Genomic DNA, 107,404 nt, shown 5'->3' with positions numbered 1-107,404 from the left:
ATAAGGGGCATAAGCAATTAATTTGCTACCTCCCTGTTGCAGATTAAAAGCCAGAATTTTACACCCAAAAGCAAGCCTGACTTTAGTTTTATCCTGCGATCCCAAGACAAAGAAAATGTCTCCCTTATTTCTCTGTGAATAGTTCACAGCTCTTTTTTTTGCAGAGCATTTCTTTATATATTTTCTTGTTCATTTCCTCCTTCAGCTCTCCACTGCCAATTTCATGTCAGACTTTTCAATCCAAGGTTATGAATGTTTTACTGGCCTTCCTCTCTGATTGTTTTTGAAACTGTGCAGTGAGCAGGACATGCTTCACTTACTATTAAACGAATATTCAGTCTTTGTCTAAATGCCAGCAAAGTGAACAAGGGAAGAGAACAATAAGCCAAAACACCCAGAGACAATAAAGTTAAAAGTAGGCTGTAATATTCAAGTCTTTGTTGCACTCCCCTCTTTAGCAAGACCTTTGACTCAGGCATCTATGACATGGTTAGATTGAGTCTACCATTATTTTCATGGCACTGATGAATTAACTCATTCTAGATGGGGAAAGTAAATATTATGATGCTTGGCACTGGGTGCCTATCACTTTGATGTTATTTGAAGTTTCCTGTTGCTTCAAAGCAGAAAGAGATGTGACATGTGCTATTGAGATTACAAAGGCCTGCCAACAAGGCTGCAGCTCACCTACTGGTCTGTTAAGATCCTGAGTGGCACTGTTATCTGGCACCAAACATTCAGCTTCATTCTCATGGTTACACAAATAAAAAAGCACTGTTGACTCTTGCTCATCCAGAGTCTGCAAAGCATTTTGCGAAAGATAAAGGCATTCAATGTATACAATAATGTCACTAAATTCTCATTAGTTTCACTGTTGTGGGCAACAGATCATTTTACATTGTTATTATATGCTGACAAGTAGCTATGATAGACTAGCTCTAAAAATACCATCTTCCAAGAAATTACAGAGCTGGTCACAGGATAGCTATCATGACAATTAACAGCGACATTGCTATTTTGTTCTCACTCAATGGAGCTCTCCACTGCCTATTGTGAAATGGCTTCTTCTCAGTATTTTGTTGGCTTCTTAGTTTATCGGAGAACAATGAAAACAGTTTATCAAGCCAGTGTTAAAGAAGCCCTTGATTTGATCTGAAATGTATTTATCCAGCTAAAGATATTGTTTGGTACTGAGCAAAGCTTTCTGGAATGACAGATTTCATTTCAGATTAATATTATGATAGTATTTCAGTGACAGGCAGGAGAACTGTTAAGGTCTTTGTCCTCACTATAGAGATGAGTTTGGGTGCATGTAGCTATGAAAATAGGGGAAATTAAGCTGGACTATTTGATGACAATGATGATGATGATGATGATGATGACAGTAACAGCAATGTTAATGTTAACAAGAATGCAAAAAAACAGTTCTTCTCCATCTGAATCAAACAGACAAAAATATTGAGCAAAACAGTCAATGAAGATTGTTTAGAGAAAGAGAAAACATTTACCATTAACTGAAATAACACACATGTAATTGGAAGTAAAACAGTTAAATGTGAAAATCTTTCCTACACAGTCACCTTTTGAATGAGTCAAACTGATTGATGACTCTTTGAAATCAGTGTAATAATAACAAAGTCAAACTTGACTCACAGAGTTTAATCTTAGCTCTCAACTTTAATCAGTGGAGACAAGAGATTAATGTATGCAAAAAAATCTCAATGTCAGAACCACTGACATATATATCTTACTGCCGTAACTGCCTCTGGAGACCTTGTCTGACACCCTCAGTGCCAAGCATTATGTAAAAACATTTTCTTTGATGTAGAGTTAACAGTCAAAATTGAGAAATAAATAATGAAGAGAGACAAAAACATTTCTCAAGTCCCAGTCTTCTTCACAGCCACTATGCAGTATTGTCTTCTTTGTGGATTGTTTGTGGTTAGAATCAGATTTATTGGTAGATAAAAAATCTGGTTAACAGACCATCTTCAGTCTGAACAGCACTACATGAAAAGACAGAATGTTGACTGAAAGAAGAATCATATACCCAGTCCTCAGCTTCCACTGCTGATATAATTCTAACACAGCTTGCCAGAAATAATTGCATCTAATAAACTGAGAGAAAGAACAATCAAATTTATTACAATTGGGTCATCTTAGGCAATTTCTGTTGTATCATTCTATGCAAATGATTCCTGCATTCTGATCTACAAAACAAATCCCCCAAGTAAGAAACTAAATGCAGTGTTGTGCTGGGTAAATTCCTTAGTGATGAGAAAGAACTATCACATGCTGACAGGTTGTAGGTAGGCCTCTGAGAAGCTGCACGACACTTCAGCTTGCAGACAGTATTTAATCAAGAAGAACCCTTTCCCTCTTTTGGAGTCCTTCCAACACTACTTCAGAGCTGGGAGCTATCACCAAGTGCTCTCTGGCATAGGAGCTGTATCAGATGAATACATCAGGAAAGGCCTGCACTATTGGTGGACAAGTGAAAAGAGGCAGGAGAGGAATTCCCCCCAAGCCTCTGTCCCAGTGACCTGTGGCCACAGTCTAGCAGGAGCACCACAAGTGTGCATTTCTACTCTGCATAGAAGCAGTGACACTCTGAGAGGAGCACACCCTGCCCTCAGCACCTCCTGCAGAAGGGAATAATGAAAAGTCAAGTTATCTTGGGATTCCCCTTTTCCACACAGTCTGTCCTCAATACCTCTGACCATTTCTGGAAAAGGTAAATATTACATGTATTGTGAAACAGGATAATTTGGCCTAAAAAATATCTGTAAGTTCTCTGCACAAGTATCTTCTGACATCAGTAGAAATAGCTTGTTTCCAGAGTGGCTTTGTCCCCACTTCAAAAGCAAAATCAGGGAGAGTTTGCTGTGAATTAAGAGCATATTTCTTCATCACTCTGTGTTGTCTGTTGACAATAATTCAGCCAATTTTTTATGGGTAGCATCTCATCTGTTATCATAAAATAATTCAAGAGTATGTCTGTATAAATGGAAGAATTTAGCAAGCAAATCCTTGAAAGATTGATTTGCCTTTGAAATATGACCTTTCTTTTACATTTTGCCAGCCCTTATTGCATGAATATTATTCAGGCTTTTTGAATGTATACACATTTGCCTTCAAATGGAACAACTTCCACACCAAATTGAGCTTTGATAAAGAAAGACAGAGCTTACTACAGGAAATGGGTTGCAAGTTGCAAGGCAAAGAGGTTACTCTTTCTCTTCTATATTCCAAGGAACTTCTTTACATAATTTGCCATATATTGGGAAGCCTTCACAAATACTCAGTACTTCCAATTTCAAATGTTGAAAAATTAATTTGCTTAAAATATTACGACACTTTAAAAATGTTGGTTCTACTTGTCTGCCTTGTAGTTTTAAGTTTTTAGGTGTTTTATTTTTCTCCAATTAGGGTCAGTACTTTTACTTTCAAAACAAAGGTATTCACTCCAGAATGTCCTTTCTCAACACCTACAAGGACCACATACCAGTTTGAAGGAGTGTATGTGGTGTGTGTGTGTGTGTGTGTGCGTGTGTGTGTGTGTGTTCAGTTCCAAGAGCAGTAGTCTCCTGTCTTTCCTTCAAACACAGATAGTAATAACTTCATATTTTCCTCCTCTCTGGTAGGATGAAACAAAAACTGTAAGCTGACTCTGTCTAGCAAGAAAAATAACTTAGACCACGGAGAAAACACAGAATAGTTGAAGATCTGTAGGAGATAAATCCCAATGGCCACATCAAGTTCTCTTAGTAGAATCTGGGGGAGTATTTAAAGATGCTAGTACATCCTTGCTTGTTCCTAAACAGTGTGTTTTGGCTTATGTTGAAAACATAAACCTAGGATCTGACCAAATATGTTCCTTCTTCTCACAGAATAGGGCAGGGAGAAGTGAAATGCTGTTGTCCATCTTTGAAAAAGGGCAGATCCATCATGGGTTTAAAATACCCACTTCTTGACCAACTTGCACACTTTACTGTGTTCATACAGGAACATGGAGTGCTGCTTTCTCCTGCTTTAACGTCTTGTATGAACGTCTCCTTTCTTTAGCACTCTGTAATCTGTTTACATGCTTTATCCTGTAGCTCAGCAATGCCACCACTGCAGATAAGAAGAGTGCTTGGACAGGAGAAGATTGTCTTCATTACTAACATCATTCCAGCTTGCTCACTAAACTAAACACATGCAAAGGCTTCCTATCTGCTGACTTGCAAAAGCATTGCAAAACACAGGAAAGAGAGGAAAGGCAATGCTATTTTGCTGACTGGACAGAAGACAGAGCCATCAGTCCTGTGTGTGAGAGCTACACCAATATGCATTGCAACTGAATATTTGCAGTGCAGTAAAACCACATGTAAAACCACTCTGCAAGTCCTGTCATTATTTTCAGGTGAAATAATGGCATCTAGCAGGAAGCAGTAGTTCTGACAGAGTTCAGTGGTACTGCAATAGGGAACTTCCAAAGACAAATTCCCTTCTCAGAGAAAAGAGGCTTGAGTAATCTTTTTCACTGATACTCAAAATGTCCCAAAAGATATCAACACTACTCATGTATTCTGAAATTATCTATTTGGTAGGATGTTCCAAAAAACAACCACTGGGCTCAGAAGCCTGAGGTGAGACCTCAGGCCTTTGGCTGTTCCTTGAAGCACCAGGTTAACCAGGCAGACAGTTAACATTTCACACGTGCTTGAAGTTTATCATCATTCAGCTATGCATTCAAGCACATGGTTGAAATTAACTACCTGTGAAAAGTGCTCTGCTAGATCACAGCCTTCCATCCATCAAGGTCTGAGACTGAGTTGTCCTACTAAGACCAATTGGCAGCAATGTATAGTGGGAAGACATTCTCCTATAGTTATTTCATTGCTTACTAGAAGTAAAGATAAAGTCACAACTTGTGGACAACAAAAAACCCAAAAACTTGTGAGCAATTATTTTTGACAACAACCACCTCTGAGAAGTCATCAAAAGTTCTGAAACATGGTCTTCAAAACCCATCAATCAAACAAAGTTGTGTGTCACTCTATTCTAAGCTAAAAAGCCTCCTGTCCTGCAAGAGTAGAAATAATATTGGGATATGAAAACTTTGCCATGAAAAACTATTTTTGGTACAGTAGTTAGCAACATTTCTGCTGACATCCAAATTCTGGATACTAAAAATACTTACTGTCTATTTCAGAGCAGAATTTTTTATGCATAAAGAAATAGTTGCTGTCTTCTTCAAACACAGAACAGGTCTGACTTCTAAGGCTAAACAGTGAAAAAAACCAGCCCCAGGGCTGTGAGCTGACTCTTTTATACTAAATTAGATACACTGTTACTGCAGTTGTGTGGCAAATCAGGTCTTTGAATATACAAAATGGCAAGATGGACATGCCACTGCAAATTCCACATTAAAGAATATTTTTACAATCTGTGTAAATACATTGATCACAATTCTGTAAGATATCCTTCTATCTTAATGAGAAAAAAGCATCATAGAATTTGAATATTAAAATGAGACTCAAAATATTTTCTCATATTAAGCAACGGTGTTTATAAAAGGCACTTATTCCCCAATCCAGCAGAAACCAAACAATTGACTCATCCAGCATTTCAGTCAAATTCTCTCCACCAGCTTCCATATATGTCACAGCCAAAAATAAACCTTTTTCCTATTTCAGATGTAGAGGAAGATGATGTTCCTGATTCCTAATGACAGAAACAAACACAGTATGACTTGAAGCACAAAGATTATCCCCTATCTCAATGGACAGAAAAGCAAACTTAGTATACAATAGTAAGGTTCTCTCCCTCCCTCTCTTCCTCCCCCTCCTCTCCAATAACCTAAGTGATGGCTAGGAACATAACACAGTTATATGTTGACTTTGGCTCCTTAATTAGAACAAGTGGAAGTCTGACTGTAGGGACACAATGCAAGCAAGCATCAGGCCATTGAAGCCAAGAAAAGCTGGTGTCTGATGTGACTAGAGTTTGGATTTCATCTTTTGCTACACATGTTTTAAATCTGGGGGAGGGACAATGTCAAGTATTCATGTAAATTTTCTTAATATATGTCAAAGATGACACTTCCATGAATGTTAGAAGCATTTGACTTGAATAAGACCTTAAGATCATGAAGTCTAACCATAAACCTAACACTGCTAAGTCTACCATTAAACCAAATCTCTAAGGATCCCATTTGAAATGTACTTTTTAATATCTCCAGTGATGAAGACACAGATACTGTCCTGGTCAGCCTCTTCCAATGCTTCACAACAACTTCTCTGAAGAAAATTTTCCTAATATCAGATCAAAAACATCCCCTGATGCCACTTGATCTGACTTCCTCTAATCATATTCCTTGTCATCTGTGACTGGCTACCAACTAGATTTACCTCCATTCACCACCATGGCTTGGCCAGCCAGTCAGTTTTCAACCCAGAAAACAGTACACCTGTCCAAGCCATGAGCAGACAGCTTCTCCAGGCGAATTCAGACCATGTCAAAGCTTTATTAACACCAAGTAAAAAATATCCACACTCCCTTCTCCACAAAGAGAAGATTTACAGAATGTGTTGCAGAAGATGATCAGGTTCATCAAGCAGGACCTGACTTTCCTAAACCTCAGCTGGCTGGACCTCATCACCTGCTTATTCTGTATATGTCACATGATGGCTCAGAAGTTGATTGCATCTCAAGATTAGTGCTGTCACTGATCCATAATCATTCCTGGCACTGAGGTCAGGCTGACAGGCCAGAAGTTCCCTGGATAGTCCTTCCTGCCCTTCTTGTCGATGAGCATGACACTGGGTAGCGTCCAAACACCATGGGAGCTCCCAAGTTAGCCAGAACTGCTGTTAAATGATTGAAAGTGACTCACTTCCCCAAGAATAAGTGATCTTACTATTAAAGACTGCAGCAATGAAGGCATTAAATACCTCAGTAATATACTTTCACATACAAGAAATCCCCTTTCTTATTGCTATGACAAACTAGGAAAAACTCAGAGAAGAATGGTAACAACACATTTGAGTACAAAGACCCAGAGAAAGCAGGAAGCAAATACAAAATCACTTGAATCACTCTAGCAAAACCATTTTCCTTCAGGGCCTCTTAGCTAGGGGGAATACAGTTGATGAAGGTTAAGAGCATTGAGTTGTGCATGTAGAATAATTATCTGTGTGCTCAAGACACTGAGTTGGAATCAGGTTTCAAGCCTGAAGACTGATATCTGAGAACATGGAGCAGAGAATTATGAAGACTGTAATAAAAATAAAAAGTTATGCTAGGTAATACTGAAATGAACAGGTTTTATGCCTTTATTAGTGTTCAGTTCTTCATTAAAAAGTCAGCTCGGCAGGGGGGGTGTTGTAGCTTCTTCCGGTAGCTGAAGGGTGAGAAGGCATGCAGAGTCTGTCCCTGGAGTCTCCCAGCAGACCGTCCTCTCTCCTTTCCTCCTGGCACACTGGTAGCCGAAGAGTGAGGGGATGTGCAGAGCCTGCTGCCGAGATCCAGCAGCAGCTATCCCTCTCCTGCCCTCCTGATAACACCAGGTAGAGTGTCCCATTCCTTGTGCCTGCTTCTCACAGCCCAGTCGAATCTGGTCCTCTGCAGGTTATGGTGACAGGTCAAACACAGACTAGGGATGGGGTTCCCTTTTCCGCAACCAGCACACCCATCCAGCCCCCTCCACTGTGCCCCTCTTTTTCATTTTGGAGTGTTTTTCATCCCCAAAACCCCCTCCCATGATTCCACTGGCTTATTTTGCATCCTAGTCCTAGTTTGGGTGGGGGTGTAGGTGATTCCCAGGAGCGATTAGCTAATTAACATTTCAATGTCAGTACTTAGTTCGAGCCAAGTGTCCCAGCCAGGCTATCTTGTTCATAACAATATCATAACTTTTTGTTGCAGTTGATTTCCATTCCAGAATCCAAGGAATTTGTTTCAAAGTCTTGAAATCTCATTCGTCTCTGTGAACATTTGAAAAGAGTTTTCATACCAGAAAGCTCTTCTCAAATGCTGCTACTAATGTGATGTCTGTATATTTGGAGAAAAAAAATTGCAGGGGGAAACAGACATTCCTTCATACATCTGTATACTGGAATATTATATAGATCCATATATTAGAATGTTATACTTCCTTGTGGACAAGCAGAAATTTCAGTGAATAGGTGAATTATGCCCCTTCCTGTTTCATTCTGATTGGAGAATTATGCAAGACTCTGTCTCCAAAGTATGTAGAACAACAAATGCCAATTACAGATTAAAGAAAGTGGTTCTCTCTATGCTGCATGAAAGCCCTACTGCAGAGAAATTATTTAACCTGTCCTTCAGACATTTCAGTATTTCCAGATCTACCAAGACAAGAAAAAGCAGTCTTATTCCAGAAATCTTGCTCTTGCCACTTGCTCCTTCTTCTGACCAGCCCGTGCTATGGTCAAGCACAGAAGATACAGCAACTTGAACATTAATTTATCAGACTAGAAACGGATTTGATCTGGAGCTGCTTCATATTCTGCAGTTTTCTAAGTTTACATTTTCTCTGTAAAATTGCAGTCTTATTAACATATTCCCTGGACATTTTTCATTTATCAGAAGGGTGCTTGGAATAAGAAACATTATTCAAATATTCTCTCTTTTTGTGACCTAAAGATTCAAACCAACCTAAAGCACATTGACAAAAAGAGGTTACAGTTTAAAAAGTTCACCAAACCTGAATTTTCCAAGTGTTTTGGCTTAGCTCAAAAAAATATATCCCTTGTAATCCCTTGTGATGTAGTCTGAGCTTTGATTTCCACTAGTGTTAACCAAAAATCCTAAATGACACATTTCAGAGGCAGATTCTTATTGGTAAAAAGAGCAAATATTATTCAACAAATACAAAACCCCTGGAATCACGCCTGAACCCCCTTTGAGACCGGCAAATCAAAGCCCTGAAAGACTGCATTAACAGAAGAGTGTGTCAAATTTGCTCATGTCTTGAATCCAGCATAAATGCAAGTGATCCATCAGCTGCAGGGCAGATCATGTCCCTGAGAGGGTGTCCTGCTTCTTCCTTCACACAGCTCCCTCTGTCAGGACTTAGATACATATTTACAGGAACAGAGCTTAAAAAGTTTGCGAGCATTAAAAAAAAAAAAAAAAAAAAAAAAAAAGAAAGAGCGCCACCAAACCCAAACAGGAAAAGAAACCAGCATGGTTTGACAACGCAAATTCTGCCACCTACTGACGACGGAACTGAGCCTGCAGTTTCCGAAGAGGCTGAGAAAGGCCAGCCTGACACAGCTGCTGGCGGGTGGGCACTGCCTTCACTCCACTGGCACCCGTGGTTCACCCAGGCACTCTATCTGCATACTCAGAGCATAAAAGAGGAAGAGTGTGTGTAGTGCAGCAGTGCATGAGAAGGAGGACCAAGCCAGTATGTACAAACCCAGTTCGTTCATCACGCTGGAACTGCTGCTGCCTCCGGATTTCGTCTTCAGAGACCTCAATGAGCAGATTCAGATATTGGTTGCAAAGAAGCACAATATGGGAAGAGGGAAAGGCAGCAGACACTGATGTTCTTTCACAGTCCTTTGGCTTACTGGAGAAGAATCAGAACCCTCCATCTTTAAAGTGTGTCAACCACGTAGTGATTTAATGAGATTTTGCAACTTCCTAAAATGTTGGATGGCTCTGAACTGAGCCACACACAAAAAGAGCATCATCTAAATAGTGAAAATCATCATCCAGTGAAAATGTATGTACTCATCTCTGCCCAAAATCTTCTCATCTTATTTTTATTGTCCTGTGTCTTGTGCACAGGTTCTAGGAGGAGACAAAGCATTTAGAGTAAAGGTTGCCGTGCCTGTTGTTAAAAAGGGAAACAGTAAATTGTATGGTGTTTAGAAATGTGATTTCAGAGCAAAATCTTATGGGTTAAAACATTCGCTTCTACATATCTGCCTTGGAAGCATTCCTAAGCTACATAGGTATAGACTCCTGCCACATTGCTAGCTGCCACATTTGTTGGTGCTTACCTACAAAGAAATTGATCTTCAAGCTTTTGTTAAGAGGGTGGCAAATGCATAGAAAACTACAGCTGAAATAACAAACAGGCAAAAAGCTACACTGCTTTAAAGGATGTGTTACTAATTAATAAAGTCTGCAATTAATCATTAAAATCTTAGCAAGGGCAGACTGTAACAGAATCCAGGCTTGCCATCTTCATCCTCCTTGTTCTAATGACTTGAAAACCCTTTGTCCCTGACACAGAAAATTAACTTGACAATTTTATGGCTTGACACATCAATACCACAATTAAAACATTTGTAGCCCCTCACATGGTGTAGGAATCATTAGGCCACAACTCGAGACTGGGTACAATTTTCCTACTCCAGAGGAAACAGAGCACACTAGAACAGAAAGAAACAGACATGGTAACAATAAAAACCAACCATAACCCTAATGAAATAGTGCAAATGATTGGTAGTTCATGTCCATCTAGAAACTCACAGGGAGGAATAAATTCTGCAAGGAATATTCAGTGAGATATAAGAAAGCAAAATACAAGAACAGCAGAAGCCAGTATCTTCTCTACTTATAGTGAGGGTAGCTCATCTGCCTCATCTTTACCAATGTGTTACACACTCTTTGAAACTTGCTTAATGATCTCCATGATGACTTCTAGATCAAACCCTCCTCACAACAGAATGGATCAGCACTATAAACAAAGCATGGTTCCTTCTGCAGGCTCACCAGCTGAGACGGAGATTATTTATTTCTCCAAGAAATTTCACAGGAAAATATAGTATCCCAAATCCACCACCACAGAAGACTTGCTCAAAAGAAGGATGAAATGCAGTCAGCGCTCCTAATCCTTTCATAAGTTAGCCTGCCCCCCAATAAAGATAGATCCACTCATTAGAGAGATGAAAGAAGTCCCCTCTTCCCTGTACCCTGCCACCAGTGCTAAGCAGCAGAATATGTCCTTTGGACATTTTGTGGAATTGTCTCTGATGAAACAAAATTTTTGCAGAATTGTCTTTGATGAAAGAAAACTTTACAGTAGGAAGATGTTTATTTCAGGAAAGTCTCTGAGGCTGATCTGTTTGGCAAATGTGATGGGATAACAACTGAAAAAAGGACAGGTGTCTCAATCCTACCTGAAGCTATTAGTTTTATCACTTTTATAGCAATTGAGTTCTCTTGTTGTTTTAAGAAATACTTTGACTAAGCAGTTCCTCATTGAAAAATCCAAGTTTCTTGAAACTGAAATTTCTTGGTAATGCAGAAATCTTTCCCTAAATCTGTCAGAAATTAATTTTGATATCGGAAGGACAATCTCTGCTCTGTACTAGAGTCTGTCCTTGGTCATTAATCCAAATAGAACTCTTCCAGGAGTGAGGCATTAATTTAAAAAACAAGTGAACAGCAGTGCACTACTTCCAACAGCATTTGCATTATCTCAGTAATTAGATGATTAACTAAAAAAGCATGGGGGTTTATCTTTTTAGAAGAAAAAATATGAAATAATTTTTTTCCCTACTGCAGAACAAACAGCTACTGAAATCTGTCTTTGTGGCAAGGCACTGTTTATCACTGTTGAGTTTTTGTTATGCAAAGTACAATTTCTAATGTAAATTTTCTGAGAACTTGTGTTTTCTCTATCTACTCATAAATCTTCCTGCCTTTCACTGTTTTCTTCACTTGCTGTTCCTGTTTTGCAAGCACAGACTGGCCATGCCCTTCAGCTATCTCAAATGCACAGCACATTAGGAAGCAGTAAGGGAGGTGGGCTTGTAGCCAGGAGCCTTATGAGGCTCCTGTGAGTGAGGACTTCACCAACAAGGAGCTGAGATGCAGAAAGGCAAGTCTTAGTCAGGATCAGGGACAGAAACAGTGATCAGGTTGGACAGAGCATCTCCCAAGGGAGACAAGGGGCAGGCCCTCACCTCTGGCCTTCTCTACAACAGTTCGTACTAAGGAAGTAGCTGACCTTGGGCTCAGACAGCTAAACTTAACTCAGTCAACTAAATTTCTGGAATATGGATGTGTGCTGGACCCTACCTACCAAGGATCTGACTCAAGAGGGGAGAGGTTTCCTCATCTGCCTCTAAAACAAGGGGGTTTCTGGTAATAAGCTATTGAAAGCATCCGTGTCATCAGAGTTGATGGATAGATGACACCTCACTAAAATGTACAATGTTCCCACAACACTGCTAAAAAACTGTTTTCCACATTTAAATTTTTTCGATCTTTCAGCTTGAAAACTGTCTCATGAAGTCTTTTGAATTTCAAAGTGACACGCTTCTCACTCTTCCAGAAAAACTTCCAAAACCAGAAATAGCTACAAAAGTGTCCGTACCAGACACTGCATCCTGCCCCAGAATTTTTCCAGTATCATGACAATTGATAAAAGTGCACTTTTGTACCCAGGGTCTGCCAGGGACTCTGTGGTCTATGCCTAGTTAGATGACTTGGTTAGGTTTCTGGAATGCGGTCAGTGAGATAACAAGGACAGTGACAGGAAAAATAACAAAATCCTCTTCAGTCAGTTATTAACACTCTTTCCACATTCCTCCACCTCCTAAGCCTGTTGTCTGTGTCCCTTCACCCCAATGTCTCAGTCCTGTGTCATTAATCACACGTTCATTAGTCCTGCAGCAGACACGAAACACTTCTGCTTGTCTGCCACAACTGTGAAGACGCCACAGCAAAAGAGCTATTTCTCAGTCACCTGCTCAAGAGTGATGTATCTTCAAGTGAAACAGCAATATGTCTGGCTTGTCAGACTAATACCTACAAGCAGACTGTTTCTGCTTTTATTTTGGAAGTATTGTCCCACTTAGGAACTTACACCAACTGTCAACAAAAGCATTGATAACAGGAAAAACTGGTGCAGGTGACAAGAGGCTGCAGTTAGAATGGTGTCAAGTTGAAGCAAATAGTAACAAGAACATCCTGGAATATTGTTGAATAAATGTTTTTGGGAAAGGCAGGGAAATGGAATTCCTGCTGACAAATCCTACACTTTACAAAACAATTTACTTGGTGACAGTATTTAGTGACAATATTTAGGAGGATATTTTGTCAAAGAAAAGAGATGTAGCCACAGTGAAACAAAATAAGCCTAAAAATAACAATAGCTGATTGTGTACCTATAAAATACTTTCTGAGTTTTAATGAACAACCAGAAGCCTCTCTAAATTCTCCAGGTGAGCCATAGCCTCTAGATAATCAAAGACCTGTTAATCAAAGATAAAGTGCTGACAGGAAGAAATGCTTGCAGAAGTTACTAGAACTTGCTCTTCTTAAGAATATTGTCAGCCAATGTAATTTCTTTGGTTTTTATACTACAGTGGTTATTGCAGATGGGCAAGGATTTTTTCCTCCCATCCAATTTTTTTGTGGCCTTAGACCCCAGAGCTAGTAGTATCAGACTGCATCAACTAACATATGCCTGGTTCAAAGGTCATATCAGCCTGACAGATGATAATGCTCAGCAGATGGAACCTATATTCACTGGAGAAAATACACCATTCACAATACCATCCTGATCTCCAGGACCAACAAGGATGGAAACCCTCCATCTAGGTCCACAAGGTCACATAAGCTCTATCACCTGCAGCAATTTTCTCAAATAAGCAATGCACTTTTTTTTTTTTCCAGAAGAAACTCAATACTAACAGGAGCTGATGAATATGTAGAACTTCTGAAAGTCACCATATTTTCTGTAAGACAGAAAAATTAACATAACACCATTTTTCAATCATTCTTTTCATCACTTACAGGCTTTCACTAAGCAAAGTATTTGTTATGAAGTTAAAGATAAGCTTGCCTACATATAGAGGAAACATGCAAGCTGAGTTTGTCAATTTCAAATAGCTCTCGATGCCTGTTTTATACACATATATGTACTTCTTTTTGTAACTGAAGTGGTGGGGCCATTGTATTAAAAGAAATTGTTTTTCGAATGTTTATTACCCTAATTTTAAAGGTAAATATGAATGACATAAAAGAATCAAGTATTGAGGCTGGGACCTTTAGAAGCCAACCCAGAAGGAAAAAACTCCAGTGAAATTCAACCTGAAGGTCCTATTGTCTTTTGTTAGCTGTCACTGCCAGCTGTATACATACTGTCAGCTGCAGTATGGAGCTGAATTATGCAGACCCCATGACAGCTTCATATCTCTAGTCACCTTTCTGGTTTAACTCAGCCTGGAAGTCTCAAAAGACTACTTTCAAGGATTCACACACAGGATTAGCAGCAGTATTTTGAGCTCTATCAGCATCTACTCACCTACATTGAGTATATGAATGAGTGTTTGTGTCCATGGTAAAGCACTCTTTGGTCTTCAGCCTGCATCTGAGTTGAATGCCACTTCTGAACCCACTGAGAATATTCAGCACAACCAATAGTCCAGACCAGTACCAATCTATCAATCATTAGCTGGCAATTACTATATCTAAGCTAAAAAATTCAGCCTCTGGAGAGGGATTTCTACTCCTCTCTCATAAAAAATACTATGCAGAAAGCCAGAGTATCACACTTCGAATATAGCCATGTCTCTTTTCTTCTCTTTCTCCTAGAAACAGCTGAACCTTCCTTGATGAGTAATTTCTAGCATAACATTAAAGAGTGTAGAATGGAACAGTACCTCTTTCTATAGCCTCTCTTTCCATCTTCACCAAGAAAACAAATGGCAGGTCTCCTTAGCATAGTTTTTTTCTTGACAATGACTCTTCTCCAAGAGATTTACAGCAGCAGCCTTGTAAGAGATTTGTTGCAGGCAGTCCTCCATCTGTAGTCTTACATCCTCACTCTGGGAGCCATAACTCTCCTGGAGTGAAATGACAGGCGATTGTAATAGCTCATCATGTATTATGATGGTACAGTCTCTTCAGGAAGGATTGTACTTGGCTTTGTATTTCTCCTTTGGGTAACACAAAACTTTCTCAAAAGGCTGAAATAAATTCTACAGTTTTGACTGCTACCATGCCATCATTGCACACCTCATCCACATCTCCACACACACACAACAGTACCATCCTAGGTATTTTAAAGAACATTTTATGAGAATTTTTCGATTTGGATTTTTTGGGAGTTTGGATACTGGATATGGAACATTTCAACTGCATTTGCTAGCATGATTCTGGCTCAGGCTGGTAACGATGTAAATGTGTGACAGGTGTCTTGCTTGCATGAAATTTTCTATTCATACAGTTCTTCATGCACAGGTGATCTGACATCAGAATGAAGTCCAACAAGTATTAAATAGGGCAAAACCTCCATTCTTTAATATAAAAAGAATATCCATTTTACTTTCATTATGGTATAAATGTAGTACAACAGATACAAAGCAGTATGTAAACGAAATGTTTAGAAAGCCATTTTCCTAACACACTAAAATGATAATCTTCTAACGAGTACTGAATATTTTTGATAGCATCCTACAGACAGGATCGCCACTGTACACCTCTATTCTCCCACCAGAAAGTTACATTTCTAAGAGTATAATGGACCAAAATTTTGTTTCAGGACTGGAGAAAGAAAATTTTACCTTCCTGATTCATTCAAAAAGCCCTGTGCTCTTTCTCTCTCCTTGGAGTCTATAGTTTTAAACTGAAACAGACCTAATATGATTCATTTATGGGGCTCCAGTAAAAAGTAGAATCACACTAGGTTTTCTGACTTTTTCAGAGAGTTTACTGAATTGACCCCTTCTGCAATCAGACAGGCAGCAAGAAGAAAATCCTAGCCTTAACTGGTGAGAGCTCAGACTTACTGAGCAATGTGCATATTTTTTTAGTCAGCAATTAAAAAGTCTGCAAGAATCCTACTAGTCTAGTTCAAAGAAGAACACCTTGAATGTTTTTATTTTGACTGACAAAAATTTGCAACTGACAGTATACAAGCTGGAGTTTATAACATACAACTTCACTGTTTTGTTACCGGGGTCCTGTGTGATTTGACACAAGACTCTATGCTGTAGTTCCACAGCACTTAAAAATGTGCAATGGCATGGGTCAACTTTCCATAAAGATGACCAATTTAACGTGAGTTCTGAGATATGTAGCACCACGGTGATCTGAATAAGTCAGTGTGCTTTATCCCCTGCTCATAGACACAGGCTGACAGCCTGTTTGCCATGTGTTTGCTGCAATTCCTCCTCATGACGTGCTTCCGTTAGTATTCTGCTGAAATTAGCAGAATCACCCTTAATCATGCATCGATACACGTGTATGAGAACTAAGTCTATTCACTGGGCATATTATGGAGAGAATACGCATAGTTCTGCATTTAAATAAATTTTAAAAATCAGAAAACCAAAACAACAAAAAAAGACAAAACCAATAAAAACAACCTCAGTAATATGGAGCTAAGCACCCTGGGTGGGATTTTTAAAAATTCAGAGTGGTTGCCAAGCACATACAGGATGAAGGTTTATTGGTAGGTGGAAGAAGTCAGCAGAATGATAATAAGCAGAATTTGTCAATTAGAAGAAGGATGTAAACACACATACTGCAACAACACCTTGCTGGTGCAATATTCAGCTTTTAGTCTGCACAGTGCATTGCTTCCCATTTCATTAATGGCAAAGCCAAGTTTTGCCTACCTGCTGGTTGAGCACTTCGTTCAGAACTGAGCCTGTTCAAAAATTCCTTCCCAAAATTCACACTTAATAACATATCAAAAAAACCTAGAATTTTATCTAATACTATTCTAAAGGTATTTCTGTCATTAATATGGAACAAAAGATGTAGATTATATTGTACTTGGTAAAATCCTTAGGCTTTTAAATATGGCTGAGTAAGGTCAAGATCCTGCACCTGGTGAGAAATGAAAAGGTAAATATTACCATATAATTAATGCTTTCTTCTCAGAATAGAAGCAGTTTGGACATAACCTACAATTTTCTCAAGTACTAAAGTAATTTTTGTCATTCTAGGGCCTTCTCTCTGTCATTGTCTTTCTCAGTATTAGACAGTGCTTAGAAAACTCTTTCCTGTCATTTTGAGTCTAGCAACTAAATGAAAATACAGGTAAAGCTCTTGGCCAGAGCAGAAGGGCAGACTCAAAACTGTTATGGAAAAATAGGTAGATTCTTATTAACAGTAAATTGGTGCAGTCAGCTTTGGTCTTTAGCAGCTTGTGATGCAACCATGCCTTAGAGCCTATTATATTCAGATTCAGGAAAGTATCAAAAAAGCAGAATTCAAAAAATGCACTTAGACATATGCTTAAAGTTCAACTTTTGTATTACTGAACTAAGATTCAGCAAGTCTCAGTTCAGTTCCTTCATTAAATGCTAATCTAAACAAATAAAAGAGCTCATATAATTATGAATAAGCCAGAGTCTTTTAACTTTCCCTCTCCTTTGTGTGACTGACCAAAGTACAGTAAAATCAGTTAGAGCCAGGCAACTACTGCTGCTATTACTGCATCCCTACCAAAAACATAACTAATCTCCTTAGTCCAGAGGCAGAGATTCTGAGATTATTTCTAATCTGATCAAATAATTTCTACAGTTGTCATATATCTGCACTAAACCCCAGTTACCTATGCTGCAGCTGGTATACCTTTATAAGCTTTTTCATAAAGGCTCCCCTAGCCATTGAAGGACTGGCATTTTTTAATCACTTTGAAGTTACTATTGCCTCTCTGCTGCTGCACAAAACTTTTCATTATTGGCTAGAATGTGTTTTTTTTTTTAAGAGTCCACAATTTTTGGGGGCAGGCACTGTGTTTTAATGCATTAACCTCTTCTGATAATCATGCTGAATATGTTTAGTCTACATGCAAAAAAGCTGGAGGCAGAATTTAATTTCCATGACAACGTTTTGAGGTCCTAAATGAAACTATTGAAGCAAAAGTCCTAAATGAGTGGACTATTTAAAAAATTTGCATTTGGTCTGTTTAAGAGACTGAGTAAATAACATCTCTGGCACAGACCTAATGCTTTTGATACCCAAGCAAACGGAAAAGAGAAGTGCTGGGACAAAAGTCAATTTTATAAATGGAAAAATGGAGGAACAGAAATTCTGATGGCTCCGAAGTTATACAAGAATTGACTATAAATTTCTTGTTATCAATTACTGTGTCAGTCACAATATAAACACTTCTGCTAGGGAGTGTCCCTGCAAAACATTTCTTTCATGGCCACATCTTTGAACACCAGAGAAATATCTGGATAGAATGAGGTGGAACAATGAAAATAATAGCAAGATACATGCAAAAAGGTAAAACGCTATTTTAAGCAGATACTATAAAATCAGAAAATTGTGACCTTACTGATGAGTCACCAACCTTGGAGGAATTTAAAGGATATGAAGATATGGCATTAAGGAACATGGTTTAGCAGTGGACTTGGCAATGCCAGGTTATGGTTGTACTCAATGATCTTAGAGGTCTTTTCCAAATGAAATGATTCCATGATTCTACTTGCCATTAAACTAACAAGAGCTAAAAAAACCCCAGTGTGATTCACAACTCGCCCACATATCAAGTTTCTGAGGTTTTTTGGAAGCCTAACAAAACTCCTTTTCTTAGTCACAAGGTCTCTTTTGCCTCATTCTGCCTGTCAAAGGATCATTTTATATTTAAGTCATTGCAACACTATTTCTAATAATGGATATTCTACTATATTGATAGAATAGTAGATAACTCTGTTACTGCGTTAAGATTCAACAAAAACCCCCAAATTTATAGGGAGTATTGCTTTGTATGCTTAGGTTGTGTTCAAACACAACTGCTGAACACGCAAACATACCTTAAAAGGGACTGAGGTTAGCCAATGTGACACTCAACAACGAAAAGACAGGATGGAGGATCTGGGAGACTACGGGTCATCTCAGCATGACCTCAGTGCCCAGCAGGTTTGAAACAGATCATCTTGAGTTCTGGACAGAATGTGCAGGACAATCAGGCAATCAGGCCCAGCCAGCACAGGGTTAGGAAAGTTAGATCCTCATTGAGCAACATGATCTCCTTCTATGACAAAGTGATCTGCTTTGTGCATGAGGGAAAGGCTGTGGGTGCTGTCTATCTGGACCAGAGCAAAGCCTTTGACTCTGTCTCCCATCGTTTTCTCCTAGGGAACCTGGTTGCTCATGGCTTGGATGTGTGTGTTGTTTGCTGCATAAAAATGATCTGGTAGGCTGAACCCAAAGAGTGGTGGTGAATGGTACCAAACTCAGCTGGCAACAGGTCACTAGTGGCATTCCCCCAGGGCTCAGTACTGGGGCCGATGTATATTTATTAATATAGCTGGACAAGGGGATTGTGTGCCTCTTTAGTCACTCTGCAGATTACACCAAATTGAGTGGGAATGTTGACATGCTGAGGGTAGGCTGGTTCTGCAGAAGGAACTGGATTGGTGTCCAAGGCCAGTGGTAAGAAGTTCAACAAGGTGCCAGGTCCTGCCTTTGGATCAAAATAATCCCAGGCAGCATTAGAGGCTGGGGTAAAAGTAGCTGAAAGCTGCATGGTGGAAGAGGGCCCAGGGATGCTGAGCATGAGCAGAGCCTGAGCATGATCCAGCAGCATGCCCAGGTGGACGCAAAGGCCAACGGCATCCTGGCCTGTATCAGCAATTGTGTGGCCAGCAGGACCATGGATCCTTGTTCTTGGCACTGGTGAGATTACACCTCAAACTCCAAGTCCAGTCCGGACTCTGCAGGAGGACACCGAGGTGCCGGAGCGTGTCCAGAGAAGGGCAATGGAGCAGGTGAAGTCCTGTGAGGAGTGGCTGAGGAAGCTGGAGCTGCTCAGCCTGGAGAAAAAGAGGCTCCAAATACAGGGGTGACCTGATCACTCTCTACAATTTCCTGACAGGAGGCTGCACCCCGGTGCGGGTCTGTCTCTTCCCTCAGGTAGGAAGAGCTGCGCCAAGGGAGGTTTATAGGGAATACTACAAAACATTCTTCCACATAAGGCTGGTGACCATTGTAACAGGCTGCCGAGGAAAGTGGTTAAGTCACTGTCTCTGGGAGCGTTAAAAGAAGTGTAGAAATAGCGCTGGATTCTACTAGAAATTCTCGGCTGCAAATGCGTATGTACTACCAGGCCACACCAGCAGGTCTGGTCTTCCCCTCAGCGGGCGGGCTCCGACTCTTGGGCAGCCCCGCTCAACAGAGCTTGGCGCCCACACGCAGCTCCCGCACCGCGGGGCGAGCGAAGGACGAGCCCGGAGCCGGAGCGCGGAGCCGGAGCGCGGAGCCGGAGCGCGGAGCCCGGAGCACGGAGCCCGGAGCCCGGAGCCGGAGCGCGGAGCCGGAGCGCGGAGCGCGGAGCCGGAGCCCGGAGCCCGGAGCGCGGAGCCCGGAGAGCAGAGCGCGGAGCCGGAGCCCGGAGCGCGGAGCCCGGCCGGCCCCGGCGGAGCGGCCCCGCGCCGCCACCGCCGCGCCGGAAGCGGCGGCGGGCAGGTACCCCCCGCGCCGCAGTGCACTGGCCACGCCTCCCGGCGCCGCCCGCCCCCGAGCGGCCGCTGTGGGGAGGAGAATGAGGGGGCGCCGCGGCGGCGCTTCTGCTGCAGCCGCGCTCGTCTGACCGGGCCCCGCGGTCCCCGCCGCTTCCTCCGTGCCGCCCTCCGTACGCCCGGGGCGGGGGAATCGCGGGGAGTGGATGCCTAGCGGGCACCCACGGGGCAGAGACCCGCGGACGCCATGGGCTGCTGCAGCTCCGCCGCGCAGGTGAGTGGCCCGCGTTCCCCTCCCTTTTCCGGCCCTGCCACACCTGGCCCCGGCCCCGGCCCCGCTGCTGTGTGTCCCCTGCCCCGGCCCCGGGTCGGTCCGTGTCGCTGTCCTGTGGCTGCGCAGCCGCTTGTCCCCTCCACAGCCGCGCTCTCTGGCGGCCCTGTGCCCCTCGCCGCGCAGCTCGCCTCAGGCTGGGCTCCGCTGCGCTGCCTCCACCACGGAGCCCCGCTTCCCTGTGGGAAAAGCACCGCTCTGCTGGCTCCCACCACCGAGCCCCGCTTCCCTGTGGGAAAAGCACCGCTCTGCTGGCTCCCACCACGGAGCCCCGCTTCCCTGTGGGAAAAGCACCGCTCTGCTGGCTCCCACCACGGAGCCCCGCTTCCCTGTGGGAAAAGCACCCCCCTCCTACACCTGTAGCGCCGCTCTCCCGTGGCTGCGCACTCTCCTTCGTCCCAGTCTGTACCCACACTCTGCCACTGCTGGAAACCCGTCGCTTTCCCTCCCCACTTCATCCACAGTTCCTCTACCAACAGCTGTGCCCTCCCGTGACTGCGAACACCTTGCTTTCCCCTCCCGTAGCCTTGCTGTTTTGCGCTTGGGTACCATCCCCGTACATTCACTCGCCCAAAGCCTTCATGCACACGAACTGTGCACCCTTTTGCTCCCTCTGTAGCTGTGCTTTTCCCTCTCATGGCTGTGTTCACCCCCACCATAGCTTTGCTCCTTACCATGCTACGCACTTCCACCCTCTGCTTACTGTTCTGAGTGCTGCTTCTCCTGTGGCTCATTTTCACCTTGCCTCTTCTTCCCCAGCCCTTGTTTGGCTTTGCAGTCTGTGGCTTAGGCTGCTCCACTTCCCTGCCATGGCTGCAGCTGCAGCCCTCATGGTTCTCACCTGCCATCCTCGCAGTGCCTTGCACCACTGTCCTGTGATCCCCACCCCAGCTCCCCCCTGCCGTACCTCAGCACATCTCCCTGGGTAGCTCTGCGTGCCCTGCCCTTCCCTGCATCATGTTCTTTGAGGTCCCTACTACCCAACCCGACAGAGAGAAGCTATAGCTTGGGAGAAAAGTCATCAGGCCCAGGGCATCCCTCAAGTCCACTGCCCCTGGAAAGGGAGACTTCTAATCCCAGCCTCCTTCCTCACTCACTGGCCAAGGGTTCAGGTGCCTCCCTACACCCATTTCCCTGTGTGTGATTGGTCCCGTGCACATCTCTTGTTTCCGAGGTCGGGTTTTCTTTCTTCCCCCTCCCCCTTCGCTCTGTTTTGCCCGTACTGACTCCTCTTCCACAGTCGGGAGCTCCACCCAATGCTCCAGTTTGTGGCTCTGCTACCCATTTTAACTTTGCCTTTGAACAACACAGCCAAAACTATGCTGTTTTTTTTTGCGTGGCTCTTTTCTGAAGGCTGTAATACAGACAGTCACGGCTGATGCCCTGGCTGTGGTTTGCTCGCTTGTAAATGTTAGTTTCCTTTGCCTGTATCACTTGCAGTGGCTGAATCCAGCTTCCAGCAGACTGCTTATGTGGGAAAGTCCGTTTCTGCTGTCCCAGATGACTCATCACAGAGACGAGTTTTTGTAGCTCATCCGTTCAGGCAGACTTTTATTTTTATGTAAGAGCTCTGTCCTTCCAATGCAGAACACTGCGGAGAGCTGTCCAGTTGCAATACGAAACATCTTTTCTGTATAGCAAATATGCTGCAAAGAGGAAGGCAATCAGCTTTATGGTGCATGAACAAATGATTTGAATTAAGAGTGAGATACATGCTAAATGTTAGGGGCAGATTTTGAAATTGTTCAGTCACTGCAGTGGAGTGCCAGAGGATATTGTGAATTGTGTATTGTTTGAGGTTTGCTAAAGAAACCCCATATGTTAGATAAGCATCTGTCAGGAGAGGCATAAAGAAAGCTGATACAGACTTGAAGCACTGAATGAAGTTGATGTTTTGAATAAATGTTTGCAAGTCTTTTTCAACCTTATTTTCTGTGATTCCTGTCCAATTTGCTTTTATTGAGTGTTTTCTAGGCCCTTTCTAGCTCTTCTGTATGAATTTGAGTCACAGTTCACTCATCTTTTCTTAAAGGAAAATGCAGGCTTATTTGTGGGTAATGTTAGAGGATGCTGGTTTGCATATCTAGCCTGTTCGTGGATTTCAGGTGACTGATTTTGGGTTTTAGCGAAATTTGTGTTCTGCTGCGAGGTTGTATGATGTTAATAGTATTCTACTAAACTTTACATTTGCCTTCCTTATGTATGGCAAGATACAGTACAACAATTGAGCTTTGCACCCCATACACATATGACTGAAGTATAAACAATGGCAGTTTATTTAATTTCCTAACCATGTCCTATCATCCCTTTTATAATGAAAAAATTGTTGTGTTCCTCATCTACTATGGTCTTTGCACTTCCTCCTCTTACAGTTTTCCTGGTCAGGGGTCCATCAGACATTCCTTCACGTTTTCTCACCCACCTTTTGCTTCTCCATTTGTAGTTTCATATTGGTCTTTGACATAATTGCTCCTCTTATTGTGAACACCCTCATTCCTTACGCCTTTGTTTTTCAAGTAGATTTCTCATTAAGTTTATTTTTCAGTGCTCTAGCGTATTTGATCTTCATCTGCTAATCCCTGTTTCTGTTTCTGACAGAAATGATTACTTCTGTTTTGATGCTAACAACCATCTTATCTGATTACTGCATCTCCAAGTCCTTTTGTCATGACTGCCACCTTCTCCTCTCATTTCTGATAATTTCTTTGATAATTTCTGATAGATTTCTTTGTAGTTTTATTCATTGCTTTTATTTCATACTCAATTATCCATTTTTCCCCCTTGGTATGTTTTCCAGTTACTTTGCTTTGCAGGCTGTCTGAAGGCCTCTGTCTTAGGCCTTTTCCTATGCCTCTTGCCCAGCAGAATCTAAAGGTTTCCAGAGAAAAACTGATTAGAATTGACATGTTTACCTTTATTTAGCACTATTGATTGCTGCTTACAGAGATGTATTCTCATGTTTGTTTTCTGCTTTTTCTGCCTTTTTAACTACCCAAAGCCCTATTCATTCAGTTTTTCTGTTTTAATTTCACAGGTTTTTACATCCTGCTGCTGTCTAATTCCCTTCCTGATTTTATTCTGAGCTGCTATTCTCCATCCTTGAAAATAACAGCACTCTAGTCTGTTTACCTTATTTTCCAAATTCCTGAACAGAGAAATATATGGTTGTTGCCACACATTCTTTCCTCTTCATATTAAGTAAATTCCAGTCCAGATTCTGTGTTGTGCTGAAATTGTCTCCAGTTGTCTCTCTACAGGCTTTTTGTGCCCAGGGTGCAAGGATTCCATGTCTTTCTTACCCTCCTTGGTCTCTGTTGCTTTCAATAGCATATGTAATCCTATACCATATGATGTCTTGTTCTCCCTGGGTTGTGTGTAGTGCCACAGAATTTTCTGAGCTGGAAGGAACCCACAATCCAGTTGCTAAGTGAGTGGTCCGTAGAAGGATAGTGCTGTTGTTTTGCAATTATTCATTGCCTTCTACTCTCTGATTATTGTTTATTTGCCACTACTCGTCTGTGGTTATACTTCCAATCTTCCCCCTGCTTTTGTTAACTTCTTATTTTACCAAATTTATCAGCTTTATCTGTTAAGAGTCATGTTAAATTAAACTTATTACGACCATACCAGATTTTCTTCCAGATGAGCTAATTCTTTCTGTTGCTCCACTGCTGTTTAGCCTGTTGAGGTGATTAGAACTGGAGTACTTATTTTCCAGTTTTTCTTATTTTCATTTTGGTATTCCATGGTTGCACAAAGTTCTTTCACTTCCCCTGGTGTAGTATTTTCTATGATCCCTGCTACTTCTTTATCATCCCAACTAGAATTCTTCTTTACTTCTTGTTTCTTTTCAGTGTTATGTGTTGTTTCTTCCTCCTTTTACTAAGGCGTTGTCATCTTTTTTCTTTAGGGGTTTGTGTAATTCTGTACTTATTTAGGATCACTAAGGTGTCATTTTTTTGTGCTTGCTGTCTCTTTACTATCACCATCTTGAACCTTGAGCTTGTAGAGAAAAGCTTGTGCAATGTCAGCTACATCTTAGCAGTTGTCTTAAAGCAGTCTTGTTATCTGTTGTTCGTTATCATGAACAAATCTTCCTAATATTTCTTTGAATTGTTGTTTAGCCAAAGTTTGCTATCCTATATGAGATGAAAACCTGTAAAGGAAGGAAGAAATACTGAGGTGGGATTTCTGTCTCCTGTTTGGTATTGCTGTTACCTGTCAGTACCTTCATGTTGTTTCAGCCCAGTGTCCTCTCTTGGCCTGTATTTATCATGAGATGGGTGCTTTCACAAGAAAGGTGCTTCTGTCTGGATGCATCTCTTTTGTCATGTATCTGCTGTGCAACAAAGCTTAAATTCCATCTTACTTTTAATAGAGGTAACTCTAGTTTGAGTTTGTGGGGGTTTTTTTGTATGTGTTCTATTTTGGAAATTATCTTTTCTACTTAAATGTAGGGATCTTTTTAACAAATGGTGCAGAAGTTCTGAGTTGTTAAAATAATTGCTTTTCTTTCAAATCCTTATTTTTACTGAGAAAGAAAAATGGAGTTGAGTGCTGGTATTCTCTTCCCTGGCTTTTCATTATTCTCCTTTTCCAGTGATATTTTCTTCTATGTCACAGCATCAATCCATTTTAAAACTGGATTTTAAGGAAGCAACTGTTGGAGTTCATTACTCCTATGTTGCCACAACTGTTAGGCTGTGCTGTAAATCTATTTTTTTGAACTAATCTGTATAGGTTCTTTGTTTCTTTTTAAGCAAGAAACTTATCTTACAGTATAACTCAAATTGCTCCATTTTCTAGTTTATAGCATAGTTCTGTAAAGTTTGCATTGTTATATCTGAGGGGACAGAAATTCATAGATTGTGAAAGGGAATGACATGTGAGGAGAGACAGACCTTAAACTGCCTTCTCATGGAACAGTTGTAACACAAAATCTCCCTTCCTGCTGTTCTACAATGGTAGTAGCTGATAGTAGTTATAAGGTGTGTTTGCTTTGGCAGCACGTTATAGGAAACAAGACAATTTATTCAAGTCTTAGTGTTTGTGTTGCTATTGGAAAATACTTTGTGTGTTTAATTCCTAATTTTTTGCAAAATTGAGTAGTTCTGAGGAATATCTCTTCCAACCATTATGGGCAATACAAGACTACTAATTGTACATCAGCCGCATATCTTCAGTTGTCAGAGGTTCTTGCAGTCTTATGAGTTTAAGAGGCATCAAAATGTGCCTGCTTCATTCTGGGCATTGGGTACCATCGTGGAAGAAGACTGGACAAATAATGGTGAAGGGACACAGAATAAATTGTGAATTTTCCTTCCAGGAGATAGAAAGTGATTTCCCTTCCAATATATTGACAGTAGATGAGGCTTCTGTTTTAGCCTCTGGTAAGCAGATATTGTAAGAAGGATGAAGTGTACAAGCTGGATCCAAGAACATGCTAATGATAAGGCATCTCATGGAGTTGCTTCTGTATTTCTGGTCTGTAAGCTCTGTTACTTTTCTGTGAAGCATGAGATGTCCTTTTATAAATGCTGTCACAAGCAACTGCACAACCTGTGCAAATAATTCCTTTTGATCTTGACATAGAAATATTTCAACTACATAGATACTTGTGAGTACTCTATAAAATTCATTGAGTTTTTCCTACTGAGGACTAGCTGATCTGAGGTTCAGACTACCCTTCAGTTGTATCACTTAAAATTTGTAGGTAGTGAGTTATTTCCTTTACTTTGCCAGGTAATTCAAACATTGACATTTTAAGAGCTTCAGGAAGTGATAGCTTGTACTAGGAACAAGCATGGGACATAGCAAAAATTACAATTTTTTTGCAAAAAATTTTTTTTGATGAAATGAGAACAGTTTTGGAGAAGACTGATTATCTTGTAGTGATAATAGTGAATGCTAAATCCAAAACTTGCTAATCTATTTGGCATCAAGATTGCTGTCAGCCATGAGAATTTTAGATTAATAATTGTGAAGGTATGTTAGGTATCACCCAAATGATGGCTTTTATTTGTGATTGTTAAGTAGTGAAGTTGTTAACTGTCTTTATGCTGCTTTGAAGGCAAGCTTTGGCAGTAACTGTGCATCCCTTTGCTGTATTTGCACTGACTAATTTTTGTTCCTATGAACTTAGCTCAGTGATTTCTTTTGTGAAAAATAGAACTTGCAAACCAATTTAACAGAAACTGTGTATTTGAAATTTTTTTTTTTTTAATCTTTCCCCCTCTGAAGCAGCTTCTAGAAAATTGTGTAAATGTTATGCTTATGCATGCTAAAAATGGTTATGCAGTGTTGTCAGGCTACTTCTACCTGTTGATTAAACTGATTACTAATTTTTACCTTTGTTTTGTGAAACTGTACTGAAAGCTTGGCTATAAATTTTTAGAGCCAAGAGTTTTTGAATATCTAATAAGGTTCTTTTAGGTCATTCTACCACTTCGATGTTTTCCAGACTTCTGCAGTAAATAAATGTCATTGCATTCGTTGGCCTGCTTTTGCTAGGTCCCTTCTTCTTCTTTTTTTTTTTTTCTTTTCTTTTTTTCTTTTTTATTTCATTTTTTTGTGGGTTGTTTTGGGGTATTTTGTTTTGTTCTTTTAAATCTTCTAGGCAAGCCATTTTCTAATGTGGAATAGAAGTGTACATTTGTATGACAACAGCCTCAAGAGCATCTGTATGTATATTTAAGAAGAGAAAAGTGCCAAGTTAATTTGAAGTTCAGCTTTACAGTCCAAAACTTTAGTTTTTTCTGCTTTAATATTTCAACACCCAGTATGCAATGCAGTATAAGAATAGACTATGATTGCTGGTATCTTGGAAAGCTGATTCCATACTGCACTTTTACATGCTAGTTTCTAGCAGCTGCTATTTTTATCAGTAGTGTTGCTAGACTATGGTGAAGAGCATGAGCAGAATATGGTGACTTGTACCTGATAATATATATTGTGCCTGCTCTTAATTAATGTAGTTAAGGCAGCTGTCTACAGCACAAATGAGAACAGGCCTGTTTTGTTTTGGTTTTGTTTTAAATCAGAGCCACTCTTGCTGCACTCCAGATATTTGACAGAGGAAGAGACCTCTGAATGTTGTATGCAGATCTACAGAAACAAAACAGGAAAGTCATTTAAGTACTTTGTTCAAGGTCATTGTAACCAGGTTCTGCAAATGCTTTGTCAGACTTCCCCTAGTTTGTAGTGAAAAACTGCAAAATTATTGTCTAGTTATAAGGAAATATGTTTATGCAATAAGCTAAGGGCCTGATATATTTCCTTTTCCATTCTCCTCCCACTTTTTCTTACATAAATCATATGGAGCTTTCTTAGTATTAGTTCCTGTTAATCTAATATACGTTCAATGTCCTCAAGTGCTGCCCTCTTATTATATAATCCTGAGTGTTTTTCTTTTTTGTTATGCCAGAATTTTGAACATATAAGCCCATTTGTATTTAAGCAATTTTGATTTTCACTTGGCAAACACATTTGAATATAGGATGCATTTTGAAGCAGTGTGTATGAAACTGCTGTGAATGTCCCTGTACGTGGCAGCACTGTTAGTTCTCACAGCAGTGCTGTGCAGGCCATGAGCTCCTAATGAGCTGCGATTTACATGAAGACAGTGCAAAGAACAGGAACAGCGTTTTCTATGGAGTGTGCTCCACATCTCATGTGGAGATCAGTAATTGGAGAGCTCTGCCCTGGGATTGCTGGTAGGTTTTTTGGGTGTCCTGCGATAAAGCTAACATTTGAAAGTAAAGTGTGTTTTTCATTGCATGTTTTACTAGTTGTAAATTAGAAAATATTTTGTAATTTGGGATTTGCAGTCTGTAGAAGTAATAAAATTTGGAATTTTGTGACAAGCAATGGAAAATTCAAATGTAGTGCAGTAACTTGGTATGTGCAAAATGTCTTCAGAAGTGAAGAAATGTTTTGATTTTTTTGGTTTTGTGGTTTTGGAGGGGGAAGTTGTAGGTTTTGGGGGGGGGTTGTGGTTTGTTTTGGTTTTGTTGCTTTAGGTGTTTATTATTGTTATTGTTTTGGTTTTGTTTGCTTGACTGATTTTTTATTAATGATTAAGAACCATGGAAGTACCAAAATTGCTTTGAGATGGATATTTTAAGCCCCTGAAAATATTACTGTGATAATTGTAAAATATCCTTATTTATTGCTGTTTTGAAATACTTAATAATGTATAATGAAGAAAATAAAACCACAACTAAATACTTTTGAGACTTGAAAAACAGGACTTTTGTCTGCAGATGGCCTGATCTCTAAGCTTCAGAACTGCAGCAGGTGTGCTGATTATGTCAGCTTTATTTAATCATCTGTGTTATGTTTCAAGATAAATATTTAAGTTGTTGATTGGGGTGGAGGTATGTAATCAAGGAGTTTTGAAGCAATATTTAGTATGAGTTGACTAAAGACGAATGGAAGATGATCTACAACACAACATATAAATGGAAGATGATCTACAACACAATATAACATTCAAGGGTGAAGTCTCTATGTATTAGTTTTCAGGGTAAACATCCTTATATTACACCATTAGTAATACTGTAAGTGATACATTATGTGATCTCAATTTTGTTTACCTTATGTTAAAAACTTATAAATACTGCTGGTACTATTAGCAAAATAGAAGATGTGGACATATTGAATTAATGGTATTCTTAATATCTGAAGAGAAGCAAAGGATAAATTCATTACCTTTTGGTGGATAAAGCAGTATTACACCATCAGAAAACTTCTTGTAGCATTATTTTTGAGTTTCATACTTGTAACGGGCAGGTGGATCTTTTCAGTGGACAGGGCATTAGAGAAGAGGTTGTGGATTGTGAAGTTGTTAGGAAAGTAAGGATATGGGTGCCTCTATGTAAAGTACAATAAAATGCAATAAAAATACAATAAAATAAAATATGGCAGTAGGTACAAAATGCGACTAGTGTCTGTTTTGCAGTAAATTGAAAAATACACTGTTTTGTAATGAGATTGAAGCAGAAATTCTACAAAAATGGAATGCTGGACTTCACTGTGACTTGCATGTCCTATTAATGGAGTTCCTTTTGGAATTATCCCAAGGTGTTTTGGCTTCTTTCTAGAGATGACTGGGACATGCTGCAGCAGTGCTACAGTGACAAGCTCTTTTGTCCCTTTAAGTGGGAGACATTGCTTTGGTTTTCTAAGTCTCTGGCAACTCAAGCTTCTGCCTCCCATGAGAATGCAACCATTAACAATCTCTTTGAGGTTGGAGCAATAGTCCTCTTTCCCAGAGGTAGATCCAGGCCAAGTCTACACTAATAATTATTTTATCGTGTTTATGGAGGTATTCTAATCGATACAGTGTAGTTCATTCTTCCGGGGAGCTGGTATGGTTTAGTAGAGTAAAAGTTTGCACTTGCTAGTGTGATTTCCTGTTCAGTAGTAATGGAGGTGTACCAATAATATGCTGTCTGAATTCATGATAAAGTGCTGTAAGCTGCTGTTTGTTTAGTGCTTTGTGTGAGCACCTTATAGGTCATGCATAGGAAGTCTGTAGGGAATGGTGAACATTTTAACTAAGTCATCTGTATATATTATTCTTAGGCTTCCTGGTGGAGTAAGCTAAGGGTTTTTTATAAATATGTAACATGGTTAGTAATGTCATGAACTGAAAGTAGGCTTCATTCTTCAAGACTTTGTTGTGCACACTTAGTAGATTCACCACGTGAAAGTTTTATAGAGACAACTAGTTTATTTGAGTTTTATCTTTGTTCTCTGAAATGTACTTCTGTGGAAAATTGAATGTAAGCTTGGGGTGAGGACTTGTGGTCTCTTTCTCTTTAGGCTCTAAGATCAAGGTCTGTTCAGAGGGGAAGAAGTTTCATTACAGTAATATGCAGCTGCTGCTAGTTCTTTTAAACAGCTGCATAATGTAGAAAAGTACCATGTCTTGGACAGAAAAATGACGTCTCTGTTAAACCTCTTGCATTGGAAACAGTTTGGTAAACTAGTAAATTATGGCTTATCTTATTTGTAGGCAGAATGCTTCACAGTAAAGGTCAACATGTAATTAGTACTGTTCTTTAGTTTGTAAAGATGTAAAATGGGTAAAATAGCATCTCCTTAAATGTCTGTTAGGAAACACTGATAAATGTTTCAAGAACTCTCTTTTTCTTCTGTGTGGGTATGTTTCAATAGCATTTGAAGGTGCAGGGTTAAACTTGGCTTGCAGGACAGCTTCTTGGTCTTGGATGACAGCTTCTTGGATGACTTCTTGGTCATCACGTTTTTAACCTGGCTTGTCCAATTCCCAAGGAGGCATCCTTATATGTCATTTGGTGGTATGCACCAGTATTGCAAATGGACCCTCCAATTTTGAAAGGTTGAACATGCATCATAGGTGTGAAATTTATGTATTCTATACTCACAATGCTACTGGAATAAACTAAATGCTATTTATATGATCAGGTGAATCAGTGGTACTTTATCAGAACCAGTCTGCCTTCTAGGAAAAGTGGATGTTGCAGGACTTTGGCAGTTTCCACAAAAGATGTCAATTGGGATCAAAAAAGATACAGATCAAAAAATCCTTTTTTGCCTGTAAAGGCCATTTATTAATGCTCTGTGCACAGTGGCTGTTTGTCTTCTATGAAGTTAGCTACCCAGTAATTTCTGAATTTTAATTTAAATAAACAAAGAGCAGTTATGTCTATTTACTCTTCTGTATTGCATTACAGTTGTATGTATTCTGGGTCAGGATGTTACATCAAGGTGATGAAACAATAGAGAATTTAAAGGAGATGTAGTTAGATGAATATGGTTCTTGGGATAGGGTTTTGTAACAAATTATCTTAACATTAGTGTACATAACTATCTGAATGAAGTTGTGATATTTTTCTTACAACCTCACGTTTGTATACAAATTGGAATACTAACTTATACTCACTAGCTAAAGTGGAGCCTAGAGTCTAACCTCTAGGCTCTGACCTGTAACTCCTTTTCATCCAGTGGTCGTAACTGATGCCAGTTTTTCACTGGGTTGTCCTTAATTCGTCCCTCTTGCCTCACTAGCACCTGAATTTTCTTCTTCTTGAAACAAGTAATCTGACCACCACAAGACATTTTCTTTCTGCTTCCTGTACTATCATGATGTTGCGGCATCATCAGTTGATAGCAGATTCCTTCTTTATCCTTATCGTTGCTACCTACCCACGGCTTGATTATCTGTATATGTAGTGCTGCAGATGTTCTCTATGGGTTTCTTGCTTCAGTCTCATCACTCCCAAATTTTACATTGCATGAGATACGTTGTGTTCAAAATAAATTCTCTGTAGCTCCCTGCATCTGTAATCTGTTAAAATGCTGTGTTTTTTCATCTTTTTATGCTCTTATATGGGTTTCATTCTGGTTATGGCACATCAGTGCTTGTATGGCAGCATCCAGTACTGCAATTACAGTTTACAGTGAAAGTGGTTTTGGCTATGGTGGTTCTGGCAATTCCTGTACAGAAGTATATTGCAGTATGCAGAGGAGACCTACTCTTCGGTGCTGCAAAGGTATATTTTGTAAGTGGCAGTAATAAAGAAATATGGAAGGGGGATTTCTATTCTTGTTTTGGAGTGATTGGATGCAATGAATAGCAAGAAAATAACCTCTTTGCATTTGCATGCAAGTACTTTTAGTCTTGAGAATGTATAGTTCTGAATTCAGCTAGGAAAAACCAATAGTTAATGTCATGACATTCTTCCTGCTTCCTCTTTTGCAAGATAAGTCTTAATTGTAGATATCCATTTTTCTAGTGTGTAGTTCTAAAACATTATTTTAAAATTGTGGCACCTGGGGGTTTTGATTTGGTTTTGAGTTTGCTAAGTCTTGTGCAAAATGGATAAATGCAAACTTCTGAACATGCTTATTTTCGTTCTTGAGTAAGTAACTTATAAAATCAGCACAGAAGAGCTGTTATGAGCAGCACATGTTCCCAACCTGGAAGAGAAAGACTGGTTTGCCAGCCTTTCCCTTCTGACTGATAGTGCTGCAGATTCTCTGTGCTTTCATGACAGTACATGCTTTGTTAGTGGCAAGAATACCCTTAGAGACCATAGTATAAATTATGGAAGCTGTGTTTTAAAGGAAAACTTGAAATGAATCTAAGAATTTCCATTTTTTTTTCTCTAGCTTTCTTGCATAAGCAAATACTGCAGGCTCCTAATCTATCTGGAAGAAAAGCTAAAATGAATAGAAATGCTGATTTAGGATATCAGGCAAAGCATGTCTGCTAAAATGTTATGGCGTTTCAGTCGCAATGGGTACAAAGCACAGTTTACAGATTGCAGAACAAACAACCTCTGTTAGGCCTTACATTGACCATAGATTAACAATTTATGTCGCCAAAGCATGAAAATCAGTCTTGAGTAAATGCTTAAGGGTGTAGAGTACACAGGGAGCAATCACTGGAGAGACACAGACACCAATATCAAAGACAAGGATAAAGGACTGTGAAGCTATGGAACAGGATGCATTGGGAATCCACAATACAAGGAAGCAACTGGGAAGAAAACAGTATACAGGTAATGGTAGCTAGCTTGGGTTTTAGTGAGATCTGGGGACAAGAAAGATTGGACAGGCTAGAGGAGAGAGGTGTTGTTTTAAACATGTATAATTTCACACCTTGATACCATGCTAGGTGGTTAGATTTTAAATTAGTAAGTGTCTAGTACCTGTTGAGTTTCCTCCTACGAACTCTTTTGTTTAGAATACCTTCCTGGGTTTTTTTTGGGTGAGGTTTTTTTGGTTTTTTTGGGTTTTTTTTTGGTTGGGTTTTTTTTTTTTTGGGTGTTTTTTGAATTTGTTTTGTTAATGCTTTTTTTTTTTTTTAAGTTGGCTTTTTTTCAGCATAGTAAGAACCATAGGCAGAAAATTAATTTATCTGTGTAACTTTCTGACTATGTTCTATGTTATGGCATTTCAAGTTTCTTTTTAACATAAAAATTGCAGTCCACTTAGTAAGTAAAATGGATTACTTAAGGTAACTGTGACTAGTCAGACAACTGAAATCCTTGCCAGAGCTATTCTAGAGACTTTTAAAAATCCTATTAAAAGATTTTGTATGCAGATGGTAGAGGATAAAAAAAAAAAACAACAAAGCACACTCTGCAATGCATTTTGCTGCTCCCTCTTTTGCCAAGGGCAGTTTGCTCTTAAGACGGCAGCTGTAGCTGAAATTTATCTCTGCTGTTTGTAAATAAAAATAAATTTTAAAAGAATTTAGAGTTCTTGGAGTGAATTTAGGAATAGGAAGCATGAAGCCTTACATATTTCATGCAATTATGATTATGCTAATTATAACAACATAAATGTCACAATCTTGTTGTAAATGTTAAGTTCAAAGTGTGTTAGTTATAAGTATGAACTGCTAGGATCAGAAGATTCAGTTTATTAAATGTGAGTTGTAGAGTGCATAATGTGACCTTTTAGCACCTCTCTCTACTGGTTACTGAGGAAAAGCTAAAGAAGTTTTACTGTTCAGAACCTACAGTGAATTTACAGTTTGAATTACAGTATTTTTCACATCTATAAAACTATATTCATCACATCTGCAAGTGGAACTTCCTTAATAAATATTGCAAAATTAGCTTGGAATTCCCCAATGCAAAGTTGGACTACTTAGAAAACTGCATTTTTTGAAGTCTGATGCATGCTGGATTTCATTTATTTACCCAGCTTTTAGCTTTCTAATGGTAGTATATGAAAAGGTTGCTTTTTGCTTGTGCTTAAAAAAGCCAAAGTTATGGATACCAAAAAAATCACCTTGCTAATACCATGCAAGTTACATGCTACTGCTTGTTTTTTTTTTTTTTTTTTTTAATTTAATTAAAAATAGACAAAATACATACTGGAGATAAAAGCTGTTGACATTTCATCCATTCTGTGCTAATTCAGTACTGACATTTGCTACCTTGTCAGCAAAATCTTGAAGATTCTTCAGTGTTGCAGTCCGTGGTGGTGGCGGACGCAGCCTTCCCCGAGAGCGTCTTGCAGCAGTGGTGGGAGCCATGAGAGCACCAGCACACACTGACACACACACATGAATAAACTCAACAGGATGACACACGAGGGTCCAGGCATGCAGTTCCAACATGCTTTATTTATTTCAGGCTATGCTGAAGGCATCCAAGGGCCAAAGACGGGAGGCAAAGGAGAGTTTGGGATATAAGCACAGAAAAAGAGGGGGCAGAGGAGAGTGTCAGGGATCCAATGAACTGAGGGCTCAGGAGTGGTATGCAGGGAATGCCAGGGTGGATAGGTGGAGACAAAAACCACTGGGAAGACAGGGAAGGGAGAGCTAACAGAACATGAACATATAAGGGTAAAATGGGTAAGGAAGGCCAATGGGCTGATGGAGAGGACAGAACTGAGACAAATTAACATAGTGCTAATGTTGATTAGCAGAGCACCTTGGGGGAAGCTTCTTTCCTTGCCCTGAGCTGTGAGGAATGCCCAGAGCCTAAGGTGTATCTATCCAGAAAATTGCTATTGTATTTTCCCAGTAGGGTCACAGGCCTCCACACTTCAGAGTCTTAAGAAAAAAAAAGACAAAAAAAGCCCAACATAATTTCAACAGTTTATGCCCCTATGCCCCATGGTTTGTCTTTGCAGAGGACAGTTGTATATGTATTCTCATTATATCAGTCCTGTTTTCTTCTTCAAGGATTAAAACTGTGTCTACAGCTTTTGTGTTTCAGTCAATATATCTAAAAATACAGTGTTTGGGAGCCTGTTGAAAAAGCTTGTCATTTTAACTGGTATTTTTGAAAGTAGCTGTAATCAGTATTTTTGATATAACTAATTCTTATTTGCTGTTTAGTTTTGTGTTATAGCTAGTGCTTATTCTTTTCCTGAAACCTTTTTGCCTAAATGACTGTTTATAAGTCTCTTAATTATCTTAGTGATGTATACATACTTGAGACTTATACCTCATGAGCAGCAAACTATGTGAATTACTTACAGCTACCTCCATCATTGAGTATTCCAAATTTAATTATACAACTTTCCTTTCTGGCACCATAGCAGTACAGATGAAGGATTTCTTCACTGAAGTGTTAAGCTCAGCTGCCTTATGGCAGGTAGAAAACTATTCCTTAAACAGCAATTTATTGCCTCCTGTCTACATACATGGTTCTTGTTCAGCCTGCCAATAGTATTTGAAAACTTAGGGGTCTTTGAAAAGTTTAATCCTTCCTGGAAATCAGATTACTGGAAGGTATCTGTAGAAGACTGCAATAGGCGATATTGTTAGTTTCATGCCATTGATTTCTGTTTCCTGTTAAAAAGATTAGTGAAAATAACCTGTATTTTGGATAAATATTTGTAAATTTCTAGATAAATTAACTATTTTCTGGGTAAGTAACTATTTTACATGAGCCTTACTTTTTAAGTCTCTCAACTAAGCTTCCTCAACTGTCTTGGCATTTAAAGTTGGCTCCTGCTGTAGGTAAATTACCTGTAGAATAATTTTCTGCCTTTTTCTATTATAAGCAGACAATTAAAGTGTTGTTAACCTCATCTCTCTCTTCTCACACAAGAGTTCCAAGCGAGAGTGGAAGCCTCTGGAAGACCACAGCTGCACAGATGTACCATGGCTGTTCTTATTCATCCTCTTCTGCATAGGAATGGTAAATGAAACTCAGATGATTTTGTAAATGTTATATTGTTAAAGAGTTTGCATTCATAAGAAAGGAATTTTAAAACCTGTCAGTAGCTTAATCACTGGCAAAAATCAGGATATGTTTACATGGGAAGCATCAGCTGTAGAACAGAAATGGGTACATATCCAAGGTGGGGATCCATAATTTATTGTTGGTGCCAATTCTTGCTCCAGCTTCTCTTCATCTGAAACTGTGGTCTCAGTGGTAGGTGGTTTTTCAGCGAGGTGAATTATCACTTGCTCAAGTTCTTTATGCATGTCCCAGAAATGAGAACTGGGAGTCTGGTAAGCAATTCTGTGAATCACAGTAAACTTTTTTGTGAGAAACAAAAATTCTGACTATCAAAGAGTTAACTGAGCTTTTGTTTATTTGTTAATTTATTTTTATTGTATACTTAGTAGAAGCAGTTATTGTTAAAAAAAACATATTACTAATAAGATCTTTCTTCCAAAGTTTTAACAGTTTTGTCCTCTGTCATCACCTTTTTCAAGTCAGCCTCAGAACACTCTACACTTTTTATAAAAGCCCAAACCTCTAAAACCTGCAGATTAATGTAGAAGTACACTTTCCACCTGGTTTTGTTTCATGGACCTATGTTTGCCACTCTTCATAAACAGAGAATGTCCATTGCTGTTTCGTACTGCTGTGTTGCAAGCACGTGTCCTCAGGGAGGTTTGGGACTTAATATGCTCTTAGATTTCTTTTTGGCTCTCCCTCGGGCTCTGGTGTTAGGAATAATTCCACTGAAAAATTTCTTCTACTTTCCCCAGGGTGTTTTTCAATGGTTGGGCTTAAAATGTAAAAGTTAAATTGATTATTTAGAATCATATAAATTACGTTGTCACTGTAATGTGAATATCTTAAAATTGCAAAAAGCACAGTGCTTCCTGAAACAGCTAGCTCTCTTTTGTATTTGGTTTCTTTTCTGTTTTTGTTGATGTTCCCTGATTATTTGGCTATACTTACCTGTTCCCCCAATTATGAATTCGTTTTCTTGCATGAGTGTCCCAAATTTTCCTGTCTGAGCAATGTAATATACTGACTGGGTCACATAGTACTGTTCTAGGAGACTTCACTTGCAAGGTGAACCACCCACATTTTCACTGTTCCTTGCCAATGTCATTACCTGTTGTCATCATTTCATCTGGTCTTGCCACTGCCATCTGCACTTGTCTCAGCTGTTTATTGCACTTCCACATCTCAAATCTTAGTCTGTCTCACATGTAAAATCAGTTCCTTGGTGGTACTGGAGTGAGCTGATTGTTCATTTCTCCCTGTCTGTAGTTTGCTAATGAAGCTTTTGGGCTAATCTCTTGTTTGCATGATCATTGCCTTAATCTTGGTTTTGCTTGTGAAAGATCTCTGAAAGTTCACAGCAAGACCTGCCTAGTTACAGTATTTCCCACATTACTTGGATGGTCTGAACCATCATGCTTTGCATCTCTTTCTTTCCTGCATTTAAAACCAGCGTCTGAAACCATAGTGGCCTTGACCCGGTCACTTCCTTTAAGAGGATTTCCTTAAAAGAAACTTGTGTTAGACAGGCCTCTTCATTCCAGCTCATCTTTGAAAGTACTTAATTTAAAGCAAAGAAAAAAAAAATCTGAAAGCAAGAAAATCTGGATTGTGTGGAATTGTCTACGATGCATAGCAACCTATCTCTGCTTGTAGATCTCCTTCACTGCCTGCCCTTGTGTACTTGCTGACCTCTCCCTTCTGCTTCATGCCCACTTGCTGATAGTATGGCTTTTAAATAAACCACATACAGGAGTCATAACTCTGCTTGTATCCAGTATTAGATGTCTGAATCCCCTTTTAGCTTGCATTCAGTTTTATTATTGCACAACAGTTCTCTGATAGTCCTTGTCTTTCCCTTTCCAGTCTGAAAGAATTTTTAGACAACCTCTGCTTAGAAATAAATTAATAAAACTGACTTTTCCCATCTTTCAGAGTATTGGTAAACTGTGGGGTTTTTGTATTCTTCCAGGGTTTTATCTGTGGCTTTTCAATAGCTACAGGAGCAGCTGCAAGACTGCTTTCGGGATATGACAGTTATGGAAATATTTGTGGACAGAAAAATGTCAAGGTGGAGGGAATAGTCAACAGTGGTCTGGACCTCACACACAAGAAGTAAGTATGTAATACAATTTTTGCATTCTCTAAACCAGGAAAGGTAAAACCTTTCTTTCTTTGAAAGTGGTTTTAAATAAGGTGGCAGAAGGGATGTGTTGACTCATTCCTACTTGTCCTTTGAAATTTTTCTCACTTAGAGGGCAGCAATCTTTTGTAATAAATAGCAATGTTAGACTATATGTTGGCAGATATGCGATATGAATGCAGCTAAGACATTGAGAAATTACTTTTTCTCAGTATCCATTTCATGTAGGGTATTGTACTAGGCTGATGAAAAATCGTGTTTGTTAGAGTTTTAGGTGTGACGAGTATTCTCAGATTTGGGAGCAGTCTTTGATACCAGTGTTTGCTTTTGATGTCTGCTTGGTTTCTGCCACTAGGTGTAAGGGGAGATGAGATATATCTGGCACATGAGAATAAGACTTTAAAATTTAAACTGTAGGTGTAATGTATGTATGTGACTTTTGGAGAACATGCACAAAACTTTAGAGGTGCACACAGCTTTAATTAAACAGTGTCCTGTTAAAACTCATACTCAAAGTTCAGGTTCTTCCTATCTGTTTTACAGGAAGACATCACACTGCTCTCAGACAAGCTCAGAGTCCTTTTGTACAATTTGGGAAACTTAAGGAAGTAAACTGTTTAGCTTAGTACAGTGATATTAACAAAACAAAAAAAGTGTTCTTTTTACCATCAATTACTTCAAGGAGCTAAAAAGTTACTAAATTTTGAGTATGATAGCCTTTTGATTCACACTTTCAGACTAACAGAAGATTGATGGTTTTCCAAAGTTACTTTGGAAGGTTGCTGAGATCTGCTAATTTTGAGTTGCTATTCTAAAGACTCCTAAGTATCTCATTTAAGATTTAATGTAGATACATAAGTGGCGATTACCAGAAAGATTTGAGATAAATAAAATGTCTGGAACTTTTTACTGCTATCTTTTGTCAGTAAAATAATTTCTTAATCTAATCTGATCTTTCAAGAAGGTTGAAAGATTTAAAGTTTATACAGCAGAATTTTCCTATTTTTTACAGAAACATTTTAGCACTTTCTAAACTCACGTGTATACAGTACAGAATTGTGATTCTAGTGCTCTGAGAAAAAATGCAAATTTTAAAATTGTAATTTTAAGCTTACCCTTAGGAGGAAATGGTGTCTGAGTTCATGTGAAGGTAGAGAAATTCAGACACCTTATTGAAATGTAATAATTAATATTGTGATAGTCTTCTACATGTGACGTGTCAGATCATCACGTGGGGAAACATCTACCACTAAGTAAATTCATCTTTTAAATGCAAGTTCAAAAAACAGCAGGTTAAAAAAGAGACTGTTTTAAACACAGCTATTTGACAGAGCCTCTTGTTTGTCAAGATGTCTTAATGAGTTTCAAAAGAATTACACTTTTCTAGTAAGTATGTTATAGCTTGAGGCATGATCTAAGCAAATTAATAGATACACACATATGAGTTAGAATCATCTCTATTTGGTTAAGAGCAAACCCTCTGAGGCAGATTATTCTTTAACTGTTCACATGAAGTGCCTGGTATAGTCCAAGGTAATCCAGTTTTGGAAGCGGTTGGTTCTTATATAAGTAAGTGATCCTTCCTTCTCTCACACCTCATAGTTTCTTCTGAAAAATTGCCAAGAAAATTAAAAAAAGCTATCTGCTTTGCATCTTTCTCTAGCAGATGGCGTTCCTACAGTGTCTGAGGTGGAGTTCATGGGAGTATTTAATGCTATTTTTATAGGAGCATTTAGCAGACAGACGGTAAAAATAAACTCTTCTTTGTGCCTGTACATTTCAGTTTGTGTAGAGAAAGAAAAGACTTGAAAGCTCCACAAATGGGGCTCTGGAAACATGAAGTTATTCTCATTTCATTTTGCTTCCAGGGTAATACCATTTTCATTTCCTAGTCCAAGGACTGAAAAGTTAAATCATCTGTAAAAGTAACATTTTCTTCCTTGTATATGACAGCAACCCATAAGCACTGTAATGTGGAAGTGAAATTGATGTGGTCTGTGTGGATATGGAAATCTGGTGGTAAAGGTAAAGAGCAAAGTTCTCACAGGGATGTGATTTGCTCTGTGTACATCAGATATGCTGAAACCAGTGAGATGAAGTATTGGGAAGGAGGATTTTACAGCCTGGTCTCATGAATGAAGAGTGGATCAGTCATCCTTTTGTTTTTACAAAGTAACCACAACACACTTTAATAGTCTGTTTTCTACAGTCAGACACAAGATAATACTCTAGATCTGTCAATTAATTCTAATTAAACCTATTTGCTTCAAATAAGCTCCTTGCTTTACAAGTTCTGGTAGTTATAAAGAGTTTAAAAAATGACCTTTTATTTGCAAATAAATGGTAATCACAGCAGTCAAATGCAGGTCTCTGAAATGCCAGTTCACTCTGGTTTTTTATCACCAGTATGTTGTTATTTGGACAAAATTCATTTTGTGCTGTCTACTCAAGTACTAGGAGATGTGTGTATGATGCTATGGAGAATAGTTAGGGTGGCATTATGCCTGAGCACATGCCTTTGACCCCAGGAAATGCTTTAACTTTGGGTAATGGGAAAACCCAGGTTTTCAGGATGGTTTGCAGCATGTACACAGAGAATTCGGTTGAGTGAAACTATATATGCCCTTCTGATGAAGAAATTTTTGACACTGGACTCTCATCTCCATTAGATGGCACAGATCAATTATGATATCTGGTAGCTCAGTCTATGTGTCTTGAAAAAAGAGAGCCTGAACAAAGAAATACCTGGGGCATTATTAATACAAGCACTATTAGGACCTCGAGTGGTTTTGCTTTTCATTGGTTTGCTGTTGTGTTGCCAAGTGGTTGCCATGTGGTCATCTTCATACCCTCTTAGGCTGTTATTTTGGGGAGTTTTACTTGGCTCTCTACTCCATGTTGCAGTATGGACATTACAGCTCCTGTAACATGCCTCATGGGCTGTGCACTCTAGTTGTTAATTTTTAGGTAATATTTAAGATGCTAGTTTTGTCTAAGTGTTATTAATGTTCAGATTAGTAGCTCTCAATTTCACCTTATTGCTCTACAGCTACCTGAAAGGATGGAGGAATCAAGCTCCTCCCCCAGATAACAAGTGACAGGATGAGAGGAAATGGTCTCACACTGTGCAAAGGGAGATTTAGATTGGACATTATGACAATTATTTTTTGCCAAAAAGGTTATCAAGCCTGGGGAAGCGGTTGAGTCACCATTCCTGGAGGTATTTAGAAGATTATTTATTTATTTAGTATCAATTTCGCGCTTAGGGATGTTGTTTAGTGGTGGACTTGGCAGTACGTTTACTATTAGAATAGATGATATGAAGGTTCTTTTTCAACAAAAATGATTCTATCATTCTAATTCTGCCTCGTTTTACTTTTAAGCCATTCCCCCTTGTCCTTTCACCATTTGCCTGTGTGAGAAGTCACTTTGTCTTTTACAGAAGCCCCCTATAAATACTGGAAAGCTGCCAAAAGGTGTCTCCACAGCCTTCTTTCTCTTCTCCCAGATGAACAGTGCCAACTCTCTTAGCACATCCTTCGTATGCTCCAGCCCTCTCATCATTTTCATGTGTCTTCTCTGCACTGTTCATGTCTTTCCTATACTTTCCTCTGAGCATCCTGGAGCTGGGTGCAGCTGGGGGACCCCTCTGAGGGCAGAGTAAAACTTGCCTTGTTAGTCATGCTTCTTTTTATGAAACCCTGGATATAGCTGGCTTTCTGGGTTGCAGATGTACATTGCTAGGTCATGTCCAATTTTTCATGCACTGGTACCTCCAAGTCCTTCTCTACAGGGCTGTTACTTCATAAAGATGCAGAAACGTGCATATGTTGTAAATCTACTATATTGATTTTCAAATACATATTTTCATTTGCAGTGTTGAAGCATCTCTAACAATATGATTACTTAGTTTATGTCCGTCTTTCTATTGCTGCTATGTTACTTCCTTATTAGAAAACTAGTCTATTGCTGATTGTAAATATCTGAAATTGCAGCACAAAGTGTGTAATGATATTCTAGAGAGAAACAAAACCTGTCCTGTGGTGACACAGTATGAAATTTTCTGCAGTAAAATTACTTATTTTCTACACGTAAGCTTTATAAACAAAAAAAATTAACTTCTGTAATGCTGGTTCCTCGAATTTTGGTTCTTGTTTTAACTGCAATGAAGTAAAAATAATCTTACTTATCTTACTTGTGTCTTCCAAGGACACAGATTTGATAGCCTGAAGTTTTCTGTGCAGCTCTTTTCAGTGCACTATACAATGCAGTGTTTGAATTACATGTGGTGTTTAAGGCTAAGCCCACACTTCTGTCAAAACTGTATCGGATGCTGTAATTGTATTGTATTTCTAAACTTCCAGGTTTGAGTTAGAATACTAGCATTTATTTTACAAAATATTTTGGCGATTAAAATGATAGCTTGACCCTTGAATTGAAATCATGATAGAAGTGGGAGGAGTTTTAGCTTGCTAATAGTGACATTCCTGATTTGGTTTCCTTAGCGAAATTCAGAAGACTCTCTTGTCCAGGAACTGGAGTCCAGTCCTACAGCTCCCAGAGCCCAGGGTCTCTTCCTAGGCTGAGGGATAGACAGTAACATATGGGACATTGACATAGCTGGTTACACAGACTGGCAGTGATAAGGTGTGGCTTCAACAGTGGTACTCACAAGCACAGCCATGTCCCCTCCTCCTCACAGTGACAGAAGAAGGACTGACAGTGGCAGAAGGTCACTAGGCACACACATGACACTTTCCAGGTCCACAAGCTCCCATACATTTGCAGATTCTCCAAGTACTAGCAGAGCACCTTATCCACCTTATGGGTTCCCCCTTCTCATCAGCTGATCCAGTTTAGTGCTAAGTACCAAACACTCAAGCGCTCATTCCACAAGTATCCCAGACCCACAGTTTCCCTCAAATAACACCACAGACCCTCTGCCCACTCAACACTTCTTACCTAGAGCTCCCTACTCACCATCTCATATGGCTTGGAGTTTGCTAGTGAGTTATACCAGAAGCTGAACTCAGTGATCCTTGTGGGTCCCTTCCAACTCAGGATTTTCTATGATTCTATAATTTGCATAGATTGTTCTGGAGAAGGTAGAGGTGCTCAGCCCCATCAAAAGCCAGCACCACAAGGGCAGTGACCACCTGTGCTGAGTCTATCACCTCTGTAGCTGCTTTTTTTGTGGGCACACATTGTTCCTACCCTGGCAGCTCATTGCCAAGACACCTTCCCTGCCCCTGGCACTGAGACCCCACCCACTTCAGTAGCTAAAACCACAGTTCTGTGGCACCTAAAACTCCTGGTCTGATTCCAGCTGCTGGCACCAAATCCCTCACACCTATGTCAGTCCCCACAGTAGCTGCCACTTAATCCCTGCAGCACTTGCAGCATCCATGTTCATGGGATAGAGACTAGAATTATGGAGAGAGAGAGTTAAAAGCTTTACTAATAGGACAAAATAGACTGCAGTGATCAGGTGCTGAGGTTAGATAATGTACTGACCAACATTAACTTGCATGTGACTTTTACCTTTTACACCCCTGTCTGCTACCCTGTCCTGTGCATGTTCCCTTAGCTGCTGGCAGGGTCCTACTGACCCCTCCTACATTCTGCACTTACGAGTTTGCATCCCTATCAATCACAAAGTCCCTGTCTGCATTTTCTTGATAGCCCATCTATTACTGTAATTGACTGGGTTTCTTTCTGATTATAGTTTTTATTAATATTAAGTAGATATGTTTTCTGTCTATTGCCTTGTCTCAATTTGGCAAAGTCCTTAGCCAGGTATTCTTACTGAGAAATCACCATTTTAATAACCATTTTCATAATCCACATATCCTTACCAATTAGTGAGACTGACCAGATTTGTTCCCATCCTAGCCTCCCTTGCCATCTCAGTCAAGTTTGACTCTGTATGTTCTAATTGTAGCTCTTTTGACCAGATACCGTCAGAGAAGTAGACACTCTCCTGCCATGTACCCTTATTGTATGGGATAACAACTGGAGGAACTTCAATTAAAACTGCTATTGTATGTCCTGGTATCAACTCAAGAGTATTTTCTTTGAAATTAAGGGAAAACTGAAATTAAGGGGAAAATTGCTCGCTTACAGTTACTTTTATTGTGTGTGCGTGACAGAATTTTCATGTTTACACTTCTTTTTCAGACTTCAGTGGTATATGAAGTCCTGAGATGTGTAATGTGTAAGAAGTAAAAAATAAATAGGGATGGATGATTTCACTGAGATGCTGACAAAAAAAAGCGTGTTTTAAGAATGCAAGTAATCTATTACCATGTTACAGTTGATTTAGATGACATAAGTTTTGATGGACTCCTAAGAAAGGGTGTACTATGTAGTAATCATTCTTGTACACTGACACTTGGTAATAAGAAAGTAGACAGCAATTAGCATATAGACTGAAGGTGCTCAGGGAGGACCTAAATGCTTTCTAGGAGCAAAAGGGATGTTTACTGGTTACAGAATGAATTCCCATCATGAGGACTACACAAAATAGAAATGACATTTTATATGGCAGATTTCTGGTGTTTTCATATGATGATGTTAGGTAATATGAAGGGAATATTTCAATGCATTGTACATTGGCAGAATTGTAGGGATTTAAGAATTGTTCAACTTTCAAAGAGAAGAACATCCCTATTATACCATCAATGGAAATTCTGTAGGCTTAGTGTTTGTCATAAAGCATATATAGCCAGGAGATGTTAGTTAAGAATCTATAATATATACTTCATACATTAGATTTTTAAATGACATTCAGTGTGAAAAGTTTGCAAGTGGAATATCTTTAAACTACTGCACTAAAACATTAGATAATTCTACTTAAAGTATCCGAAGGCAGTTTATTTCTAAGTAAATACTAAAATTATCAGTACAGGCATGACATGGAAAATCAATCAATGCTAAAAATCTGTTGTTGATTACTAGCATTATGTGTATTCATTAATATAGCTGTGGACCTTTTGTTTTTGCAGAATAAGAGTGACTTTATTTGGTTTTTGGGTCTTTTTGGAAAAAAAATGCAATTCTCTAAGTCAAGTTTAAGGTCAGAGTAAGCATTTATCAATGTTTGGATTCATATCTGCAAAGAGGCATGGTAGGACTGCTGCTGTTTTTATGAGTAATGCCATTTGAATGGATTTGAATCAGATAGAGTTAAATATACTTTTTGTGCGACCCAGAGTATATAAATGCCAATACATTTGTTGTGCATATGTTGAATACATAAATTCTTTTGATCCACACAGTTACAATAATATAAAATTTCATATGTTTCTGGGTAGACTGAACCACTCAGTCTTGACTGAATCCCATAGTTTTTAATTTTGTTCAGTGTAATTGTTAATTAATATAGAAGTAATTTACCTTTTTTCCTTTCGTAGGTATGTATTCTTCTTGGATCCATGCAACATTGATCTAGTACATCAGAAGATTAAGTCTATTGCCTTGTGTGTATCAGCTTGCCCAAGGAAAGAATTGAAAACTCTGGCTGATATACAGAAATTTGCAGAAACTAATGGTATGAAAAAAGTTTCATATTTTCGCAGGATCTGAAAAAAGACTCATGCATTAGCTGAGCTAAAAATGAAGTATGAATGGAAATAATGTGCTCTGTTCATTAAACTAAAACATTACATAGCATGATAGGCAGTTTGGAAAGATTATTTTCCAAAACAGAAGTACAAAGTGTAATAAGCATTTGAGGGAATGTAAGTAACCAACTATAACTGAATATAAGTAACCAGCATTTGGACATACAAAATAAAGTAAAGATATAAAATTAATTTGAGGAAATATTAGCAGTTTTTAGCTATTCAAATGGAAACATTTTCTTAATGTGTGGGAACTACTGTGAGGCATCACAGCTTTCACAGAGCTGCACAAACAGCTTCCTCATGTTATCTGTGCAATGTTGTCAATTACAAATGAAAATAATCAATATCTATACTTGCATTCTTTACTTCTCCGAGCATGCTGTGTTTTTCTTAACTAATGCAGGCCAGTTCTTTGTTAGTATGAAGTGAAGGTCATTTGTGGTGGAATTTGTCTCTTGAAGCAATGGAATTCAGCCATGTCTTTCTTTATCACAAACATTGTTTATATAAGTCAAATCTCTTATTAATTGTGTCTGACATATGTTCAGTATAACTATCTCTTAAAGTACAACAAAACTACTTATCTTGAAGGATGCTATGCTATATTTTGTACTCATGAGTCATTAGAACTAATTCTATTTTCCTTAGGGCTTTAGATTTTAAAATCTAAAGATACCTTAAAAAAATTGATATGACAGGCAATCTTTTTGGTTTCCAGAAGTTTGGTCAAAAATATGAAAACTGGTGCTGGAGCAGGACAAATTACTAATGAGTTCAATTTCTAATTTTCATTATATATTTGGTTTGTCAAAGACGGGTATTAGACTAAACTGAAATTTCCTTTTATAGAGAAAGTCTGTGCGTTGCACCAGGACTGAAATTGCACCATTCAGAGAAATATTGTCATCCTCATGGTTATATTTCTGCTTAAATTTTTACCAGAAATTCCAAAAAATGATGTTTTGCAGCAAATGAACAGCTTAATTGTTGATTATTTTAACAGTTGCATTTATATAGTAATAAAGTTCAAGTGTGATTCAGCCTTTTAGCAGAGCAAGAACAGTGAATTAGTAGCTAAACTGTAATGCTCAGTAAGCAGAATAATTTTTCTGAGATCCACTTTGTAACTGTGATAGTGGATTTAAATTAATTAATACTAGGATTAGGTTTGGCAGTTAGTTTTAAGTGACCATTGACTCCACTGTAAAAATAGTAATAATGAAATCTGAGGACTTTGAACATGACTGCAAAGAACTTAATTTCAGTTTCTGTGTTTGTGATGATGTATAGTTGGAAAATAGAGTTCAACTGTCAAGTGCTGAAGAAGGAGGGCAAATTTGTTTGTGATAATTGGTACTGAATTTTCTCAGGCTCACAACTTCTAACATTTGAAAAAAAATCATCTCATAATGTTTTAAATGTACAGGTAAAGAATGCAGTCAGTTCTTAGTTTTGCTCTGTTGAGCCTTTCTGAAAGCTTTAACCCTTCCTGCATCCTGAAAATAGGAATTGTCTGGAGACAGACTGTGTAGGTTGTGGCATTTGCTTTTGTAGAGTTGGCCATTTTCATCTGGCTCAAATGCCATCCCTGAAATCACTTTACTTGTCCATGCACCTTGAAATTCTTAAAGGAATTACGGCTTAAGAGCCCTTCCTCAACCCAAAGAAATTACCTGTTGTGCTTCACTTGCCCATCAAGAGGTGGTGCGGTAAGTTCAAATAAATGTGTTTTTTAATCCAAACATCTTTTTCAAGAGCTTGGACATGTAAAACACATTAAAACATCTTTGTATTGACTAGTGATTTTATCAGTACCACATATGAATTTGCAGCTAGCTTAGTATAGTATTTTTACTAAAGTGAGGCATGCACTTGATTGCCTCAACACAAAAGAACACAGCACCATTTCAGGGCAGTAACTTCATTCCCACCCCTACCTCACTTGTCCTCTCACAGCCAGGTCCTGCAGTTGCAGTACCTTCCCACCAAGAAAGAGAAGAAGCCCATCCCTTGCAAAGCCAAGCTGATTTTAATAAAAGAATAAAGCATGTGCTTTTAATCTTGTCACAATAATTGATACCCAGAAAACTGGAACCAGCTGTGACCTTTTGCAAGAGAGGAAAAAGGGAAAGAGAAAGCTGGGTACTTGGCCACTCAGATCTTTGACTTGTACAGAGGTGCAAGCTGTGAAGTACAGAAATATTCTGGAGCAACTCCTGGAAGTGGCACAGGAAGGTGCAATGTTACCTGAGAAATGTTGCAATGCTGTTCTCAAACAGCCATGCTAGAACTTGAGTTTGTAGAGCAAACAGTTGGGCACAACTGTGAATGTTATATGTTGTGAACTGACTGCTGTTGCTCCCCCCAGGATTTTCTCACCCAGTAGGACACCCCAGGCACCGAATACTTGTGATTCAATGTTTTTGTTGGTCTTCACCCTTAAAAAATTATGTATTTTGAGTAGTGTGACTGAAAGCTGTTTTTCCCAGAAACCAAATTGATGCTTCAAAACTAAATGTCCGTGAAATACTGCAGTGATGTTTTCAAGGACTTGCTAAAGCATTTTGAAATATCCTTGAAGATATAATTCATCTATGACTGTGCCAAATGAATAATGAAATGTCATTATTAAAGAGAAACACTAGACAGGTCGCTATAATGTCTTGTTGTGTTTAATTCAATGATAACTGTAGTGTCTACTCAGTGAGAACTACTATTCCTATTCATTGTTTAAATTACTGGATGCATATTTAGGAACCTAAAATGAAATTTTTATTTTGCTGCATCTTGGCAGGCATTTCTGTTGTCAGAATTCTGTACCTAGACCAGCCTAGTGGTCTGTGTGGACATAGAGCCAGAGTGAATGCTTCATTAAGTTTGCTATAGGGACTGACCTGAAAGAGATCAATAAAGGAAATCAGTCTGCTAAGTCAGAGCAGGTGATATCTCTGAGCTATTAGAAAGAACCACAGGGGAAACAAAAAAGATTTTTCTTTTGTCTGAAGATAATGACATATTCATGTGTAGTAAAGGACATCTTTGTAGTTCTTTTTGGCACTTTGCTTTAGAAATAGCTGTTACATGGGTCACTGTGAGCTTCTGACATTTTTTGTCTGCTTGTCTGCTCTTGTTTCCCCTGCCTTTGTTTTCAGTGAAAGTATGCTGTTTAAAGCATAATCCCTCGCTCATGATTTTCTTGAAGTACAATGTTCTGTGTTAGTTACAGATACCTTATGTTTAAAGCAATTCTGCACCCACAGATCTTTGGAAGCCTGGGTATGTTAATTTTGAGTGTCTTTTTTTTAATTGACTAGAGTAAAAGTACATTATGAGCAGTTTTGAGGTACAGAGTCATCTATTAGTACTCTATCTTGTTACCTGACCTGTCCATCAGGTTTGTGTTCTATTGGAAATGTATCCTCTAGTTAGAATGAAATTGTTTTCTCAACAGAAAGTGACAGCATGTGGAGTCCTCCAATAATTCTGTGTTGTGTTATTGATTACATTAATAAACCATTTGGAAAAAGGAAGAAACAGTGAGGTTATAAATCTTCTTGTGACTACTGAATTATTTAGAATCATATAGAAAAACAAGATGCTATTGATTGCAGTGGAATAAAATGTCAAATCTAAAGAAATGCCCCCAGAATGAAGGGGTGAGAGCCTATTGTTATGCATGCAGTGTTATAATTTAAAGTGGTTATTGATACTTGGAGGAGAGATTGTGAAACTGCTGAGGATCACAGGAGGATTAAGTTGGAGGCATAGTATTGTCTGAAAGTGTAATTTTTATGAATTGTGAAGAGGGACTGCATTTTGTGTAAACTCCTGCTATTCTGGCATCATAAAGGCTGTGTTCTAATCCTTTCTTTAAATTTTTTTTTAACTTGTACACAAACACACATATGTGTATTCTCAGCATGTATTCATCTACAGAGTGTGTATATAGATAGGTAGATAGATACTGAGAAGGGAAACAAAGATTATCATTATAAAACGCCAGTGATTTCCTCTGTCTGTAAAAGAGAAAACTATCAGGAAGAGTAGGTCATTAAAAGCAGGAATATCTTGGAGAAGGTTGAAAAATTATTGTTCTTCATCTCATAACCTGAGTAATATTAAACTAGAGATCAAAATGAAATCACTAAGCATCAGAGACAGATTTTTCTGCACACAAGTTAGGGTTAATTGCCGTGAGGATGTTTTAAAAACAAAAAAGATAAGCTCTTAGAATAGAAAATATTTGGGTATTTAGTTAACACTGAAGAATATCTTTAAGTTTTAAGTTGTGCAGAGCTAAAGATACAGTAGGAGAAACATCTGCTACTCGACTAGATGGATTAATGTGATTCCAGAGTAGCTGGGTTTATTTAACATTGGAAGAAATACAAGTGGAGGAATAGATAAATTAATAGTTTTCAATTCTCTGTACTGCTAATAAGAATAGGAGAAAGTGAAGAGTATTGTCTTATTTTTTTTAATTACAAGTCAGAATACATATATATATATATATAGATAGATACATTAATTCTGAATCTAGGATTTTCTTCTATACTCTTACTTGTAATAGCATGTTGTAATATCTATCACAGTAGTTCTCTTTGTGGTCTTCAATTCAAGAGACTTTTGAAGATCTAACTAATGGGGATTTGTGATGGATCTTTCTTGGAATTTTCTTGCAGGAATTGGAGAATGCTTACTTCCACTTCAGTCCCATTTTTATTTATAAAAGTACGTGTAATTTCTCCTGCCCTTTGATGCTCATTGTTTTAAAGAAGTGGTGATACGTCTCTCTGCAACAACTAGAACTAAAGATACACATAAACCTCACTTTTCTTCTTTAAAATGCACACTGTGCTTCTGGAAGACAGCAGTGGGTAGATGAAGAGAATGAAGCTTTTTTTTTCTAGAACAATTCTGTCATATTAATCTGAGAAGTCCTGACTGCAAAGTGGTCTGTCCTATGCCTTTTTGCTCATCCCAAGGCATCACTGTTTTGCTAGGGTCCAGAAATCAGATTTCGGTGTCAAGGTTCAGCTCTATCCTTATTGGTCGTCTATCTCTATTCCTGCTCAGTTTGCAAAAGGTATAGCAGTAATGTTTAGGTATGTTTGTGCTTTCACTTTATCTGATACTTTAGACCCCATTAAAATCTCTGGCTAAGAAGTGGAGTTCTATTCTCAGTTATTTCCAGCTCTGATGCTAATATATGCATAACTAAGTGCTATTTCATTCCTAAATGAAGCATCACATGTGTCTGCTCTTGGAATGTTTTTGTTCTAAAACAGGTAAATAGGAAATTTATACAATCCTAAACTTCTGTGCTTAGTGCTTGTTTTCTGAGTAGAATCGCTTCCTATAGTTGTAGATTGGTTATAATTACTATTGTCAGGCCTAGCAGTCAAAGAATAAAGAAAGTCTGGTCAGCATGATGTGGTTTGTTTCATGGTGATACAAACCTTTTTCCATTTGACAGGAGTCAATGAAGAGAGATCATTTAATTTCTTGCCATAAACATGCTTTTTCTGGGGTCATGCAGCATTGTTCTCTTATTGACAGAACTCAGCAAAGGATAGTAACTACCACCTTGTGTGGAAGTAGTATTTGGCATCCTACCAGTTCTGTGGTTTTTGACTCTGGAATTTGCAGCAGCCAGATACATGAGACGGTATTTTAAGCTGCCACTTTTCTATGCTTCATTGCTAGTCTATGATATGCTAAGGTAATATCCAATTATTGATAGTGTACCAAGCTGTCTCATTGCATGAAGCTTTGAATGTATCAGGTTAACAGTTTAGTGCTGATAGAGTTTGACAGATAGATTTCAGGCAGGTTCTGGGGTGAGAAATACAGAAAAGTATTAAGAATTTTATCCTTGCAAGAGCCTGGGAGCCTTGTCTTTCCTGAGCTCCACCTCTGTCAATATCAATATTGTACTCTAGCCTTTATTGCATGGGTTGGTTGGTCAAGCATAATCATCTGTGAGTCATGTAGTCACAGTGTTAACTAAGTTTTAATTGGTGAACTCAGTCATAAAACATTCAGAACTCAAGAGAACATAGAACTGGGCTGAAAGTCCAGAGATGAGGAGTTGTGATTTTAAGTCTCATTGCTACTAACATTTCTGCATGTTTCTGTGTCTGTGAGTTTTATTCCTGTGTCAGAGAACTTAATGAACTAACAGGATGTTACTTGTGAAGGAGGCAATGAAGTTTTCAAACTATAAGCTCTGCTTTATCATATGGCTTTTTAGAAGTCAGTTATCAATCACTATAGAATATGCTGAGTTGGGGAGACCCACGAGGGACCACGAAGTCCACCTTCTGACCCTGCATAGGATACCCCAAGAATCATATCCATGTACATGATATTATTGTCCAAACACTGCTTGAACTCTGTCAGGCTGGTGCTGTGACCGCCTCCCCGGGGAGCCTGTTCCAGTGCCCAGCTACCCTCTGGGTGAACCTAACCTCAACCTTCCCTGACACAACTTCAGGCCATTCCCTCAGGTCTTGTCACTGGTCACTGCAGAGATCAGTGCCAGCCCCTCCATTTTCTCTTACAAAGAAGTTGCAAACTGTGATGAAGTCTCTTCCCAGTGTCCTCAAGTTTGAACCGATCGAGTGACCTCAGCCACTTCTCACAGAGCTTCTCTTCAAGTCCCTTCATCATCTCAGTTGCCCTCCTTTGGCCACTCTTCCAGCGCTTAGTATCTTTTTTATATTACAGCACACAGAACAGCCCCCAGCACTCGAAGTGAGGCTGCCCCAGCTCAGAGCAGAGCAGGACAATCTCCTCCCTTGCCCAGCCTGTGATGCCGTGCCTGATGCACCCCAGGACAGAGCTGGCCCTTCTGGCTGCCAGGGCACTGCTGATCATGTTCAACTTGCCCTTGACCAGGACCCCCACGTCCCTTTCCGCAGCAGTGTTTTCCAGGGTCTTACTCTCCAGTCTGTCCATACATCCAGGGTTTCCCTGTCCTAGGTGCAGAATCCAGTACTTATCTTTCTTAAACTAAATACAGTTGGTAATTTCCCAGCCTTGTCATTTGTTGACTCCTCTCTACATGGTCTCTGCTTGTAGAGAGACTCCTCCCAGTGGCTCCTCCCAATTTTGTATCACCAACAAACCTACTTTGGACCTTTGAGTCTTGTGTCCAAGTAATTTATAAAGATGTTGAAGAGCACAGGGCTAAGGATGGAGCCCTTTGTTGACAGGTCACACCAGTCTGATGTCACCCCATTCACTGTTGCCCGTTGTGTCTGACCCATGAGCAGCTGCTCACCCACCATATGGTGTGTTTATCCAGCTGTGGGCTGGATTTTCTCCAGAAGGTGAGAGACAGTATCAAAACTTCACTGTAATCTGAAAAGATCAGATCATCTGGCTTCCCATGATCAACCAGCCTATTCTAGAAGGTAGTCATGTTGGACATGCAGTACTTTTCTCTCACAAAGCTGTGCTGGCTGTGATGATGGTCATGGTGTCATTCAGGCATTTTTCAGAGCTCCCAGAATAATCTTCTCCATAATTTAACCAGGCACTGAAGTGTGACTGATAGGCCTGTAGTTTCCAGTTTCATCCTTCTTGCTTTTTTTGAACATTGAGACAACCGTAGCCAGCTTCCAATCAGCTGGGAACTCCCCAGACTGTTCAAAACTAATTGAGAGAGACCTTGCAATGACATCAACCAGCTCTTTGAGTATTCTTGGATGAATGCCATCATGAAGCCACATAGATACATGAGGATCCAGCTGGAGCAGCAGATCCCACACAAATTTGCAGTCAACTAGGAGTTTATCATTCTCCCAGCCATGGTCCTCCAGCTCTGGGCACTGGGACCTTCTAGGCTCATCATCAGTGTGAAAGACACAGCCAAAGAAATCATTAAACATGTCACATGTGTCATGCCACCTAAGTGCACAATACATGCACAATATCAGACTCAGAATCAAAATTCAGATAGATTACTTTATCAAAACTGTGGTTTGTAGTCTCTCAGGTTGTGCTTTGCCACATGTATGTGAGAAAGGGTATGTGGAGCTGCTTGGAGCTCTTTGTAACTTAAAAGAACATACTCCTAAACTCCTAAGGTGACTGTACTGCTTCTGGTACTGAAGCTATCCCTGTTGTCTCTGCATAGTTTTGTATTTTTATGCTTAAGTCCTTGACACTGAATAGGAGTCCATATTTCTAGATGTGGAAGTCCTTGTTTTAGTTGCTGTTAATAAGTGTTGATAGATGGGTAGACACTGCTGAGCTCTCAGAATGGTATCCAAAACACCTGGTATGCTTTCCACAACTCTAGGTCAGGGAATATAAATATCATTCGTATCTTCTGTGGATGGCTCCTTTTATTGGATGACTTAGGAATCTTGACATTTCTCGAGCTGTAAACTCTTGAATAGTAATGCTGATGTAGTAGGGGTTTGTTTGTTGGTTTAGAGCAAAGCAAAAACAGGAAGGAAAACTGTACTGGAGCTCTGGTTTCTAGAAGTATTTTTACCTAACCACCTTTAGTTTGGACCTTCCTGTTTACTGTATTGTTGTGGAAAGCAGAGTGTTTTGTCTTCTGTGCACTGTGTCTTCTGCGCGCACAAAACCTTCAATAATTTGCCTTCTCATTTAGAAAGAATCTTTGAAGTAAAAGTCCTGGCTTTCTATAGCATCTTTATTGATAAACTTGGGCTAAATATAGCTGTTTTCTATGAGTGCCAGAGATAATGGCTGTTTAACGCTTTACTAATCCAAGCCTCAGCAAAATAGAAAGGAGTCTTAGAAAAGAAGTTTCTACAGCTAGGTAGGAAGTTTGTCTTTTGAGGTACTTTGCTCTAGTTACGGCTCCAGTATATTCTAGTAGCTAGAGAAATTCTAATAATTGAAAAGAAACCATGGAACAGAAATGATTGTATATCTCCATGATACCACTTTGCGTGTGAAACCACCACAGAATTGTGGGACCAAAGTGTGCACACAGGTTGGGCACACTACTGTGTGTTCACCAATAGCCCAAACACTCATGCTCTGCATAGTTTAGAAGTATTTTTCTTAAAGTTACAAAATGTTGGGATCTGAAATCCAATTCTTGTAGGACAGTTTCTCCAGAAGAAATAAGTACATTGCTGTAGGAAGCAAAGGGCGTATTATATCAATGATCTTTTAGTTTGTTCTCTGTTTCCTGCTCATACTGGTTTTGAAACATTTGAGTGATACTAATTTAGGAATAGACGTAGTGTCTTTGGTGAACTAATTATCTCAGCAATGTTTCCTTCAACTTTTTCCAGTCTTAGCAACTTGAACTGCAACAAAAAGATTGGCTGTGCTAGTCTCTGCTAAACCAGAGTAACTAATACAGAGTGGAATGTTTGACAATGCTGTTCATTCTTCTCTCTCACACAAGAAAATGTCTACTTCTATTCAGCAATGCACACGGACTCTTGTGAAGAAATCAGTTTTAAGTGTAAAGTGACATAATTCAAGCAAACATTTGAGTTCTAAAGCTCTCCTACACAGTATTAGAGAACTCAGGAGGTTTGTATAAATAAATAAATATTTACAGGAATAGTTAGAGTTTCTAATGATTTGGGACAAAAGGACAAATAATCTCATGGATGTTATTTCAGCTGTGGGACTCGTAGTTTCTTTAAAGTCAGTGTTAATACAGTTAATACGCTTTGTTTGACAAGCTCCATGAAAATATTTTTCTGCTTGACTGTGAGTAAAAAAGTATGCTGTGAGGTAGGAATCTAAAGGGAAAAGATCCAGAGTAGTCCAAAAGCAGTTCCCAGGCAAGACATGGTAGTGGCAGCCTGAGTTGTCAAGCATGACAGGAGGGAATATACTGCTGACTTCCAGAGGGATCTGTCAAGATGTTTCCAGTTTGCTCTAGAGCAGGAGTGTATTGGGTTACCCTACAGGTCTTACTTGAATGGCTTGTGGCCTGTATGCACATTGGGGTCTGGCATTTGATTTTGTTTCGTGTACGTTTGTGATCCAAGCAGGTTTTCAGATGTGCATTTGTACAAAGAGTTTCCTTTCCTCCCCATAGTAAATCCTGCCCTTTTTCTCGCATGCCTGAACTGCTAGGAGTCAAAGGGAGCATGAGCATCCACAGACCAGCCCTGTCCCTTAGGCTTGTTTAGATGTGGGGGCCTTCGCATGAGATACTTAGGCTGTAGTTCACACTGGTCACTTGGCAGAATGGCCAAGCTGGCCCCAAACACTGTGAATCATGAATCTATATACACTTGTCCACATAACACATATCCTTCTTCTTCCTATAGAGCTCCTAATTATCACCATAGAATCATAACGAGAGAGTCATAAAGCTGGAAACCACCCTTAAGATCATAAAGTCCACCACTAAACCATTTACCTAAGCTCCACGTCTCCACATCTTTTAGGTACCTCCAGGGATGGGGGCTCAAGTACTTCCCTGTGCAGCCTGTTCAAATGCTTGAAAAACCTTTAGTGAAAAAATTACTCTTAATACCCAATCTGAACTTTCCCTGGCACAGCTTGATGCCATTTCCTCTTGCCCTGTCTCTTGTTACTTGGGAAAAGAGGACAACTCCCACCTGGCTACAGCCTCCTTTCAGAGAGTTGTAGAGAGTGATAAGGTCACCCCTGAGCCTCTTTTTCTCCAGGCTAAGCAGCCCCAGTTTCCTCAGCCACACCTCACAGGTCTTGTATTCCAGATCCTTCACCTGCTCCGTTGCGCTTCTCTGGACACAGTCCAGCAACTCAGTGTCCTTCTGCAGGGAGGCATCCAGACCTGGACACAGGATAGGAGGTGTGGCCTCACCAGTGCCAAGCACAGAGGGGCAATCCCTGCCCTGGTCCTGCTGACTGCACTGTTACAGGCCAGGATGCCACTGGCCTTCTCGGCTACCTGGGCACAGCTGGCTCAGCTGGCTGTCAACCACATTTATAACTTATCTTTTGACCTATACTCAAACCAAAAGAAATGTCAGTATCTGCAATTTTTGTTTTCTTTCTGTTTTTAAGAAAAACCTGTAGTTTTAGATATTTTAGATGTTTCATTTGCAACTAAGACCTCAGGAATGTTTTTTTGTGATACCTGTTTATGTTTATATCATACCATGTTCTCCACATAAGCAAGCAGAGGCATAATGATTCATATTGACATAATTGAAAATGCATTTCAGATGTTTCACCTCGTAACTTCTCTTTGTAGGAGGTCTGTCTTTCTTCAGTTGTGCATTTGGTTGTTTAGATTGGCATCCAAAAAACTACTTTGTAGAAGTGGTACTTAAATAGCGTTCCAGAGACTGCATTAGACAGAGAGCAGCTGAGGCAGCTAAGTAGGCTCTTTGCTCTTTCAGTCTGTGAATAGAAGTGGTCTCATCATAGAGGTAGAAATGTAGCAATGATAGATAAAATTTCTGCAAATAATATTATACAAATAATAGTTCTGTTTGCCGTAATGCAGGCCATGATAAAGCTGTTTGTCAAAATTCTTGGTTTATTTTGGGTAATAGTGTATATGTATTTTCCAGATCCAGCTTGCAGAACTGTGTTCTACAAACTGTTCTGAAGAGGGGACTTTAATAATGGAAAGAATTGAATATTTATATTGATGATCGAGATTCAGATAAGTCCTTAGTGTATTGCACAGTGGAAAAGGACACTGAAAGCTATGTATTAAAAGCCCTTGCACTTGGAAGTAAGCAATCTATTAGGAAAGAAGCTTGGAAAGAAATTAATCTTTGGAAAGGCAGCTTATATAACTGGAGGTTTCCTTACCTCTACAATTGCTGATATACCAGGGCTCCAGTCTGAGTTGGAAGTTGTTGATTTCCTAGAAGCATTGGGTCAGATGTTCAGTGTCTTCTTTATAGATAAATTGAAAGAAATCTCTCCTAGGTAAGGCACTTCCATTAGGCAAGTGCCTGGTACAAAGGAAAATTTAATTTAAGTTTGAATTTTGTTACAGACAACTTGATCTTTACTGTGCTGTACCAATTTGTTTATGGAGAGAGTTCAGCTTTTTAGAAGCTTTGGATATGTAATGCAGAGCTTCTATTTTTTCTCAGCCAACTTTCTAACTTTATCAATTTGGGTATTTTGTTCCTGCTCCTGAAATCTATAGACCAGTCGTATTTTGAACACACACACACACACAAAAAAAAAAAAAGCCCTGGAAACCCAGGAATATTTTTTTTCTGTCATAAATGTTGTGTTATGTAATGTTCATGCACTAAAAATGATCAAGAAAAACATGGTGGAATATCAAGGGAGGGGGCTTGACAGTATTTTTTGCCCTCTTTTACAGCACATGGTGAATTAGTCTTTTCCACTCAAATACTCAAACTTTGAAAAACTCAAAGCTAGGTGGAGAGTGTCATTGTATTCTACTGACAACTGTGTTTGACTTGATTTACCACATTACAGGAGGAACTGTAGCAAAGCTTTGTGGTAATTACATGAGGAGGTGCAGTATTAGCACCTGTATCAGTTTTGATGCTGTTTGCAAATCATATTCATATTTGTTTTTTATTTGTTTTCCATACCAATATTTTTTTTTTACTTTTCAACAGGATCCACTCTGTGTAGCTATGAACTACAGCCGTCAGAATATACAACAGACCCAAGGGCTGCCAAGTTATGTCCTAAATATCCTGTTCCAGAGAGGTAATATGATCAAGGTGTCTGATTTGGGGTAGAGGGAGCAGAGATTTGTTTTGATCATGACAGTTCTTTAGAAAATACCAACACATTTTCACTCTTACTAGCTATATGTTTTTGTGTATTATTGTATATATTTATAAAATTTTATTTTTTTAAAAGGTAGTGAAAGTAATAGTCAAAGAAAAACCTAAATTATCTATGTATGTGTTACTGAAACTATTGAGCTGGTGTCTTCAAATTCTCTTATCTGATGGGACTGACACTGTTTTAAGTATCAGCTGTTTTACTGCCTTTTACCCTATCTATAGCCAGCTGCTTATCAGCAATGCAGATCTGAGACAATCATGGAACATTTTTAATCTTTGGGAGGAAAAATTATGTATCTTTGGGAGGAAAAATTATGTAGGGATGCAGAGCTCTCTGCAGCATTCACTTCTTACACCTTACCTCTGCCAGTCAGATAGCTGCAAATTGCTTCATTTTTTACTCTTTCAGTCTGCAAATGACTACTATAAGGATAGCTGAATACCAAAAAGAGGACTGTATTTTATTAACAGATCATTTGAAGGTTTATTTTTTAAAGTTTTACATTAGACTACTATTTGTGAAATAGGATTGGAAAGATCATAGCTTCATAAACTGTTCTAACTGTGCTGCCTGGACCTGTGGAGATGAGCATTGCTGAGAAAAGAAAGGATCTCAGCCTTCTGTCAGTTATTGCACTGACTTGAGAAGAACCATGTTATGTTTTCTCAAAATTTAGCTTCTCAAATATACTTAGTAGTGAGTGGTAACTGCAGAGTCTTTTCTTATGCATAGTGTTCTGTTTTTTGTAAGTGTTATATTTGTGTCAGTTCTACAAATTCTGATTTTAAGTCTTTCTCGTATACATAGTAGCCTCTCCACTGAATCTTTTTAAAATTATTATAGTGACAATTAGTGGCAGCTGGAATATTAACAATTTTTAAATTTTCTCAATATAGATTAATATTCCATGTAGGTAGCCAACTGTTATGGCAGTAATACAAAAACAAATGCAAACTTCAGTGCCAGCTTGCATACTGAAAAGGCTTGTTAGTCCTAATTTTTGCCAGAATTATATTGACTTCTCATTGTGTGTTCTCACATCATTCAGTCTTAAAGAATATAGATCAGTAAGAAAACAGAAGGATAGAACAATGTATTAGAGCTCTAATGATGCTATGTAAATTCCTCATAAAAACTACCTCATGTTATTTTAAATAAATTACTGTGTAGGTGGAGTATTTTCCCTTTTGATATGTATTATTTAAATGCATGATATGTTTGAGCATTTTTGAAATTGAAAAGTCTGAACTTAATGCCCTAAGATAAGTTTACAGATACGTTGTATCTGTAAATTACTGGTTTTTATAGGTTTTTATAGTTAAATTATTTGAGTAAGTGTAATTTGGAGGAGAAATGTAATCCTGTTGAGATAACCAAATGAAAACCAAACATCTAATAGACTGAGGCATTCAGGAAGAACTTACCTAACAATCAAGGAAGAACTTACCTAACATTTGATCTGTGTCATGGTTCAACCCCATCCAGCAACCCAGACCCCCTCAACCACTCGCTCATTTTCCCACCAGCAGGATTGGGGAGAGAACTGGAAGGGTAAAAGGTAAAAAGTCTGTGGGTTGATATAGAGATTGTTTAATAGGGAAAGGAAAGCTGCAGACGCAAGCAAAGCAAAACAGGGAATTAATTCATCACTTCCCACGGGCAGGCAGGTGTTCAGCCATCTCCAGAAGAGCAGGACCCCATCACATGCAGCAGTTATTTGGGAAGACAAACATCATCACTTCAAACGTGCCCTTCTGCCCTTCTTCCTCTTCTTTCCCCCTTTTTATATCCTGTGCATGATGCCATGTTTGGAATATCCCTTTGGTCAGTTTAGGTCACCTGTCCTGGGTGTGTCTCCTCCCAACATCCCATGCACCCCCAATGTCCTTGCCATCATGGCAGTGCAAAAAGCAGAAAAGGCCTTGGCTCTGTGCAAGCCGTGCTCAGCAATACCAAAAAATCCTTTCCATTATCAGCCCTGTGTTCAACACAAATCCAAAAAAAACTCCATACCAGCCACTGTGAAGAAAATTAACCCTACCCCAGCTGAAACCAGTGCAATCTGTCAAGAGTTATGAACCCTCTGATTCCCATTAGTTCCATGGGATGTAAGTAGCATATGGTGTGACGATTGTCCCTTGATCTTTTCTGTTTGATGACCAGGCTTCTTCACAGCCTTCAGCTGAGGCTGTGTCCTAGTTTAGGGCAAATCTGGGGAAAACCCTCTGGAAGGAGCCCCCAGAAAACAAACCCTCATGGCCCCTCCCCACCCACCTGGTTCAGGAAAAAATTTTCTCTGAGAGAAGTGGAAAAGAACCTGTTTCTTTAACAAACAAAGCACTCCCCAGCACCAAAAAAAATTAACACCAGATGACAACAAAACACTTTCAGCACTCTGAAGAGATGAACAAATCCAGAAAGTCTTTCCTGGGAGTGGTCACTCGGGTCTGGGTGCTGGGGATTGCTCTCTGGCACTGGGGATGGCTGCTGCAGATCACAGAGCGCAGGCTCTCGGTGTTCCTCCGTGTTTCCAGGTCCCAGTCCAGAGCAGGTTGGATGGTATTCAGGAAAAGGAAAGGAAAAGAAAGAGTCCAGGGAAAGAATTGGACTGCTTAGCTAAACTAACTAGGAAGCAAAGGCAAAAGCAGAAGCAAGCCAAGCAAGCAAGCAAAAGCAAGGCAGCCAGCACCAGCCTCTTCTAGACAGCAGACCATGGGTGGAGGTGAACTGGCTGATAACAAGGCAAAACAAACCTTCACTTTCAGAGTCAGTTTTGAAAGCACAGAACATAATATCAAACATACACAGAACACACTAATGGAAATACAAACACCTTAACGTCACCCTAGGACAGGCTGTCAATGGATTCTTACCATCCATCTTCAAGGTATTATGTCCAACCTTGACAGAGCAGTACAGTCTAACAGTGCAGTTAGCAATATGTGTTTCTTCCACACCCCATATAGATGAGCCTCTGTAGACATGACTGCATGTTTAGAGGACCCTGGAGGAAAACCTGTCCAGTCTCCTGCAGCATTTATCTATAAACCAGCTATGCTGAGCTGTGCCAAGGGACTACCCTGCAGAGGTTATAAAGAGCAGCTAGTAGTGTTGTGCTAATTGGACTCCCCATCCCCTTGCACAGGTTGCTGTACTATCCCTGTACATACACAGAGTTAGTAGTGAGAGGAAAAAATTCCTTGAAATCTAATACTTGAGAAATCAGATGGATCATTTGAATAATGCTTTAAAAGTACAGCTTCTGAGACCATCATCTGCTGGCTTGAACTTTATTCATTCTTGTTTATGATTAAGCATCATGTTGCTATTCTTAGAAATTTGTAATTTATTTTCAGTAGGTAATACTGAATAATAATAATAGCAAGATATAAACAAGAGTTTATATAAAATATCACAGGTCATAGAGAATAGATTATTGTGCTTTATACTGGAACACTTTACCTCACCTACTCATTCAATCAGAACCACTGGAGCAGAAATAGATCTCAAAAGTGGATTTTCAGGAGTCACATTTACTTAAGAAAGCTTGTAGGAACCATTAGCCTATTTTTTAAATTAATTAAAACAAACTTAGCAATTAATTACTGCACATGAAAATAGGTAACTTAAGTAGTGAAATTGCTTTAGGTTAAGGGATATTAGATGACTAATATAAACTCTGATGCAAAAATCATATTTTCTTTCATTGGGATGTATTTTGGAAGAATATTTTAATCCCATTAGTTCTCTTTTCAAAGTGAGTAATTTTGTTTTTGGATGCAGGAATGACATTCTTTTGCTGACTCCCACTTCAAAATTTGGGCTTTGTTGTTGATAGTGACAACTTACAAATGCTCTAGGCTTTCTGTAAGTTGTAGCAATTAGCAATTAAATAAACCTCTCAAATTTCAGTCTTTTTCAGTAATATTGCATATAATGAACCAACAGTATTCCAAAATAGGTTATGTTTTAAGAGGCTAAGGGGATATGTGGGCTGCCTTTTAAGTAGGGCAGCCATCATTATAGGTTTGTCTTTTAAAATCTGTGACTAATATGCAATTACTTTGCTATGCTTAACTGCTGTATTCATTCCTACCCAAAAGTAGACCATCAATATGAGCATCTCCAAATGCATTTGCTTACTCAGGACAGTAATCCTAGGACCATAAAATTTGCAATCATCGGTGACTTTAAACAAAAACCTAGGGTCTGCTAATTAATTACCTAGAAATGGCAGGTAATCATAATTTCTCCCAATTTTTTTATAGAATAGTTACACTTTAATGGTTTTCAGCATGTCATCCTTTTTTCCCAGAAAAACAATGGATGGGAAACATGTGCCTAAGGCAGCTGGTTTATTCACTATGTATTTAAAATGTTGGTTAGAATTTTAGAAAGACACAGCCTTAAAAATAGTTATTGAGGACAGAATGTGGTTTATTGATAGGTCATTGCTGAAATGGGGAAACTGCAGAAGATTATGTTCATTGCTGGTATAGTCCACTGAAATCTTTGAAGTAAGGAAGATCGGGCAGACGAAACAATAGAAAGGACTTTTTTTTCATTGGATCCAATTACAGGAAGGAACGTGCAATTCATATTTCAAATGTAATTGGGAATTGATCAAATGATGTAATAGGTCACTTTGAGATCTGACATAGTTTTTATGACCAAGACAGACTGCTACTAAATAGGAGACATTTAGAAAACAAAATTGCCCACTTTTAAAGGAAAGTTTTTGCTCTCTTATATCTTTCTCTTGATAACAGGTTTTTCAGAGCATTCTGCAAAGTTTAGTGCATAGTCTCAATAGTTGTTTGTGAGGGTCTTTCCAAAACGGTTCAAAGCAGTAAGAGGCATCATGGTACGTTTTGTATAATTTTAACAGACTCAATGAATATAAATTCTGTGATTGTAATATTCAATGCAAGAACAAGCTTAGTATGGGGAAAGACTAGGAATAAATACATTTGTTTTGCTTGGCAACAGTCATGAATGCTGATGTCCTTTACCCCAAAATATATACTCTGAAGAAGAGTATTGTTATTCTGCAAATTCTTTTGATGCAAATATGGACTGGTATTCCATTTTAACATGAGTGAAAGGCATTGTTTCAGCTGCTGGGTCACCACCTGCCACTTGAAAGAAAGACATTTAAGTGGAAATAGGAACATATACTTTCTGCACCTTGTCATTTAAGGGTGGGAGGGTAATAATATCCCATTGAAATGTACACTCCAGCCTCACAGGGTTATTTGTAAGAACTGCATCACTTTTCATTATGATCATCCTCATTTCAGCAGCACTTGTGCATTCAACACATGGTTTCTGGTTATGATGTTATAAGGGTAGAATGATTGCATCTATTCACCTTTCATTTGTGTGTTGATGTGGCATTTATATTAAGTAGGAGTAATTTTTTTTTCTGATTTTTTTTTCTTGTGTCACCAGTGCACCTATTCCATTCTTCCATCGCTGTGCTCCTGTGAACATTTCCTGCTATGCCAAGTTTGCAGAGGCCCTGATCACCTTTGTCAGTGACAGTAGTGTCTTACACAGGCTGATTAGTGGAGTTATGACCAGCAAAGAGATTATAATGGGACTTTGCTTGTTATCACTAGGTAATTGTTTTTCTCATTACTAGCTATTTCTTAGTGTACTCCATTAGGAGGTTGTTAACACACTCTAACCACAATATGAGCAAAAAAACCACTGTATAATAGCAACAATCCCTTAGAAAATTAGAATGCTTTTTAAAATTTTATTTGAGAGGTGGGTAACTTATAAGTAATATACATATGCATTCCTGGTTTTGTTTTTCTTACACTGATTATAAGATAGAGAATGCATGGCTGTTATTTAGCCAACATTAGTTTTGATACAGTTAAGAGAGCACCTGTTTTTTCTTAATTTTTTTATAGTATTCCCCTTTCTCATTTGCAGTAGTCATCTTCTACCAACTCAAGTCCAGTTAAAAGGACAGGTTGAGAAATGCAAACTAGCACACTCCAGTTGGATGTAGGGGATTTAATTTGTTTAATTTAACATACTTGCACAAAGATTTGAGAACTTTTAAGAGTGAAAACAAGAAAATTAGGTGCCCACTTGTTGCATTGTATGTTATCTCCTTCTTCCCCTTCCTTCAAAATTAAAAGCTTCAGGTCTTTGAAAATCTCGGCTTTTTCTGAAGAGCTGGAAATTCCCAACAGTACAGAGGTGCTAATTGTTTTTATAGCTGTGAGATGCCTCTAGCTTATTAAATGACACTTTGCACTTCACTGAAGAGGTGTTTTAACAAAGTCATCTTGTTTGAGGTGGAATGTTGCCCAATTTACAGACGTAAATTGCTTTCCTAGTGAGTCTGTTTTACTCATACAAACTATAAAATCTGAAATCCTAAAATGGGAAGATCATGATATTAGCTATGCCTATGGGCAGTGTATTATTTAGAAAGAAACACTGCAAAGCTGTATCAGATATAGGGATCCTTTGTTTTCAGTTTGCTTTTGTGGTTAAAAAGGGCAGGGGAGAAGGAAGGGAAAAGGAAAGGAAAAAGAAGAGGATGCTAGATACAATTAACCCCCCTCTACACACACACAAAAGACCACTGTGTATTTTTTCAACTGTATCTGGAAAGCTGTTTATTTTTACATCTCGACAACTTCAGTATTTGGTGATAATGGTAGAAAACTATTCAAAATCTGAAAGCTAGTGCCTGCTTTGCAGTGCTGCTGTTCAGTTAGAGTCAGAAGTTAGTACAGAATTTATATAGTTAATTTTAAAAATAGTTTCTGTAATTTCATAGTTAAACAGAAATTATTTGTTTTAAAACAGTGAGTTAGACTGTGATTCAAAAAGCCAAGTTTCAGTGCCTTGCATGTAACTGCTGTACACAAATGTGTCATATGTTAAAATACAAGTATGTACTTGTACATACCACTCACTTAGCCTTAGTTGCTGTATAGTTTTTTACTTATGACTAGTATGACATTTTGGAATACATAGATATCATATTAACTGCACTTGTTTGACATGTGTATTTGAGTACAGACTCTGCTCTGGTCCTCAGGAGGTGTGCTCATGTTACCAGACTCAAAGTACTGCCATATCTTGTTGTCTGTTTGGTCACTGTCTTAAGTACATCTCTGTCTGTATGCATGCATGATGTCTTGTGTTTGATGTATTGTGTAAATGTATTTATGCTCTCTTTGTTTTAATCAACATTAACAAAGCAGAAGTTGTAGAGGTGCCTAATTTTCTTAACTATCTATTCAGTGAGTTTGTAAGCCTCAGAAAAGAAATCTGTCTGTAAAAATTCTATTGGAAGGCAGTTATCTTAATGCAGTGGGAAAATCAGGAAGGCTGTATCTACGTGAAGTAATTAGTCTGCTTATTTTATTTGTCTTCTTTTGCAGTGTTGTCCATGATTTTGATGGTTATAATAAGGTACATTTCAAGAGTACTTGTCTGGATTTTGACAATTCTTGTTATTCTGGGATCACTTGGTAAGTCTTGTTTGTCTTCCAGTTTGAGTGCCCAGTTCTAATCGTTGTGCTCCATGTCCTCAGCCCAGCTACATCCCACACACATCTTGGATTATGCATTTCTCTTCAGCCTTTTTTTTTGAGTCCCTTTCAAGATGTACATCAGAAGTGCCACCTTAGTAATTGCAGATCTCTCTCAGAGAGTACATTGCTCCTTGAATATTTGCACACGCTGCTTGGCAGTCGGTCTTCATGTCAGCCTAGCTCACTAAAGCCCACAGGTGTCAGTGCAGGAGACTCCTCACAGCACTTGTAGCACAAACCTAAAATGTGTCTACTTCTTAACCTGCCTTCCAAACAGGTCAGCAAGGCAGGTAAGCCTGGGTGTGTCTCGTGGTACTTCCACACTGTGGCTGGTGCATGAAGAAATCAAAGGGCAACTATTGCTTATGCAGCTGAATAAATTTACAAATCTGGTATGTTCTTCAGTTCTTTGAATAGCTCTTTAAGACCTGTTCTTGAAGAGAGGAAGTAAAGGTGTTTGTCTAGCAATTCTAATTAAATCCTTGTATTTCTATATGACTCAGGAAGACCTGCAAGACTTAAGATCTTATGTGAAATGCTACCAGCCATGCTATCTTGGAAATGAACTAAGGTTGTCTCTTCCAAAATTATGCAGCTTGTGTGAAAATAGCCTTATTTTATCACGTTAGCTTTTAAATTCATAAAACTAAAGTTTTCTACACTTTTTACTGAGTAGCTAAGCCAAAATGTCTGGACAGATGATTGCATGGAAGGAAAAAAATAGAATAATCACATTAGGAAGCACTAGTGATTTAATTCTTGCAATTCATGACTGCAATGGATGGAAAAAATCAGCAGACCATCCATATTTTTTCAGGATCACTTTGGTTTTCTGATTAATAGCCTCACAATTCTATGACCAGGGAAAGGGAAAAATACAGATTTTTTTTTTTCCATTTATTCTCTTTAGAAGCTGAGCAATCATGTTGAGTGAAATAGTTGACTGGCATCTGTTATGTTCTAAAAAGTTTCACCCATTATAATAATGGATTGAATAAAAACCCTGTCTTTTATGACACATACTGGTTATTCTGCCTTGACTGTTTGTTTAGGAGATGTCAAAACACCATTCTTCATTTTAGACCCAAACAGAGTATATTCAGCAAAAACATGAAATCACAGAATAGGTAAGGTTGGAAGGGACCACAAAGGCTCATCTGGTCCAACCTCCCTACTAAACTTACGCATTTGATTCAGAAATACTAGCAGAAGAGAGAAGGATGCTTAAAATAAAAAGGAAATGTACCAGAGAGGGGAGATTATCTCCCTGAGGGGCTGGAGATCTGTGTTCAAGAAAAGTTCTACCTCGGAAAGGCAGCTAGATTAGGAGACTGTTTTTCTGGCCATAAGGCTAGGATTAACATTACAGGGGTGAGAAGATAATACCTCACATTGTATTTGCCTCCTGTGCCTTTTACTGATGTTTTTTCTAGTGTCCAAGATACTGTCTGAAGCAAGTTTAGCTACATATCATTAAGGTGCTGTTTCCAGCATTAGGCTGATGCTTGTTGTTTTGATTAGTGTTCCCGGAATGATAAACACCTTGTTTTGTTGTTATTTTACATCCTAATCCAAAAGTCCATTTCCCCTCCTAAATTCTTACTCCCTGCATTACAGTACACACACATACATTCATACATACAGCCTATCACAGAATTATTTATTCGTACTTTTGTTCTTTTACTACCTGTCTAGTGGGAGCTGTGCTGCTCACTATTAGGGCTCTCCATGAAGTAGTCCTTCAATGCAGTTTACCCTAAAACACAGACTCAAGGTTCTGCAAGTCTCTTAAGTGGTCGCAGTATGGTGAGACTGTGAAGAGAGTTTATTCACTTGAGAAGAGGGCAACAAAGGAGAACTAGGTACTTCTCCCTCCTCTCAAGTTCCTGTTGGGTTGAGTATCAGTGCTCTTGTGTATTCACTACCACACTAGACATTAAAGAGTTGTTGTATTTCTCTGGGACTAAGTAGTATGTATCACACAGAAGATTCATGTATTTATCCTTTTTGTTTTCTCACTAAAACACAGGTGGTACAGGAGTCCTGTGGTGGCTCTACGCTAAACAACGAATATCTGCTGGTGCTCTTGAGACCCAAATAGCCAAAGACAATCTTCAGGCTCTCTTGATCTATGCCATTGCAGCTACAGTCTTCACGGTATGCTTTGCTAAAGACTGTATTATTTTCTGTTCTTGTCTTCCTGTTGGTCTCTATTTTTTATCCAGGTGAAAGCAGTGTACTGCACACGTTTTGGAACAGTTTATTTCTGCTAAAGCGATTTTCTTTCATTATGTTATTTTTTTAACTTATAGGAATTGTTCTCTAACACCTGATTATGAGTCAGGGGAGACTTTCTAGGAACTGTTCTTTATTATCTGATTTAGAGTCAGGAGAGACTTTCTAAGCCTGCAGCTATTTTCATCTACTGTAAAATGTCCATAGGGATTTCCAAGAATAGGTATGATATTGGGCTGCCAACCCAAAGAGATTTTTCTTAGGTTCTAAGTTCAGAGGTACTTAGTCGTTTCAGTGTATTTAAAAGTCCTTAGCCTACTTCTGAAAAAGGTTTTTCTTAAATCATTGTGAACTGAAATACTAACACCATTTGAACAAATTTCTCTTCTTTGGGCCTTGCTGTTAATTTCAGAGTCACTGAATTTTCTACCGGAAACTGACAATGTTTGACTAATTTCACAGGAATTGTAGATTCCCTCTTCTGTTCTTCTTGTTGCTTTACATCCTAATCCAAAACTTTCTTTCCATTCCCTCTCCTAGATTCTTATTCCTTATGTTATAATACACATATATACATACATCCTATAAGACTACCATGCCATGGTCTGATATAAATTTTAAATTACCTTTCTTAAAGATAATTAAAGGTTAAAAGTGGCTGATTTCACTGCTTTGTAAAACATACTTGAGGATAGAACCTGGTCTTGTCTCATCAGCATAAGGCTGATAATGATTCCAAATACATAATTATGAGAGTGGAATTCCCCAAATTTGGAAAATAATTTATTACCAGAAAAGCTGATAAAGGTTTTACATTTTGATCTTGTGATTTTATAGCTAGAGTATGTGTTAATTTAGTGTGTTTAAATACCCTAGCTGGGCAAAAGAGTAGCTTGATTCTGTTTCAGTACTCTAAAATGTGATTTGGAAACTTCCCCCTCTAGGTTATCTTGCTCTTGATCATGTTGATTATGCGCAAAAGAGTAGCTCTCACCATTGCCTTGTTCCACGTGGCTGGCAAGGTCTTCATTCACCTGCCGCTGTTAGTCTTCCAGCCATTTTGGACATTCTTTGTGCTTATCCTCTTCTGGACATACTGGATCGCAGTCTTGCTTTTTCTTGGTACTACAGGTAAGCAGTCACTTACTTTAAATAATTTTCATTTCACTTTTGTATGATTTCTAGCAGAGTTGACTAAAAAGCTTGTGGGAATCTCAAAAAAAAAAAGCCCACTTGTTGTGCTTCTATTCCTGTCTGCTTCACTGACTTCAGGTTATTGTGCATTTGAGTCTTCATTCTCTTTGTATATTAGGCTGGCTTTTTGATTTGATGCAAGTTGGCTTGCTGCAAACCGTGAGACTCTAATAATAAAACTGCTATAGCAATTTTTCAAATAATTCCCTCTAATTTTACACACACAGTTTAAAGACAGCATAATCTTGGAGTCACCAAGTATTGCAGACAGTACTCACACAGATGAGGACAGAGTAAGAAGGGCCATTGCACACAATTACTGTCTCCCACAATGTAAATAATGTGATTTTAGTTTTCAGTTGCTTGTAACTTTGGTGTCCTGTATTGTTGCAGAATCATTAGGGATATTTTTCTGCTGCTTGTACACTGTATTTTGAGTGCAGCCAATGTACTCCTAATTCCTAATACATAGAAGGTGAAAGCTTTGTTTTTACTCAGGGTCTGACAAGAGCTTCTAGAATTAATCAATCCCATAGGTCCAAATCTTAGTTACTTCAGTAGAAAAAAACACAACAGATGCTTTTTAAAAAGTCTTGTTATTTTGCAGTGCATTGTAGACAACAGAGACTGTCATTCATTATTAAATTTATTAAAATTTTGAAATGTGTTGTTTGCTACTGACCCAAAAGTAGCAGTGTTTCAAGTCACAAAGCTATTTCACAGTAATACAAGACAAATATTTTTCATATCCTGAGTTCTTAGCAAGGGTTGGAGGCAATATAATTTATGTGTTCCTGTTCTCATTACTGATGTAATTTTTAGTTTCCATTGCAAGCTGTGCTGTGTGCAGAAAATGGTCACCACTGAAAGTCTCAGCCCTGAGCTTCACTTTCTGAGTCAGAAGATTTCACAGGCACTAAATTTGTAGCAGAATCTAGTCTGATATAACTCTTCAACCCGCCTTGATTCTACAAAAACTAATTTACCTTTTTAGCTTATATGTACTCAATATCATACTATTATCAGTTAAACTGTTTGTGCAAATAAGGCCAAATCCGTGTTCACTGAAACCAGAATTATTTCAATAGTTTAACTTATTGACAAGAAAACATTCATTTTATATGTAAATATAAAGCCATAACTAAGACTGTAGGTGAGGTGCTGTCAGTGCTAAGTCAAAACAATGGTTTTCAAGATAAGCAATTTGTACATACAAAGTTCCTTGCAGTGTTTTTCTCAATCTCATCAGCTGTTCATGTAAATATTGTATATTAGGAAACATCTCACTGTGTATTAACACATTGAAATAGAGCTTATCTTAGGAGTGCTTTGACATGCTGTCAGTCTCTGTCCATGACATTGCTATTCATGTTAGACGAAGAGTCAATGAATTTTTGAATATATGAAATCATGTATTTAGAATTTCTAAGGCTGCTCCATATTTGTGTTACTAGCTTTAAAGCTACAAAACTTACCACAGGGAAAACAGTGATTGTTGGTGTTGGCATCTAGATGTAAAGAGCTGATACTGATTCCTGCTGTGCACAAAATACTGATAATGCAGCAAAGTCAAATTAGGAATGACTGAAATAGACTTCCATTATGTCTAATTGTATGAATTTTTGCTATGAGATAGTGGTTAGTCGTGGAATTTCTTTTAGTTTTTTTTTTTCCAAATAGCATTATACTTACTGTCTCAAAAGCTCTATCTTTCTTAAGAACAGTCCTCCTAAATGTGGCATTTAAAATTATGAGCAGAAACTAGAGAGGTTTCTGTTGTAACTAGTTATGAACTGTTAATATCATATGCTTCCTTCATTATGTATGCATCATTTTCTTTTTCACCCTCATTTATTTCTAGGTAGCCCTGTCCCAAATGAAGAAGGATTTATTGAATTTCGGATGGTAGGTCCTTTGAAATACATGTGGTGGTACCACGTAGTGGGACTCATCTGGATCAGCGAGTTTATCCTCGCCTGTCAGCAGATGACAGTAGCAGGGGCTGTTGTCACCTATTATTTTACAAGGTAAGGGTAACGCAGATAGCTCTACCATGAGTAGCCTGCACAGACTACTCATTGACTTAACAGAAATACTGAGCAGCAGGGTTTCTGGGGAGAATATTTGTGTCCATTGGGATACTGGGGAACAGTTAAATTGCATTGACCCTTTTTAAGTCACTAAAGTCCTGTACTAACTGTTTTGCCATTGATAGATGGTATTCTTGACATGTAAGACTTGAAGTATTATTTGCCTTGTAACCTGTGCCCATTCTACAAGAATGGGTAATTATTTACAAAGAACGATGAGTCTGGAAGGTCATCTGTTTTGCTAAATAATTAATGCTGGTAAGATCTGTAAAGGTTAAAAAAATAATGAAAGCAATTGATTATTGTCTTAATTGGAAAACAGTGCCATTTAAATTATATACAGTGCTTCACTAATCTTCATTAATCTTTCTTTCACAGGATTAGTTAAGATGTTATTAGATTAATAATTTACATATAGATTCTGACAAGATCATATAAAAATAAAAATTCATATAAAATTTTAAAGTTCTATGTTTTATTGCTGTATTTGTGAACTAAATTGTGTATGAGTTTTTTGAATAATATATGCAGATATTTTTAAGTGCATTATTCAGATCACAAATGTTTAATTGCTTTGTCTTTTTAATTGAGGTTGTTATCTGAACTACATTTGACTCCTTTTCTTCCCTACTCTTTAAAATAATATCAAAAGCAAGGAATCAATTTATTGTGCTGTCAGAATATTTGTTATTTTATTAATGATTAAGTTCTCCAGTATACCAATGAAATACATCTATGAAGTTATTACAAGATGTTACAGGGATGTAATCTTGTGAATAATTAAACCAGATTGAGTATGGAATGAAGAAACCACAGAGGAAAGAGAATTACTCTACACTGAAATAGATTGCTTAGCAATGTGCATGCTTCCTCTGTAAGTTTATGCATTTCCCGTCACCGGAGGGTGAATGATTTTTATTTCATCCATACCATATAATTCCACAACAGCAACTTTATTTTAAGTTAGTAAATGCTCATTTCTCTCTACGGTTATCTTCTTTTTGCATTTTAAGGTACAATCATAATTTGAAAAGTGACTTGTAAAAACAGAAAAGGCATTAATTTGCACTTATCCATTATTTTGCATATGACCAGCTTTAAATCAAACGAGGTGGAGGTTATTCATGGAGAAATGTTTTATACATGTTCACTGCTCATTCACTTTAGGGTGAGGTTATTCATGGAGAAATGTTTTATAGATGTTCACTGCTCATTCACTTTAGCCAGATGGATTCCTTTCAGCTCAGGCAATAACAGGCCTCAAAGTGTTTTGAGTTACAGACTTTGCCCTGAAAATGAGGAAGTGTTTGGTGTTTGAAGAAGTATTGCCTGGGCATAAGACTCAAGCAATTTATGTGATTATGCCTAACAGGGAGTACAATTTGTCTTCCCCTAAAAGCTAATTGGAATAAAATACAGGGTAAATCTACTTTAATCATTAACATGTCAGGATTACATTATGCAGATATTAGTTTTGTGGAATGAAGAATCTACTTTTGTTATCTTTTCTGAGTGAAGTTCTCATCTCTCCCAAGCTGGGGAGATCCTTTATTTTTTTTAATATTATCACATGTTTCTAAATATGTTTATTATCGTGTTCTTACTTCCAATAAAGAAGAAGAGCTATTCTTGAAATATTTATTTATTAGTATTCTTTGAGAGAGATGTATAAGTGAGTTTCTTGATAGAAAAGGAAAATGGCTTGAAATCGTGAAGGTGAGTATTTATCTGATAAATTAAAAATATTAGAGCTACACTGCATTAAATAACTTGTTTTAAGGCTCAACCCTTGGTACCTTGAGGATATAATAGCTAAATCAGAAATGCAAAAAATCTCAGGAAAGAGTTAACCTGATCAATTAGTAATATCCTCTCCAAAGTCTACACAAAGACTTCCAAAAGAGCAAGAGAGGAGAAGACAGGTTTATCAGTAGTCTGATTAAAAAAGTATTAGCACAGTTTCTTACTATTTTTGAAGGTTTCTGAATTGCACACCACCTGATGCAACTTTAAGGGAATTGCCAGTTGTTAATAGTGGTAATGCAGCCAACTGCTAGTAAGGTTACCTGTCACCAATGAATGTTTCCAGTTGCTCAGAGAATCACCAGCCAAGCTATTGGCAAAAGCTGGTTAAATAAAGAAGTTAAAGTGTGATGGAGTTCATTGACAAGATTCACTCTACTACTTAATAGTAGATTAAAGCACATTTTAAAAAGGAAAAGTAGGACTAAAATAAGTTAATCTAAGATTAAATCTAAAATTATTTATGTGGAAGCTGGGGATGGAAAAAGCTAAGGGTGAGAAAGGATAAGGATAAAAAGGAATGAGGGAGACCCTTTCAGTGAATCACAAAAGTGGACCCTCTTGCCACTGTTAGCCCCAGACTTCACCGAAAGTTTAGGCCTAAAAAGTTAAAGAGCACTTAAACTTTGTATCACTTAATCAATAGTGTAATTTAATGAATTTAACAAAAGAGTCTATAGAATCATGAATTTACTATGAGCACAACAGTAACTCAGTTACTTCGACCTGACTTACTTACCAATCTAATGTTCACAGTACATTTGCTGTAGCACATTCACACTCACACATGTAGGTACAAGGTATGGACCGTAAAAATTCCTCTCAACTTCAGTGAAGTGCTCAGGTCAGATGCCTCTGCACCTTCTCAACAGGCAAAGGGTTGAGGCTTGAGCAGTGGGGTGTCAGGGTGTCAGCCCAGGCTCTGTCAGCAGCATTTGATGTTGTTCCTCTGAGTATCACAAACTTGAGTGTTCAGTGGCTCAGAGGTCCCACTCAGGAAGAGGTGCTGGTCATAGCCCACTGTGGTCCAGGAGTTTACAGGGTTGCAAGAGAATTTGCTTCAGTCATAGTAATTTTCCATCCTGTCCACAATTTAGATCTGTTACTTTCTTTGAAAATTCAATAACAGAAATGTTGATATTTGGGCACAAAAAATAAGTTTACAAGGCTGTTCATTTAAAAACAGGACCTTGATAGACATTACAAGTTCTTGGGAGCAGTCTGTGTTTCTGATAAGTTCAAGGAGATGAGCCCAGGTGCTCTTCATCAAGACAAGGGCCTAACAAGCATTTCTGAGATCATAATGCAACCCAAGATGGGAAGGGACAATGGGGGTGCACCACCACACTACTCATATGTGTTACAAATCAATTTAAACCAGAAAAACAAAGAAAATGAAGTATTTGTGAATAAAATAGATTGAACCCAGAAAGGTTCAAAATATACTCCAAAACTTGATTAAAACCAAAGGACATTAGATGTTGATGCCAAACAAAAATGTTGATATATTTTATTTAGTAGTATAAGAGGCAAAGTGAAAGAAAGAGAAAAGAAAGAAAGATGTAGAAAAAGAGCAGGGAGGGGAACATGGAGAGGGATGGGGATTAGGTAGAAACATACCATCCTTTCAAGGGTCCAGATGACATCTCATGGCTTCCCTCCATCTGGTCTTCTTGGTGGTGAGGGTCCCCTGCACCCCAAAAAGTATAGAATCCAATTGATGAATTCACATTTGGGCTAGGTAGGAATTCCTAGAGGGTAAGTTTGACACTGTCTCTTGCAACCTGTGGATCTGTTGCAACATGTAGTGCTCCAGTGCAAGATCTGGGGCCCCTTGTTGGGGGAACTTTTGATGGGCCATGACACCCCCTCCTGGCATTCACATGGATGTCCTGTAGATGTGGCTTTCAAGGGTGAAGAGGTGGCTGCAGCTGGGTGGGTCTGCACAGCAGAGTGTTGGCATTCACTTCACCACACACCCAAAACCTCTCCTTCCCACCCCCACTCTTTGGTGTGGGGCCTGTGTAAGTCTGGCAGCTGATAGCCCTGGGGTGTTTGTCTCCAGCACAAAGATGTCAGTCTTAACCTTCCAGTGAATATATTTTTTTTCCCCTCAGCCCAGAATTGAGTCACTTTATCTTACCTCCATCAACTTGTAGTCCAGGGCCTCAATCAGAAGGCTCATTCAGGGTGTGGTGGTCTTCCATGCAGCTTTTGTTATGAAGCTCTGCTATAACAGGAAAAAGTGCTTAATAAAAAAGCGCTTAAGCCATAAATTATAATATTGCAGTCTCCAACAGTATGACATAGCAATTCCTAATCCTAGTCCTGCATTAGAGAGAAATTTGTGAGTTACACAGATTGTCAGGGTGGAGTGAGCAATATATCCTGAAAGTTAGTATGAGGTTAATATATTCCTTTTGCACATTATTTTATTGAGAATTTGTAGCACTTCTATATGATACCACATAAATACTGATCATTCTACTTCATTTTTTTTTTCTCTTTTCAACAGGGAGAAAAGAAATCTGCCATTTACTCCTATTCTGGCATCTGTTAATCGCCTTGTTTGTTACCACCTAGGAACAGTAGCGAAGGGGTCTTTCATTATCACACTAGTGAAAATACCACGAATGATTCTTATGTATATTCACACACAACTCAAAGGAAAGGTAAGAGAAATAGATTTCCATTTTCTTATCAAAACTGATATGTTTACCTGTTTATTTAGTCAATGTGGGAGGATGCAAGTCTTGTTTTGGAATAGATCAGGGTAACAAGAAATTCTTCACTGTGAGGGTGGTGGTGAGGCACTAGAACAGGCTTTCTAGAGAAGCTGTGGATATCCCATCCCTGGAAGTGTTCTGGGACATGCTAGATGTGGTTTTGAGCAACCTGGGGCAGTGAAAGGTGTCCCTGCCTGTGGTGTTGAGAGTTCCTTCCAACCCAAAAGCATCCTGTTGTTCTCTGAATATTTAGACTTTACAGGACCATGAGACTGATACAGATTGCTTAAGTTAGCAAGCTGAATATCAGTTACTGAAGCACAAGGGAATATTGTTTCCATAAAAACTCTTTATCTATATTTTCCTACATTCTGTGCTTTTCTAGGAAAATGCTTGTGCTCGCTGTATGCTTAAAGCCTGCATTTGCTGCCTTTGGTGTCTAGAAAAGTGCCTGACATATTTAAATCAGGTAAGATTTTCCATATTTAAGTTTCATGTAAGGGCTGATATTAATATATATATATTCCCAGAGTGCAATCTGATGCCAGCATATAATATATTGTACTTTGGAACTGAACTTGAATGACAGTACTTCACTCTTGTCTCCATTACTGAAATTACACTGCAAATCACTACATTGACCTTTGGAATATAAACAAGAACTAAAAAATAGCCCATATTCATCTTTGTGAGCATTGTTTCTCTACTTTATAACGTTATGTATTTGTTTAGTGATTTAGTGGAGACATTCCCCCTTATGTCTATTCAGTCAAACTACATCTGAATTTCAAAATATTTATGCAAATATTGTTATGAAAAGAGAATTAAGCTTTTCTGTGTGTAATATTTAAGATTCTCACAGTGTAAAAACTATACAAAACATCAAATTGTCATCATCTACAAAGAAGAAAAAGAGTTTCAAGGACTAGCTGGTCCTTGTAAAAGACCCCTTGTAAAAGTGGGTTTATGGGCCATAAATATCACATAAATAGATATCAGATACATAAATATTTTGTACATAACATCTCTTTCACTGTTCTTTTTTTTTTTTTCGTATGGAAATGTAGAAAATAAAATCATAAGAAAGTATTTTAAATGTCCCAATGTAATCCTTGAAAACTGTCCTCACTAACCTTGAATGCAGTCTAGTTAAGTATTTAGAAATTATCTTGGGTGACTTGTATGACACTCAGATTCTTTTATATTTCCAGATTGGTTTTTCTGGAACTATTTAATTTCTGTAGCTATGCTACTGCTCACCTCCTCCTGCAGAGAAATTGCAAATTCTCTTTAATGAGTTTTTTTGAACAAACTTGTAATGCATAAATTATGAGCAAGATGGAGAAGAATAGTAATTCTTTACCTCATATAATCTTCTGTCAGCTGGTTCATATTGCTTGATTCAACAACTCTCAAGGGAATTTTTGTTCATTAAAATCATATGATGAATGTGTCTTACTCAGAAGCTGTATCTTCCCCCTTACCTTCCCCACCCTCCATCTGAAATACCTGATCATTTTATGAATAAATATTCAATCTCCTTTTCTCAGAATGCTTATACAGCCACAGCTATCAACAGCACCAATTTCTGCACCTCAGCAAAGGATGCCTTTGTTATCCTAGTGGAAAATGCTTTGCGAGTGGCTGCCATAAACACGGTTGGGGATTTTATGCTGTTTCTAGGAAAGGTATGTCTGCTGCATACAGCTGATACAGACCTATGTAGAAGCGCTCTTTCTTTAGCAATGGCTTGAACCCTAATTCAAAATGCCTTTAAAATCCTGCTTCTTAGTGTGCCCTTTATCACATCTAGCTGCATGATGTTAGGAAGGGATCATCCAGTATAGGGAGAATAAACAGATGATCCACTTAAATTTAGTAAAAGTGACTAGAGAGGAACAGATGCAGTTTATGGCACTTCTTGCATTTTTTTAGGGAGTCAATAGAAAAGTGATTAGAAAGTCTAAGGTTTTGATTTTGTTTTGAAGACATAGAATTGTAAAGAAAGGAAGCTTTTCTTTTAAATTCTGTTCAGTATGGAGTCTCTAGGTTTATGTTGAAAATTTGACACATTGCTGATCACCTTTTATGATAAAATCAGACTGGAAGAGTACAGAAGCCTGCTGTGAGGAACTGTCAGTTTAAGCAACTAAGTTAGTTCTACTCTCAGAATTAAATAGAGACAAGAATAATTTCTATGATCAATCAGCCCTTTGGGTTTCCAGCTAATGGAGATATAATGTATGGAAATATAATACAGTGAATTATTTCTATCCTTTCAAGTGCCATAATTTACAGAAACAATTAATACCAGATTATTTAAATTACCTGTGCCTAAGTATCTGGACACTGGTTGGACTGATCTGTATTCCTTATTTCATTCCTCTGCTTCTGTTAATCAGAAGTTCAACAGGCTGGACCTTGATTCCAGTAATTAAGTGAGTAGGATGTCAGAAGGAATAAACACATAAGGGAGATATAGGTGCTTTGGAGAGCCTGAAATTACATAACTAAGTTTTACTGAGGAATTTGAAAAGTATTAGCAAACACCCCCTCAAAATACATGACAGATTATTAGAAAAATGTTCAGGTGACAGGAATGTTCAAATGAACATTGCACATAAAATCAGTATCAGCTAAAATAATGCTACACTATCAGCATCTCTACCAGTTCAGTGAGCTGTTTTCATAAAAGCTGACCTACTTTATGATTGTGTTTTGTTGCTATTCATAATAATACATTCAGAAATATTAAAAAAGTTAATTGGTAACAACACCATTTAGTCTTTTTGGTTTTGCAAAAACTACACTGGGTACCCAGTGGAATATCTGTTAGGGCCTCGCACATAGTGTAGTTCTGTGGTGACTGTTGCATCAAGTGCCTCATGAGAATTCTGATCTACTTTCTCCTGTATGGAGAAGAAATAGATACTAAACAAGTTCGAAGTTGTTTCCACTAGCAAAATGAAAAACATACCTCCTAATATCTAACTTCTCCTAACACCTAACTTCTCTCTCCACCCCAGATAAAAAAACCCAACTGCATGTTAGTTGATGCATGGTATCTGGTTGTGGGGTTTATATAATTGACAGGATAAAGTTCTTTTTTACAGGAATATTGTATAACACTAGAACAATGACAGCAGATATAAATGTAATTTTCTCTGAAAAATACTCTTTGTGATGAAGGATGCGTAACAATTGACTTGAACCTGCTGTAAAATGAATTAAATGACATTTATCCTCAGGGATGTGGGAAATCCAGGAGGTAAAGCTCTTGTCACCTACAATCTGTTACCTCTAGTTCTAATCCTGGCAGACCAAGAAGAATATTGCCTTAAACAAACCAAAAATATCAAAAGGCTTCTGCCATTAGAGTTGTCTGCCATTTTCTTCTTCAGGTCCTGATTGTCTGCAGCACAGGTTTGGCTGGCATTATGTTGCTGAATTACCAACGAGATTACACCACCTGGGTGCTGCCACTCATCATTGTCTGCCTCTTTGCATTCCTGGTTGCTCACTGCTTCCTTTCCATTTATGAAATGGTTGTTGATGTCCTTTTCTTATGTTTTGCCATCGATACAAAATACAATGATGGGAGCCCTGGCAGGGAATTCTACATGGATAAAGTTCTCATGGTAAGTTTTCCCTTACTCTCAAAGTTTAAGGATCGGTTCCATAAAATAGGTATTTTGACAATGGAATTAATGCACTAGCTGAGTTCAATATGGGGTTTTTTTAGTTGCTTTTTTTAACCTTGCGATCTTGTTCATGGCTTGATCATGAAACAGTGTCATCTGATAAGCATCAAGTAAGTAATGATTCTTCCTTCCCATGGTATTGGCTTCAATTTGCTAGCTGTTAGATGAGCAACAATCTTGCAGAGTCATATTCTTGGATATCATGTCTTGTAAATTACAAAGTGCTGAAAGAAGCAAAACAAGGGGAGAAAACTTGTTTTTTTTACTTTCCCAAGAAGGACTTCTGGATATAAGACAGAAAAAATATCAGAGTATTCTACCTCATGCATAGATAGTGACCACAGTGGAGTTTTCATATAGGCATCAACCAAAATTTGGCTCTGTCACACATAGAAATACCAAGCTTTATATTCTGTCCTGGAGCCTACATGTTGTGTCAAGGCCTTTTGCAAGGCTGATTAATTTTGTCCATTTTTATTCTATGTTATCCTCTGTTCACAATAAGAAGCCAAGACATAAAAATTCTGCTCGTCAAGTCCCTCACTTTTTTGTTGCGTAGGAAATTTCTTGACAGTATTTTTAAGTGGCAGGTGTAGAATATGTCTCTGTAAAATATGCTGTCATGTAGGCTAGAGTAAGATTCTCATGACTTCTTAGCAATTTTTTTTTTTGGTGGGAAAACCATGACAAGAATTTAGTGCTAAATTTTTTGTAAATCCCAGTGGAATCTAGCGTATATAATAAATAAATCAGCTGTTCATTATTTGCTTTTTAATAGAGTAAGAGTAAAATGCAGCAAGTTCTCTCAGAAGAAAGCACTGATAAATTGTAAAGCATTATGGGTTTCTTTAGTCAACAGTCAATATCACAAAATGCCAGCAGTTAAAGTTTACTGACACTGTCTGCAGAATTCGTGCCTTTAAGAGAAAAAAAATTGCTTAAAATTTTATAGCACATTTTCTAATCTTCATGAAAAGGAGATTGTAATTTTGTGAAAAATGTAAGAGGTTGAATTGAGGACAATTAGGGAAATCAGCCAAATCTTGCAAGTAACTATCTCCAAATTCTTTTGTTTAATGGAGTTCTAACATTAGGCATAGAATACAAGGCAATAAATGAAATTCTGGTTTGTTTGGGGTTTTTGTTGTGGGGTTTCTTTGTTTGGTTTTGACTTTTTTTGTTGTTTTTTGAAAATCAGCCTTTTACATTCTTTCCCCATAAAGGAGAAGATTGCATGCTAAATATGAAAGTTGTAAGAGCACACAAGGCAAACATCTGTCTGGCTTCCAGAATTAAGTGAAGGAGACCTTTGAGGTTATTTGGCAGCCTTTTTTGATACCTTGTGGTCAAGTCTAAGCAAGAGAAATGGGAGATGCAAATTATCTAGATATTTTGAGTAGTTACATCTTGAAGTTCTGTCTTGAGATTTGATTTTTGGAGCCTGCTCTATGAAAGCACTTGTCATTTCATTACTGTTTTTCAGGAGTTTGTGGAGAATAGTAGGAAATCTATGAAAGAAGCTGGCCGGGGAGGTGGAGCTGAGGGCAGAGAGCTAAAACCAATGGTAGGTGCAGATGAGGAGGTGGCGATCCTCCAAGAGTTTCACTTTTACTTCTTCTCCCTCTTTGTCTTTACTGACTGCACTTCTTCAGGAGAAGTTTTTGTTCTCTGTATCACTCAAGATGTTCTGCTTTTTCTGTTTGTGAGCTTGCCTATCACCTGGATGGCAGAGTTTTTGTCACAGCTGAGACCATCTCCTGTAAAAGTAAGATGAAAGGAACTGTCTCATATGAAACAAATGCAGTATCATTTCATTAGGATTAGTGGTGCATTCCATGTGGTATATACAGACAGCCCCAGTTGCTGAACAGTCTAAAAATAAGATGGCTCTGAGATTCTTGGGGCTCTTCTCAGCCCTGAGATGAATAATTTTTGCTCATCTTACATTCACTGCAAAAGCCTGAAATGAAGAACACTTACTGCGTGTATCCATTGTTGAAAAGTAAGAACAGGTATTCAAAGCCCTCACCAAATTATCTTACACAGTGCCAAGGAATTGGATACAGTGATTCCTTTCAACCTGCTCAAATGACATTTCTCCCAGTTGTTTGTTTTATTGCCAACTACTTATGTTGCTTGTCTCTTGTGTGCTCTTTCCATCTCACACTGTCAGACGCACAGACAGTGAACAATGCATCATTTATGCTTCTGCAGCCTATTTTACTTACGGTGTGCCTGTTAGGAAGGCATTGCATGTCTGAGTAGCCTGGAATAAGAACACTGTACATGGTACAGATAACAGATAGGAGGATAAGTTTGGAAGGTGGAGAAGAGAGGGCATATAACAGAGTGCCAGGCTGGGCAAGGTATGATTTTGCTTCATACATTATGACTTTGTGAAACAGAATATTTTTCCATCATCACTTTCTCAGAGTGTTTGGGGTCTTATTCATTTCCGTACCATGGGGATAATTTTTTAACCAAGTGGAGTCTAAATAAGTGTGTGCTAACAGAAGAATTTATTTTTTTCAACAATGTATGTGAAGCCATGTTGCATGAGCATTTTTTGACTAAGCTGGAATGGGTTCCTGCTATAGACTGGATAGATGTGTAGCTTTGCGTGTTTTGCTATTTCATTATGGCTTACCAACTTCTAGATTTGCTTATGCCTAAATGCTGCTGTGTTTATACATACAGAAAACTAATTCTATGCTCATTTACTGTTTTCTTCTGGGAGTAATTCTAGCTGGTCAAGCAGACACTAACATTGGGATTTTCAGAGCGAGCTAATTGCTGTAAATGCAAATGTGCCATGAAAATGATTGAGAATTGGGTGTGCAAACTCTCTAAGTCATATACCCAAAAATTCAGTTCAAAATTTTATGTTAAACTCTGTTTCAAATAATTGGTTTACCTTAAGTGGTTTTCCACTTACACTATTGTCAGAGCTGGCACAGACTGCTACTTACACTTTTGTACTTGACTGAAGCTTGGATGTTAAAAAGCCTGAAGCTTGGATGTTAAAAAACTTTATTCAGCCCCACCCCTTGTAACAGTGCAAACCAAGAACTTGCAAACCAAGGGTTGTTTTATTCTTAGAAGAATTTTTTTCTGGATTCTTGACCTGGTACTGGCTGAAAGTCCTTATAAGATGGCTTGAGAAGATGCTGAGCACTTGAGGCTCGTAGTGGAAGTCTCCTGCTGAATTACTCCCAATTCTGTTGCTCATGTGGATGTCTTGTTTGGAACTGTTTGGGCCTTGTTGTTTTCCATTTTTGGGCATTCAGCTCCAGTTGATTTGATTATGAATACTAGGATCTCACTTCCTGATCATGATGGGACACAGCAGTCAAATTTCTGAGACCTTTCCCCAAAGTAGAGTGCCTCAGTTAGAGCCAGAATAGGATAACTCGTAAGTCTATTGTGTAACAGTATATTGCCTGTAGTCCCAAAATTGCATGTCTGAAAATTAGTTCAATACTACTTTTTCTTCTTTTTTTACAAAAAGAGTCTTTACTGGTTTGCTTCTGTTTCCTTGAAATACAGATATTTCTTAGATATGACAGTTATTTCTTAAAGTGAAATGCCCTAAGTGCAGATGTATTTAAAATAGATACTAGTAGCAGAGATAACACTTTAGGAAGCTCTGTTCTTGCATCAGGGCGCAATAAAAAACCGCACCTTTTCATACTTCTTTCTTTATGGCTTCCAGTGACCCTTTTGACTCAATTTCTCCTTGTCCTTTGGCATCTGTCTAAGACTATACTGTATGACTTTGTTTTCTAGGCCTCTGGAGCAAGTTCATCTTGAAACTAGCCAGCCATATTGGAACCCATTGACATTCCAAAAGAGTATATATATACATATATACATACACACATCTATATATATATATATATATATATATATAAATAAACAGCCAAAATCAGAGAAAAGGAACAGGGATTTAAAACTTTTTTTAACAATTATTTTTGTGAAACATGTACTCTTTTCATACGGGTGGCTTTTACAAGCAGCTTTATCATTGTTCCATTTCTTAAATTATTTGTTGTGGTCATGGAAATGTTGATTCTTATCTGCTTGATATTTTAAAATCTGGAGGAAGTACCGTTGTAATGATAATCTGAAATCATGACTGGGTTTAGAGACAGATTTCCCATGACACTGCTAATCTGCTGAGAGTTTTACGTGTTTAATTTCTTTAAAATTTGCATTAAATTTGGGACAGTGACATGTATAGAAAAATTTAAAATCAAAAAAAGTCTCTAATTTATTTTTTAAAGAGGTTGTATCGGAAAAAATTTGTTCAGTTGAAATGTGTTTGTAAGCAGTTATTTTACTTTACAGCCCTGGCCGGGCACAGTTCTGTTTACCAATATCAGATATCACAATAACCAACTCCTCAGGTATTTAGGTGTGGGAGCCCTTGCATCTCCTATTAAACAGAACCTACAAAATGGGGACAGATAATTTTTATATGCAATTAACTTCCTGCTTACCCTACTTTTACCCCTCATACCCATTGCCCTCTATCCTCCCCCTGAGTTCAGTAGCCTCCTTCACACTTCAGCAGTGTTCCTTTGAAGGGTATGGATTCTCCATACGGGCAAGTGAAATAATAGATTGTTAAAGTTCAGTCTTAGCCATACTCATGATTAATTCATGACTAGATACAAAGATGCTGAGGATGGGAAGAGAAATTAATTATACTGCTGTATATAAAAAAGTACTGTATGCTTCATTTCATCTAATGAGAGAGCTCTGGGAGGTAGAAAGGATCATTCCTTGCCTGTTGCTTGATCCATATTTGTACATATTTTAGTGGGTGGCTAAAGCCAGAAAGGGCAGAGAAACATTCCTTTGGAAATGTAGCTGCCAGGATAGTTATCTGAAATTATTAAAAAATGACAAGAGAACATGCTTTTTTATTATTATTAGATACATAAATATCTTTTCAATCTGGAAGTTCACCAGATAGGAATGCTAATATTCAATTATTCAGCATAGTGAATTGGTAAATGCATAAATGTATTTGTTAAGAATTAATGATCTGTCTATGCTATATATTCCTTTTGTTAACATTTTTTTAAGAAAACTATTTTTGTTATTGTAAAGTTAATATTTCAGAGCAGAATTTTTAAACTTATTGCACTAAATACAAGCTGTCTACAAATAATGATGCCTCAGTGGTTCAATCACTCCATTCCAGAAAATCTTTTGAAAGAGTAAGAGCCTTTCTACAGAAGCTTTATGATGGAGTAGAGAGGTATGTCTAGGTAAAGACATGCACAACTCGTGTAATCAAGGTTTAGTAAGTAAGCAGTTAACTGTGCTTCCTTTCAGACTATGAGACTTCTAAATTGCTGCTAAAGGTTTAAATAATTATGTAGTCTTATTTAGCTAACTAGTGCTCTTATATTTTTGGCAATAGTAAAACTCTTCACTTTTGCTTCCAGAAGTCATTTGATAGCTTAAATTTGTCATTTTTTTTTTTCTATAAGCCAGCTAAAACAATTTACACTTTTCATACCACAGAACCCAAACGATTTGAATGGTACAAAATTAAAGATACATTCAGAAAGGATAGCTGTTGGGGAGATGTAGAGAATTATCCTGGAAGCACTTTCTGATTTAAGTGAACCATATCTGTAACTCTACAGGAGGAGCCCTCTCAGGAGGGCTCTCTCAGTATGGAAATTGTAACATACACATCTGTATAAGTGCTGACTGGTCTTATGAGCTTCAGCCTAGGGAGGCAAGCTGGAGCACAGGTGAGTCCTCTCTTTTCAAGTCAGAGAATAGACTTGCCCACAAGAAACACTGGAGCAGCCTTACTTTTGTGGAGAGGAGACATTCCTGCAGTACCAGTGTCTAAGACAGCAGTTGTACTCAACACCAGTATTTGTGTAGATCAGAGGGGTTTAGCAACACAAATTTAAAAACTGGCTTAGATAATCCTAGAAACTGGTTTTCAAGACTAAAAGACTTACCAAGTACCCAGTTGCTTCCAGAGAATCTAGTTTTCATCTTGTTTGGAGGTTATTGGAAGTGCTTATTTAAAGAAGCCTTGTATTTTGCTCATTTTCATAAAAAAATTCTGCCATGACTGGTTCCACAAATTTGTGTTCTCCACTCACTGGAAATCCTGAGTGGGAACTGTTCTCTGTAATTGCAACTAGGACTGCAATTGGTAACAAATTTTGTATTTTTGTATGACTTGACTGTGCACCATTTTTATAGCAGTTTTATCCTGTCTTAAAAATAAATTTGTTTATTTACATGGTGTTTAAAAGAAACAGGCAACATTTTTCTATGCGTAGTTGTAATGTTTAAGTGAGAAACCTATATCATTACACAGTTCTTAATAAAAATGTGTGCACCATTCTTGAGTGTATATCCAGCATGCAGAGCTTTTCAGTCTTGCCAAAAAGGAATTCCATCCATACATAGGCTTTCCAGTGGCCCTTTAAAGCTTGTGATTGTCTATTGAAGTTCATTTGCAATCAAACTACAAGCTGCCCTCTTCCAGCTCCGTCTTGTGCACAGAGATAAGCAGAAGACAGGATTCTGAAAAGACAACTTTTCAGGACAAATTTAGACTGCTTTCCTTTCCTAGTGGGGATATTGGAGTGTGAGGACATTTTGGCATGTAAATCCCATACATAAATTTTGGCAGTAGAGGTGCTGGGGTCTGCCACCTGTGAGAGGTTAAATACTTCTTTTGACTGTTGGTTATTAAAGCCAGTGTATGGTCTGCTTTGTGGGAAGCAGTCTAGACTAAGTAGAGAGTGATGCTGCACTGAGAATAACAATGCAGGAGGAGTAGATGAGACAGCTAAACCAGAGAAATCATCTCCTCAGAAAGTCCATTGAATTAAGTAGTGGTAAAAGACTGGAGATTTAGGCTGGACAATTTGGGTTTAGAAACAATCATTTGGATTACTGCTTCCCAGCATTTGGTTTTTGTGCCATAGCCTCTGACCAGCTAAGTTTCAAACAGAAAAAGCATACCATTCCTTAAACTGTTAAATGTTTTCTCACATTATTTTTTCTGTTTGGAAGCTGAACAGCACCATGTCATCTTTACTGCTTCTTCTGGCCCTAGAGAATGATTTTTGTTGTTCTTTGGGGTCTCATTTCCATATTGCTCTCTGAGTAAGAGTGGTTAAGTGGCAGTGTCAGCTCCCCTTTGTCCCTTGATCTCACCACATTCCCTTTTACCTTCCCGAGGAAATGGTTCAGGATATTACCCATACTGAATGAGAGGGAGAGTATGTGCTAAGCTATAATGTTCTGAGGTAGAGATTTTTTTCTTTTTTTGTCTGGTATTACTCCATCACTGTAGATAGACGTGAAACCAATCACTTCTAGAGTTTCACTGCTGCTCCACACCTAGACATAACACATAGGATGGCCAGTTTAGATTTGCATCTTCAGCTTTCCAATAGTTCCCAGTGCCAGAGCCAGGACAGGCTTCTAAATGTGGCCTTACATTGGCATAGTAAATGAAGGACTTTTTGCAGTGGTGATAAAATGCAGTAAAATGTTGTGGTGGGTTGACCATGGCTGTCACATACACTGCTTCTCTGTTGCTTGCTCAGTCCCTGTAGTACTATGGAGAGATCAGTGAAAGGACAAAAACATTGATGTAAGTGCAGTTCACTAAGCAAATGAGGAGGAAAAGAAAAAAAAAAAAAAAAAAAAGGCAATCATTTACCGGCAGACCAATGCCCAGCCAATCTTTAAGCAGCAGCTGCTTGGGAGCCACACCCACCCCAGTTTGATTGCTGAGTGTTACATTATGTGGTGTGGAATATTTCTTCAGCCTGTTCAGATCAACCGTCCTGGCTGTGTGCCCTCTCATCCTTTTGCCCAATGCCAAATGACTGCAGGGGTCGTAAGCGGAAAATAGAGGCAGCCTTGACCCTGTGCAAGCACTGCTCAGTAGAAAGTAAACCTTTGTGTTAGCAGTACTGCTTTAGTTGCAGATCTAAAACAGCATCTTGCAGGTTGCTGAAAAGAAAATTAACTCTGTCCAGCCTAACCCACCCAGTACACAGGCCCACCTACCCAATAATTAAGACTTGCTCCCTGCATTTCTGTACAGCATCTTCTCAGGGTGGTTACTTCTTTCTGAAAGGGCTTTTTTTGCAGCAGGCAATTAGCCTGCTCCACAGTGCTCCCTTTCATGGAGGGAGCAGGGGATGTTAGCTCTTACACTTTCAGCACATAATGGGGATATAAAGCAAAAATGAGCCCTTTCTGTATCAGTGTTCTGGCAATTGAGCAGCCAGTGTTAGAAACAATATACTTAATGTGCCCTCAGGGCATGCACTTTAGTGGTTTGCTCTGAGTGGTTATGATGTATTCTATGAATGTATGTTATAGAGTCAGAATAAAATGCATGTAGCAGACATATACTCATCACCATCTAGTGAGCATTTAGTTCAGAGTGCATATTACATGCTGTATTGAATATGGCACAGTCGTTTTAAGAAACAGTCTTAAGATTTACAAGTAGATAACTTACAGCATTCCTGTTTTTTAAATCATGGCTTGGCCTGTGCAGATAGACCTTTTACTAAATCTAAAATCACTAGCTCATTGTTTCTTGAACAGCTTATGTCACCTTATCAACACAGAAATTTTATTTCATCATTGTGAGAAAACAAAAAGGACAACAAAACAACCCTTGTGTTTCCCAACACAAAACTCAACAGGCTTATTAGAAGCATTTCTTGCCTTCAGCTTCTTTGTTGGGATGATGAAAATTTTAAATATTTCATTTTCAAATGCTCTTCCAACTATTTTATCTCTGCTGTTATGTCCACCATGTAACAAGATTATGGAGACTAGTAAATCTGTTTCTTGTGTTCTGTATCAAATACTGTTCTCAAGGTATTTTTTTTATATATATATTTAAGGAGATGAGAGAAAAGATGAAACTCATCTCCTGTGATGTGGGTCATGTATAAAAGGCAAAATTTCTGGTCTGGGATGGAGCTGTGATGAGTCTTGCAATCTGATACAATCAAGCCAAAGCTCCTCAGAGACCAGGATTATGAAAATATTTCTAAGGAGAACTGATAGCATGAATTGATCTGAAAATACCTATTTGGAGGCTACACTATCTGGCATTCATTTGATATCTGTTAAAAAGGAATGAGCAGAAAACCAGCAAATGCCCATCAGATTCTATTCCCCTGTCTCACTGAGGTCAAGTCATTATATTTAAATATGGTGAGCAGACTTTGGTGTTATAAGCATCTGGTACTTCTCTACAGAAACTCCACTTAGAACCAAAGTTCCAAGAATTCAGAGTAAAAGTACCAGCTGACTTTAACAGAACTAGCCTAATTTCAGTAATGTTAAAGACAGCTATGGCCTCTCTAATACATGATTTATAAGTAGATACCTAACAGCATTCCTGTTTTATGCTAGCAGCATAGGTGGATACCATTCCTCAGCTGGGTTAGTAGGAATAAGGACAGCTTATTTCAAAAAGGTTTGGTGAAATTAGGAAGCTGACTAGTTATGAAACCTGGCAGAGGTTGTATACTGACTGGAGCTCCCATTATAAAAATGTTCTTTAATTCTCAAATTAACATGTGCCCTCCATGTTAGTATTAGTTGGGTCCCTCCCTGCTGCTCAGGCTGAAACAGGAGAGTACCTCTCATTTGAAAAACAGCGCCACAGACAATTTCATAATGTCTCCCAGAGGAGTAAGGGAAAAGAAAACAGAAAGCTAATTTTATTTCTGATGTAGGAACAGAAAGCAGCTACCAGAAGTTAGGTGGAGCCATGGAGAGCAGATAAAAAATATTCCACAGGATCTTCACAGTAGCTAAGAAAATTCACATTCCAATTCAGACATCTCACAGCAACATCTCCCATGTCCCACTTTAATTTTACTCTGGTAAGCTCCTCAGAGCAAAATGAAGGTGGAATGAAAATAATTATTTCTATATAATGAATGGTGTGGCTGATTACAGAAACTACTCTTAGGAAAAAGGAAAATCTTCTGAACAGATTTTAAAGGCTTGACAGTACTTGCATTGTCATAGTCCATCAAAGCTTCATCTGGAAACAAATTTTTCATCCTCCTTTACTCATACTTCTAACAGGGCAATCAAACCCCTGGACTGGCTTAGTGATTTACATTGAATCGAGATCAACTAACAAGTGCTCCTTTTTCCAGTGGAATGCCACCTCCTTTGAGAATGGGAAAAGTAAATGTGACACTGTTCATTGTTGTCTTGAGAACTTAAAACTATTTTATACTGCAAGCTGTGAATGCAGGAAGAGAAAAGAAATTAACAGTGCTGATCTAATCTTAGATTTTCTGTGTAAACTGACATTGTGCCAGGATACTGATGCAAAACTGTATTTTAGTCTAAGAAATGTATAGATTTTTTAATGTATCAAAATAAAGTTTTCCTTTTAAGTAAGAAAGAAATCTCTGTATCTTCCATGTGGTGTGTGTAAGCCATGCTTTTACTCAATACAATACAATCTCATGTTCCTGAAAAGCAAATCCAGTTTTTGCTGAAGTTTTACTTTGTTCTGTGCCTGCACTTTAGCTGATGGTAAAGTTTTCTGAGATGAGCATGTTAATGGAATTTGGTAGAGGAAAGGCAGGATATTTTTTGCTGTCTTTCTTCTTACTGATCCTCTCACATCTGCTCCTCGGCTTTTCTCCAGAGTCTTGAAAACTGCCCCTTCAGGCTGACGGCTACACCCATCACCACATTCCTCAGCCTCTCTGATGGGCTACAGGGTGTGCTGAAGGTCAGTCACATACAGAAGCAGTTGGAAAGTTCTTCACTGTGGAAGGGGAGGTTGTGGTCACACATACAGAATGGTCCTTGCTCATACCTCGGAAGCAGGACTCTCGGGGCTCATAAAACTATCTGGAACATACTGGCTCATAAGATGCTTTGCCTCACCAGGACAGCTGTGGGGCAATGAACAGTAGGGAGGCATAAAAGAGATCTTGCTATGCATTATGAGCCATGCAAGGTGCATATCCCAGCACAGCACATCCTGTAGCACCATTACCTTTTTTTTCAAAGACCTGTGCACACTCCCCACTCTGCACAGCTGTTCTACCAGCTTGGATATCTAAAGATGGATGGTGAGTAGATGCAATAACAGAGGCACATACAGTCACAAAGATTTATTCCCCTCTCCTCTCTGTCCCATAGCGCAGCATATTTCTACTTGGTGACTTCTTTTTTTTTTTTAGACTAATGCACATGTAAGCCAAGTTGAGCCATGTCTTCTGCTTCTATTGTTCTTTGCTGCAAACTACTTCAGCACTGTATTTGCATGAGATGGTTTACTTTATGTGGAAACTACTGCTGCTTCTGAAACAGAGACTGATGCTGTTGTGGCTAATCAGTCATTGTCATCAGTCCATCAGGAGGAGAAGAACCAGAAAGCCAATCAGGCAGGACCTCTGCACACAGGCAGGGTCCATGCTGTGGACCCAGAGTGTTCTGCTGCATGTCAGTGTTCTGCAATTCCACTGAAGGTATGTCTCATTGGCTCAGAGTGTCTATTTCATGGTTTATTAACAGTGAAGCTGCATTGCTAGATGGGTTTAGTTGAACAGAGTAGAAGAGGCTCCAGAGATATACTTCATCAGTAGAGGTGTTAGAGGCAGGAGGCATGAAACATACAGGTTGTATAAACCGTGTCTGGTTTACACTGTATTTTTTTCTCTGTCAGAACTGTAGAACAGGAGCTCTTTAGCTTTATTTACCCTATCTAGCAGTGACGGACAGAAGCACTGTCTGCAGAGATCAGTGCTCTGAAACAAGTTTCATGACTTCCAGGAGAAATTAAAAAAAAAAAAAAGGCACCTAAAGTTGGGCTGCAGAAGGCTAGTGAGAGAAGCATATGCAGGGAGAACAGAATGGGACATGGGACTTGGAAGGAAAATACCAGATTACTGGGGTGGACTGGAAGAAAACTGTTGTGCTGTTAGCAGGGACTTGAGCTGCAGAAGCAGGATTTTTCCTTCAACCACTCAGCAGTTCACACTGGCAAGATATTCTTCATGTGGTGGGGATGTATCTCTGACCACTTCGCCTTGGGACTCAGCCCCTGGCATTGGCTACTGAAGAACAGCACAGGCAGATGACTTCTCAGATCCCCGCTCCCTGAAAAGCCCTGCTGTCCCACTGGAGGTGAAGGACTAGTCTTGCTAGCAACATAGCACATATCTTTGGCCACTGAAGGAGCTCTCCTGCCAGGCATAGAGGATGGAACCTTCTGTAATGCAGCATTAAGTGTGCAGCAAATGGGCTCCTTCTCCAAGCCAGGGAGCCCAAAACCTGGGCTTGCTGTAGTCTGGCATGGCTCTTTCCCTCCAGTGTGGGGAAGTCACTGGTATTTAGATGTTTAATGGAGATTATCTAGCGCCCAGGGAGCAATTATTTAGAATTTCTAATTACTTTTAAATTATGAATGTATGAAATGGAGAGACTTTGCACTCCTGCACACAGAAAACCTAAAAAGACTGTTTTTCTGACAACTACTGCCATCATCTTCATCTAGTCCTTATTCTTGTTTACCTTAAATACACTAAAAATAAAGTGGAAGAAAATCCAGCACCAGAGCTGATTTTCTGAGCCCCTAACCAGAGCAGTCAAAGCTACAAATAAAGCTTTATGACAGAAGCTATTGAATTGCTGTATCTCACTACCTCAGCTGACAGTAATCAAGTGGGAGATCAATGGATGAGCAGGACTTGGATTTCACACTGCATTCCTCTGAAGAAGAAATCACAAACCTGAACCCTGTGCCCTAGGGGAAAAAAAAAGTCTGCCATAGACCCAGAAATAGTGATGTCTCCAGTTTTTAATTGTTTTTCTGATAGGACTTGTATTCTAGTCTTAACTATTAAGTCCTGAATACAAACCTGGCCAAAAAATATTTGCTAGGCATTTGGCAATGCCAGATAGGGCACAGTGGTGTGGCCACTTCTGATTGCAGCACCTTCCATGTCCCCCCATCTTTGCTTTCAGGTAGGAGAGGGTTAGCTCAAAGATTTGGAGACCTGCTTAGAGCCAACAGACTGCTTATCCACCAAACACCTCCGCTGTCACCTAGGACTTCTCAGTGTCTCTGTGCCTCCTTTCCTCAAAGATGAGGATGCAGTGAAGGCCAAGTACATCAAAGATAAGTTAGTACACACATGCTGCACAAGGATGGATTAATTAAATAGGGGTAAGGGTGAATAAATAGATAAGGGGCTGTGTGTGAAACTGGGATCTAAAAATGGCTCTGCAGCTGCAAGAGGCAATGAATTGGGTGGAATTTACATCTTATGCAAGAGAAATTATATAGACATGAACACCTCAGACTCATTGCTCTTCTGATAGTTAAAATATCTGAAAACTTAATCCTCCACTAGAAAATCCCCTCCAGTCTTCTAGTGGGTCTTGGTACTTCAGTGTGCCTGCTTTTTGCAAGAAGCAAAATCCACTTGTTGGCATGCTGGGTGTCTTTCAAATCTCTTAAAATTGCACTGCCCCTAGTAACAACAGCAAACCTAACTTTAGTACCTAATGTTGAACATTGTGGAATGAAGTAAAGGGATTTCTGCCTGTTCTGTTGGGTAGGAGGTCTGAGGAAGAATTCTTCCTTATGGGCCCAGAAGCCCTACTGCCTCCAGGCAAGGAAAATCGTGGCTTGTTTTTGAAAGCTGTGGTGTTGTATCTGTGCATTATGGGACAACACAAGGACAAGAAAACTTCAGAACATTCTCTATTTTGTTGCAGCAGGAGACCAGCCTGCTAGAAGAGCATGTGAGGTTCATGCTGTTGATGATGTAGATGGAGCTTGACAGCTTTATAAAAATGTAATTTGCTCCCCCAGAAAAACAGCATAAGCACTTGCAGGTCTGAATTTCCCAGAAGATGAACAGCTTGAAAAGCTATCAAGCTTCTTAAAGAAATAATAAGGAATCAAAGCTTGAATGAAGAGTGTAGGAGAACTATACACAAACCTGAATTTCTGGTCACTTCATTGTGTTCATGGGCCAGGGCCCCCCACCTTTCCTTAATCACTGTCTGGACTTTAAGAATAGCACATAACAAAGCAAGTAAAAAGCGCACATTTTTAAGCCATGGAGGCAAAACAAACTCTTGTTTGAAATAAGCTAAAAATTTGTATATGTGGCCGCAAGCTAGAGTTGGGCTCCAGAAAGGCTCCAACCATGACACAGTGAAGGAAGTGGGAGGAAGAAGGGAATGGACTGATGACCTGCCAAGCCAGAGGCATGACATCAACTGGGGTAAGTCTCAGCAATGGCAAAACCTGGCTTATTCTCCAGGCTGCTGTGGAGCAGCCTTGTATTTGCACCTTGTAGCTCTGCCACCCCCACTGTGGCCCTGGAGATGTTTTCCAGCTAACCTTTCTGGAGGGATCAGGCTAGATAAGCAGTAAGTAGGGAAAATGCAATGGAAAAAGCTAATACAGAAGGGGCAATGAGTCATAAATGAGGTGCAAGAACGCAAGAACTTGGAGACCCTCCTCAGAAGTGGACTGCTAGAAAGCTCAGAGGGGATCCAAGAGCATTATCTATGCCATGCTTACTGGAGGGAGGGCAATGGAGTGTTTCTTTGCAGGGTATTTGTGCTTGCCTTTACCAGTTACAACTGCTGTAATGAACTGCTACTGGTAATTAAAAAAAAAAAAAAGTTGCTTTGGCTAGAATTAAACATTTACATGGAGGTATTTTGAAAAGTCATATGAAGACAAATGAACTCTTGCCACCTGAGCATCACTGGATTTGGAGCAGAAGAAGCTTTTGGAGAGACCATCCCTTGAGTGTCTTACTTTTTTTGCAAGGGGGAAAACTGTCATTGCTGCCTGTTCTGGTATTAAAAATGTTAAGAAGGTCTGATAAGAAATGTTGCAGTGCTGCAGGCCAGGGCACAGAGCACTTTGGTGTGATAGTAGTAACACATCAGGCATGTAGTACTATGTCACATAAGTCCTGATATACCTGTGATGTGCTTGTACAGGTGAAAGCTATTAAAAATTACTAGCACTTCACACTGAAGTAGTCTGCTCTTTGGAGAAGAAAGAACAACTTCTGAGCTAAAGGGTTAAATTTTTTTTGTATCACAAAAGCTAGACAAATACAAAATCTTTGTTTTCATTCTTCCAGATGAATCCTGCCAACTCGTTCAGCCTAAGGGCACAGCTCAATACAAGGCATAGGCAGCATTATAAGCCTAAACAGCAATAGCTTCATCTGCTATTCTGTTCCTTCCTTTGCAGTCACAATAATGAAATCCAGGGGGAATTAAAAGTATCCTGGCTGCAGAGCCCATCAGCCAGCCATTGTAATGTGGTTATGAAATATAGAGCCACAGACTAGCAAGCACAATTAGCTAAAAAGATTGGTGCTCCATCATAACCCCATTTTAAACAGGCTGCTGATAGAGTAATTTTGACACCAAAATAGTGCCAGAGGAAATGCATATTCACTGCAACTCATTGTGTCTTTTATTAAGCAACACTACAACACTACAAAGAAGTCAGATTTTCACTGGGGTTGTCAGCAGGAGCAATTTCTCTGCTCAGACCTGTGCTGATGAGAAAATGTTCTATGTTCCCTTCCCTGAAACAGAGCCAGAAGGGCATGGTTACACATGCCAGCTGTGAAGGTTTTAGGTTGCCCACAGCTTCCCTCACAGACCTTAGCTGGAAGAAACACCACAGCTGTTCAGCAGCACACTCTCTCTGCCTATCCTCCATATATAACTCAGCTGAACTCGGTGTGTGTTGAGGTGTGAGGCACTGGGCCTGTTCTTACCCCTATGCATGAAGATCAGGAGACCAAATGGGTCATACTCAACTCAGTGAGCTCCTAAAAATGAAGGTAGCTTGGGCTGCTGGATCTCACCAAGAGCTCAGACCTCATTAGAGGGAATGTAATTTAATGCCCTTTAATGCCCTGACAATGTACTACTGCTTCCCACAGCATACATGGATGTAGAGCTCTTCCTGGGTTTGGAGGCTCCCCAGCAATGGTGCTCTCTCGCATGGTCCCAACTGGAGACTTGAGAGCAGCTCTCTGAAAGGAAAAGGCAGCATTTTTTCTCCTCTAGTTTCTCTTGTAAGGACAAACTGCTCTCTTTTCTATCTAGTCTAGGTTTTTTAACAAACCAGCAAAGGGCAGTTCATTTCCTTAGAATCCACAACATGAAATCTTTCACCACTAAAATAATCCCAGTGCAATGAAGTCTTCAGTCTTCAAAGGCACCTCTTGGGCCAGCTCCAGCTCTGGAAAGCCTTGTTCTGAGATGAGATGTGGTGCTGCAGCTGGGTGGTGTGGTTTCCAGTGACCCTTCCTGAGACCTGTTCTCTCAGTGCCCCCTCTGCCTTCTGAGCCTGTCCCGAGGGTGGGCTCACAATGAGCCAGCATTGAGCTTTGCCAGTCTCTTGCCTAAAGGATTGTTGCCAGCTTGATGACCTTCTGACAGATTTCAACCCTTTGTGCCCCTCCTCCCTCCTCTTCCAAGGCAGGGTTGACTTGTGTCAGCATTTGTCCCTCCCACAGCCCGTGGTGCACACACCTGGCATGATTTTTGTACTGGACACAGCCAGCCTATGAGTGCTGCCAGGAGCATGAAGAGATCAGAAGCTTATCTCCTGACTGGCCCAGCCCAGAGTCAGAAGATGGTGCACAAAGCACTGGCATTGACAGTATCTGACCTCCCCCAGCTCTTGTCCTTGCCTCATCCTGCTGGCTTATCAGACTGCAGCCCAAGGTGGTGCACCAGAGGTTATTGCTCTCCAGGAGGTAGCAGAAAATAGGCATTTGGGGCAAAGGTGATCTGCTGCCTCTGAGTTTCAGTTGCAGTAAGTGTAGGACAGGATTAGAACACCCTTTCATGCTCCCCAGCTTCTTTTGCTTAAGGAAAGTCATGGCTCATCAAGCCCAAGAAGTGCTGTGGGTATTTTTTTTTCCTGCTCTGAATCTTCTTTTGCTGTGCAGCCAGAATTCACGGCAAGATCTGAGATGTTAAAGGGTCAGATCTTCATCCATTACTGCTCCTTGAAATGGTCACATAAATGTACGCAACATTGCCTTCACAGAAGTGCAGAAATGTGTCTTTCAGCCCTTTTATGACTTTTTTTTCCTTAAGGATTACATCCCTGAACCACCTTTTTTACCTCACTTCAATCACTGTGGTCCTATTTTTTTCTATTCTTTGAAAAGGCCACTGATCTTCATGCTGCACAAAAAACTCACCCTTTGCTTCTGCTGTCCACGTGTTCAGCCACTTCCTTTCTACCTGTTTACCTTAAACCTCTTCACTCACCCAAACATTGGCCAGCTGTGTCTCCATTCAGTTCTCTGCTGTTCTCTGTGATTTTCCAAAACCAAGCCCTTGCCCCGCGCCTTGAGTTGCATGCATAGTCCACATCTCTCCCCAATCCAGACCTTTCCTCCATGATACTTGTCTCCTGAGGTGTCCCACAGTCATGGTTGTGCTGCCATCTGGGACAAACATACCCATCTTTCCTCCCTCCCTCCCTCTCTCTGTTTTTTTTTTTTTTATTTGTTTGTTTGTTTGTTTTCAAGCTAGACATTGAATTTGAGTGTCTCACAGTTTAAATATCCTCAAGGACAGAAAAGAGAAGCTGTGTACATTCTGCACCTCTGGCTTGCCCCCGTGACCTCAGTGAAGGTAGGCAAATGGACAACAGCTGCCAATCTCTGTGCTGCCTTTTACAGAATCAATCAATGGCCCTCTAGTTCTGCTGTTATTTTAAACTATGATTCCCTTGCTTTGTCCCTAATCCTAGCAACAAGACACAGATGTGTTGCTACCTGCTTGCATGTGCATCTTACAGTTCCTCTCTTTGTAGGCATAGTGCTTGGTAAACTAGGGGTTTGACTCCAATATAAAATGTTACAGTGGAATTTCAACTGCACTTGGCTCTGCCCCCCCTCATTTATTTGCACTACAAGCAGAGTGGAGAGCATGTATGCACAATCAAGTATTTTTGACCGTGTCACCCTAAAATGAGTTGAACAAAGACCCAAAGGACTTATGCATGGTGTGTTTTAGTTGATTCTTCAAGAAGCATTTAAATGGAATTGCTAGTTGCAGGGTCCCTTGTTAGCACAAAGCAACAAACCCATAAATGCAATCTCTCTACACTGCACTTAGAGATAGAATAGATAGATAGATTCAGATCAAAAAAACCTAAAGTTTTGCTTTAGAATGTGTTTGTCTTGGGTCCACTTATAATTGAAACACTGTGATTTATTTGACATGCTTACTTTGAGAAGACATGAGGAGTTAGGCATTCCTCACTGGCTCCAGTAACACGGGGAGGCTGACATTGGTTTCTGCAGGATTTAATTTCACTTTTCAAATGAAAATCAAGAGCACCCTAAAGTGACTAGTGCCTTCAGTATATGACATTTTTAAATTAAAATTCCCTTCAGTTAGTGACATTAGCAGAGCATAATGGCATGTTTTGTTACCTGCATGTTCTCCAAGAGGCAGGTCACACACCCAGGACCCTGGGCACACAGACCAACATACATGCAGGCTCTTCTAATGGCACGTGTGCCCCTGCAGCCATCTCAGTGTCCTCTTCTGCACAGACCCCAGCATCCCCAAGTGGGCTGTGGAGTTCAGGGCCAGAAAGGTGCCTGCAGGGGCAGGTACTGAGGGACACTGAGGCACGATGGGGACAGGAAGTGCATTTTTGCTCCTGGTACCCAGGCCTGGGATATTTGTGGGGATATGGCAGAAGCTCTGAGGCAACAGAGGTCACAGCAAAACCAGCAAAAATTCTTGCAAATTTGCAACCTCCATCACTGCCTTCTTTCTGCTCTTTGAACCTTTTACAAAATGTTTCAAATGTCCCCAGTGACTTTAGTAAAATTCTACTTGCGTGAGCGAAATTACAACTACTTTAAAGGAAGACATGCCCACTGGAGGGTTCAGTAAAAAATTCTATTAATTATAAACCCTTGTCAATGATCAGAACGCCACCCATTTGACCAGCTGGCCAGCAAATGGCAGGCTTTTCAAGCCAGGCATTTCCAAATCATAGTAGCAATAGTCGCCTGTTCCTGTGAAGGAAGGTGTACACAGTACACAGATGTTTTCTTGAGCACTATGACAGTCTGATTTGCATGATCCAGCTAGGTCTGTCAGTAGAGCATGAGACCCTTAATCAGGGTCATGGGTTCAGGCCTCATATTGGGTGCCAATTATTTATCCTGATTTAGGGAAAATCTGGGAGAAAACCTCCAAAAGGGCCCCCCCAGAAAGCAAACCCACATGGCCCCTCCCCTCAATCATTCAGGAAGAATTTCCTCTGAAAGAGGTGGAAAAACCTGTTTATTTAACAGGCAAAGCATTCCCCAGCACACAAAATGAACAACACCAGGGGACAACACTCATCTGTCACTCTGAAGAGCTGACAGATCAGAAAGTCTCTGCAGTGCGTGGTCACCCTGTTACCAGTCCCGCCAGCCCTGGGGAAGGCTGCTGCCCACGGAAGGCCCTGGTGGGCCACAGAGTGCGAGCTCTCGGTGTTTCCCCAGGCACAGTCCAGAGCAGGGTCCAATGGATCCAAGAAAAGGGAAAGAAAACCAGTCCAGGGAAACTTGGGCTGCCTCAGCTCGCTGAACGAGCTAAACAGCAAAGGAGCGCGCTGTTCTGCCCTGTCTGTGCCCAGAGAGCACAGTGGAGTTCTGTGTCCAGCAGAGTGTGGAGAAGTGAGTGCAGGCTGAGAACAAACTCTGTGCTTCTTCTTCTCCCCACCTTCGCTCTCAGAGCCTGTCTTGAAGGCACAGAATAGAATATCCAACATAAACACAACACACGATTAGGGATATCAGCATCATGACGTCGCTCTAGGACATCCCACCCCTTTATCCCCATATTGTCAACTTACTACCAAACATCATGCATTTTATTCACATAAAAACTTATATCTGTTCCCCCCAAAAATTACAAGCAATACCCATCATGCCCTTGTTGCATCCCACACCGAACCACTGAATCCAGGCCCCTGAACATAGAGCTGAAGGATTCCCCACTTTCATTTTACTCACTGAAAACTCCATCTTTCACCTGCTCAAGCCTTTGACACTTACACATTTGGTAAGTCTGTGGTTTAATGTACAGACAGTGGCAGTAACATCCAGCAAAACAGTGATATTTGAACGAGTCTCACCCCACAGTTCAATCTCCCTGAGGTACACATCGTGTTGTTCCATCTCTCTGCATGATCCACCATGTGCACCTTGATCCCTGAGCAAAGACAATCCCACAAATGGGTTTGTCTGTACTCAGGGCAGAATTGATCCACACTGATTTCCCTAACAAACCTCTGACATACCACTGTGACTTTATCTCTATCTGCCATAGACTGGGCAGGACCTGCTCAGCTGGTGGAACCTTGGCTGTTAACTAATCAGGTGGCCTTTGCTAAATGCTGCTCCCAATTTTTGAAAGATCCCCCACCCAATGCTTTCAACTGGGTTTTTAACAGTCCATTGTACCTCTCCACTTTGCCTGCAGCTGGTGCATGGTAGGGGACATAGTACATCCACTCAATGCCATTGGTACACCCACTCAATGCCATGTTCCCTCAATGGTACACCCACTCAATGTCCTGTAGCCCAGGGTTGATAAGGCTGTTCTTGAAGTGAGTCCCATTGTCTGACTCAATCCTCTCAGGGGTACCATGCCTCCAAAGGACCTGCTTCTCAAGGCCCAGGATGGTGTTACAGGCTGTAGCATGAGACACAGGGTAGCTTTCCAGCCATCCTGTAGTGGCTTCTACCATTGTGAGCACGCAGTGCTTGCCTTGGCGTGTCTGGGGCAGTGTGATGTAGTCAATCTGACAGGCCTCCCCATAGCTGTACTTGGACCACTGCCCACCATACCAGAGGGGCTTCACCCGCTTGGCCTGTTGGATGGCAGCACAGGTTCACAGTCGTGGATCACCTGAGAAATACTGTCCATGGTTAGATCCACCCCTCGGTCTTGTATAGGTGGCATCTCTACCCTGATGGCCTGATGGGCCCATCAAGCTAAGAATAACTCTCCCTTGTGTTCTCAATCCAGGTCTATCTTTGACACCCCTGTATTTGCAGCCTGATCTACCTGCTGATTGTTTTGGTGCTCCTCACTGGCTCTGCTCCTGGGGACATGGGCATCTATGTAGCAAACTTTCACAGGCAGTTTCACTACCCTAGTAGCAATGTCTTTCCACTCTTCAGCAGCCCAAATTGGTTTTCCTCTATGCTGTCAATTAGCTTATTTCCACCTCTCCAGCCATCCCCACAGAGCATTGGCTACCATCCATGAATCAATGTACCTACAGAAGCAGCTCTCTGCTAAAATAACTACAGAAGCAAGATTTGAGTCTGCCCAGCAATCATCTGCCATCCCTCATATGGACCCTACTTTGTCCCTCCACCCCTGGGAATAAAGCAGCTTTGTGCAACATTGGAAATCATAGGCAGTTACCAGCCCACAGCAATAAAGGCCAAAACAACTTGAGATTCTGGTACAAGGTCCCAGCTGGTCTGAGAGCAGAGCTATGGTTTGTCCACCGCAGGAAAGGAACAACATGGATTTCATGGTCTAATATATATAGCAAACACAACTAATAGACTTATTGCATATTTAGTGTTCACTTTGGGTTTGTTTGGAGGAGAGGGAGGAAGGTTCTTCTCAATCCCCCAAACACAACTAAGGTCACTGCTTGGGCCCAGCCCCAGTCCATGGAGCCACACAATAGGATATCTTCAAACTCAACAGGAGATTCTGAAGAACTCAACTTCAGACCAAGAGGGGATCCCAAGTTTTGAGGGTTTATGGATTTCTCTTAAGGGTGTGCTTGGCTGGTTTTGGTATTTCTCTCAAGCCTCTGGCAACGCTACACTTTCTAGAGGAGCACACCGTGGAGCTTCTGCTGTGATCAGGGTGGCCACCACAGCTATGGGAAGTCTCCAGCTAGGTGCAGCATGGTTCATTCTCCCTCAGAAAGCAGGCAGATGCCATGGAGAAGTGGATCAGGAATGGCTGCATCTCCTTATTTTTCCTAGAATGTGCTGATGGTGTTCTGCTGTAGTTGTAACTGGCTGGCCTAGAGAGGAGAGTGTGGGGCTGTCACCAGCTGCTCCTCAAGCTTTCATACCACCCAAATCTCCCAAATGGAGAGCCAGGATTGCTGTTGAAAGGAATAAGATGAATGTGTCTTTACAAACAGTCTGTCCCTTGTAGACAGGGCCAGGGACTTTCAGATAAGGAAGTAAAGGGAGAAACTATCAGTTTCAGAAAACTGACTAATTGACATGGACTGCCTCAGTCAATGTCATGCTAAATTCCTGAGAGAATTCCTGTAACTGAGAGAAGAAGAAGATTTAATAGAATATGAATATCATTTAATGTACAAAAAGGGGTTGCATATTAAGGGAGACATACACTAGGCGAATCTGGAAGTTTGTAGCTTGCATGTACCTCAGCCAATGGGAAAAGGAAGAGGATGATGCAGCCAGGAAATGAGGAAAAAAAGGAGGCTGCATCCTCCAACAATTTGATACAGCCTATGGGGAAATGCCCATGGCTTCTCCTTCTGTTTACGACTAAAGTTACAGGACTCTTCCATTCTGGATATAAACCTCTGGTGACGTGAATTTTTCCCTACCCTGTCCTTGCTACACTCTCCAGCTCAGCTGTGCCCAGACTAGGGTCTCTGCGTACACAAGAGCATCTTTCTCTGCCAAGTTTTCAGACGCCAGCACTTCTGTTCACTATTCAACTAGAGGGTAAACCAGCGGGTCATGGACTATGTTTGGCACTACAGCAATTTTTTTAGGCAGTGATCACAGGCAGGTAACACACCGCTCTCCCCCAGACAGGCAGACTGATGAAGACACAGTGCCATCAGCTGGGCATTTGCAGCCACCTGCCCACAGGTTCCATAAAACCATGCCTTTTGGTGACTATGAGCTTTTTTGTGGCAGACAGCAGTGCATGCAGGGCATATGCCTGTCACAGATGAGGAGGGCAAGCCAGTCTGCAGTGCAAAAGCAGGATTAGAAGGTGTTGAGTCCCTTAAGAGGACAGCAGCTAATTCTTTCTAAGAAGCAGCTTTAGGGAGCCTTTTGTCCTCCATTCTGCACCTTGCAATCCACCAGCACTAATCTGTTACATGAAGGCAGAGGCATGGCAGCAGCAGTGCCCCTGGCATCAGTGGCAGTGTGTCATGGGACAAAAGCTTTTGCCTGCAATTTGATTTGGGAACCTTTTATAATGAAAGGGAAGGCGCAGGCAGCAAGCTGGATGAACAATATTCCTTAAGCTTTAACAGCTAGGGGTCTGCAACTGACTGTACAGCCCAGCAAAGTGCATAGAGCCCTGGAAACCTCATTAATTATGCTCCTTCTCCTCCACACTGTAACTGGTCTTTCTACTGGAGTGTGCCAGCACATCTCTCCCTGGAGGTGAGAGCTTGTATTTCCTCCTCTCCACTTAACTCCTGCTCCAACTGCCCACTAAAAAACACACAGGCAGCAGGAGAGCCTTTTCACAGGTGTGCTTGCTTTTATGCTATTTGAAAAACCTCCCCTTTTCTGCTCACTTGCTGCTGCCTCTCAATTTATCTCCTCACTCTGCCTGTCTCCTTTCTGGTCCTGGCTGGCTGCAGGGCTTCTCAAAATCTGGTTTTAAAATATGAAGTGACTTTTGGACTGTGTGGCTCTGGGCCAAGCTTTCATAGGCAGTGGCTGAGAAAATGTACTTATTCACTGTTTTTTGACATGGCCAAAGGTTATTCCGATAGACACTTCGGCATGAAAGGAGCAACTTCAGAAAATGACAAAATTATGTGGTTTGAAGAACTCAGCCTTCATCTTCAGAGGGGGATGACTCCTGAGCAATATACTTTTTTTCCACATAATAGATCTTCTATTTTTTTTTCCAACAGCTCTCATTAACTCCCTTGACTCTTTTTTATTTGAGTGGTGTATAGGGATTTATCCTAGCTATATCGATATATCCTGGGCACTGAAGAATTCCCTCTGTCAGAGATGGAGAAGGAGCAGAAGTTGTGTGGGTGGAGGCAGAGAATTAAATTCACTGTAGTTAAGTGAAATTAAAGGCCAAATTCTAATCAGCTGGGTCCTTTTGAAACTTACCCAAACAGAAACAAGCAGGGCAGCGTCCCAGAGATGGCACAAGCGTGGTGATGCATTTTAATAGCAGCACCGTCCTCAGAGCTGCTGTGACACCCTAGAGCTGCACTCCAGACCAGCGGCTGTTCTGCAGCTGTGTCTGTGCCAAACACCACCCTTATGAAATTACAGTTTCCTTTCAACGCTGCGGTGTTGGAATTTTTTTTTAAATATATATATATAAGTTTTCATGCTTTCTTTTTTGAACTTGGATTAGTGAACTCTGTGATTAAGCAAAGCGAACACGTATACACAATACTTAGGGATGGAACGCCCGGGGCTGGAAGGGACCTCAAAGAACCCACGGGCCTCACGTGTGACTGCAGCAGTTGCGATGCCACATGTCAGCCAGGGTGTGGGCACAGGCTCCCCGCTGCGGGACACCCCAAACCCGAGCCAGCAGACCCGCTGCCGGCTCCGACCCCTGATTCCCAGTGCGCATCCCGAGCGAGGATGCTTGTTCCTGCTGCGGGAGCCTGCATCCCGGAGCGCCGCTCCGGGGCAAGGGCGGACTGCCCTCCTGCGCAGCATGCGGGATGTATCCAGACTGCCTTAAGTCAGGATGTGCTTTGGTGTAAGATCTTTGTACACTTTCAAGGCTAATCAGCAAGGAAGGAGACCTAATCAGTAGAACAGGGAGTGGCTAGCATAGCCTAGTTCAGGACATCTGGGAGCTGGCGAGATTCGAGGATGTAATGTATCAGGATGTTGTGTGTTGTATACATTGATGACTTGGCAATACGCTCAAGGTCTATCTGTCCTATAGCTTAACTATGTGCATTATAATACTTAAAATCACGCCTTTTTTGTAGAGCAAAAAAACCAGGTGAGGACCCTCCTCTTCAGCATGCGTAGAACTTATCTGGGGTATGTAGCGTCTGGAAATTTCCCATCTAATCGTGATAGTGGGGTTGTACTTGGGAAGTCACTGACTCCGAGTTTGTCTGTGTACATAATGTAGGGGAAAGTCAGGCAGGGCGCGATCCATCTCTGGGATACCACCAGGCTTGCGCAGCTCTGGAATAAACAGCCAATACCTCTCTTGAGTGTGAAATTACTGGCTTGTGGAAAGGAATCCGGTTTTCTGGAGATCATTCTCACGGCTGGAGAAGGGGAAGTGCATCCTCAGATTTCAGCACGCATAGGAAAACCCACACACACCTTCCCATCTGCTCCAGATCAGGATTGTTGTATTTCCCCAACTCACTATGAAAAGCACAGTTATTGAATGCTCCTGGCATTCACTTTTTTTCCTGTTAAAATGGCAAGAAGATAGAGATATGTATTCATAATAACTGGCTTGTTTTGCTTCTGCTCTGAGTAGATGACTGTGTTAAACTGTGACCTTGTGAATTTTGGCTGCCCTCCTGCCTGTCTCCCTCATGCCTCCCTCCAGCACAGCACGCATCTAAGGATGCAATTCAGTTGGTGGATTCCACTCTCTTGCAACCATGACTTAAACCAGGAATTTATCAATGCCAGCCACAAGGTTAGTCTGGTTCTTGGCTTTTTTTTTATGGAAAACCCACTCACAGGAGACAAGCAGTGAGAGGACAACCTGTATTGGATATACTAACCAATGAAAGGCTTTTCCCCCAAATTTACTGCTGAAAGTTTCCCAGGAAAGAAAATAATCTGGGGTGCTTGTAATCATCTCCCCCAAAAGGCCCCTGATCCCAATATCACACCATAGCCTTCTGCTTAGAAAGGAGATGTTCTGGTGCCCTGTCAGTGCCACCACTGGGTACAATGTTCTTGGGACCCCACAGACATGATCTGAATCTTAACCCATTAGATTTACTGGGGTTTTTCCCCTGATTCTCCTTGCCTTCCCACCAGGGTGGTGGGAGGGTGGAGTAAGTGAGCAGCTGTGTGGTGCTCAGCTGCTGGCTGTGGTTAAATCAGAGTGCCTTGTTAGTTTTTGTTCTCAGTATGGAGGCCCACCCTTTTAAACACACAGATGAAACAATCATTGGCAAAGCAAAATTGCAAGGAGAACGTACTTTTTTCATACAAAAGGATTCACCAAGATTTGTTCCTTTTAAAATTTCTGTTATTTTTGGTTTTAGAATTTTACATCAAATTTCCCATTGCATTGTGTAGGCAAGTAAGACAGGCAGTGATGGCACAAGGACTGAGCTGTTGCAGTGGATCTGTAAGTGTAGATTCTGATTAACATACAAACCTGGTCCTGCAGCCTCACATGGTTGTTTCTTAGCTGTGATTTAGCCTAGATTGTGGTCATGACCCTAAACCTTTATTTTTGGAGTATCTTGCCCAACCCACTTTTTGATTGAAATCTGAATCTCTTCAAAACAGACAGTAAAGAAAAAAATCACAACATAAAAGAAAAATCTATCCTGTGGGAAGAGTAAAATGACATGTCATCTTATGACTGGCTCATCACAAACACCATCTACTGCTCACATAATAAAGGATTACACAAATAAATGTAGTTTATATATAAATACATATAGTAGATAAAATATGTAAGCAGACATAGCAAGCAATTGTCAATCCTTGCAATAAAAACCTGAGAAACATACTTATATGCACACAATAGAGCTGTACAACTCATAAAAAGTCGAATCTATAAACTCCCTGTCATCTGTCCTGCATACCCTGGCAGGGAAGACAAGGCTAAACCTTGAAAATGCAAGGATAAATTAAAACAAATAAAATCAACTGCCCACCTACCAAGGGTCTGGAGTCCTCATGTATCTCCAAGCAAAGGCAATTCATAAAGTTTTAAGAGTAACTGGAGAGTTGGAGAGACGCAGGAAGTAATGGTGGAAGAAGGTGACTCTTCTTCACATGAGGACAAGTGGAGACTTCAGCACAGCCTTTTTTGGCCCTTCATATTTGATTAATTCCTAATTACACTGCTTTGCTTCATTTGAATGGAGCT

At 39.5% G+C, this 107,404-nt stretch overlaps 1 protein-coding gene across 2 annotated transcripts; it reads left to right on the top strand.

The window, feature by feature from the left end:
- Positions 1-20,465: 20,465 nt before the first annotated feature.
- SLC44A1 (solute carrier family 44 member 1) lies at positions 20,466-90,789 on the top strand. 2 transcript variants are annotated; one of them, XM_021534838.4, is made up of 16 exons: positions 20,468-20,673; positions 36,294-36,383; positions 38,404-38,546; positions 45,987-46,123; positions 58,760-58,853; positions 64,389-64,558; positions 66,353-66,442; positions 68,535-68,662; positions 69,685-69,871; positions 71,796-71,961; positions 76,343-76,499; positions 76,939-77,022; positions 78,104-78,241; positions 79,955-80,191; positions 81,738-81,818; positions 84,041-90,789. In XM_021534838.4, the coding sequence occupies exons 1-16, from the start codon at positions 20,647-20,649 to the stop codon at positions 84,062-84,064; spliced, it is 1,953 nt and encodes a 650-aa protein (XP_021390513.1). In that variant the 5' UTR covers positions 20,468-20,646; the 3' UTR covers positions 84,065-90,789. The 2 variants fall into 2 exon arrangements, with proteins under 2 accessions (XP_031363310.1, XP_021390513.1); XM_031507450.3 differs by having other exon boundaries at positions 20,466-20,673; positions 81,738-90,789.
- Positions 90,790-107,404: the final 16,615 nt, after the last annotated feature.

This window comes from Lonchura striata, chromosome Z (genome assembly GCF_050655825.1).
Source record: "Lonchura striata isolate lonStrDom1 chromosome Z, ASM5065582v1, whole genome shotgun sequence".
NCBI lineage: Eukaryota > Metazoa > Chordata > Aves > Passeriformes > Estrildidae > Lonchura > Lonchura striata.
The sequence above is the reverse complement of the archived record's forward strand: the minus strand, read 5'-3'. Positions and strand labels throughout refer to the sequence as shown.

Coding starts and splice junctions, on each gene's coding strand:
- SLC44A1 (XM_031507450.3), top strand. CDS start 20,647: ATGGGCTGCTGCAGCTCCGCCGCGCAG. Junction 46,124..58,759: donor GAAATTTGCAGAAACTAATG/GTATGAAAAAAG, acceptor ACTTTTCAACAG/GATCCACTCTGTGTAGCTAT. Junction 77,023..78,103: donor GCCTGACATATTTAAATCAG/GTAAGATTTTCC, acceptor TCCTTTTCTCAG/AATGCTTATACAGCCACAGC.